Genomic DNA, 144,179 nt, shown 5'->3' with positions numbered 1-144,179 from the left:
TCAGTAGGACACGTTTGATTTGATTACATAATTATATTTTCCACTTAATCATGAAAATAGTCCTGAGAATTAGATTAAAAGGGTATTATGATCCTCTCACTTCTAAGGTTAAAAAAAAGAGACCCAGAGAGAGAGCGCTTGTATGTAAGACATAAAGGCCTTTAGAACTTGTTCAGTGATTACCCAGAGGGAGACTATTTCTGCCTGAGACACACATGGCAAATTGGTATCCAGGTCCTTCTACATCCCCTTTATCAACCATCTATCCAAACAGCAGGTGCATCATAGCAACACAGCAGGTAGGAGGTTCAGGAAGAGCATCTGAGCTTTCCTTACACGATGAGATCACGTAAATTGCCTATTGTGAGTAGATTACCTGACAAAAAATAAGCATAATTAAAATTTTTAGTTGGCACTCAGAATTCAGTAAACTACTTCAGTGCTGTGAAAGCTGTTTTCTGTATGTCCTATTACAGAGAATGGGCCACTTCATCTTTAAAAAGTGATCAATTAGCCTGGCTTGCATCACATTTTACTGACAACGCTTGCTACCAGCTGGCTGCTTTTGAATCTGGGTTTTTTTTTTTCTTATTTTGCAGAAAATGTCTGAAAGGAAAGGTAAAGAGTATAATGAGACATGCTAACCTCTTACAAAACTCTGAATACATTTCTGTAACTCCTGAAATGTTCATTAGTTTTCTTGTGCTGTAGGCTGATCACACCTGTTTACTTTTGGCCACCCAAAACGTTCCTTAGCATTTTTCTCCTAGTCTGCAAAGTCTGCTTAATGATGTCACAACCCTTTCTCAATACACAATGTCAACAAGATTCTTTGTCACTTGCTATATAGTCGAGGTGATTAAGGTGGAGGGCAAGACCAGAGCTGAGGACCTGGATTCTAGTTCTCTACTAGTATTAGTTGATGTATTTGTAAGATGGCACTTAAGGAAACCCATTCATGTGATTTTTGTTTTGTCAGCCTTGAGTGATGCAAAAACATCTATAATTTTTATAAAGTGTTTCTGAAGCACAGCTCTGCTCAGAACCCCTGCTTTGCAATAGAGTCCAATCTACACCACTTAGCCTAGACCTTCTAGAGAGCAGAACCTGAGGCAGTGATTATGATCTTGATGGTTTATTTGCCAGATACAACGACAGGATGTTGAGGTAAATAACAGGTGTAATTCGTTGCAACCCAGTGTGTCACTGTGCTGGCTGCTGCGTCACAGGGTGCCACAAAGCAACACAACGGCTAATTCAGCAGCCTTGTTCAAACAGCAGGAGAGAATCCTCCAGAAAGTTTGAAAGGGGGCATTGTACCTTGGTGTGTACATAGGAGAGAGAAAGGAAGGGACATTTATCTCCTTGTCTTCCTTTTCCTACTGGTCAAGTCTTAGTCCTTGGGGAACTACCTCTTCTACATTTCAAGTTGTCTGTCTGGCCCCTTAGTGGCTGTGCAGGAGAGCAGCTCTCCTGTCCTGTAGGGACTGCTTCAGCCAGTTCCAGAGGCGCAGTGGATCTGGCAACGGGTGGGGTGCTGACCATGCAGTATTGTCACTGGAGTAGGGAAGAGACCACCGAGGGATTATTTCAGTATGTCAGGAAGATAGTTGGATTTAAAGAGAAAGTGGAAAATTGCAGGAGGACAGGAGTGATGCAGAAGGTATCAAGGAAAGAAAAGTTAACGTTGAACATTGTTGATGGGCACTTGATATCTCTTCCCATCTTCCTGTATTCTCCCCTGTATCCCAGGAATTGGGATATCCCACTTACCAGACTCCCTTACAGCTCCAGCTCTAGTTTTACCAATAGGAGGCAGTTGCATGAAATGTGGCAGAGAGGCCTTTCTTATGTCACTGTGATGCCACCAAGCAGGTTCCTGGAGCTGTGTGTATTGGTGACAACGGTCATTTTTTGGAGCTCTAGATTGCAGCTCTGGCTGTGTGATTAAAACCAAGAGTCCAGTAGGGCCCTCTGCCTTTCTTTCTCTCAAATCTTCCAAAGATTTTGTATGTACCCTCTTTCTGCATTTAAATCCTTTGTGAGTGAGATGTCTGGAGCAGTTTCTGTTTCTTGTAATGCAACCAGACAGTTAGAAGCACTGAGAGCAAAGTAAGCTTTATGGGAGCCTGATGCACTGAGCCTCATGGTCTGCTCCTCATCTCCATCCATCATCAGCCCTGGGGATGGGAAGGGCCAGCAAGGCTGCAGGGGATAAAGGGCACAGAATACGGGGTCAAACTTTCAGGCTTGAATTCTGGTCCCACTGCTTACAGCTTATTTAACTTTAGACAAGGTACTTAACCTCTTTGAATTTTTGTTTCCTCAATGTAAAAATGGACTAGTAGTAAATAACTCTAAATAACTTAGGTCGTTGCTATACCAACTTAATGAGATAATGTGTATAACATTTCTTTTAACAGCTGTAATACATTTTAAATCTGAAAACTTTAAAGCATCAGTACTTCCAGTAATGCATGTTGTGCATTGTCACCAATATTAGAACGAACCTGTGCAAATAGTTCCAGACGCCAAGACCTGTTTGCTTACCACTGTACCCCCGGTTGCTAATACAGAGCTTGATGAATATTTATGGAATGAATGAATGAGATACTGGGCAGCTTACATGCAGACTCTGAGTTGCAGGTGGGGAAGTTAGAATAGACTAGTGTTTGGTTTCAACTCATGAGTGGCCAACACTCTGCTCTCTAGGGTGGGTGGAAAGCATTTAAGGGACTCATTGATTAACTCTGCCCCCTTTTGGTTGGTGACCTAATCAAGTGTTTCGGAGTTGTCAGTGCATTTTCTTCAATAGATATTTGAAGCACTCAATATGTAATTTTCTTACCAAATCCTATTGATGCAATTGGAGATCTGATTGTAAGAATCCGTGAAGGATATATGACTGTATACCTCTCTTTCTCGCTTGTCTGTCTCGTAAAGTGGTACCTCAGAGAGTCTCAAGTTCCCATGTATCAGAACCTCCCATGGACCTTGTTACAGAACCGCTTTTCTTGCGCACCTTTATTTCTGACTAGCTCTGTAGGTGATTTTGAGGCACAGAGAAGTGTGGGAACCACTGGTATGGTGGCTTCACACATTTTGTCTAGTGAGAAAACTTTTTGCATGACCACCTTACACTTGTGTAACAAACAATATATTACATATATATATATACACATAAGAACTTTTATTGAGATATAATAGACAATCAACGGCATATATGTGAAGTGTACAATTTGATTTTTTTTCTTATTAGTAATGTATATATGGCAATCCCAATCTCCCAGTTCACCCCACCCAACCCCCCTGCTTTCCTCCCTTGGTGTCCATATGTTTGTTCTCTACATCTGTGTCTCTATTTCTGCCTTGAAAACCGATGGGTCTGTACCATTTTTCTATATTTATTTTTCTCTTTCTGACTTACTTCACTCTGTATGACAGTCTCTAGGTCCATCCATGTCTCTACAAATGTCCCAATTTCATTCCTTTTAATGGCTGAGTAATATTCCATATATTTTTGATTTGCATTGCACAAGAGCATTAAGATGTGCAGTATGACTCCCAGTTTATATGAGGAAAATGATGAACCCCATTTTCTTTTTTTTTTAAATTAGTTAATTTATTTTATTTATTGGCTGCATTGGGTCTTCATTGCTACACACAGGCTTTCTCTAGTTGCTGCCAGCGGGGGCTACTCTTCATTGTGATGTGCGGGCTCCTCATTCGGGTTGCTTCTCTTGTTGTGGAACACGGGCTCTAGGCACGTGGCTTCAATAGTTGCAGCACACAGGCTCAATAGTTGTGGCTCGTGGGCTCTAGAGCACAGGCTCAGTAGTTGCGGACACATGGGCTTAGCTGCTCCTCGGCATGTGGAATCTTCCCAGAGCAGGGCTCTAATCCATGTCCCTTGCATTAGCAGGCGGATTTTTAACCACTGTGCCACCTAGGAAGTCCTGAACCCTGTTTTCTTACTCCAAAATATGCTGGTATTTCTGTTGTGCATCTAATTCTGTAATTTCAGTACAGCTCTTGCCATTAATCAGCTTTGTAATTTGCTTCTCTACACCTCAGCTGCCCCACTTACGAATAACTCAAGGGTGGGCTGGGGTAGAGGAGTGGGGAGGTGGGAGCCTGAGACTGGATGGAGAGTGGGCTAGTTTTTTGCCTTGATCTTGACTGTGAAAGAATAATACTTACAGGCAGGACACATATTTTTTAATTAATTAATTAATTAATTAATTTTATTGGCTTTGTTGGGTCTTTTTGCTGTGTGCGGGCTTTCTTTTTAGTTGCAGTGAGTGGGGGCTACTCTTCGTTGTGGTGCACAGGCTCCTCATTGCCGTGGCTTCTCTTGTTGCAGAGCACGGGCTCTAGGCGTGTGGGCTTCAGTAGTTACAGCACATGGGCTCAATAGTTGTGGCTCACGGGCTCTAAAGCACAGGCTCAATTGTTGTGGCACACAGGCTTAGTTGCTCCGCGGCATGTGGGATCTTCTTGGAGCAGGGATCGAACCCATGTCCCCTGCGTTGGCAGGCGGATTCTCAACCACTGTGCCACCTAGGAAGCCCAGGACACGTATTTTTGACTCATTTCTCAAATTTAAAAATCGTAATTCTTCCTTTTTCTATAATAATAACAACAGAAACTAATGGTTAACATTTATTGAGCACTTATTTCAGGGCAGGCATAGTGCTGAGAGCTTTACATCCTTCACTGACTCCTCATAACAACCTTATGAGTCAGACATCATTATTGGCACCATTTGCAGGAGTGGAAACTGATGCTTAAAGAAGCTCAGTAGTTGCCTAAAGATACAGTTTGTAAGTGGGAGAGCAGTGGGCCGACTTCAGAGGATTTTACTACCAAGGTGGCTTGCAAAGCAGGATCCGACCAAAGCACGATGCCTCCAGGAGGCACCGCTGAGTACAAGCAACTAGGTGGATCTCATTATGGGGGTATTCAGGGACCCATTTGAATTTATTAAAAAGAGAAGTGTTTCATGAATTGCTGTATTTTAACTGATATTTGTAACAAATTACTTGCATAACTGATACCAGAGTTGAGAAAATTTTACCTAAAATTTCCAAGGCCTCCTTCTATTCCAGAAGTCCCTGTTGTTTGCTAAATGATTAAAAAGAAAAAAAAAAGATTAAGTAAATAACATAATTCCTCAAACCTTAGCGTTTTTAATCTGTTCCTGACTAGTGGGCTGTCTAATCACTGGGAACTTCAGAGCTATTGTCTAAACAGTTCACATTCTGACTCCAGAAGTTTTCAAAGTTGGGTGAGCATGATAACCGTTTTGGAGCAAGGAGAAAATCCTAGAATTTCTATTTTTAGGGGATCCTTCGAAAGTTTATATTCACACATAATACATTAGTGCTGTCATATGTGTGTTAAATCAGTGACTAAGTGAACAAACATTTATTGTGGGTGGTCAAAAAAATTTGGAGACCACCAATTTCGCTATTTTTCTTTTCTTTTTTTAAATTTCATTTTTATTTTATATTGGAGTATAGTTGATTTACAATATTGTGTTAGTTTCAGGTGTACAGCAAAGTGATTCAGTTGTATATATACATATATCCATTCTTTTTCAGATTCTTTTCCTGTGTAGGTTATTACAGAATATTGAGTAGAGTTCCCTGTGCTATATAGTATGTCCTTGTTTATCTATTTTATACATAGTAGTCCTAATTTATCCCTCCCCCACCCCAAACTTTCCTCTGTGTGAAGCTGATTTTTTCTACAGGTAGAAGTAAGCTCTGTGTTCTACTTGTCTACTGCTGTGTAACACACTACCCCCTAAATTGGTAGTTTAAAATAATACCAATATTTAATTTTCTTACCAAGCCGACATTTGGGCAGGGCTCAGCAGGACCAGCTTGTGTCTCCTCCATCAGGATGGCTTGGAAGTTGGGCTGGAGGCTGTCCACTCACAGACCTGGCTCTTGATGCTGGCTGAGGTTTGGGAAGACTCAGACACTTGGAGACAAAAATTACTGGGGCTCCTCAGCCCCTCTCTCTTTCTCTTGGTGGTCTCTCCACATGATCTTTCCAGCATGGCAGCTTCAGCTTAGCTGGACTTATTATAGAGCCACTCAGGGTGACCAAGGTGCATGTTCCAAGGGAGAGAGCCAGGCGGAAGCCTGATGATGACCTTTTCTAATCCAGCCTCTGAGGTCATCTAGGGTCATTTCTACCACACCTTATTTTTTAGAAGTAAATCACTGGGAATCAGACTCCACTTTTTGATGAGAGGAGTGTCAAAGGCTTTGTGAACATATAGTAACACTTCCGTGCTTTGCTTAACTTGACTGGGGACAGTGAAAGGTCAGTGATGTGACTGAGCACCATTAATGAAATCTGGGCATTAAGCCGCAGGCTGGATGTGAATCCAAGGGGCTGAGCTAGCCTGGATGGGTCTCCAGAGTAGGTGGATTAAACCCACCTGTTGGGACTTCCTAGGTGGCGCAGTGGTTGAGAGTCCGCCTGCCAATGCAGGGGACGCAGTTCGATCCCTGTTCCGGGAAGATCCCACATGAAGCAGAGCAGCTAAGCCAGTGCACCACAACTATTGAGCCTGCCCTCTAGGGCCTGTGGGCCACAACTCTTGAGCCTGTGTGCCACAACTGCGCCTAGAGCCCGTGCTCCACAACAGAGGCCACTACCCAATGCAGCCATTAAAAAATAAATAAACTTATAAAAAACAAAACAGAAACAAAAAAACCCCCACCTGTCTCCCTTCCATGCCTGTATCTCTACCCCAGCACCCTCACAGACCTTGGGTAACTCCACCAGGCTTCTAGCCTGGTCCAGGAGTATTTGAAAAGGAATTTGGAGGTGGGAATGGGAAAAAAATATTAAAAATAGACTAGGTGACAGCCCACTGAAGGGGAAAGGATGACTAGATTCCTTCTTTCTGTTCAGGTAGGCCTGAGAGGAAGGGGTTTAGGATCCTCCACCAAAATATCATGTATGTCAAAATGTCATCACAGGTCTGTGTGTTGATAAACAATGCATGCCCCTTCCTTCAGAAGGTCAGGCCAATAACAGGTATGTGTGCCTGTAAAAGATATGCATACTTTCCATCAAAAGGTTGCATCAGTAATAGGTGTGTGTTCTAATAAAACTGTGTACTTTTGCTATAAGTATTTTCCTACTTCTAAGTTAGTTGGGGTTCCTAAAAGTATAGCCAGTGAACATTGGAAATCACCTTCTTCTTTGCTCCTCCCAACATTACAGATAAAGTAAATCTATAACAAGTATTTGAGTAAAATCTCTTTTCTGTAAATAATAAAACACTATAAAAGAATTCCCCCTTGGTAACCTATTCCACTGAGGTGATAGAGCTAAATGCTGTGATTTATGTAACTTTCATTTAAGTCATAATTTCTAAAAGTATGGCTATTTCTGAAATTATTCAAAATTCTGCTCTAAAGACTAATAACAGCTTCCTTTGACATTGGATCAAGTAGCTTAAAACTAAGAAGCCAGAGAATAATGAAGAACATTTGGAGGTTGTTCAGAGGAGAGTCTTAAAGATGATTAAAGGGATGAGAAATAAGACCCAAGAAAGTGTAATTTATTGAGATTTTTCAACTTTGACAGGCAGAGTATGAGGGATGACTCACTCTGACTTCTCTTGACCAGAACTCTCCCCTGTGCCCCACCTAATACACTAAACAGCGCTATGCCAAGTGATGCCATAATTGGGATTCTGGAGTAGTGAAAATTTCTGTAATGGTTTTGATTCTCTCTCTGTCCTCTGCCACCAAGTTTAAACTTCACTAAATGTAATTTTAGTGCTTTCTAATACTTTGAAAATGAGTAATCCATAGGACCCTTATTCTCAGACCAAGCCAGAAAATAGAGGGTTTTTTTATATTCTAAACTCTTAAGTAGGAAGGTGCCTAGCTGTTCATCTCCATCTAATTGAGCTGGGAGTGTAATTTTTGTTAGTTTCAGTAAAAGTGTATAAAAATCAAATTTTAATATAATGTATAATATAATTTATAAACAATTATAGTGGAGTTTATAGGCTGATTGTTAAAGAATTTTCTGTAGTGGTTGCTAATTGATTTTTCTATCCCTAAAATGACTTAAATATTATGGTACCTTAAGATGCTGAAGATAAGAGTGATACGTATATTTCTTTGGAGGCTAGGATCTATGAGTTTTTTTTTTTAAGTTGTTTTTTCATTGATCTTAAGGATTTTTCAATATTCTACTTTATTTATTTAAAAAAAATTTTTTATTGGAATATAATTGCTTTACACTCGTGTACCAGTTTTTGAGGTACACCAAGGTCAATCATCTGTATTTATACATATATCCCTGTATCCCCTCCCTCCCTTGACTCCCCCACACCCTCCCTGTCCCAGTACTCCAAGGCATCATCCATCATCGAGCTGAGCTCCCTTTGTTATACAGCAACTTCCCACTGGCTATCTATTGTACAGTTGGTAGTATATATATGTCTGTGCTACTCTCTCACTTCGTCTCAGCTTCCCCTTCACCCCCTGCTCCCCCAAACCTCGAGTTCTCCAGTCCATTCTCTGCATCTGCGTCCTTATTCTTGTCTTGCCACTGAGTTCATCAGTACCATTTTTAGATTCCATGTATATGAGTTAGCATACAATATTTGTCTTTCTCTTTCTGACTTACTTCACTCTGTATGACAGACTCTAGGTCTATCCACCTCATTACATATAGCTCCATCTCATTCCTTTTTATAGCTGAGTAATATTCCATTGTATATATATGCCACCTCTTCCTTATCCATTCATTTGTTGATGGGCATTTAGGTTGCTTCCATGTTCTGGCTATTGTAAATAGTGCTGCAATAAACATTATGGTACATGTTTCTTTTTGGATTATGGTTTTCTCTGGGTATATGCCCAGTAGTGGGATTACTGGATCATATGGTAGTTCTATTTTAGTTTTTTAAGGAACCTCCAAATTGTTTTCCATAGTGGCTATACCAACTTACATTCCCACCAACAGTGCAGGAGCGTTCCCTTTTCTCTACACCCTCTCCAACATTTGTTGTTTCCAGACTTTGTGATGATGGCCATTCTGATGGGTGTGAGGTGATACCTCATTGTGGCTTTGATTTGCATTTCTGTGATGATGAGTGATGTTGAGCATCTTTTCATGTGTTTGTTGGCCATCTGTATGTCTTCTTTGGAGAAATGTCTATTTAGGTCTTCCGCCCATTTGTGGATTGGGTTATTTGCTTTTTTGGTATTAAGCTGCATGAGCTGCTTGTATATTTTGGAGATTAATCTTTTGTCCGTTGTTTCGTTGGCAACTATTGTTTCCCATTCTGAGGGTTGCCTTCTTGTCTTGTTTATGGTTTCTTTCACTGTGCAAAAGCTTTTAAGTTTCATGAGGTCCCATTTGTTTATTCTTGATTTTATTTCCATGATTCTAGGAGGTGGGTCACAAAGGATCTTGCTTTGATGGATGTCATAGAGTGTTCTGCCTATGTTTTCCTCTAGGAGTTTGATAGTGTCTGGCCTTACATGTAGGTCTTTAATCCATTTTGAGTTTATTTTTGTGTATGGTGTTAGGAAGTGTTCTAATTTCATTCTTTTACATGTTGCTGTCCAATTTTCCGAACATCACTTATTGAAGAGGCTGTCTTTTTTCTATTGTATATTCTTGCCTCCTTTTTCAAAGATAAGGTGCCCATATGTGTTTAGGCTTATCTCTGAGTTCTCTAGCCTATTCCATTGATCTTCCTTTCTATTTTTGTGCCAGTACCATACTGTCTTGATCACTATGGCCTTGTAGTATAGTTTGAAGTCAGGAAGCCTGATTCCACCAACTCCATTTTTCCTTCTCAAGATTGCTTTGGCTATTTGGGATCTTTTGCGTTTCCATACAAATCGTAAGATTTCTTGCTCTAGGTCTGTGAAAAATGCCATTGGTAATCTGATCGGGATTGCACTGAATCTGTAAATTGCTTTGGGTAGTACAGTCATTTTCACGATGTTGATTCTTCCAATCCAGGAACATGGTATGTTCCTCCATCTGTTTGTGTCGTCTTTGATTTCTTTCAACAATGTCTTAAAGTTTTCTGCATACAGATCTTTTGCCTCCTTAGGCAGGTTTATTCCTAGGTATTTTATTCTTTTGGTTGCAATGGTGAATGGGAGAGTTTCCTTAATTTCTCTTTCTGCTCTTCCATTGTTAGTGTATAGGAATGCAAGAGATTTCTGTGCATTAATTTTGTATCCTGCTACTTTACTAAATTCATCAATTAGTGCTAGCAGTTTTCTGGTAGAATCTTTAGGGTTTTCCATGTATAATATCATGTCATCTGCAAAGAGTGACAATTTTACTTCTTTTCCGATGTGGATTCCTTGTATTTCATTTTCTTCTCTGATTGCTGTGGCTAAAACTTCCAAAACTTTGTTGAATAATAATGGTGAGAGTGGGCACCCTTGTCTTGTTCCTGTTCTTAGAGGGAATTCTTTCAGTTTTTCCCCATTGAGAACAATGTTGGCTTTTGGTTTTTCATATATGGCTTTTATTATGTTGAGGTAATTTCCTTCTATGCCCATTTTCTGGAGAGCTTTTATCATAAATGGATGTTGAACTTTGTCAAAAGCTTTTTCTGCATCTATTGAGATGATCATATGGTTTTTATCCTTCCATTTGTTGATATGATGTATCACATTGATGGATTTGCATATATTGAAGAATCCTTGCATCCCAGGGATAAATCCCGCTTGATCATGGTGTATGACTTTTTTAATGTGTTTTTGGATTCTGTTAGCTAGTATTTTGTTGAGGATTTTTACATCTATATTCATCAGTGATATCGGCCTGTAATTTTCTTTTTTTGTGACATCTTTGCCTGGTTTTGGTATCAGGGTGATGGTGGCCTCGTAGAATGAGTTTGGGAGTGCTCTGCCTTCTGCAATATTTTGGAAGAGTTTGAGAAGGATAGGTGTTAGCTCTTCTCTAAATGTTTGATAGAATTCGCCCGTGAATCCATCTGGCCCTGGGCTTTTGTTTGTTGGGAGATTTTTAATCACTGCCTCACTTTCCGTACTTGTGATTGGTCTGTTCATAGTTTCTATTTCTTCCTGGTTCAGTCTTGGAAGATTGTATTCTTCTAAGAATTTATCCATTTTTTCCAGGTTATCCAATTTATTGGCATGTAATTGCTTGTGGTAGTCTCTCATGATCTTTTGTATTTCTGTGGTGTCCATTGTTACTTCTCCTTTTTCATTTCTAATTCTGTTGGTTTGCATCGTCTCCCTTTTTTTCTTGATGAGTCTGGCTAATGGTTTATCAATTTTGTTAATCTTCTCAAAGAACCAGCTTTTAGTTTTATTAATTTTTGCTGTTGCTTGCTTCCTTTCTTTTTCATTTATTTCTGCTCTGGTCTTTATGATTTCTTTCCTTCTGCTCACTTTGGGGTTTCTTTGTTCTTCTTTTTCTAGTTGTTTTAGGTGTAAGGTTAGGTTGTTTATTCGATATTTTTCTTGTTTCTTGAGGTAGGACTGTATTGCTATAAACTTCCCTCTTAGAACTGCTTTTGCTGCATCCCATAGGTTTTGGGTTGTTGTGTTTTCAGTGTCATTTGTTTCTAGATATTTTTTGATTTCCTCTTTGATTTCTTTAGTGATTTCTTGGTTGTTTAATAGTGAATTGTTTAGCCTCCATGTGATTGTATTTTTTGCAGTTTTTTTCCTGTAATTGATATCTAGTCTCATGGCATTGTGGTCTCAGAAGATGCTTGATGTGATTTCAGTTTTCTTGAATTTGCTGAGGTTTGATTTGTGACCCAAGATGTGATCTATCCTGGAAAATGTTCCATGTGCACTTGAGAAGAAAGTGTATTCTGTCATTTTTGGATGGAATGTCCTATAAATATCAATTAAGTCGCGATGGTCTAATGTGTCATGTAAAGCTTGTGTGTCTTTATTTATTTTCTGTTTGGATGATCTGTCCATTGATGTAAGTGGGGTGTTCAAGTCTCCAACTATTATTGTGTTACTGTCGATGTCCCCTTTTATGGCTGTTAGCATTTGCCTTATGTATTGAGGTGCTCCTATGTTGGGGGCATAGATATTTACCATTGTGATATGTTCTTCTTGGATGGATCCCTTGATCATTATATAGTGTCCTTCCTTGTCTCTTGTGATATTCTTTACTTTAGAGTCTAATTTATCTGATATGAGTATTGCTACTCCAGCTTTCTTTTGACTTCCGTTTGCATGGAATATCTTTTTCCATCCCTTTACTTTCAGTCTATATGTATCCCTTGGTCTGAAGTGGGCTTCTTGTAGGCAGCATATAGAAGGGTCTTGTTTTTGTGTCCATTCAGCCAGGCTGTGTCTTTTGGTTGGAGCATTTAATCCATTTACATTTAAGGTGATTATTGACATGTGTGTTCCAATTACCATTTTCTTAATTGTTTTGGGTTTGTATTTGTAGGTGTTTTCCTTCTCTTGTGTTTCCTACTTAGAGAAGTTCCTTTAGCACTTGTTGTAAGGCTGGTTTGGTGGTGTTGAATTCTCTTAACTTTTGCTTGTCTGGAAAGCTTTTGATTTCTCCATAGAATCTAAATGAGATTCTTGCTGGGTAGAGTATTCTTGGCTGTAGGCTTTTCTCTTTCAGGACTTTCAGTATATCCTGCCATTCCTTTCTGGCCTGCAGAGTTTCTGCAGAAAGGTCAGCTGTTATCCTTATGGGTTTTCCCTTATATGTTATTTGTTGCTTTTCTCTTGCTGCTTTGAATATTTTTCTTTGTGTTTAATTGTCATTAGTTTGATTAATATGTGTCTTGGAGTATTTCTCCTTGGGTTTATTCTGTATGGGACGCTCTGTGCTTCTTGGACTTGGTGAATTATTTCCTTTCCCATGTTGGGGAAGTTTTCCACTATAACCTCTTCAAATATTTTCTCAGACCCTTTCTTGTTTTCTTCTTCTTCTGGGATGCCTATAATTCAAATGTTGGTGTGCTTAATGTTATCACTGAGGTCTCTGAGACTGTCTTCTATTCTTTTTATTCTTTTTTCTTTTTCCTGCTCTGTGGCAGTTTTTTCCCCCATTCTATCTTCCAACTCACTTATTCGTCCTTCTGCTTCAGTCATTCTGCTGGTTATACTATCTATAGTATTTTTAATTTCATTTATTTTGTTATCCATTGCTGTTTGTTTGTTCATTAGTTCTTCTGAGTTCTTATGAACTGTTTCTTGTACTTTATATTTGTTATCGAGATTTTGTATCATTTTTACTATCATTACTCTAAATTCTTTTCCAGGCATTTTTCCTATTTCCTCTTCATTTATTTGGTCTTGTGGGTTTTTTTCCCCACTCCTTTGCCTGCATGGTGTTTCTTTGTTTCCTCATGGTAATTCTGGGGTTGCTTGTCCTGGTGATAAAGGGGTTTATAGAAGACTGTCCAAGCCCCAGACTAATGTCCGAATGTTGCGTTAAACAAATACTAAGTCTAGGAAACACATGCATGTATGAGACACACAATTACTGAATCCATTAGGACATAAGGCTGTGGAAAGACCTGACAGAAGAACCCCAGTGTTCTATCAGATATTCAAAGAGAAACCCAACAGAAATTCAAAACCAAAACAGAACAAAACAGAAACAAAAGCAAAAACAAAGAGCCAAACAAATAACACCTTACACTTACAAACACAAATCCAGGGAGATATTGAAACCTAGGATCAAATATAAAAAAGAGCTAGAGTACCACCAGACAGAATGGAGATTCTCAGAATGAAATAAGACAATTGTACTAAGAACTAAGATAAAGACAAAAACCTAATTTTAAATACCAAGGCAGTGTGTCATCTGGAGAATAGAGCAAGGACGCTGAGCAGATCAATAGTGTTGCTTATATGTTAAGATAAACTAAAAATGGATGGAAGACAGGGGAACAGAAGAGCGTAGTGTGCCTGGAAATATGTAAATAAAAAGAAGGGAATAGAAATGTATAATGGATAGACATGAAAGGAAGGTAGGAGAGATATATAGTCTGTACTACCAAAAACTTTGCTAGAAAAAGAAGTATGTAAAAAGGCTAAAAATAAAAATAGAATAAGAAATAGAATAAAAAAATTATGTTATAAAACTTGTAGATCCCTTAGGACTAGGATCGTAATTAATAATAATAAAAAAAAAAACTGGAACTGATCCCAGAATGGACCAGTTCAATAGAATTGATACTAATATTTCTGTTTCCTTAGAGTCTCAGCTGTAAGTGTCCTTCTACTCGCCTTGGGTTTTTTGTATTATACTGTGACCAGCAGAGCTTCCTTTATTGTTCGTTTATAAGCATTGGTGTGTGGGGAGGGAGAGGGTACAATAGTGGCTCCTTCCCCTGGGAGTGAGTGAGCAGTGGTGCCCTGTCGTTTCAGTTGGGCTTGGAGGTGCCTGTTGCAGAGGGACATGGGTGGCTCATGTGTAAACAGAATGTCTCAGAGTTGGGCCTCCCCGGGCTTCTTTGTTCTCGGCAGCCTCCCTGCCAAGGGGTTTTAATTTAGCCCCGCCCGAGGGCCTGAGGGTACTTGCTATCCCTGAGCGCCTTAGGTGGCCCACAGGGCGTCTCTCCACTGCCTCCTGCAGGCGCTGAAAGAGAGAGAGAGGCTATGCCCACGGCTCACTCCCCGCCGCCTGTGAGCCTGCAGCATCCAGCTGCCATCATGGCCAGACAGCTCTCAGGGGCAGGCACTCCTCGCCGCGGACCTCTTCTCCGCGGACCTCTTCCCTCCTGTCCTCTCGGTCCGTCACCTTACTGGCAACAATGTTTCTCACCCTGAACCAGCTCTCCAGTTCCCATGCTCCCGCTCCCGGACCCTCTGTTCAGCTGTGAATCGATGTCTCGGTCCGGGAACACTGAGCTGCGGTACAGACCCTCCATGTGTTTCTCACTCCCTCCCATCTGCCACAGCTCCGCCGCTTCACCCTCTTTGAGCCGTCGTAGATGCCTCCCTACTGGTTATGTCGGGATCCTTGCGGTCCTTTCTGGTGTCCGAGGTCGTCTGCTGGTGTTCAGCTGGTTCTCTGTGGGATTTATTGCGTCTTTTAGTGTGTTCCCAATGCATCTGTGGAGAGGGATGCATTCCACATCCCTCTACTTCGCCACCATCTTTTCTGATCCTCAATATTCTACTTTAGAATGAAAACTGTGTGGTTTAAATAAAAGACAAATTTAGTACTTGTTCTGTTTGCTGAGAATTTGTCACAAACTTATATGTTTCCTAATTACTACATTAGGAAACATTCTCTTAATGTTTTTTCCTGTAATCGATTAGTCTTTATTTATTTTGATAAAGATAGCTGTTACATCAGTGCTTGACCTGTATTGTGTAATACACATTTTTGCCCTAGATAAATTTTGACTCTGTGGTAAATGCATTGCACACAGAAAAGACCTTAGACCCTACTTCTTCTTCTTGTAAATCAGTTCACTTTTGTGAATTTCTAGTTGTGTTCTTATTATAATTGACTCAGCAATGGAAGAAATTTTTAGTTGGATTTCAAAAGACATTCTATCTAGCTGTGGTAGAAAGCCATTTACTTAAGGTCTCTTGAGTATATCTTGTAGGCCCAGATTTCCTAATTCTTAGAGTGATGAAATCTGATAAATTTCATATCTTCACATGCCTATGAATGTCCTACAAGTAGATGTAAGTGTTATACTCAGCACAAATGTTGGATGTTTGTATTTGCTTCACTGGGGCACATTTAAGAAGAAATGTGCCAGTACCTAACTCAGGCACCTTAGCCGTTTATAAGCTACTATAAAAAATGTAGAGATCTCACAAACCATGAATACATATATCACATTCCTGGAATGCTTAACAAAGAGAGATTTCCCTTTGATGGCGCCCAAGGATATTTTTTTTTCTTTTAGCTCACTATTATCAATTGTTTCCTTTTCTTTCCCTCAGTTACTTTTTAAATTATTTGGATTGAATTCATTATTGATTAGTCTCCTCTTTTTTTTATAGAATGTTATGCTCACGTGGTGGTCTGCAGCCAGGCAATCACCTTGTGCACTGGGGTGTTCTCACTAAGTTTGATAAGAATTTAAACCAGGATGCCAAGTAGAACAATTGGCATGGCCAGTCAAAACAATGGGAGACTCCTTTGACAGTGCCTTTGTAGGAACCTTCTGTCCTGCATTCCTCAGCCCTGTGAGGGTCCCAAGGCATAAGGATCTCAGGAAGGAAAAAGTTATAGCACCTGGGATAGCCATAGGTCACCTTTAGGATTCCATGAAGCACATTGCTCCATTTCAGGCTCAGCTTCCTTTGGGACCACATAATGAACTCAGTGAAATTTTCCACCTGACTTTTTACTACAGACTTGTAAGATGAGAGCATGAAGCCTTTCTCTCCTAGGACAAAAGATTGACAGAGTGCATGTTGCTTGTGAGACCAATCTCAGTTGCTGGCTGAAGGCAACTTATTTGTGAAATGTTATTAAAATTTCATGGGGTAACTTTTGCACTTTCCCCAGCTAAATATTTTTTAAAATATCTGTCCTTTCTCTTTCCTGTTTCTTTTTGTTTGTTTTCCCTGAGTGTTTTGTTGTTGTTGTTGTTTTGTTTTGTTTTGATTTTGTCTTGTTTTTTAAATATACTGAATTTTTTGGTAATTGGAGTTGTTCTAGGGGGGCCCAGACCCTTTAAAAGACTGGTTAATCCTCTCAAACTGAAGCACAACAAAATCACACACACACACACAAACAAACACACATGCAACCACATAAAATAAAATATATAGAAAGAAAAGTGAACCATTCCGTTATACAGTTATTCTTTGGGCCTCAGAATTAAGCTCATAAAAGCTTAAGGCAAAGTGAAGGATGAAATCTAGATGAACTGGTACTAATGGAACAGTTACTTTCTGCCTTAAGAATTTATTTGAAACATTATGGGCATATTGAGCTGCATTTTTACACTTTGGTACTAGGAGAGCTATCATTGAATGAAATTCTACATTGCATCTTTTTGCAAAACGAAGAATTCTTTCAGAGAGCATGAGATCATCTTTAATAGATCTCTTTCCAACTTAACCTATCTTTCTTTTAATCCCTTTGAGCATCAAGTTTATAATCTATAAAATAGAAATACTAATTTATATCTGATAGCGTGGTCAGGAAAATTGAAAGAGAAATAGTGTAAGCTTGCTTTTTGAGTGAAAAAATATGTCTATATACAGGTTCAGAGGCTTATGTTTCAGACTGGCACCTGTATTATATTAGTGAGCTTTTGATATGTTACTGCCATGTTACTTAATTTTTGTAAAGGGGATGTCAGAAAAATTGGTGTCTAGTCCTGCTCTGTGGCTGAATTCCAAGGTGTGACTTTGTGAAAATCGTTAACTCCTTGGAACATCAGTTTCTCATTTGTTTATTCTTTCAGTATGCATTGAGTGCCTCCAACATGCCAGGCAGTGCTGTGGGCTCTCAGGAGACAGCAGTGAAAGGCAGAGGTGGAGCTTGTGGAACATGCATTCTAGTGGGGAGAGGCGAGCCCCATGCAAAGTGCATACATATATACTAGGGGGTGTTAGAAGGTGGTTTCAGTAGTGGTCTGCAAAAAGCAAGGAGATGAGGGATGCAGAGGATGGATTTTTCTTCTCCGGGGAAAGGCCTCACTGAGAAGCTAACTTTTGAGGGAAGATCTAAAAAAGATAAGGACAGAGCCCCTTGGGAGTGAGTTGGGGCCGGGAACACAAATGCCCTGTAGTAGGAATGCATCTTGGCAAGGAGGCCAGTGTGGCTGGAGGTAAGTCAATGCGAGAACTAAACAAAAGATGAGGCCAAAGTTTGGGGAGAGAAGGACAGACAGCATAGAGAAAAGGGAATGTTAGGGGATTTTGTATGATTTAGAATTTAACAGGGTCTTTTGGCTGGAGAATATAAATACAGGGGTTGGGCTTTATCCTTTAAAATCTCTTATAGTCCAAGTCCAAGATCCTATGATGCTAGATGGTTTCCCTCCCAATTCTCCCACTGTTATTCCAAGAGGAATAAAACTTGTTCAAGCTTTTCTTGGCCCAGCTATTTGGCAGACTCTAGAAATTAGTTCTTTATGAATGAGGGGTCAGTAGCACCAGTTGAACCTGCCCTTTCCCATGGCTTTCTAAACCTAATTTAAAAGAAGTCGTAATGTTTCAGAAGTACTAAAGAATTGATGATGTATATAAAGGTGTGTGTGTATGTATGTGTGTGTGTGTCTGTGTGTCATGTGTTCTTGACCTCAGCACAAGTGAGAAGCCCAGTGCAAACCAACTTATAAACATCTAGGAAGACTCCCCTACCCCCCTGACTTTCCAGATCCTCACCAACCCATGAAAGGCTGCCTTCTGAATGTTCATAAGAGCCTCCTACCTTACCAATAGGTGAAAAAATTTGTCTCAATGTGGTACAATCACATGGGATTCCAGGACGAGGAACAAGCTAATTAGTAAATCCCATAGAACTTGTAAGTTCTTTAAAAATATTGAAAAAAGAAATTGTAGTCTAGTACTAAAATTATTTGCCATGCTAGTTTTATCAATTTGTTTTTACATGCAAAACTCTAAAAATTCCCAAATACATTGTTATTTGGGCAGTAAATATTTTACATGTGTGATGCCTTGGAGTACATCAAGCTTTTAGAAGGATAGAGTCTGGTATGAAGTCAAGCAGATGTACGTTCAAATGATGGTTGATGATACTGACTAAAAAAATAATAAGATAATCTTGCCTTTTTTTTTTTTTTTTTAACATTGTAATTCAGTCAGAGCTTCCTTATTTGGATGTGAAATTCCTGTATTTAGCAAGTCCACTAAGTTGGGTATAGAAATAGAAACAACACCTCAAATTTCCCTTAGGTTCTCTGAGAGAGAGAGAAACAGAAAGAGACAGAAAGACAAACAGAGAGAAAAAGAAAGAAAGAGACCAATGTTCTCTGCAATGAAATTTTGTACTTACAAAAGAAAACATTAACTAAAAGTATCAACATCATAAAAAAAGATGTGGGTGGCAGTTACCAAAGGGCATTTGGATCCTCTGTAAGAGGCCTTGAAATTCCCAAGAACTAAGTTTAATAAAGGAAAGATAAGAATGTCATATTGAAGTTCATTAAATTGACTTGGCAGGATATTCGCAATTCATCTCATGCGAATGCATAAGACAGTTTCCTTGCATCGCAATGGATTGAAAAGGACATATAGGTTGGTATTAAGGTTTAAAACAAAGTAGAAGCTAATTGTGACAGAGCAAAAGGAGCTATTAAAAATGACATTGTTTATGAAACACAAGGACGTACCGTGAACCTCTGGCTAAAAACAATGACTAGTTTTCTGCTATTGGCTTGAGGAGACTAGGAATATGGGACTGCTGCATGTTATAAACATATTCATAAAATTATTTCCCAGGTTTACTTCTGAATTGCTCGCTTTGAGAAGTTGCTTGTATATGATTAATAAGGGGGAAGATACTAACCAGACTATTGAGAAGCATCATGAGTAAAAGTGTTGATCAAATAGTTGGCTTTCCTGATCCTGTATACGTTTTAAATATCCTTACACCCAGCCAATTAGTCAGTGATTTTGAAACTGTTTAGACAAGCATTCTTCTCTGATGCAAATCACTTGCACAAAAAGTTAGGAGATCCCAGAGATCTGAGCCTGACCGGTAGATGTCATGTCCACAGCTACTCTGCCACCATCTGTCACTAGCAAAGCCAGCAAGAGGTCTAGCTGACTTTGGTTTAGAGGTTGTTACTTATGTAGTGCTGTTATATGCCAGATATTATTTGACTGTATTTAATCCTCACATTGACCCTATGTGATGTGTATCAGTTAGCTTTTGGTGTGTAAGAAAACACCCTAAAACTTAGGGGCTTCAACCATATCATGTAGTATTACTCACTAGTCTGTGGGACAGCTGGGCAGTCCTGATCTAGGCTAGGCTAGTGTGTCTTCTGGTAACTGGGGGTCAGGGAGGGAGTTTTGATCATCTCAGCTGAGCTCTGTTGTATTTCTGGAGTCTCATCTGGGACCACTGGGTTGACTCACTGGTTCTGGTCCATGTGATTGCTCATCACCCAGCAGTATCCTGTTCACAAGGGGGATGCAGGGACCTGGGAGAGAGTGGAAGAGAGCAAGGTCCCTTGAGACCTGGTCTTGGAGCTGATGTAGTATCACTTCTAGTGAATTCTGTTGGCCAAAAGAGTCAGAAGGTCAGCCTGTAGTCAAGAGAAAGAGGCTGCACTTTTTGTTGGGAGGAGACGCAGAGGGTGTGGATATTGGGAGGTGTCAAGGACTGTGTCCATTTCTCCCGTCTACCACAAGTGGGCACAGCTATTTCTGTTTGACAGGTGAGAGAGCTGAGATACATGCTTTCCATGACACAAAGCTGTATGGAATATAAGCGTGCAAGTCAGCATTCAGACACCAGCAGTCTGGCTGCAGAATCCATGGTCTTAATGCATATGCTATGTATTTATTTGTGTGAGCGTGTTTCCTAGACATCACTGCTGCATGTGTCATGGGTCACGGAAACCATGCTCATTGCCTTTTTTCATGTGAAGGACCTCTGACTGCTACAGCACCATCCATTCCACCCCATCCCCTGAAACAAATGCTTGTAATAAATGACACTTCTTTCCCCTTTAGTATTTCCTCCTGGTTTTTACTCTTATCTCAAATGTAAAAGTCACGAGGTTTTTAAAAGTAGGTTTTAGCAGGGGGGACTTCCCTGACAGTCCAGTGGTTAAGACTTCATCTTCCAATGCAGGGGGTGTGGATTTGATCCCTGGTCAGGGAACTAAGATCCCAAATGTCTCAGGGCCAAAAACCAAAAAACATAAAACAGAAGCAATATTGTAACAAATTCAATAAAGACTTTAAAAAAGAGGGTTTCAGCGAAGTGTTGCATGGTAACGTGCTTTTGTTATTTAGAATACCAATAGCCAAGGGTACGAACTATTTATGTACATTTTTATTTAAGATTTTTTTTTAGCAAATTGCAAGGTATTTTTAAAAAATTCTAAAATGAACTCTTTCTTTTATTAGCACGTACATTCCATTAGGGTAGGAACCTTGACTCCTCATTGCAGTTGTTTCACTAGCAGGTAGTAAATGGTAAGGAAGCCAAAGAACGAGTGATTATTAATACATATTTTTAAGCATTGATTTTATCAGGTAGATTATACTCATACTCTTTACTTTTCTGCTTTTCAAAATAAGTTTCTGTGTTTTTGTTCAGTGTCATTTTCTTTTCCCATCATGTCTGTTACACTTTATGTATATATGTGTGTGTGTATAAAATATATATATATATATTTGTGTGTGATACCATAATACTGTATTCAGATTTTAAAGAAATCCATTGCTAATTTTGAATTGTCTTTCTCTGTAGCTTCATATTATGATTCTCTTGATCTGGACACATAGTAGCGTTTCTGGTGCTTTCATTAAAGTTTTCGAGACTAAAGAAACTTTCTACCCACATGGGCCTCTATGAAGATGGAAGTCACTGTCCACCTCTCCTACTGCTATGCTGCTCTTTTGAAATCTAATCCTTAGGCTCTACCTAGTGCTATGCATTCATTAGAACCCATGCAAATATGAGTGTTAGAAACTCCTTGAAGTTCTTTATTGGAAACTCTTCTCAGTTACCTGCTGAGTTGTTTGTGATGCTTTTCTCACTTTACCAATGGGAATTGAGACACAGAAGAGGTAGGCAGCTTGTCACATACAAAATCAAGGCCAAGGGATTAGGTAGCCAAGATAAGAACTGAAGGAACCTCATTTTATAGCCCATTGTTCAAGAGAGTAAGAAACGTAGTTTGTAAGAAAAGAATAATGGGGAGAACAAATACGGCCTCTCTTAACCATGAATTGTGTAGGCTGTGAAGGTTTTTGATTAGAACCTACTGAAAGGTTGGTATGTGGTTAGTCTGTGGAATTGATAGTGGATCCACGTGATTATTAATAGGAGAAATGTTTTATGATTCATCTCATAAGCATGTATGATTGCTTTCCAGAAGCAGAGCTCATGAGTAGAAGACAGAGAAAAATGAGCTTAAATTGATTTCTTCCCCTTAGAGATTAGAACGCAAGTCACCAGAAGGTATGAGAAGGGTCCCAAGTGAGAAAGCCACTGAACAATGAGTTCTTCCTTTGTGATAATCCCTATTTTAACTCCAGAGTCTGTCCATATCCAGCAACTGGTCTCAGAATGTTTCCTGTGGATATATTTTATTACACTGACATTTCTTGTCAATGAGGATTCTGAGGTTTCATCAAACAAGAAGTGGGATTTACACCTGAGTATCACTGGCTCAAAAGTCTATGGTCTTTCTGACATAACAAATCACTTTCCTTTGGGACCATTATTTTAATTATATTTTTAAATAATTAGTACCATGTATTCATATAGTTGGCTGTATATTTTGCCAATTTCTTTATCTGTCTCCACAGTAAGGAAAGAAACTGCTTCAGTGTGGGGGGCCATAGACTTTCAGCCTCCTTTTTCTGGATGCTTCATAGCTCAGGGCTGAGAGTGAAGGAGGTGCCCTTGATGCCCTCACTGCTGGATGCCCAGATGAGAGAGGACAAGGTGTGTGCTCAGAGAAAGTGGGAAAAGGCACATAGGATGTAAATGACTTTTGCGAAAGACTTAACTGATTTAGAATCATTTTCTTTCTTTTTACTCTCTTTCTTTTTTTATTTTTTGGCTGTATTGGATCTTAGTTGCGGCATGTGGGGTCTTTTGTTGCAGCGCTGGCTCTTCCTTGTGGTGGGCAGACTTCTCTCTAGTTGTGGCATGCAGGCTCCAGAGCTCACATGGAGCTCTCTAGTTGTGGCACTCAGGCTTAGCTGCCCCGAGGCACGTGGGATCTTAATTCCCTGACCAGGGATTGAATCAGCATCCCCTGTGTTGCAAGGCAGATTCTTTACCACTGGACCACCAGGAAAGTCCCCTAGAATCATTTTTTTTCAAATATAATTCTGAGCATCACATTAGAAAAGGCCTAATACTAATAAGAAGGAGTGACATGTGCCCAAAGAACTAGCCAACGGCTGCTAGTATAGAAAATAAATGAAATTTAACACAACGATGACACACATGCATCTGTGACATCCTGCTGTGTAGCGCCGTACTGGTGACAAGGGCTTTCATCCTGATTAGCAGGGGAGAGTACAACAGGGAGCACTCTATAAATCAGCCCTTCTCTTTGTCATTTTCAATTTGTAATTATCAAACTGCCTGACCGAGAGGCAGGATAATTAGTGTAGTCTTTCACAGACTTATAAAAAGAATTGCCTAGAGCTGTTGTTAAAAACACAGATTCCCGGCTCCACCCAGGTCCTGATGAATGAGGGCCTCCAGGGAAGTGCCCTGAAAAGAAATATTTTTAGTAAGTTTGAAGGTGCTGTGTATTAGCTGGTAGTTAGGAGGACTTACAGCATTCAACTCTGCCATCTACTGTGTTGAGATGAAGAGTTATTTTACCTCATTTGAGTATCTTTCCATCTCTGCAAAATCAGGGTGGTGATAGTACCTCCCTTTGAGTGCTGTTCTGAACACCGAATTTCATAATGTGTGCAAAATATTTATCACAGTGCTTGGCACAAGTGCTGGATGAGCTGCTTCTACTACTGCTATCATTATTGTCATTTTATCCAAAGAGTATGATGTTTGTGGTCCAGCCAAGTGGAGGAAGTCACGCATATAAAAGATAAAGGGAATGATTCTAGGGAAAAGGAGGAAGGAAAAGAAACTCTGACAGGTTGGATGAGGGCTGAGACATCCTAGGTTAGAGCTGATGGAGAAAATGGACTTGGATAGAGTTCCCAGGGCAACCAAGGGCCCCCAGTTCTGTGCATGTCCTTGTTCCAAGTATTTGCTCTGTCTTCCCTCTCTGGGAAGGAATCAGGTGCTTGGTTCATTTGCCTTGATAAGAAACATTTTTGGAGGAACTAAGACATGATATAAGTGTAATTGGTCCATAATATTATTTTATTTTGTTTTATTTTATTTCATTTGGGATGTGCTGATAAGAGGGTATTATTACCTTGCTTGACGAGGTCTATCAGAGATGTAAATTTGTAGAGTTCTCATAACACCAAATTCATTCATTTATTCATTAATTCAGTACGTATTTGTTGGGCACCTGCTATGTGCCAGGCATTGTTTTAAGCACAAAAGATGTATCAGTGACTAGTACAGGCAAACACTCCTGCTGTCACAGAGTTTATGTTGTTGTGTATGTAGTAGGGAGGGAGACACTAAATGAAACAAACAAGAAACTTATGTGATGATAAAGAGAAATAAAAGCAAGGAAGGAAGATAGGGAGTACGGGCAGGGTGTGTGCGTGGGGGGGTTTGTGTGTGCATGTGTATGTGTGTGCACGTGTGTGCCTGTGTGCATGCGTTCCTATGCAAAGTGAGGTCAGATCAGGTGGGGCCTCAGTAACGCCTTTGACTTTAAGTGCTGTGGGAAGTTTCTAAAAGGTTTTGAGCAAACAACATTTTAAAAGGATCCCTCTGGCTTCCGGACAGTACATTTCAGGAAGGCAGTGGAACTAGGAAGCAGGCTATTAAAATAAACCGAGAGATGATGGCAGCATGGGCCAGGGTGGTGGCAGCCGAGGTAGGGACGAGTGGTCAGATGTTGGATATGTTTTGAAGGTGGAGCCAATGGCACTTGCTCCTGGATTAAATGTAAGGAGTGAGGGGAAGAGAGGAGTCAAGGAGGACTCAAGTGAAATGTTGGAATTACCATTCCCTGGGTTGAGATACACTATAGGGGAGTAAGTTTTTAGGGGTAGATCAGGAGTTATGTTTTAGGCATATTAAGCCACAGATACCTATTAGCCATCCAAGTGGAGATGCTAGACGCAGTCATCTGGGTATAAAAGGTCTGGATCTCAGGGCAGGGATTTGGGTCAGAAACATGGATTTTGAGTTATAAGCCTATACAGGACATATGAGGCCAAAACTAAATGGCATTACTGATGAAAGGTCCAGGAGACTGGCTCAAAGACAAGATCTTGGGATGTGTCAACTGAGGGAGGTTGAGATGAAGAGAAACCAAATCAGAAGATGGAGAGAGTGGCCAGCGGCTGACCATGGCAGCAGACCAGGAGCAGGTGTGTCCTGGAGATCAAAGGAGACATAGTTTCAAGGGAGGGAGTGGTCAGCTGTGTCAAATGTGACCAAGACCAAGGCCAAGATGAGCTTTGGATTCACCACTAGATTCAGCAGAGTAACAGTCATCAGTGATTCCATGAGAGCAATTTAAGTGGAATAGTGGTGTGATAGCTGGATTGGGCTAGATTCAGGAGAGAAGGAGAGGAACTGAATGAGAGAGAGGGAGAGTACAGATAAATCTCAGGCAGAAGAGCTTGGCTATAAATGGGAATTTAGAAATAGGCAGGAGCTGGTGTGGGAAGTAAGAGTTGTTGCTTTAAGATGAGAAACGGGGTGTTTGTAAGTTGAGGGGAGTGATCCACGGGTCAGGAAAATTAGTGACCTGGAACAGAGAGAAAGGCTCTCAAAAGTATTGTGCTCCTTCTCTCCCACCCAGATATGCTCAAACTTTCATCTTCTTCTCCATTCTCTGTTTCTATGCCATAGGCAACAAAGCTAAGCCCCAAGGCGTTTGTGAAACCAGACCACTTATGACTCCTTAAAGCCCTCAGGGTCCTTAATACATCTAGCCACATACAGAGTTTTGTTTTTATTTTTGCTTTTGAAAAGAAAGGAAGGAAGGAAAGGAGGGGAAATAAATCATACTATATATATTTTTTGACAAATGGCTTTTTATTTAAACCTGCTTCCTCCTTTAATGTCTTTTAATTTTTATAATAACCCTTTGGAGGATTAAGATGGCGGAGTAGGAGGACGTGCGCTCACTCCCTCTTGCAAGAGCACCAGAATTACAACTAACTACTGAACAATCATTGACAGAAAGACACTGGAACTCACCAAAAAAGACACCCCACATCCAGAGACAAAGGAGAAGCCGCAATGAGATGGTAGGAGGGGCGCAATCGTGTTAAAATCAAATCCCATAAATGCTGGGTGAGTGACTCACAAATTGGAGAACAGTTATACTGCAGAAGTCCACCTGCTAAAGTGAGGGTTCTGAGCCCCACATCAGGCTTCCCAACCTGGGAGTCCAGCAACGGGAGGAGGAATTCCCAGAGAATCAGACCCTGAAAGCCAGCAGGATTTGATTGCAGGACCTCCACAGGACTTGTGGAAACAGAGACTCCACTCTTGGCGGGCACACAAAAAAATGTGCTCACCAGGACCTAAGGGGAAGGAGCAGTGACCCCATAGGAGACTGAACCAGACCTACCTGCTGGTGTTGGGGGATTGCCTGCAGAGGTGGAGGGGCAGCTGTGGCTCACCAAGGAGGCAGGGGCACTGGCGGCAGGGGTTCTGGGAAGTGCTTATTGGTGTGAGCCCTCCCAGAGTCCTCCATTAGCCCCACCAAAGAGCCTGTGGGCTCTAGCACTAGGTGGCCTCAGGCCAAACAACCAACAAGGTGTGAACACAGCCCCACCCATTAGCAGACAAGCAGATTAAAGCTTTACTGAGCTCCACCCACCCAGCCCTACCCACCATCAGTCCCTTCCATCAGGAAGCACACAGGAGGCTCCTAGATAGCTTCCTCCAGAAGAGGGCAGACAGCAGTATCAAGCAGTATCAGCAGTATTTTGTCTTGTGGAACTGAAAACCACAGCCACAGAAAGATAGAGAAAATGAAAAAGCAGAGGACTTTGTACCAGATGAAAGGACAGGATAAAACCCCAGAAAAACGACTAAATGAAGAGGAGATAGGCACCCTTCCAGAAAAAGAATTCAGAGTAATGATAGTGAAGATGATCCAAGACTTTGAAAAAAGACTGCATGCAAAGATTGAAAAGTTTACCAGAGACCTAGAAGAATTAAAGAGCAAACAAACAGAGATATGCAACACAATAACAGAAATGAAAAATACACTAGAAGGAAACAAAAGCAGATTAACTGAGGCAGAAGGGTGAAAAAGTGACCTGGAAGACAGAATGGTGATCATCACTGATGCAGAAAAGAATAAAGAAAAAAGAATGAAAAGAACTGAAGACAGCCTAAGAGACCTCTGGGACAATGTTAAACGCACCACCATTCGCATTATAGAGATCCCAGAAGGAGACGAGAGAGAGAAAGGACCTGAGAAAATATTGGAAGACACTGTAGTTGAAAACTTCCCTAACATGGGAAAGGAAATAGCTACCCAAGTCCAGGAAGCTCAGAGAGTCCGAGGCAGGATAAATCCAAGGAGAAACACGCCAAGACATATATTAGTCAAGTTGACAAAAATTAAAGACAGAGAAATGTTATTAAAAGCAACAAGGGAAAAACAACAAATAACATACAAGGGAACTCCCATCAGGTGAACAGCTGATTTCTCAGTAGAAACTCTGCAAGCCCAAAGGGAGTGGCATGATATATTTCAAGTGATGAAAGGGAAGAACCTACAACCAAGAATACTCTACCCAGCAAGGATCTCATTCAGATTCGAAGGAGAAATCAGAAGCTTTACAGACAAGCAACAGCTAAGAGAATTCAGCACCACCAAATCAGCCCTGCAACAAATGCTGGAGGAACTTCTCAAAGCGGGAAACATAAGAGAAGAAAAGGACCTACAACAACAACAACAAAACAATTAAGAAAATGGTAATAGGAACATGCATATCGACAATTACCTTGAATGTAAATGGACTAAATGCACCAACCAGAAGACGCAGACTGGCTGAATGGATACAGAAACAGGACCCATATATATGCTGTCTGCAGGAGACCCACTTCAGACCTAGGGACACATACAGACTGAAGGTAAGGGGATGGAAAAAGATATTCCATGCAAATGAAAATCGGAGAAAAGCTGGAGTAGCAATACTCATATCAGATAAAATAGACTTTAAAATAAAAAATGTTACAGGAGACAAGAAAGGACATTGCATGGGGATCGAGGGATCAATCCAAGAAGAGGAGATAACAATTATAAATATATATGCACCCAATATAGGAGCACCTCAATACATAAGGCAAATGCTGGCAACTGTGAAGGAGGAGGTGCGGGGCAGAGGTGGAGACACAGGTGTAGAGAGCAGACATGTGGACACCGGGTGGGGAGAGCGGGGAGGGTTGGTGGGGAATGAATTGGGAGATTGGGACACCAAATTGTACACTCCAAATATATGCTGTTTATTGTCTGTTAACTGTATCTCAATAAAAGTTCTTAAAAAAATAAATAATTTTTATAATAACCCTTTGAGATGGGTATTATTTCCCTTTTCTAGATGGGTAAAGTGAGTTCATAGTGATTAAGTAACATCTTCAGGATCTCAGAACTCATAAGAGGCTGATTAAGTTCAAACTCAGATTAGACCCCGAAATAGCAATTTCACAGATTTCTCTGATGTAGGAAACTCATGATAGGCCCATGGTTTTACTCAACCTTAGAAACACAGGTTTGGCTCTTACTCATTTGCTTACATGATTTCATCACCTCTGTAGCAGAGCCATCTTCAATTATGTGATTATTAAGCATCCCATTTTCCCTTTACTGAAAGCATTTGTTTCAAAGTCAAATTTATTTTGCTATAAAAGTGACCATCTCAATTAGTAAAAAAGAGGCAGTCCTATGTAGAATGCCATCTACAGTTATCTTACATTTACTGGATACATCTAGAAATAAGCCATTTTCTGAGACACAGAAGGACTCGTAATTTTACCCTTAAGAGGAGGTTAGTGGAAGGATCTCATTCTGCCCAGACATTTTGAATATGATTGGAACATACAGCTGCTGAAATTGTAACAGACAGCTGCTGACAAGGGCCTTCTGGAACCAGCAAAACCTGAGTTTACTTTTGTGTGTACTAGGATCTCCTCTTAGCCAGTTCAGCCCCAGGTCTCTTGGCTTCCCTCCTGTCAGGATATCTTGCTTTTTCTTACCAGTCTGAAAACTATTAGAAGAAGGAATTTCTCTACTACTGCTTTTGGTGCCTTGAAACTCTAATTAAGCTTCCAGAGAAATACTGATTCTGCTTTCTCAGGAAAAATTATCACAGCAGGTATTTCCACCAAATTCTTCTTGGATGAGGAAGTCTTTTAAGGTACTCCTTGTAATAAAAATTAGTTGTGCCAGAATGGTTTGGTGGAGTAGGTTGGTAGAGAGTAGCCAAATCTTGACAATCAAACAAGTGTGTCAGCTACCAATTCTTCACAAATGGTGCATGATAGAAAAGAATGACTTGGAGAAATTAGGCCACTGGTGAATGCTTTGGAACACACATGATTTTTACAACCGACATGGTGGGATATGTTATCTTGGAGAAAAGGGAAAATAAAATCTTATTTGTACTTTCTCTTACCAAAATGGAAATCAGTTTAAAAGAGTTCAGCAAAATTAAATGCAAAATTGAAAATTATCATAGCCAACCCATAGCTTGATGACTGAGAGGATAGCAGTAGAACAAGGAATATGAAAAGAATATGCAAAAGTTGAATTTATAAGGCATTTGTATAAAATCTAAATAAATTGTTTTTACTAGAGGAAAGAAAAAAAATCATTACAATTGAAAATCAGCTCCATGAGTCAATTTTTGTAAGTTTTCCTGTTTTCCCCAATCAGTATTTCCTTTCCATTCTCTCTCTGAGGTTTGGTAAAGAGGTCATCCAAGATATGCGGTTTCTTCTCCTATTTCTTTCCTTGTTTGGGGATGTTCACAACAAGGCTTATTGGGTAGTATTCACATATTCATAAGCTACTAATCTCTCCTTTGTGGTATCCTCTTACTTAAAAGAATTCAAGATATTTTTATAAAGGTTAAAAAATAACTTTTCCCTAGACTCCTGAGAGATATATAGTAAAAAATAAATAGGAGTTATTAAGAAAATAAGTAATGACTTTTTCATCCAAGTTTCCCTTGTATGTTAATAAAAAATGTATTCCACATAGTTTATGGTTACACAATCATGAGCCTGGTTACTCTGTCTTACTTATCAACAAATTCTTATTTTTCAAAGAGATTTAATTTCTCTTGATACTCATTTTAAACTATAACTTCCTCTTTCATATTTGTAAAGAAGGATAATATAAATGTCACCTATTTAGCAGCACTAATATTACTTTTTATTTTTTAATGCTTCTTTTGGATGCTTTGCTACTAGTATTGTACAAGCTAAAGACTGCCCTTGTGCAATTGTTTTTACCTGTTAAGTCACTATTTCCACATTAATAATAGGGTAAAGATATCAGGCTTCAGTTTAGATTATGACAGTACCTAATGTCTTTTCCACATTTACTTCAAGAAAGAAGACTTCCTCTCTTGTTTTCATGGGAATTTTATGAATTCCAATATGTATATTTTTCCAGCTGTAGTATTTTAATTGCAATTGGAAATTACCAGTTGAGATATCACTTTTCTTAAGAAAAATTTCCTAATGCTAAATCCTAGCAGTTAAAGCTGACTTCAGCTACTCAAGTGGCATGATTTCCTTATGCTTAACTTAGAATTTTTTAATCTTTTCTTCAGTCATCTCCATTGATACTTTTAGGTCAGTGAGACATTAAATTATATTTTTCTCCTATAAGCCACCTTTTCGTAAGTGGAATTTCCTTTTTTTGGTATGTGCGTGATATGGCCCTAAATAGATGATAAAGATAAATGGAAGCTCTCTTGGTTAATATTGCTGAAATGAAGCCATTTGACCTGATAGCTGTTTTTGATTGCAAGTGAGACTCCGTGATACAAATGTTTGTGTCAAAAAATCCATAGTGGTGATCCATTATGGCAGCAAGTCTTAATCTTTGTTTCCTTTCAGTTAAATTGTTTCCTATCATATGTTTAATAGACTAGCTCAAATAGACATGTAGGGCTAAATGGAAGGTTGTGGAGCTCACATGATACTTTAGAGTCATTACAAAAGACTTTTTCCTGAACAACATCCCTTTTGTTGTTGTTGAGGAATCTCCTGTTGCTTCCAAGAAAAGGAGAGAGTGTTTTTTTTCAGTAGGGAGCCTGGGCATGTGGGAGTCAGGATATTTGTATCCACTGATTAGTTCAGGGAGTCACTCCATCACCTGAATTCAGGCTCTTCACCTGTGAAATGTGAGGTGAGATGAAAGTGAGACAGGATGGGACCTAGGACCCTTTTCTGCAAGTTCTTGCAGCTGGACAAATGTCTCCTTGAGCAACAGAATACCAAGAAACTGTAAGGGACTAAAAATAACTGCATGCATGGGCAGTTGGGCAAATTATGAACAACAAGATACAAAAAGGCCAAAACCCCAACTGCCACTTCTGAAGTGTCAGGAGCAAAAGCAGGGTAGTGCACATGATCCCTGCACACGATACCACCAAGGGGGTGGGCAGACCACTCAAGCCAGCCCTCAGGCCCTACCCTTGGACCTGCCCCACCCTCACCCCATTTAAGGGACCAGCTCGCCCTGCCCCCTTAGAGCGAAGGAACCTGTTACTTGTTTTTGCTCCCTCGTGCTGCAGCAGGGACCACAATAAAGCCTTGCCTGAATTTCTGGTGTGGCCTCTTATCAATTGCTATTGATTAAAGGGTCCAAGAACCCATGTTGGTGTCGAAGGGAGGGATCCCTTCCTTCTAGGTAGGGTTAGAAATTACCTTCTTTTCTCTACCTTTACCTACAAGTTCTCCATTTATTTTCCACTGATTTTGTGGTTGATAAAGTCCTTTAAAGCAGCCTCTGGAAACTAGGAGAGATAGAGTATCTACGACCCCAGGGAGCCAGAATTTTGGAATCATCCTTATTCTGAGTATCTTCTTCTTTGAGGGAACATACTGAGTAGGTCTGTGGGAAGCTATCATATTGTAAGGCAGGTTGCAGGAGTTAATGATGGCTTTCTCACCTAAGAGCCTAGAAAAGAATTGCCTCCATGAACATATTGCAGTAACAATTTAATTGTACCCCCAAGGAAGTTACATTTAGCATCTATGTATTACGATGACAAGCTGACTGGACATGGAATTTTACTGTCTAAGCACTCTAATTTAAAATATTTTTTGTTTCCTCCATCATGTCTGCTTATTTCAAACTTCAAAATAAGGTTGATAAACTGTTCTATGAGCAGTTTTCAATCAGGCCATTCAGTTTAACAAAGTGAACAGTTAATAGTATCACATGTAGAATGTGCTTTCATTTAAGTGAAGAGCTACAGTGATTGTCCTGAAGGGACACAGGGAGCCAGTGGTATAGAAGGAAGAGCCACCCATGTGTCAGTTCTAGAAGGTATAGATGTCACTCTCTCTAAAGTAAAAGTTCTCCTGTTTTCTGCAGGAAACATCAGATGCACTTACTTCTTTCCTTGTGTGTCCTGGAAACAGTGAACTTTTTCTTATCCATCTTTCTTAGTACATGGGTCACTTTTAATGATGATAAAATTTTTCTTACTGGCCCATGATACTTGTAAAGTTCTATTTTTCTTAATGGTGCTATCTAAGGATGTGAGAGAGAAACATGGAAAACATTTAAATGCTGAGAAATACCATTCCCCAATTCAAAAAACTGGCCCTAGGCAAATAGTACAGTGAATGAAGATAATCTTTGTTGTCTCCTAAGTGCAACCCAAAATACATTTTAAATATAAGATGAAAACATGAAGTAATGTAAAATTAAGTGCAGTCATAAGAGAAACTTTCATGATTCAGTTATATATGATTACATAAGATTGATCATTTTGTGCTTCCGCTTACATATCTGAGATACTATAGAAATTAATGAACTGGCTTCTCTATTATGACAATTAGAAGAAAGGCACTAACTTTGTATTTAGAAGTAGTATTCTCATTATACTCTAGAAGTGGTTTCAGGAGTATTTTACCAAGAATATATTAGTGTATCTAAAGTTATGAAGATGACTTTAAGTAAGGGAAAATGTACTCCCCTACAATTTAACCTTACTCTTTGATTTTTTGTTATTTATATATCCATCTCTCCTCCTTCATATGAAGCTGAAATATTGAATATAGAAAGAATACGTTATTTAAGCTCATCTTATAGTTTTGAAAAAGACTGAAAGGCTGCTTTACCTTCCAAGGTTGATTAACGGTAGCATATGATTTTAAGTTTATCATGCACTATTAGGGAGGCTATTTTAAAATGCCATCTTGTGGAAAATCCAGTCCAAAAAGAAAATAACAGTTTTAAGTCCCAGTTCAATGGTAAGTATATGTTATGTTACTGGTTTAGTTGGAGAGTTCAAACCTTCCCCTTATGCTGTCTTTGGCTTTACATCTCTTGCTAACACATCTTCTGAAAATCTGCTTGTGTCATTTCTGCTTCAGACATTATCATTAAGGATAAAAAGTTTCAAATCTGCAATTGCAGGTGATTATGTTTATACAGTTGGGAGAATAGTGGAATAATCTAAAAAACAGCACATTTTGTGTATATGCGTTGACTCCCACTTCCGCAGTGAATGGATTTTTATGCTCCTAGGATGTCATGTTACTGTTGTGAGACTCTGGTCACCCATTGATAATGACAATTGCATTGATTGCTTCAGCATCAGCTGACCTCCTGTGACTAAATAGCTTCACATAGCAGACTTCATTCAAAAAATCAGACCTAGAATTGCTGATATTTCTTTCTCGTTCAATGCCCAAAGTCTCCATACATTTTTAGACTGAAATGTTGTCTTGAGATAGAGCTTTTCTTGAGATAGAGAAATGGAGCTTTGCTCCAGATGTTTAAGCAGTTTTTTTAGGTTTCTTGATTCTTTCCATAGACATTTATTGTTTGTTTTTTGTTTGTTTGTTTTGTTTTTTTTTGGCGCACGGGCTCAGTTGTTCCACGGCATGTGGGATCTTCCTGGAGCAGGGATTGAACCTGTGTCCTCTGCATTGGCAGGCGGATTCTTAACCACTGCACCACCTAGGAAGCCCTATTGTTGTTTTTATAAGTGCCACTTAAGCAGCTTATGACTGAACAGATAGCTTCTCCCAATCCAAATTTAAGACCCATCTTCTCCCCAGGATTTTAACTTAAGAGTGATTGATACTCCCTATTTCTCTCTCTGCAGCCCACTCCTCTGCTACCTTTAGATATTTCTCATTTCAGGAAGTTAATCATGAAATCTGTTAATTTAAATTGAACTAAGTCGTGTGATCTCCATGTTGATATGAAAAATCTGTAGATCACAGCACCAAGTCAATTAAAGGGCAGGAGAGTGACATTCCTAAAAAGTGAGGCTGTGGAATAAGGAAATGTAGATTTGATTGAGTAGCAAATTTGTCACTTTCTAGTTATGTGATTTTGATCAAGGTATTTCATTCCTTCAAGTCCATTTCTCACATCCATAAAATGTGTTGATAATGCCTCCTTTGTAGTATATTTATGATAAACAAATGGGATATTTTTAAAAGGTACTTATTCTAAGTATGTTATTATTATTATATCATTATGCTGTCAGTAAAAATATCAGTCAAAATAGATTGTTAGACTTTGTTTCTGAACATGATGGACTAGGAGAAAACAAACTTATCTTCCTGACATAAACAGTACAAGACAGAGTAAAATGTATGAAATCACTGCCATCAAACATTGAGCCACAGACAGTGTAAGACTTTGATTCCTGAGAAGAGAGAGACAAATGAAATGAATCCAGCCACACAATCACCCTGGCTTTCTGCTTCAAAGCATATTTTGGAATGTGGTATAGGGAGGGCTGTCTTCTATCTCCAGTGGATCAAGTTATTCTTAATGAGTTGAAGAGACCTATATCAGAATTCAGTGAGGCTATGTTAGCTGAAAGTTGTAAAGTGGAGTTCTGAAAAGGAGTGAGCTAAGCGAAAAAAAAAAAAAAAAAAAAAAAACCAAAACGGAAAAATCTGCATAGGGGTTCATTTGAGCCTTTGCTGAATCTTAATATGTACATGATGTATTTGGTGAAACTCTACAAGGCAGGGCCAAGAACCAGAGAGCTGTAAGCTGAACACAGAACAGGAAGTTTTTGAGCTCTAGTTAGACAGAATGGAGAATCTCTGTTGATCATATACATCATAGACAATTGAGAAAGGTCATGCCTTTGTATTGGGACTAAACTATATCTAGAATAAAGATTACTCTTGACTCACCCTAACAAAGAATAAAAACAAGTCTTAAAGGATCAAGTAATCCACAAATAACTAAATTGATTGCTAGAACAAATCTCAATACTTAAAAAAAAAACTAAATTCAGATACTCATTGTCATTACTCACAATGTCTAGCATCCAATAAAAAAAACTACTATATGTGGCAAGAATCAGAGAAGAGTAATTCATAACCAGGAAAAAAAATCATTCAATAGAAACAAAACCAAGAATCATAGAGATGATAGAATTAGCAGACAAAGCCTTCTAAATGAGTCTTGTAAATAGTTCAAAAATTTAATGCAAAACATGGATATAATAAGAAGAGAAATAGAAAAGATAAAAAAAGACAAAAATGGAATGAAAGACTTAAATGTTAAAAAATACAGTATCTGGAATGAGAAATCCATGAGAGATTCCTGGAATGTTAGATACTATAAAAGAGGAATCCATTGAAATACAAACTAATCCAAAATGAAGGACACAGAGGGAAAAGGACTGAAAAGAATATTTAGACCCCAGGAGGTGAAATCTGAAATAAAGTGTGAAGAATCTGAAGCCAGATAGACCCAAAGAAAAACATGTCAAACCACATCATAGTCAAATTGCTGAGAACTAATGATAAAGAGAAGAAATCAGAAGCTATCAGAGAAAAAAGACACAGGAGGAAAAAGGATGATCTCAGGCTTTATTTTCAGAAGATGATGGAAAAACATCTCTAGCATAAAAAAAAAAATCCAATGAAAATATCCTTTAAATATAGAGATGGAATTTTTCAGACACACTGAAGCTGGTAGATTCTACGGTCAGCCCATTTTCACTAAAAGAAATGTTACAGGAAGTTCTTCAGATCAAAGGAAAGGATACCAGATGGCAACCTGCATCTACATAAAGGAATGAAGAGTGCCAGAAATATTAAACATGTAAGTAACAGGACAGGTATTTCTTCCAGTTTAAAACATTTCTGTAGAACATAATTGACTGTTTAATAAAAATTTTTAATATTGTATTGTAACATTTTTAACATACATAGAAGTACACTGTATGGTAACAATAGCACAAAGGACAGAAGTTAAGAAAGTGGAAGTATACTATTCTACATAATATGGCTCTTACATTATATGTGAAGCAATATGATATCACTTGAAGATGGACTTACAAATTAAAGGTACATATTATAAACTACAAAGCAATCAATACAAAATAAAACCAAGAGGTGTAACTTTTAATGCAATAGGGAAGATAAAATGGAATTATTAATAAACTAAATCCAAAAGAAAGGAAAAAAAGAGGAATAAGAACCAAAGAAATATAAACAATAGCAAGATGGTGGACTTAAATTCGACCATAACAATAATTACATTAAATATAAGTGGTTTAACTAGTCTGACTAAAAGAGAGAGATTATTAGATTGGGGGAAAAAACCCACAAAAAGCAAAAAGTCCCACTTAACTACATTTGTTCTTAGCATTTAATCATTGTCTGATCATTTCAATATTTGTATGTCTGAATCTGATTCTGCTCCTTGCTTTGTCTCTCATACTGTTTGTATTTTTCTTGCCTTTGAGCATGTCTTGTAACGTTTTGTCGAAAATTGGATATGATGTATCTGTAATAGGAGTTAAGGTAAATAGACCTTTATTGTGAGATTTTATGTTATTAATCTGGCTGGGAATTGAGGTGTATTTAAAGTTTGCTTTATCTGTTGGTGCCAGAGACTTCCAATTCCTGCAGTATCCTTGTTTTTGTTTCTCCTGTTGACTTTTAGCTTCTCATGTACTCCTTCTTGAAGAGAGACTGTGTCTTGCAGCTTTTACCTGTAATCCAGTGTTATTGTACTGGAGGCCTGTTGAGGCAGTGGTGTGTGAGAGGGAATGATTCTGTAATCTTATGATTAAATTTGTTTCTTAATGAGCTTGTATTCCTGGGCTGTGACCTTTGCAAGTGTTTCTTACCTCCTCTCCCCCCACCCCACCACCACACCTGAGGGAATACAGGAAGACTAGAAAGTGCTGGAGTGGGGAAAGTTTTCTCTTCCCCCAGTTAGATAAGTCTCTGGTAAAGTCTTCTCCCTTGGAGAGTAGGCCTTTCTGATGAAGAATGCTCTGAGCATATTACACAGTGATACTTACCCATCTCTTCCAGAGCCAAGAGGTAATCTTTCTCAAGTCTTCACTATGAGAACCTGGTGGGATTCCTGGAGGTAAAACCTGCAAAAGTCTGGAGGCCTCCCCTAAAAATATAGTCCCCAAAAGTTTCTCCCTGTCATGTTAATACACATCCAGCCTCCAGCATTTCTTCATAATTATAATTTGTGTTTATACTAGTTTATGGCTGTAGTTGCTGTGCTCTTGGTAAGCAGATCTTAGCTGTGAATCTCTAAATTCACCTGTCTCTTCAGATTTGGTGGTAGCAGTTGCCATGAAGCCTCTCATGGGTCCAAGAAAAGTTATTGATTTTCAATTCAGCTTTTTCTTGTTTTAAGGATAGATGATGCCTTCCATGCACTTTACATGTTGGATCTGAAACTAAAAGTCTATATTTTCTTTACAAGGAACATACTTAAATATAAAAACAGATAGGTTCAAAGTAAAAGTATTGAAAAAGATATACCAAGCAAGCACTAATCCTCAGAAAGTTGAAGTAAGCTATATTAATATTAAAATTAAACAAATGGACCTTTGAACAAAGAATGTTAGCAGGAATAAAGGGGAACCTTTCATAATGATAAAGGAGTAAATTCAAGACATACAGTCCATCAGTATCTATGCATCAAATAGCAGAGCTTCAAAATATTCAAAGCAAAAGTCGAAAGGAAAAGTAAACAAATCCACAATTACAGTTGGAGGTTTCAGTACTTCAAAACAAAAACCCTTCTTGGTTTTTGATAAGAAAAACAAGATAGAAAATTAATAAAGGATGTATAATACTCATTTTCCTCCATATTGAAGTATAAATTCAGTATAATCCCGATTACAATCTCAGTAGGCTTTCTCTTTCTTTTGTAGAGTTTGGCAAGCTGATTTGAAAATTTATATGAGAATGTCAACAATCTAGAGTAGCCAAACACAATTGTGAAAAAAGAAGAACAAAGTTTAAGGACTTAAAATACTTGATTTCAAGACCTACTACAAAACTACATTATTATGACTATTGGCAAGAGGATAAGCATGTAAAGCAATAAAACAGACTAGAGAGTCTAGAAACAAACCTAGACAGAAAGGATTAATTGAATTTTGACAGAAGGGCCAAGGTGATAGTAGAGGGAAAAGATAGTCTATTCAACAAATGATGATGGAATTATTGGATTATACATATGAAAACACACAAAACTGATATAAATATATATATTTATCATATACATAAATCAATTCAAGAGAGAATCACAGACATAAAGGTATAACACTTCATAGAGGAAAATCCTCACAAAACTGGGACAGGTAAAAATTTCTTGCATCAGACATTTAAAAGGATGAACCATAAAAATAATCGATAAATGGACTAGATGAAAATATTCAAAAAACATATATGTGACAAATACTTGTACCCAGGATGTATAAAGAACCATTACAGCTCGGTATTAAGAAAACTAATAGCCCAATTAAAAGTGACAAAAGATTTAGACAAACACTTTAGAGAAGATGGAATGATCAGCTGGCACTGGAAAAGTCATTGAGAAAATGCAAATTAAAATCACAGTGAGATACCACCTCATACCCACTAGAATAACTACAGTTAAAAAGACCAGGACTTTCTAGGGGGCGCGGTGGTTAAGAATCCGCCTGCCAATGCAAGGGACACAAGTTCGAGCCCTGCCCCAGGAAGATACCACATGCTGCGGAGCAGCTAAGCCCGTGTGCCATAACTGCTGAGCCTGTGCTCTGAAGCCCGTAAGCCACAACTGTTGAGACTGTGTGCCACAGCTACTGAAGCCAATGTGCCTAGAGCCTGTGCTCCACAACAAGAGAAGCCACCACAATGAGGAGCCTGCACACCTCAGTGAAGAGTAGCCCCCACTCGCTGCAACTAGAGAAAGCCCATGTGCAGCAATGAAAACCCAACACAGCCAATAAATAAATAAATAAATAAATAAAAAATAAATTAAAAAAAAAAAAAAGACCAATTTTGGATCTTCCCCGGTGGTCCAGTGGTTAAGACTCTGCATTTCCAGTGCAGGGGGTGTGGATTTGATCCCTGGTAGGGGAACTAAGATCCCACATGCCACATCACAGGGTGAAAAAAAAAAATCTTAAAAAAAACAAAAAGAAAAGACCAACAACATCAAGTCTTTGGTGAGGAGGTGGAGCAAGTGGGAGTCTCATACATTACCGATGGGGATACAAAATGGAAAATACTTTGGATAAATGAATAGTGGTATATCTTATGATAGATTATTCATGAATAAAAAGGGAGAAACTACTGACGGACGCAACATCAGGGATGAATCTCAGAGGCATTATACTAAGCAAAAGAAGCCAAACACAAAACAGTACATACTTGTTTATGTGGCAATATAGAAGAAACAAATCTAATCTAGAGAGAAGCAGAGCAGTGGTGGCGTGATGCTGGGACTGGTGAGGCTGACTGTGATGAGGCACCAGGACACTTTGAGGGGGGTGGGGTGGAAATGTTCTGTATCTTGATTGCAGTCTAGTATTTGTTTTACAAATGTATACATTTATCAAAACTCACCAGACTATCTATCTGTCTATCTATCATCTCTCTCTCTGTCTCTGAGTGTTTTTACTGTATATAAGTTATAACTCAACAAAATTGATTACAAAAAAGGGGTTGTGAGCAATTGACTAACTTTAACCTACAAACTAATTTTTTTTGATTAACGGGAAGTAATGTGTGTCTGGAATCTTAAAACTTTTCATATATGCTTTCATTTAATTCCTGTAATAGGCCAGAAATGTGTATTTTATTTTTCTTACTTTATTAATAAAAAAAACTTGCTTAAGATAAGTAGATTACCCAGATTCTCATATTTGTTAAGGTTTGAAACTTAAGTCTTACGTCTTCTCTGTTCTTTCTTCTCCTGTGAGTGACAGCCCTCTACCCCATTTCTGGAGGAAAGAGCATAAGACAGTATGATCTAACATTAAAAGTCATTCCCATCCCTACTGGAGAGGAGCCTGTAACTTTTGAGGGCTTTGCTACCTCTAATTTTAGATAAGCAGACTAAGAGAGAGAGGTACAACAGAGCAGGTATATGAGGCAGTAACATAAAGGGGAAGGGACTCAAAGGAAGACCTTTGAGATGGCTCCTTAAATTAAGATGCTATGATTTAAGAAATCATTAATTAAAAATGTTCATCTTTAGGCCTGAACTTAATTAAGATCTCAAGTAACTTTTACTTGGGAAGATAAACAGAGAAGAAGAATTTCAGAAATGCATTTTTTATTGAAGAGAAAGTGACATTAATCCTCTAGTTTTATTTAGCCATGAGCTTAGTTGGTGCTTGATTTTTTTTTTTTCGTGTTTAAATAAACTTGGATAAGCAGTTGGATGGAAAGAAAAAGTATGGTATTTAGCTTATTGGTAAAGTCCAATAAATTATCATAAACCAACTCTGTTCCTGACTATCATCAGATTAGCAGTGGTGGGATTCTGGGCTTTCTGTCTGTCCATCTGTCTACCCCCATCTACCTATCTATCTTATTTAATCCCAAGAACCCAGTTGTATACATATGATTATCCTTGAGTTTACAAATGAGAAAAACAAGGCTTAGTATAAATAGATTTACTGCTTATTTGTATTTCCTAGTTTTCTGTAATGAACAACTGCTGATTATATAATAAAAAAGTTAAATGTACTTATTTAGTTTCTACTACAATATAAATTGAATTAAATTTATTTTAAAAACATTATGGAATTTTAAGGGATTAGTTTCTAATACTTGGCAAAAATTTAATGCTTCCATTTTAAACATATTTCACTTCAAAGGAGGGAATAATTTCGATCAAGTTGATTGCAAAACAACTTTCTATAAATAGAATTCTATTTTCTCCTTCAAGTTTCAATATTAAAATTAGAATATGTTTTTTTATAAAATGTTTTGGCTTATGAAAAAAAAACCAAAAATGTTCTCAAAACCATATTCTAAAACCATATTTTTATTAAATGGAAAAGCAATTAGTAGATTAAGGAGTCTTCAATATTGTGAAGAATAGTGCTGGAATTTTTTTTAATCATTTAAGTTTTTATTATTTGTCCTGCTAATAAAATAATACTTTCCAGCTTTTACCTACATAATTTATTCTTTTCCTTTATTGTAATTTTTCCTTATTATTTTTTTTTATTCTTATTTCTTTTAATATTAGTAGTATTATTCCTAATCATTTCTTCTTTTTTATTAGGTTTCTTTTTCTTAGCTCTTTATTGGGATATAATTGCTTTACACTGTTGAGTCAGTTTTTGCTGTGCAACAAAGTGAATCAGCTGTATTTATACATATATCTCTATATCCCCTCCCTCCCGCAACTCCTTCCCACCCTCCCTATCCCAGTCCTTTAAGTCATCACCCATCATTGAGTTGATCTCCCTGTGTTATGCAGCAGCTTCCCACTAGCTATCTATTTTACATTTGGTAGTGTATATATGTCAATGCTACTCTCTCACTTCATCCCGGCTGAGTAATATTCCATCGTATATATATACCATATCGTCTTTATCCATTCATCTGTTGATGGACATTTAGGTTGCTTCCATTGTAAATAGTGCTGCAATGAACATTGTGGTACATGTTTTTTTTTGGATTATGGTTTTCTCAGGGTATATGCCCAGGAGTGGGATTGCTGGGTCATGTGGTAGTTCTATTTTTAGTTTTTTAAGGAACGTCCATACTGTTTTCCATAGTGGCTGTTTAAAAGAGGTTAACTTTCTCAAAGTCACGCAGCAGGCTACTGAGGGCCAAACATTTCCATTCTGTCACATCACCTGCGTGATACTACTGAAATAAGTATTTGCAGAGTGGGGATGTGATGTACCTTGTTTTGTTTATCTGCCCACGGTAGCATAAATGTCTAAAAGTACAACAAAAGACGGTCAGGGAACAAGATGCACAGCATCTAAATAGCTGGTCTGCTTATTACTATCTGCCCCCAACACTGTCCTGGCTCCAGTAAACTGTGACGAAGCAGTCCACAGATCTACTTACAATGATCTGTTCTTATCACTCTGGACACTACCATTTCACAAAAATAAATAGCTTGACATCCGTGGAGGTAAGGAGCAATACATTTACTGATTGTTTGTATTTTCTAGTTTGCTGTAATGAACATCCACTGATTATATAATAAATAAAGCTAAATACAGTTATTTTCTACTATGAATTTAGTTCGATTTATTTAAACAAAATTAAAACTTTAAAAAGGAATGGCATCAAGAATTCAAACTGCTATGATAAATGAACCCATTGAAGGAGTCATGGGCACAGTCAGAAGCTTAAATTAGATCCTGGGCAGGTAGGATAGCTGTGGGGGGCTTACTAACTAAAACTCCTCCTGAGTGTCTCTGAAAAATTGGATCTGTTTTCTTCAAAAGTGTTTAAATCTCTTCCACGGTACGTTCGGTAACTGTTAATACCTACCTCGCCCACCTGTGTTAGTGAGATAAATATTGACTGAAACACAATAGGTAAGATGATGTACACTTTACGTTTTGAAGTCCGTGAGATGTTCTTCATTTGAGCAAGTTCCTAAAAAAATGTTGAACACATTTCCTTCACAGAAAACTATTGCTTAACACTAGCTTTAGAAGTTAGCTTCCCTGCTCTCCCCAGCTAAGCCACTTCATCTTTAGAAACATCTATTTCTGAATACTAATTTGATGAAAACCATTCTAGAAACATAGAATCACACTAAAGGCTTTCTCCAGACATCTGGCTCTGCTACCTCATGGGAGCGTTTCTCGTGCAATTACATAAGGTGATTTAGGCAGACATTTTGAGTTGGAATGCAGTTTTCACTAGGGTTTTCAACATTCCTGAAGGTTAGACAAGTTCCAGGAAATCTGTAGTTGACACATCCGATTATCTCCTTGCTATCGTTTACAGTGACCATGGCCGATGTCAATCTTTCTTGACAGGCAAGGGGGAGCCTAGTGATGATTAAACATACACGTAGAACATAAAATGTAATGCTGGACTTAGTTCTCATGAGCTTAGGAGTTATACTTAAGTTATTTGGGGTAAAGAAGAAATAATAGTTTTCTGGAAGTTTCTCTGCCTCCAAAGGAAGCCCCAGGCAGTAAAACCTGTAAGTTTGTAATTAAATTATTCATCTGATGTTTACACCAGAAGACTAAGTTTTCTTTAGTGTGGAAGAAATTAAAGAAATTAATTGAACCAGAATTGAAATAAATATAACCTCAGTTAACTTTATGTCTCTCTCTTTCTTTTCCTCCGTCCCTCCTTCCTTCCTTCCTCTTTCTTTCCTGCCTTCTTGCCTGCCTTCCTTTCTTTTTTTTTTCTTATAAAATACTTGAAGAGAGAGAACAGAATGATAGTATCAGGGACTTAAATGTAAAAATAATTATAATAATATAATTTCCATGCAACATCCTGAGGTTAGTAGATTCTCTGGCAGAGTCTGTTTACCTAGGCTGTCTTCAATGCTGTCCCAGGAAAAGCAATTTTAAAACGAAAGCTTGGGGTCCTTTGGGATCTAGAATCACACAAGATTCTTTGATCATCACAAGATATTCACACAACAGACCAGAATTTTGTTACTTGAACTTTTAAAAAAATAAGTTTTAAACTGTAATTCACATCAGATTGCATCTCATGCTGATCTTTAGAGAGAAAGAGATATCTTCTTTCAAGAAGAAAGCCCACTGGTTTAAGGAGAAAAGCTCTTTTGTAGAGCGCAAATGACATTCTCTTCTGGTACTACAGAGAAATGTGCTTTACATTTACCTGATTTTTATCTTACATTTAACATTCCTAAGTCAAGCTGTTTCAGCAGTGCTGTCAAGAACATGATGGATTTAATTGTCCTTACAGTTTGATTTGTGGGGGTACTTTATAGAGAAGAGTGACCCCAGCAGGAGCTGGAAGTGTGGCATTGGGTTGTTGGTGACAGGTGGGGGCAGGTGTTGGGTGGCTGCTAGATTAGGGATGTCCTGCAGATGAGAAGCCTGTTAGACCTCAGAAGAGCTCACTGCCAAAGCAAATCAAGTGAAAACAAAGTGGATGGATGAATGTAGCACTTTGGGGAGGGGGTCATCCACATTTAGGGGGCTGTCAAAGAAGCCAGCCTTGCTGTCTGGAAAGCAGTCAGAATGACAAACTTCTGATGACTGCAGAGTGACTGAAATGGAGTCGGTGGTTCTCAATGCTTATACCCAGCCTCAATTCACCTGCAGTCTATTCTTAATAGCTAAGGGGCCCACCATGGTGACAGTGCTTGGTGGGGGGGGGTGGGGTGGGGTGGGGGGGTGGAGCTTCAAGAATCAGAATCTTGGGAAAGTCTCATGTGGATCCAGATATGTCCTCATTTGGGGTGAGGGTTGGCTATCATTATAGCCTTGTTTGAATCCGAGGAGCCATATCCTCATTCAGCTCAGTTAGGGTACCACATATAACTTTGATTAAGCTACTTAGCTGAGGGGAGCAAGTCTGTACAACCCCTGGTTGCTAAACTACCTTTAAAGCATGTGGATTGTTCTTCACCGGAGAGAATCAGTCATGTGTGTAAGTTTGGGAGCAAGAGGAATTGCTCTGTGAAACAGAAGATGGGTTAAGTGCTCTGTGTGAGTGAAAGAGGAGAACTAGAGCTGGTATCAAGGGGAGAGCAAAACTGGAGAAAACAAGGTTAACAGAGAGTGATTTTTGCAAGTTTACTGAGTTTCCCCTACAAAACCTTTAGCACATTTTTCATTGCTCATTAGTAATTTTGGTGTAAGTGGGGAAAATGCTGGGTAAAGTGACAAGTTCTTAATATCTCTGGACCTATTTTCTCATTTGTAAAGTAAGGACATCATGATTCTGATCACCCACTGGAGATAATTAACTTTTAACTTCTCTCCAAAGAAAAATTTATCAATTCTTGGAATAATACTATAGGGATGTATCGTATTGGGGAAAAATACTACAGTGGGGAAAAACATTACAACTAAAAGGCTTGAACTGAAGGAATTAATTGGGAGAAAGGAATTCCTACTTTTTGTAAAAAATTACTTTTATGGCATAAAAATCCTCTGTCCTATTACAAGCATTATTGTTCTTTAGAATATTTTCCCTGTATGGTGTATATTTGCATTTTACACAATTATTACTGTAATATATAAATGACATTGTGTCTTCCTTTTTAATTTTACATGTGAAATGCCTATGATAGTATCTATATTCACATATATATACGTATATATCTGTGTATTTATCATCTTTGTTTCTCCAATTATCAATCTATCAATAATTTTCTATTATTTATAAATAACCTCTGAGTTTAGCTTTCTAGAACTCTAGAAATTATTTACCAGTTTCACTTCCGAGTTCTTATTTGATGACCTCTTAGCTTCGTTTGTTCTAATATAGTTTGATCTGAAGACCACAATAATAAATGTATTTGTTTGTGCATGGTTTTTATAACCATTATTTACTCTATATAAATCTGAAACGATCTTCCAAAATGTACTTCCTTAATCTTCTATTATTGAATATAAAGTTGCTTGTAAATATTCACATTTTAAATAACTCTGTAATGTACAACGTTATAACTTTCTTTTTAATTCAGATTATTTCCTTAGGAGAGACTCATAAATATGAGATCAATTGCTATAAAATTTTTAAGAATGTTTATAATACATAGTGCCAAATTAAGAAAGGCAAGAAACATATTCTTGGTTTTATTGGACTAAATAAAAGACATTGCTTACCTGCGCTCCAATTTTTCTCCAAATCCAAAAATTTCTCAGTATATATTCTGCAGCTGAAGGAAATTTCATAGCCATATATTTAGTGATAAAGAATGGTTTTCTGTACCGCCACTCAGAAATGCATAGGTTGTGAAGGTTTATTCCAAATTAAGTAGTCAAAATCTTAATTGAGCAATAAAGGTATAAGTGAAGTGTTATTTTTCTATTTAACTGCATTGCCAGACTCTGATGAGATAATACCTAACCTTGATAATGCTTGATTGACTGCCTGAGTGGAAGAATGAATAGCATCTGCAAACATAACTGATTTTCTTTACTAAGAAGAAAAAAGGTGTTGCAAAACCGACTCTCCTTGTTAATTGGAGCCCTCCCTCCACTGGCTCCAGTAAATCCTCTTTTTGGGCTAAGGTGTCAGCTTAGAGGAATCAGCTTTGCTGAAAGGGAGAAGCCAGACCAACACAGAGAGGATTGACTCGGGTGACTATAAGTTAGAGCATACATCTAAAGGGACCAAGCAGAAAAGGTTAATCGTTATACTTGCCCTTTTCCCTTTTGGCTTCTAAATAACCATGATTATTCTATTGCATAAGAGAAGGAGTTGCAATATTAAAACTATTGATTTTGAGGATTTAAATTTTTTCATTGGATGTTAGAGACTGAAAGACAATAGAAAGATCAATGAACCTAAGAGCTGGTTATTTGAAAAGATAAACATAGTTGATAAACCCTTAGCCAGATTCATCCAGAAAAAAGAGAGCTCAAATAAATAAAATCAGAAATGGAAGAGGCGATATTACAATTGACACCACAGAAATACAAAGGATGCTAAGAGATTACTACAAACAATTACACACCAACGAATTGGATGACCTAGAAAGAATGGATAAATTCCTACAAACATACAATCTTCCAAGGCTGAATCAGGAAGAAATAGAAAATCTGAACAGACAGATTACTAGTAGTGAAATTGCATCAGTAGTCAAAAAGCTCTCAACAAACAAAAGTCCAGGACCAGGTGGCTTCACAGGTGAATTCTACCAAACCTTTAAAGAAGAATTAATACCTATTCTTTTCAAACTATTCCAAAAAATTGAAGAGGAAGGATCATTCCCAAGATTACTCTACAAGGCCAGCATTACCCTGACACCAAAACCAGATAAAGACAGTACCAAAACAAAACAAAACAAAACTTACAGGCCAATATCCCTAATAAACATAGATGCAAAAACTTCAACCAAATACTACCAAACCAGTTCAACAACACATTAAAAGGATCATACACTATGATCAAGTGGTATTTGTCCCAAGGATGCAAGGATGGTTTGATATATGCATATCAGTGTTATATACCACATCAATTGGACAAAAGATAAAAATCATATGATCATCTCAATAAATGCAGAAAAAGAATTTGACAAAATCCAACTTCCATTTTTGATAAAAACTCTCAACGAAGTGGATATTGAGGGAACATACCTCAACATAACAACTATGTTGTACACCTGAAACTAATATTGTATATCAACTATACTTCAGTAAAAAAAAAATTGGTTGGAAACAAGCTCTTCTTTAGAAAAAAACCAACATCTTATTTTGCTAAATAAAACAATATAAAATGAAACAAACACCTCCCTTCTCCCATTTCTGTTCCTAAACAGATTACAGTCCTATACATAATAATTATTTTCTTTATAGCAAGAAATATCCATGTTGTAAATTTGGGCTCATTGTTTTAGAAGATATATATTATAATCATAAAAATTATTTTGAAACTAAATATTAATACTTAAAATTTATTTAAATTCTGTCATATATAAGGCACTATAAGCAATATAAAATTAGCTGCATTAATGAAAATAGATTATAATTTCAAGAGTAAATTTTAGGGTAATATTAAATAATAATGATAAAAGGAGGTAGATGATATATATCAATATGAACATATTAAATTATGTTAAAGCTATAAAGTAAATTTACTATATTAAAGTATATTTACAAAACTTTAATTGGATGTTTTAATAGTTCATCAACTTGTGATACAGAATAAACTTTCATGTGCTTTGGAATTACAGGTAGTGGTTTCTTCAAGAGATTTTTGATTAATGTTCCTAAAAAAGTAAGTTTGGTCTCTCTCCTGGAACTCGGATAAAGGTGGTATTTGATTCTTAGTCTATGGAATGCGTGGTAGGAATCCTGCCAAGCATCTTGCAAACTTAGCTCTAGGTATATATAGAGAGAGCAGTAATTGGTAGCAAGGAGGTATACTGCCTTCCAATCTGGCACTGAACTTTTATATCCTGGGCAAAAATTTTCTGGGGTGTGTGTGTGTGTGTGTGTGTGTGTGTGTGTATAGAATTATAATCCTTACTTATTCTATCTTTAGGTTGGAGATGGTTGCTTAGTTGCATAAATCCGTATATAATTAATCATTTGCAAGATTAGTGCTGCCTTGTTCCATCTTACCATGGGGATAATTCCTTGAAAATTTTTGAGATTAGTTAGGTCTGCACAGTGCTGTCCAATTCAGTAGCCACTAGCCACACATAGCTATTTATATTTAAATCTAAATGAATTAAAATTAAATAAAATTGAAAACTCTGTTGCTTGGTCTCACTAGACACATTTCAAGTTCTCAGTAGCTACATGTGGCTAGCGGCTACTATACTGGGCAGAGCAGTGCTGGTCTGGGGCTGCAGCACATTTCCATCATAGTAGTGAGCTCTGTTGGACAGTGCTGAACAAGACAAAATATTTTGTAAAATAGCCCCTTTATAATTAGAATCCTATATCTTGCTTGATTTCTCAAATAACAAAGTAAATAAGGTAGTAAACCAACAAAATAGTAAATAATAAATTTGAATGTTATCCTAAAAGCATGAAATTATATTTGTTTAATATAATTAAACATTACATTAAACAAATATAGGCATATGTGGCTTTATATTAAAATGAAGACATCTTTTATTGGAATTGGTAAAGCAATCCTGAAAGGAAACTCGATGATGTTTCCAAGTTGCATTTGTGTAGCTGCAGCTAACACTTATGCAGCTCACAGGGACAGAGCATTTCAAGTTATTTGTCCAGTGCATTTTTTCCTGTCATCTTAAAATTGTAGTTTTTTCCCTGCTTCATTTGTTCAAAAGATATTGCAGAAGTAGGAAGGAAAATACAGTTCTCTACCTGAATAATGATAATATTTAGCTTTCCTTTACCCAGTTTTTTGGGACTAGGTGTTAATGAGATCATAGTTTTTATATTACAGAGAGGTATTTTCCCAGGCAAGATACTATTCAAACTATGACCTTTTGAGACTTTACCTGTAGGATCCCTCTTAAATATCAGAAGGTACACAGAAAAAAAAAAGAACGTCCATCTAACTCAGTTAAGAATAACAGGTTTTCATTGAACTGTATGTAATGAGGTGGATAGACCTAGAGACTGTCATACAGAGTGAAGTAAGCCAGAAAGAGAAAAACAAATACCATATGCTAACCCATATATATGGAATCTGAGGAAATGGTAATGATGAACCCAGTGACAGGGTAAGAGTGGAGATACAGATGTAGAGAATGGACTTGAGGACATGTGGCTGGGGTGGGGGGCGAAGGGGAAGCTGGGACGAAGTGAGAGAGTAGCATAGACATATTTACACTACCAACTGTAAAATAGATAGCTAGTGGGAAGTTGCTGTATAACAAAAGGAGATCAACTTGATGATGGGTGATGCCTTAGAGGGCCAGGACAGGGAGGGTGGGGGGGAGTCATGGGAGGGAGGGGATATGGGGATATATGTATAAATACAGCTGATTCACTTTGGTGTACCTCAAAAGCTGGTACAAGAGTGTAAAGCAAATATATTCCAATAAAGAGCTGAAAAAAAAACAATAACAGGTTTTAATGTATCTTGAACATTAACTCATAGTGTACAAAAATTGATATAAATACGAAAGATAAAATTAAAATATTTTGGAAGAAAACATACAAGAATACCTTTGTGACACTTGGGGTAGGGAAATATTTCTAGCTGTAAAGGAAAAAAGTTGGTAAATTGTATTATGTTGAACTTAAGAACTTTGTTTGTCAAAACACTGCAAAGAGGGTGAGAAGGCACTCAGAATGGGAAAAGATACAGACACAGAATGGAAGAAGGTATTTGTAATACACATAATGGACAAACAATTTGTAACCAGAATATATAACTCCCCCCAAGTCAATAAGGGAAAGACAGAAATCCCAATAGAAAAATGAGCAAAAGCTATCAATATGACTTGCAAAAAGAGGATGCCCAATGTATATGGCTAATATATGTGAAAAGTTGTTCAGCTTTATTAATCCTCAAGGAAATGCAAATTATAACTAAATATTATCTTATGATATATCTGTCAGAATGGCCATGACAAGAAACTGAAAATGCCAACACTCAGACCCTGCCGGTTGGAGTGTAAATTTGATCAAATCTGTTGGAAAACTATTTGGCATTAAAACTGAGCATATGCATACTCTAATGCCAGCAGATCCACTCCTAGGTTTATATGCAACAGAAATACGCACACATGTGCACCAGAAGGTATGCACCAAAGGGCATATGCAGGAATGTTCATAGCAACGTTATTCACGGGCACACCAAACTAGGGAAAATCCGAGTGCTCATCAAGTGTAGAATGGATCCCCCTTGGTCTGTTTCTGCAGAGGAATACTTTACTGTAGTGCGAATGAATGAACTCCAAAATGTGCAACAACATAGGACACATCTCATAAATATAATACTGAATAAAAGAAACAAGGCACATTAGGGTACAATATTTATGAATCCACTTATGTAAAATTCAAAAATCATGTAAACTAATCAATGGTATTAGCTAAATCAGGATGGTGATTTCTCTTGAAGGAACAGTGATTAAAAGGGCAGTGGTTACATGATGTGTTCACTTTGTATATACTTACATTGAGCACTATTCTGTGTGTATGTAATTTTTCAATCAATTCAATTCAATACAATGTTGAGAAAACTAATAACAGGTCATCAGTGTATGACTTTGCTACAGAGTAGATATGCACCTGCGCCTTTGACAAAGTGCCTGTATTGCTAAGTGTATCAAGAAGATTTGAATAGAAAGCCTAGTTCTTAATATGCACTTTTCTCTTATTCAAAGAGATCTATAGAAAATACAAACATCTTCCATAAATCTGCAGAAAAAAAGCTTCCTGGGACCTCAGAAAACACTAAGGAAAACATAGTTGGTTCTATCCGGGACCCCTCAACAGGACTTTTGTTTTCTGAGCCCTACCAAAGGCTCATAGAAAGTCTTCTGGTTGTCTCAATCCCACAACAAGGCACTCTGATGCCAGTGAAATGGACAGCATGTGCAGAAGGGGAGAGACAGGCCTGACTTATGTGAGAAATGCTTTCAGTTATCACATATTGACTTCAGTGGCCTCTGAGGGCTGTCGGAATGATGGCCTGAGAAAGCCCCAATGTCTCTGCTTACTCAGGATACACCAGTGTCAGTTCAGAGAGCTCAGAGTGGTGGTACAAAATGTACTCAGATCACCATGGGCCTCTTTCCAGTGAAGCGTCAAGCTGTGTGTGCCTGGGCATTTTGTACTTATACAGGTACACACATGCATACATTGTTAATTTATTCAACAGATGATTAATGCATGTGTCTACATTGTGCAAGTCATTTATAGAGAAAGCAAAATGGAACCTAATGCCACTGCTGGAAATGAACTCTGTTTTGAATTCTCTTGGGGTAAATGTCATGCTACCAATATTCTTCTTCTCCAGTGCCAAAAATCTGCAAGTGAAAAATTGTATGCTCAATTAAGTCCAGAAAACCAGACTAGAGCTCCCAGACTGTACTCTTCACAGTTTGTATACTTTCTGCCAAGACAAGTTAAGTTCATTACCTTCTAGGACATTTCTAAGTATTAATATACACAAGTGAAAACAAACACTGTTTAATATTCTCTGAAATTAGCTGCAGGGCATTTACCATAGGAAATCTTCCTCCTGAAAGATATTAGGGAGGAAAAAAAACTTTTAAAGGAGAATTTTATTTTGAAGAAGCAAGTTGCAAAAGAGTTTAAGAAGAATCACTAAGATGCATGAAAAAGTATTTGAAATAATTCCAAATATAGGAACAGAGTACTTTTTATTACTTTACCAAAAGAAAGATTATTTTGTTGTTTGACGGACTTGACTCATTAAAATCTACTTATATAGGTGATTAATTTGTTGGGTGAGAAGCTCCCAACTTTTGGAGAGAGGAATGTGATAATTCTTTGAATGCATCTGTCCATGAGGTGGGGGTCCATGAAGAAGAAATTCATGACTTTAGCCACACTTCATCTATGAATATTGAGGAGCCCCGCATTTAATCCACATTCACTGAAAACACTTATACCTTTTACACTCTGCTTATTCATGCCACTGGATTAACTAAGTACATAAGCTGCTGCTTTCAGCTCTGGTTCTCCTGTTTTCTGCCGGTAAAGGTCACACTGACTCACACACAAAACCTTTTGTTTATATCTCAGAGGTAGCTGACCCGATTGCACCTGCTTTTGAATATCTGGCAAGAGACAGGCTTGCAAATGAATATAGCTCTTTCAAGAAGTTGCTTATTTTCAAATGAAATTAGCATTTCCGTAGGTGCCAAACCACTGGCTGAGGAGAATGGAGACCTCTGTGTGAATGAAGACAGGTACATAGTCTTCATAGGAACGGTGGCAGCATCTGCCTGTTCACTTCACCCTATGAATGTGCCCCTATGTGACTGCTGAATGAACGAATGAATGAATGAACCAAATCGTTTCCTTTGCCCTGTTTTACCCAGTTGCTAATGTTTTATGCTGTTTACAGAGACCTAGCTGATTATTATGTCAGGGAGGAAATATGATTTCAGCACTTTTTTTTCTCAACACCACCTGCCCTTCCCCAAATATCAAGCATACATGTTATATGGATTGAAATCCTTACCATCACAGTGACTGATATTCAACCATTAGAATTCTCTTCCTTTTAGGTTAACCAGTGCTTACACCTTTCAGAGGACATGCAAGGAGTCAAAAGGATAAACCTGGAGGGTATTGAGGATTAATTGGGGTGCAAGGGAAGTCACTACAGGCAATACCATGAGGTTAGGTTTCATTCTGGGATCTAGTGGAGAACCAGTGGAGGTTTGGGGCAGGGGGATACCACGGACAAGTGTGTTAGAAAGAACGTTTTGGTGGTTATGTGTAGAACTGATGAGAACCTCCAGAGACAGGATGTTTAGTTCAGAGGCCATCCTAATAGTACAGGCAAAAGGTAATCTATGCTGTTAGCTGTTAGGGTAATGGTTACCCCTAGGGGGTTGGTGACTGGGAGAGAGCGCGAGGGGTGTTCTAGGGTATTGGTGAGATTTTGCTTCTTGATTTTGGTGCTGGATATTTGCAAAAATGCATTGAGCTGTTCATTTTGTGCATCTTTCTGTATATATGTTACAGTTCAATAAAAAATATAAAAGATGTTGTCTGAATCAAGGTAGTAGAAGTAAGAGGGAGTAGTTTCTGGAGATAGGCACAAAGATTTGAACAATGACTGGAAGAGGAGAATAAAGGAAAGGAGAGAATAAAAGATGACTTTGGGATATTTAGTGTTAGAGATGTAAGATAGTTATTTCATTTAAAGAGTTAGGAACCTCCCTAGGAAGAGATTCTTTTTGGAGGGGAAGTGATGAATTAGTTCAATATCGGATATTTGAGATGTCAATGAGCTATTTGGGTGGGACTCTGCAGTAAGCAAATATGAATACTATTTGGAGCTCAGATGAGAGTTAAAAATAGGAGTTTATTAGAAGTTATACAGACAGGGAAAAAAAAGCTAGTAGTTGAAACTGTAGAAATATAGGAGACCCCTAAGAAAGTAAAGGAAAAAGACAATTGAGTACTAAACTTTAGAGAACTCTATTTCAAAATTTTTCCTATACCAGCCTAGTCTATGATATAGTTTTGGTACAAAATGCATTTACCAAATTGTCTTCGATTAAAAAATATTTTTGTAATTATATAAGAAATTTATACAATGAAATATTTTACGTGGAATGACAGAAGGTAGCAGAGTTGCTTACACACTATCTGAAAACAATTTTCCCCTCTGGTTTTATGATTGTATATTTTTTGCTTACAGAAATACGTATGTTTAAACCTTTATTTACTTTTTTTTCAAAAATACCCAAACAAATGAGGTTAGTGATCTGTGGACATGCCAGATTTGTACCTTCTTCTCGTTCATTTTATCAAATTTGCACACTTTTAAGTAAGGTAAAATATAGGTATATCCTCAGTGCATATTTTATAGAGTATAATTATTTAAAACATTTTACAGTAAAACAATTCAATTGGAAAGTATGTTTTATTTAAAAATTTAGCCTCAGAGAATACACCAAAAAAAAAAAAACAAACAGTTCTGGTGGTGGGCTTTTACTTTTGGATTTAGTCCTATTTGAAATGGTTTATCAGTTCATTAATTGAAAGAGGCCTTAGAAAAGACTAATGGAAAAGTTAGAAAAAGAAAATATATTCTTAAAATAAATTCTAAATAACCCTAAACTGTTCTAAAAGATTTCTATTATCAATATGAATTTTCTGGAAATGTTTGCTATTATGCAATATACATAAATTTTCTCTGTGAACACTGTAGATTTAGTCTTTAAGTCATGAGTTCTTTTGGACTGATGGATGTGCTGTGATGAGCCCATTTAAAATCATGTGACACTTATGCTGACAAGAGTTTGCTCTAGTTGTCACATGCTAGAGACCAGTGACAAGCACCTACCTTGGCAGAGTGTCCCGGAGACAGTAAATCTGCCACCTTCATCAAAATAACCCAAGTAGGAAGGCTGGTTTCCTGTAGCAATTAAGTCCTATTAGGGAAGGCTGGTTCATTGGATTTCGTAGGTTTGAGGTGTGGTGAGTATTTTCACAGTGCAAGGTAACTTCTGAGATTTGTAATATAAAGATATGTTTGGATTATAGGTTTATGGAGAGAAGGATTTCTTTTATACTCCTTAATGCGGCCTAATACCTAATGCCACCTCTGTATATTTCATGAAAGACATGCCCATTGCTTGTTATAAAAAGGAAAGGTGACTGCCGTTTTCAGTATTTCACTTATTTAGGGAAGATACACTTATATCTTTAATTCCCCCCAGTACATACATTTTTACCTTTGAAACTAGAGAACTAGAACATTTTATCAGATGTACCAACATATAGTAATAATCAATCTAGGATCAATATATGTGATGACTATAAAAGACAAATTGAGACTTCCCTCTTCCTTAGTAAAATGATTTTTATGTTCTTAGAAGGATAAGATGATAGTATGTGTTTCTTTCATGGTCAGTCTCTTTCAATACCTAATACTCTACTAAGGTGCTTAAATATATCAGCGATGTGAAATATCCAGGGCAGAATTCCCACATATGACAAGAATATCCTAATTTCACTCCCCATCCATTCCCGGGCTTGTCCCTATTTTTCTAAAACCCTTCAGCACAATGAACACATTCATTACTGCCCTCCTTTGTTTCTGAGGCAATTGATGGACTGTACTTCAGGCAATGATGATTCAAGATGTTAGAGGGAGCAAGGCCAGGACTGTCACTAGCCTTGCCTTTCAAAATGTTCCAATCACATACTAATCCTTTTCCAAATAGATGCCGGACAAATCCATTTTGACCCAGAACCAGAATGATGAAGCCAATTCTGGAATCATCCATTTTGGCTAAGGTCGCATCACTGGCAAATACATTTTTCAAAATTTCGTTTTGTAAGGAATTAAATCCAATTCCTTTCCACATGGGGAAAAGCCAACAACGAAAGCTGATGATTGTAAAAGTGAGACCAAAGAGCCACAGGACATATTTATTTTGGAAAGAAACTTAAAAGACTAAGAAGTTAAACCATAAAACATTTTACACTGGTTTAGATTAAACCAACAGTTTAAAAGATAAATATTTTGCATTTTTTATGCAGATGTCCAAGATAAAAATAGCTGTTGTGCTAAGAAAGCTCAAGATCACTGTGGAAAAATCTCCATAAATGGTTGCCGAGGTATATGCAAAATGGGAAGCAGTGTCATTTTAGTGGGTTTTTTAAAGTGTTTTTCAAAGAAAATTAATTTTCAAAATAATGTATGTAGCTCGAGGGGAGCTTGTAGAGTGGGGAACAAGGAAATAAATAGCCTAAATTTACTTTACTCTCTCCCTCTGATCTGCTGAGGCTCCAACCTTGACTGAGCTGAAATCTAACTTAGAAGCAGCATGGGGGCTGGAGGTGTGGTAAAGGAATGGGGGTGGGGTAGGCTGGGTGGGTATTGATGTCCTTCACTGCAGAGCAGTCTCCAAGGTAGTGAGCAGGTGGAGAAGGTTGGAGGGTGGGCCTTGAGGGGTGAATTGAAGACACCTGGGCCAGGCCACTAGCCAGTGATTAGAGGAAACCGAAAGATCCTGCTCCCCGTCCTCAGGGATCCACTTATCACCTCAAAGGCGAAGACATTTTTCTTTTTTCTCTTGTGCCTTAATTAAACTGGCTTATTTCTAGTTATTCTCTCATGGTTTCATTCATAAAGTAACCCTTTATGAACTTGAAGGTAATAATGATTTCTCCTGGCTTTCTTTTTTTTTTTTCAATTTGTGCTAAAGTTATACTTAGAGTGATTCTTATCTTAGCCCTCTTATCTTTGCACTCTGGACTCTGTACCCTCTTTAAAAAAAAAATCCTTCATCTCTTAAGAATACTGCTTGGTATTGCCACATACTTTAATTGTTCTTGTGTTTGCACACACACATCTGTGTGTGTGTGTGTGTATTATCTGAATTCTAACATGTCCGCAATATATGTATATGCCTTTGCAAGAAAGTTTTTCTTATCAAGGCCATTTTGGATTTTTTTTCTCGCTACTTTATTTTTTATTTATTTTTTTATTGAAGTATAGTTAATTTACAATGTTGTGTTAGTTTCAAGTGTACAGCAAAGGATTCAGTTATACATACATACATACATATATATACACATATATATTCTTTTTCAGAGTTTTTTCCTTTATAGGTTATTATAAAATATTGAGTATAGTTCCCTGTGCTATACAGTAGGTCCTTGTTGGCTATCTATTTTATGTATAGTAGTGTGTATATGTTAATCCCAACCTCCTGATTTATCACCCCCCTTTCACTTTGGTAATCATTTGTTTTCTATGTCTCTAGGTTTATTTCTGTTTTGGAAATAAGTTCATTTGTAACATTTTTTTGATTCCGCATGTAAGTGATCTCATATTTTCAAGGCCATTTTGAATTGCAATTCGAGTATTAACAGGCTGACTAGCTTAGTAATGCTTGTAAATTTGAAAGCATATGCCTCATTTATTCTCTGGGTTATCAAATAAAAGAATTAAAAAACGATAGCTTCAGAGATGACTGATGAGCCTTTAGGTGATATTATAGAATGTCTAACTTTCTTAGATATTATCTTTTTTTTTTTTTTTTAACTCACTGTTGCACGTATAATTTATAGAAAAGCAGTAGAAACAATATTAATTAGAAAAACTATTGACATAAATAGCATGCAAGTACCTTTTGATAAACAATGGAGCACACAAGATCCTTGACAGCAGATAAAGATAGTTCCTGGGCTTCGATGGTAATACTCTCCCGTGTAAGGCCAATTTGCAGTAGAAATGAGATTGTATGCACTGAGCCTCTGGAATTGGTGAGTGACGGTGCACTGAAGCTTCCATTAGAGAGTCGCGCAGAGAGTCCTGTTTTAGGACTTGAACACGGAGAAGAAGCTGGAAGCACAGCAGGAAAAGTTGCAGGTATTACGGACTTCTGGGCTGATGGAGGAGAATTGTTTGCAGACATCTGCCTTACTTTAATCTTTTAAAACAGTTGTCAATTCTTTTTCAATGGTTATGAAGAGGCCTTAAAATCACAGCAGTAAAAAAATGACTGTACTTTTGGATTTAGTTGAAAGCTTCTTTATTTCCTCTTTTAAGCCACTCATGCTGATGACGGCAAGTTCTACAACTGTGAGTTGAATATACAAAAGGTCCTACTTCCCTTAATATCAGTCCCATCAAAAAAGAGTCTTGTCTTTAGGACCACAACCAGAGTTCTGAAAAGGATTTAACATCACTGAATTATCCTCATCAGAAGAGAGACATTATTTACTAAACATCTTCATCTATTTTCTTTTAAGTCTATTCTTGTCTCTCTTTTTCAATTTCAGAGAATACATAATGAATAAAAGTCGTTTTTCTGTCAAAATAAAATCCTCCTGGTTTAAAAAATAAAAAGTATTTAGGATTAATCTATTCAGTACTTATCCTTCGGTTCACTGACCCAATGGGACACTTTCTCAACTGTCCACACCTTAAATCACCTTCTCAAATGTCCTCATTTTCATTTTGGAGGAGTAAATTTTTCCAGGATTAAGCACAAAGGCTTTTTTTAAAGTTGTACAGGGATATTCCACTTGATGAATGGGTCCATCGAGAAAAGTTGATGCCTTCTGAAATGTAGGTAGCAGAGGCGGGCTCGGCCGGTCGTGAGAAACTCCGCGGCCGCCAGCCACTGGGTCCCGGACCAGGCGCCAGGGAGGCTTCACGCGCCTCGCAGGATCCCGCCCGCCGCAGACGCCCCTTCCTCCCTCCCTCCGCCCCGTCCCGTCCTGAGGCCCGAGGGCGGGGGGCCCTTAGATATTATCTTGAAGCTAGACATTGACTGTATCAAGATTAGAATGGTCAAGATTATGCCATCCTAGTTGGAGATGAAAATGTCTTTAGGGCTGAGAAAAAATTATGTGTCAGAATAACACATTTCTCATTACCTATTCTTGGCTGCCTATTTCGTGACTACCATAGAATGATATGATTTTCTCTTCACAATGTTATAGTGTTAATAGAATTCTCTAGGATGGACCCAGTCCTAGACCACATACTATCAACACTTTGGTTAAAGTACAGATTCAACTCTTATCAATTCTCACGTGACTCAAAAGTTGTGTAACAGACACTTGAATGTTACTTGGATCCCTTTTACCAGCCCTTGTCTCCTAGCTTTTGTGTGCATTGCTGCTATCTGCTTGTACCTGTGATCTTCAGAGGCTTGCTTTTAGACACTGGAGCCTTCTTGTCCATAAGGAGAGCCAGAAGACTGGGGAGTTTAGTAGAATATAATCATTACATAACGCAAACCTGTATAATAAGTCGATGTGATATTTTCTGTGCAATATAGGTGAAGAGCCTGGGTCCTAGTGCTTAACAGTCTCATTATATTTAGTATTCAAGACATACAGGCTTTTGTGCATAAAGCAAAAACATATTACGCATTTTCAGCAGATTTAAATACAGTGAATTATAATGGTAGTTGTTGGCAGGGTTGGAAATCAGATGCTAAACTAGTCCACAGGGAATGGCTCAGATAATACTATGAGATTCGCATGCCAGGGGGAAGCTGGGGAATCAGAAGGTTGCCATTGAAAAGCTCGAGAACATTTGACTGCAGCTGCAGTCTTAGGATCAGAAAGGAGGGATTGCAGCAACTGCCTGAATACTGTATGGGGAATACAGCTGCCTCAGTGGCTAAAGTCTCTCAACACCCATCAGATTCGTGATTGGATGCTGGAATCTCTATAAACATTCCTGGCAGCAGGAAACAGCCAAAAGCAGTATGGAGATAAGATGACCTCCACCTCATTCGTGCATTCCAAATATCTCATGATTGCTTCTAACTGGGAGACCAAAATCCTAGCAGGAAGAAAGTCTGAGAAGTAGAGTGTTAAGCTTTCCAGTTATTGGAGTACTTAAACAACATACTTGAAGGAGGTGGGAATAACTGCTGAGTGCTAATCTGGGCCATTATGTTCTCAAGGAGCAAGATTCACTGTGCCAGTGGGGTCTGGGCACTGCCAAATTGACTGTCTTTCTCACAATACCAGTTAAAAATCATCTAGAATCAAGTGTTCAGTTTTGTGTCACGTTTTAAAATACACGTTGAAAAATAGTGTATGTTCCTGGGTAGCCATTAAAATGGTAAGAGGTCTTAAAACCACATCAAAACAAGAAAGGGTTGGAAATGGGAATGAAAATAGCAATCTACAAACATCTGAGGAAGCAGGTGTAGACTTGTTATGAGTTTTACTGTGTGGCAGGAGGAAGATCAATTAGGACAGGTTAACGAAGAAGCAGCTTTCGAGCTGGGTTTTTCATTTGAACTTTCATTTAATATTTCTTTCAAAGCTAAGCTTCTGTGATCCTTTTAGATATTTGCAGATAGATCTAGAGTTCCTTAGTACTCTTGAAAGGTCTAATAAAGTATCATTTCAACAGCCCCTTCATTTTCATTATTTTTTTACATTAATTCTACTGTCTCTGGAAAAAGGGATGTGTAACATTTTTATCTCTTTTACTACCTCTGATTCATTTTATTTTATTCAGAAACTTAGTTTTCATTATGTACTTAAATAATGACTTTATGTCATACAAAATTTCAAGAGAAGTGTGCTCTGAAATTACAAGGCATTATTCATTAATATTTTAGTGTTTTTTTTTTTTGAAAATTCTTCATTGTTAAGAAACGAATATTCCAGGCGAAGATGGAAAAAAAGAAGTGAAGGCATAGGTTGGTAGTTTGGGCAATGGAGAATCAAAATGAATTCTAACAGGAAAAAATTCAAAATATATTAATAATTTGAAAAATAATAGTCCACAACTCAAGTATTTTATGGGCAGAAGAAACCTAGACTACTGAATTGCCAAAAGAGACACAGATGAAACCAGAGAGCGAATGATTTTGCCATATGTGGTGTCAATAAATTAAGACTGATGTAACTTTGGCCTGTTAAGGAAGGATCCTCATGGACCAGGGTGGAGGTGGTTTTACATTTTCAGCAGTGCAGTAGTCAGCTTTGGGCAACTGAATTCTAGAAATAAATGATGGAGAAGTACAGAGATTCAAGGAAACTGTTAGGAAAAAATAATTAAGAGACCCGAATATGGATACACAGGAATGATAAATTGTGTGCTAAGACAATAACATTTTAAAGGATATAGACAAATATCATAAATAAAATTCCTAAAATTAAAGTTCATTTCATGTAACTAACCAATCTGGGAAACTGCAGTAGAGTATGTATAAAAGAACACTTACATATGGAAGCTCTTGGGCTGGGCAATAGCTGAAAAATAATTCCCATCCTTTAAAGGAAAAATAGGCAAATAAAGCTTTATCCCAAGTCAATAACTGCCCAAATCAGCAATACATTACAGATCTCATACCTTTCAATGTACATTATTTGCTAATGGGAGGAAACAAAAATAATATCTTGAAAATGTTATGCAAAATCAAACAAAATTTAAATTAGAATGATTAGCACATGGACAAAGGGATATTTAACTACAGCAGTTCTAGACTCACAACCCTTTGTGATTTCCACAGGGAAGGTGGGGAGGGAGAGGGATGGACTGGGAGTTTGGTATTGGTAGATGCAAACTAGTACATTTAGAATGGATAAACAACAAGGTCCTAATACATAGCACAGGGAACTATATTCGATATCCTGTGATAAACCATAATGGAAAAGAATATAAAAAAGAATGTATATATGTATATAACTGAGTCACTTTGCTGTCACAGCAGAGATTGGCACAACATTGTCAATCAACTATACTTCAATAAAAATAAAAAAAATAAATATAGCAGTTCTAGTTTTGGCTATCTATGCAATATAAATGAAAGAAAAATATTTTTTCTTAAAAATCCAGGGTACTTTTCTCAGTATACTTTAGTTCTATATCCTTAATTGACAGCACTCATCTTCCACCCCATCAATTGTGCACTGGTTTTCCTAAGTAATGTGTTTCGTACATTGAGCTGAGCCTGCTTGTCAAGGATTGTGTGATGCTGAAAGTAATTAGCTTAACTACTTCCCCTTAGTCTGTGTCTCTTCTTGATGGCAAAACATTAGAAAAACAGTTGAATGTTTTGATCAGTCAACCAATTTGTTTTCCCACACTTAGTTGCTCAAATAGACACCGATGGGCACAGGTGGAAAAAAAGGTCTCCATTAGGCCAGAGGTTATCAGCTTGTTGCTGTGACTTTGGAATATGAGATTTTCCTGTGGGGAAAGCAGATGAGATCTGTTCTCAGTGAGGCTGGCTAGTGCATTGCAAGATCAATAACCATGCAAACACATCCCTCTGCACCCATTACTTACTGTGTGCCAGGCGCTATGTTTATATATGCTATACATACCTCATCATCAATTCTCTCAGCCTTCTGAGGTAGTTGATGTTATTATATCATCTCCATTATACAGTTAATTAACTGGGGGTGTGCACTAGACAAACACAGTACTCAAACCCAGGCTCTTAACCATCAGCTAAACTCTACTGCCTCTATTACTTGGCATGAGAAAGAAAGCAAGTAGCATCATCACCTTATTATTCTGAAGAGAAAAATTTGCTTACACTTAAGTGGAAAAAGGAATTAATGTCTTCGGGCTTCCGTTGGGGATTTGGGGGAGGGACTAAGAAAGCAGGTCTAGATTGGATGCTGTCAGAAAGAGGGGTAATTGTATGATTGGGCACCCCAAGAAATCTTGCCTGTAGAAAGAGAGAACTAGAACAAAGATAAAGCTATAATTTGTAAAGAATTAGCAGGCACTCATTTGGGTGAAGAGGTGTTTGGTGTTTTGTGGGTGCCACAACAAACTTGTTTTTGTCTTTGCTTAGATAAAATGTTGAATTAGCCTTGCTTCCCATCTTATTATGGTCTCAGAGTAACCTTGTCTGAAGTTGGTATTCTATTTATGTCCGATAGGACATAATAACATGGCCTAGCTGTGAGTGCCAGGCCAAATTCTGAATGTCAGGGGTTGCTTTGTTATGCCATCTTGATTTTTTCAATAACTGCACACACCTGGGACCACTTCTCTCTCTACCTGCTGGAGAAGCAAACCAGCCCATGGTTGGGAGATAAATTCATGGAGAATTGAGCTCAGTCATTTCATTGAAGTCCTTCAGAATTTTTTTCTCATTTGGAGGGAATAACAATCATATTTTATAAAATAATAATGATATTTTATTGTTTAAATTGATCCCTGATACTTTCTTAAAGCCCTTTTGCATTGAATTTATTTTGTTTTCCTACAAATAAGTCCCTCTTTGGGATTTTGCTTTTTCTGGTCATATTTGTATTGTCCTTTAGTGAAGTTTTTTTTCAGTTACCTAATACTGCTTGTCTGATACCTTGTTTGTCTGTCTGTCTGTTTTGAATGGTGTTTGCCCGTAGGGAGAGGATGAGCCTGTAAATCTGTTCTCAAGCCAGCCTGGGTGTTGACATATTCAGAGAATTTTTTATCAGCTTCCTTTGGACAAACTTGATCTCAGGTTACCATTTCAAAACCTTATAAGGACTTCTTCCTCAATCTTGTTTTTGCGTTCCTGAGAATAGCTTTGTTTTAGTTTCATATGCCCAGAATCAGGAGGTTTTTATCGGGTCCCTGATAGGTGATGGTTGGTCACTGACCAAGCTCCAGTGAGAAAAGCTCACTCAAACACCTGTCTCATAGACACCTTATCAGCTCATGGCATCTTTTCAATATAAAACTGTCTCTTCCAGGCCATATACCTGCCTCCTTTATGTTTTCTCACTATAGTGCTAATTCTTGTGCATACTTCTCTCTCACAATTTCACCGAAGACAATTTGGAATTATAGTGCTCACCCTCGGGATATTTTGATCTGGACAAAATTGTCCATTTCAGAAGCAGCTTAAACAAAATAAACAAAATTTTGACTGTCCAATGGTCTACTTTCTTTACTTGGTATGAGGAGGCTTCTCAATACAATTTGGACTGAAAAATGCCTCCTTAGAGATTCTTTAGCAAAAGTTGATGCAAAATGTGAGAAACATAACTCCTCTGTGGAACCATTCCAGTACTTCCCTTCTATATCTCACTCTTCCCCTTACATTCTTTGCCTTATCCCTGAGACTCATGTTCAGGATTTTTAGAGTGATGACCAAAAATTTCATGTCAGAACAGCTGGATAAATAGATTGCACTTCTCTGGACATTGAGGTCCTATTTGATTTCCTCTTCACGGACACACAGGAAAGCAACATATTCTAGCTTCTTGGAAAGTTGTGTTGGAGCCATATGACTGTTTTGGCCAAAGGGATATAGGCACAGTGATATATGCCACTTTCCGGCATGGCTATAAAACCCCCTGCATAATCATTTCACACTCACTCTCACTTTCTTCGGCCACTGTGATAGCCACCTTTTTAAGATGGCAGTGTCACAAAATGGAAGAAGCTTAGATCCTGATTTATCACTTGGAAGAAATCCACCAGGAGAGTCATCAGACAGTAATGTAGGTGAGAAACATGTTGTTACTGTGTTAAGGCAGAGATTTGGGGGTTGTTTGTTTCAGCGGCCGATGTTATTCTTCCTCACTGATGCAGTGCCCGAGTAATAACTCTCTGACCCTGTTTTTTTTGGACTGAATAGATAACAAATATGAAGACAGAAAAAGATACTTGAGAAAATAGAATATACTTTATTTAAATAAATAAAACTGATATCTATAAATCTAATTAGATGCCTCTCCATACATTTTAAGTGTAAAGTTTGATACATTGATAAATTTATTAAGCAGATGAAAATTACATCAATTGGCTTTTAGTATGAATAAAGGAAATTTTTTGAAAGAAGGCTAGTATGGCTTCTGTAGATTTCTTAAGTGGCCTCATTCATTTAACAAATGTCTATTTGACACCTACTATGTGACATGAATTTCCTGACTGCTGGCGATACAGCAGTGTAAGAAAGAGATAGGAGATTATATTCTAATGGAGAAGGAAAAACAAATGAATAAACAATTACAGTATTTATATTTTAAGGAGATGGTAAGAATTGGGTGAGAATTAAACCAGAGAAGGTGCTAGGGGGGTAGAAGAGTATTGCGCTTTTAGATCGGGTGGTCAGAAAAGTATTCAGAGGAGGCAGTTTATGAGCAGAGACTAAATAGAGGTGGGGGAGCAAGCCCTAAGAGAGCATGATGCCAGATGGAGGGACCAGACAAAGGCCCCGAAATGGGAGGATGCCACACATGCTAGGGGAACAGCAGGACGTAACTCTGGCTGGAAAGGAGCAAAGCTGGGAGGAACTCTAGGAAGTGAGGTCAGGTAAGTGATGTGATTCAGATCCTGACCTGCCTTGTAGACCACTGGACAGCATTTGGTTTTGCTTTGTTGGGTCAGAAAGCCACTGGAGGGTTTTTAGTATGAGGCATCATCTGATGTTCATTTTAACAGAACCACTCTCATTGCTGGGTTGAGATTAGACTATAGTGGGCAAGAAGAAAGGGGAGATACTGGTTAGGAAGTGGTAACTGGAATCTGGGTGAGAAATGGCAGTGGCTTGGGCGAGGGTGGTAGCAGTGATGGTAGTCAGAAGATCCTGTACATGTTTATCAGTAGATCCAGCAAGATTTGCTTTCTAGACTGGATGTAATGTGTGAAAAAATGAGAGCGGAATCAAGAATGACTCTAAATGGAAGGATGGATTTGTCATTAACTTAGAAGGTTAAGACTATTGGAGAATAGGTTTTGAGCTTTGGTCTTAAGTTTGAGATGCCTGTTAGACATCCCCATATTTCAGCTTTGGTCTTAAGTTTGAGATGCCTGTTAAGACATCCCCATATTTAAGAGAGCGCCCACAATTTAACTGTGCTAATATATCTCTAACAGTTTGCTATTTGCTTACTGTGTTATTCTTTCTTTCAAAGAGATTGTGTTCTTGAAAACAGGGGTGATATTTTAGACTCATTCTCTATCTTCCACATGGTCAAGCACAATTTTGAAACCCATCGTTTCTCTGTAAGTCTGTTGATTTATTACTTAAAGAATCAGATGAATGTATAAGAAATCAGACGTGAATTGTTTCGTGTAGACTATCTTGAAAAATTCAGTTTAGTATTATTTATAAGTTAGCAGGCTCATGTGCCTTAGTATTCAGAGAACACAAGGACAAAAAAAAAAAAAGGTTTGGCAGATAGAAGAGAAAAGCTCTCTAGCAATTAAATCCTGCATGGAAAATGTTACCAGAAGTGATTCCTGTACAATGTGCACATTTACAGGAAGAATCTCATTTGTATTTAGTCTGCATTTCAGCTCATTCACAGTGAGAGCTCATGTCTTAGGAGCTATAGCCAGGAAAAAAGCCAGAGACCTAGGGACTGAGCCCAGTTAGGTGGGACCCTGGCAAGCAGGCATATAAGAGCAATCTTTCCTGCATCTTTCAAAGTTGATGATGGGATTTTTATTACCATGCCAAGAGTTCAAAACCAAATTATGATGAAATGAGATGACTTAAGTAAATGGCTATTTCTTAAAAAAAAATCTCTCATATGTGTTCTAGAAGGAAAGAGTTTTATTATTTTTTGTTACCTTTGAATAGAGTATTCAGCAAAGTAGCTTGATTCAGGAATAACACATAATCTGTGACCTTGTGAACCTAAATGTAAACACTCCCAGTGGATGCCAAATTAAACTGCTTTCAATTTGTCTCACTCTCTGATACTAATTCCCAAACACAATAGGTACTTAATAGGTGCTGGTTGACTTGAATTAGCTTGGTATAAAATGAAAAATATACGTAGGGAGGTTGAGACTTGTGACTTTCACCTTTCCATGGGTCAGGATAACTGAAAAAGAACACTCAGAGAAACTTGTAAAAAGTAACACAAAGCAAAGATTTTACTTATGAAAGATTTGAAAAAAATACATATGGTGTCGCTAAACTAAAAGTATAGCTAATGTTAGCTAGAAGACATCAGTTATATTCAAAGGGTGCATTTTGTCATTAGTCTGTTAATTCAATTTCAGATATTGGGTTTATGCTGAAACCAAAGTTGAATCCAAGACTCTGATCTGGTCTTAGATACACCAAGGGATTCCTCATGTTGGTATATATCTCCCCAAACAGAATGTGTGACTAAGCACCGATATAAAGGCATGTGTTAATTCTTTCCTTCATTAATGACGTTATGGAAAGTTCTCATGCATTTGGAAAGGATAAAATTTCCCTTCATCTCTGTACATGATTCCCTTAGTTGATTTATTTTAAGATTAGCTGGCTTTGCCAGTTTAGGATTAATTATAAAAATGATAATTAACAACAAGCTTTTTGTTGTGTCTTGACTTTTTGTTTCTTAGGAGGAAAGATGATTACTTGGTATGACTGTTTTACAGTGGAATGAAGAATTCACTTAGGGTCCTGGGTTTGAGGGTAGGGACTGGGTGGGAGCTGGGCCCATTTTCTGATACTTTGCAATCTAGAGCCACTTATATTCTAAAGCAGAACCTCTCCAGGAAGAAGTTAATGTTAACAGAGCTACCTTTCTCTGCTAGATTCAGATGAATTTTATGGTCATTGTGCTACTGAAATAAAGGTTGGGGAAAGGATAAAAGTCCTGCAAAAGCAATTACAATCAAAATGAGTCATAGTGCTAAAAGGTGAATTTGCTTGTCTACATTTACAGTACATACGTCATTCCAATGATTCTTAACTAATTGACAATATCCCCATGGTTTTTTGTTACCATCACAAATCTGTCATACTTATGTAAGAGAATATTTTTATTTTGAATTTTATGTGTGAGCTGATAAAAGCAGGCTAGAACTTTTTTTTTTTTAAAGAAACTTCACATTACAATATCATTTATTTTTTATGGAACTTAGTCTCTAAAATGTGCTTGTATAGAATCGCATCCAGTTGTATCTCACAATTTTCTCATATGCAGAACTGTGGCTATTTGCTTGGCTGAGGCCAAATATGTTCACTTTTTGTGTCTACGTTTTGGTTATTAAGCCCAACTAAACTTCCTAATGTAGAAGACTTTTTTTTCAGGAGACAAATATCTAAATAGCTAATAAATGTTATACCTTTCCATATTGGCTTAGCAATAAACAGGCAGGGAATAAACAGGATTTCCATATAAATCCTTTACTGAAGTTATTATTATTTTGAGCGAATCATATTTGAAATATAGCTATTAAACTCCAAAAGAGAAAATCACTAGTAGGAATGCAAAATAAACAACAGCACATCACTCCTGACATCTGTAATTGCTTCTAATTCTCCTAAGTCCACCCTCCCCCCCATTATTAGCCAAGCTTAGATTAAAACCTTTAAGCATTTATTTGATATTTGTTGAGATCATGTTAATAGTTCTTTGCCAAAGATCAAAGTGGCTGGCTCCCTTTCCAGTGGGACTCTGTTGGTGTCTTGACCCAGATGACTTTGGGATAGTTGAACCCAATGGGTTTACTCCTTCATTTGCATGGGGAAGAGAACCTCATGCTTTGGCTACACCACCCATCTGCTGTCTAGAATTTAAAGGCACAGGTTCCTAAATCTAAATTACTGTGGTAGGAAATCATACTGGTCCAGGTGCCCATTTCCTACAGAAACCATCTGTACTCCTGCAAAATAATACTTCTTGGAGAAAGTCTGTTGGGTGTGGAACAACTGTTTTGATAAGCTGAACGGGGAGAGTGCTACCACACCAAGGAGATGCCTGAATAAAACTAGTGGTGTTTTCCTAGGAGTCTTTACAGAGCTACGCTTCTCTGCTACTTTCTGATAAGTGTTGTCATCTTTATGCAAGAATTGTTAAAATTATTTCTTTAGCTTTTTTCTTTTTGCCCTTTATGGAGGTGAGGGGAGTATAAGAGTGTGGGGGTAGAGTTGAATTGTTTGGCAAAGTTGAGGGAAGAGCAGACAGAGCGGTTGAGTCCACTGCTATTACAGCAACGGAGTCTGGAGAAGAGCAGGATTTGAGGCTGGTTTGCCTTGAAATGTGCTATGTATAAATCTCCTCTTTCATTTCTGCTCTTACATCTTCAGCAAACTTAAAATTGCTCAATAATACTGCATGTGAGTGGGCTTCTCCAGACAGAAGTTGAGAATACAAGAGAACTGACTTCAGCGTTACACCAGAGAGGAAAATCTTTTGGCAAAATCAAATGAGGAGTAAAACAGACTGACCAGCAAACTAGAATCTATTTTTGTTTGCCATGTAATTACAATTGGAGACACAAGCCAAGATATATTGCCTCCCTAGCTCCTCTTCAGGAATGACTCCCAGCAGTGAACATGGAGTGCCATTTTAGGAAATGACAAACCTGGCAGACTCCATCTGCCTGGACATATCCAGAATATTCTGCTCCATTCTTTTAGTGCGAGCATTTTCCTGGGGCTCATGAGGCATGGTGATGGCAGGAGACATGCGGCCAGACTCCAACCTGAAGGAAGCAAATCTAGACCTGTTGTCAGAGAAAAATGCTGGAACTAGGAACATTTCAAGCTAGTTTGGGAAAAAAGAGTCTATGACATTTGTAAAGTTCTTCCTCCAGAATGGGCCTGCAGAATCAATGTGAATTCTTGACCAACACCATATATTTAAACCCAAAGAAATACATGTGAAATGCTACCTAATTTTGAAATCTTTATTGTCTAAACCAATTCCAGGCCATCAGAATAACCTGCCAGCCACTTAAGTTTCTCAGATGCTTCGTTCCCAGTCACACATAGACTCTGTGAAGTCTCACCTTCCGTTAGAATTTAACCCTGACAAGACTTGTCTAGCCCTGCCCCCTATTTGTGCAGAGGGTTCCATGATGCTGTGATTAAACACTTTAGTGACTTTTCAGTTTTTTCCCTTCAATGGAAAGATAAATGTTTAGCTTTCAGTTGAATAAATTCTAAAGCTGGATAGATACTGTTCTCCAAATATGGATAGATTTCAATTCAATGAAACTAATATTGATTAATTATCTGTATAATACAACTTTATGCTAAGTGCTAAAATAACTTAGGGAATCTAAAAATAGTGTCTATTGTTCAGCTGTTCTTATGGAATTGATTCAAATTTGTACAAACCCTCTCTTATTGAAAAGGCTTTTGTCGGAGATAACTTGAGATCTTCTCCATGAAGGTTCCCTATGGTATATTCACCACATAGACTTTTGTCTTTATCAGCCATGATGGTCTAACAGTTGTAGCAAAGGATCTTATTTTATTTTTAGCAAAAAATTTTTATTGAGCGTGTCTTTGACTTTTTTCACACTCGTGGTAATTTATATGGATGTTGCAGAATATTGTCAGTTTATCCTGGCCCTCGTGATGTATGTCAGCTCCTGAACTTTATCATTAATGTGAAGAATGAAAGTTACTTGTTACCAAATGGTACTGCAGCAGTTTCTGTCTTTACCAGAAGGTATTTTATTTTATTTTTTTACACTTTTTCTGCATTTTTCTTTCTTTTTAAAATTGAAGTATATTTGATTTACAGTGTGGTGTTAGTTTCAGGTGTACAGCAAAGCAGCAAAGTAATTCGCTTACACACACACACACACACACACACACACACACACAGAATAGTCTGTATCTGTTAATCCCAAACTCCTAATTTATCCCTCCCTCCTTTCCCCTTTGGTAACTATAAGTTTGTTTTCTATTTCTATGAGTCTATTTCTGTTTTGTAAATAAATTATGGCATTATTTCATTCTTTTTTATGGCTGAATAATATTCCATTATATATATGTACCACATCTTCTTTATCCATTCCTCTGTTGATGGACATTTAGGTTGCTTCCATGTCCTGGCTATTGTAAATAATGCTGCAGTGAACATTAGGGTGTGTGTGACACTATGTTCTCAAGGGAGCACTTCCTTTCAGAAATGATATACTCTATGTCCACAATCCTGTTGGAAGAACAGTGATTCATTGTAACTCAGCCTGTGCAGGACTGGTTTGTCAGAACTGAACCTGCATTACCAGTATTCTGTTGACCCCTATGGCAAGAACTTTCCACTTGCAAATTATGGCTGCCTTTCTATTAGAGATTTCTTTTTTAACTCCCCTTATATGAACAGCAATACAGTTCTCCCGACTAGGTAACTTTCATTGGCTGTTTAATTGTGAAGTGTTAGAATTGACCTCAATCAAGATTCCCTTTATTCAATCAAGAATACCTTTAAAAGACTTCACTGAGAATTCTCCATAGAAGTAGATTCTATATTATATTGTCCAAGAAACTTCAAAAGTGGTGCATATTCATTGCCTTCACTAGACTTTTAATTTAAGCCATTAAATTCTCTAAAATGTCCAATGGTACCAGTAAAAGAGTCCTTTTTAATACTGTCATGAATTTACCAAATGTGTGCATCCTAGGAGACATCTTATCATGAAATGTCTTGAAGACATACTGATTAGGTCCCTCTTGATTGTTTTCAACATGGAATAGCATTTTCAGGACATGAATTCTGGGGATTCATCTCACCCATACTCTGCTTTCCTCCAGGGTGTTTATTTTAAGCAGAGTCAGCTCAAGTTGCACATAGAAACCCAAGTCTGCTTATCAGGTGCACCTGTTCGCCACTTTAGGTTGAACTTGTTATTATACTTCTTGCAACTTATTATCTCCCTTTAGTTTTTTTTTTCAATAGGCTGCCATGCTGGTCACCAGAAGATGTTGAGATAGCAGAAAATAGGCAGGGGATAAGCGAAAGTTCAACAATGTTTATTAACTGAGACTAGAACTAGTCTGAAGCAATTCTCTCTTCATCCTTCAATCCCATTACTTATAATTAGAACTCAAAAGGAATATAACAATACGAATAATATATAATGTTAATATTGTACTATGTTAATTCTAGTTATCAATAGCTTCAGTTTATCTGAGAGAAATATATTTCTTGTGTAAGATATTGGCATAGAAAGGAAATATTGAAGAACTAGAATAAGCAGTTTCTTCCTCTCATATGACTGAGACTCTAAGATCTCATTTGATAATAATATATTTAATGAGAGGACACAAGCCTAATAATGTACATTGTTAGGCACCAATTTATCAGCATAACTTATGCGGACGGAAGAAATTCCGTTCAGAATAATTAAGCACTAATTGATTATATAGTTGATGCTTGGAATGCAACATCGAATAAGACAGAGACCTCGTTCAAGGAACTCACAACTGCATCGGGGAATTGCTCTCATCCCGGCTAAATAGTCTCGGAAGATGAGGCAGCCTTAGCCATCCATTGCTTCAACTCCCTGGAGTAAAATCTGGCATTGCAACTCTTAAAAAAAATTCCTGCGATCATATTTTCTTTTTGGAGTTGGTTAGAAAAACATATAAATCACACACCTGAAGTATGTACACAGAATTCTTGAAGCAGTAAAAACAGGGATTTTCCTTAGTTTGCATCTAATAAAATAGAAAAGCAACCCACTTGACAGAAAGTGGGCTTCCTGAAGGCTCTGGCAGAGCCAGGCTCTGCCGTACACAGTGCTGTACATTCAGAGAACAGCGTTGTGTTGACACGTTGCAATAAATGGGGCTCCACTGTTGCCGCTGTTGCCACCACCAACTAAAGGAAGCCTTTCAAAGATACATTTTCCAAGGCTAAGATTTTAATGACTTTTCTTAGTTCTTGTGGTTCACTCTAGCAAAGTACAGATAGCTCTTGGCAGCACATCTGGGAGGATCACCCGTGGACATCTGAGTGCCATTGTGGGGCTTCCAGGGAAGAGTGCAAAGTGTTTTTTACAGTCTCAACACTGCCACATTTGGTTGGAAGGTGGAGACAGCTAAGTATTTTTAGTGATGAAGATAATCCTTGATCTTCCTGCACTTTTGCTTTGTCCCAGTTCACACTCTTTAAGGAGTGTGGTACTCGAGAACCCTCTATTGATAATAAGAAGTATTTTTGCCTCAAGTCAGTGTGAAGAGAGAGAGAGCCAAGGAGCACATCTTAGCCATTTTAGTTTTAATGTACTTTATAAAGTCTCTCAACCCCCACTCCCCACACACAATTTTTCTTTCAGGGGTTTAGCTGCGCTTCTGCTTTATTGATAGAGCACAACTTGCTAGGAAAATGGAAAGAACATTAGAGAAAGACATGAAGGGTTTAGTCCTCAAATAAACAATCAGAAAATGTGTGAATCACTTTGACAGTAATGGAACAGAAATTATGAATGTATGCATGTTTCTAGCATTGCATTCCTGCCTGACTCACCGCCTGGTTCTCCTTAACCTCTGAGGGTATGTGGTGGTGGAGGCGGGGAGGTATTTTATGCTCTCATGTTGTACAATCAGGAAGAAATGGGGAGGAAAGAATGGGATTGAAGTAGAAGGGCTAAGGAATCTTTAAGGAGAAACATTGGAAAGCACCTTTGGTGTGAGGAAAGTGGATCGAAGGGAGAAGGACTTCATGAAGCATTACTGTGGTCTATAGAGTCCCTGTTTGATAATTAGAAGATTGCACATGAAAATTAAGAGTAATTATGAAAGAGTTTTTTTGTCTTCTGGACTGGGTTTTCTCAACTTTGGTGCCATGCCAAGAAGCTGCATCAAGTGAATAACCGCTTGCCGAGTCATCTATTCAAAGATTGCTTTGTTTAGTATCCTTTCTGTGTATTTCGCCTCATAAAGTTTTTCTTTAATTTTTGTGGTGTGTCTTCAATGGATCTCTTAGAAACAGAGCCTGGCCAGGAGTTCAGGTCAGAAAAAACTCTCTAGGAGGGAGTGAAGCAAAGTAAGGAAGGAGAACGAGGCAAGGGCAGGTGTGATTTCTGGTCATGTCCAGTCTTGGTCTGATGCATGCGGGAAGCGTTGGACTCTTCACTGTGCTGAAGAGTGGGTCCTTGTACCATAATCACTCAGTCATGGGTGTTCTAAAGAAAAAATTATCCATGACGCTTGTTAAAGATGATGAGGCAGAATTTGTTCACGTAAGATTACTACAGTGGGGTTTGTAGTAGGGGAAAGAGATAGCAGTCAATTCTGACTCCAACAAGGACAAGTGAAAATTTATAACCAAGGAGCAGGGTCAGTGGGTGAAAAATTACAGTGGGCGAATAAGGTGAGGATTTTTTTGTTTTGTTTTGTTTTGTTTTTTTGCTAGACTGACGCAACAAAATTCTTGCTGAAGGCAGGCTAGGGTGATAAGATAATATCAAGGGTAGGGGTTCAGGTAGGAGGTGGCAGATGCCAAGATTGGAGAATTTTTGCCAAATGGACTAAGCCCGATTCTTGCTCTAAATGGATTTGACTACAAGGGCAGACTGGGAGGCCCAAGGCCCAGCTAGTGGAGCAGAGGATTCAGAGGAGCCTGATGAAAAGCTCAGTTAAGGGAGAGAGCCTTTGTCAGGTGGCGCATATCCCTCCTGGGTGAAGTGGCTTCCACCAGCGCAGGGCAGTTTTCTGGAAGAGGGCAACATCTATGAGCTGTTAGCCACCAATGCTCAGGGCAGCTGGGGCATGAGTAGATGTACCAGATTGGTAAAGGTGATCTGGTGCTATGAAGCAGTAGGATTTGGATTTGTAAGGGCTGGCACAGAGTTTGATCTGCACAAAGCAGATGAAGTTGGCATCTGTGTTGGGCAATTTGAAGAAGTATAGTATTTTCTCTTCATGTCAGTCAGACAGCATAATATCTGGACTCCTTAACAGGGACCTTTAAGGCTCATGCCAAGGTCTCCAGCCTCATGTAAGGATACTGTACTCCTCACATTCTATCTTTATCATATACCAAACTTCTTTGAGTCCCTAAATCCACCATCCCTTTTATCATCCACACCCTGTTCTCTCCTTCCTCATCAGTACCTTCATTTGACTGTTTCCTACCATTCTTCTTGCCATAACTTAGACATCACTCCCTCCTGGAGGCTTTTCTTGGTACCCTAAATTAGACATTCCCTTCCAGCCTCCTAAGGCACTTTGTACTGTCCTTCATAGTACTTTCCAGAATGCATTTTAGTTGCTGGTTGGCTTTTTATCCATGCATCATATAGACTACAAAGTCTATGAGGGCAGACATTAGCAACTGATAAGTACATGCATTATGAATTTATATATGAATATACAGAATAAATAAAAGAATATCTAAAGTTTTCATTTTGATGAGAATGAAGGTATTATCTTTCTGTTAAAATGTACAATAATACAAAATACAGATTAACCCACACATCTAAAAGAAGACCTTCTAAGTCAAATGTAAGTTTGGGAGGATCAAGAAAGAGCTAGGTAGTGAATCCCAATGATTAGTCTGCAGATTTAGGTAAACAATTTATCTCCCACACAACAGTAAATCTGTTTTTTGAATGTACATGGCTACTGTCATGCCTAATAACATGCACATCTGTGTGAAAGCATGTCTGCAGTCAGGGGAGGGTTTATCTTTGTGCATCATCCAAAAAGAAATGAAAAGTCCGAGTATCATGGGGAGGGATATGATAGAGGTCTACATAGTTTTTATCTTTAAAGAGAAGCAATTCAGGGAAAAGGCTGGGAACCGCTTGCCTAGAGTGAAACCACTCCATCAGGATGGATCTGGATATAAGTACTGGTACTGTGTGATGAGGAAGGGCATGAACTTTAGAGTCAGAAAGGCCTTTGGTTTAGTGCCAGCTCTGATGCCGGGGTGACCTTGGGTGGCACCATCACCATCCTCGTTCTACAGTTTCATCATTTGTAACGGCTGTTGTGGAAAGTCAGTGAGATTACGCCTGTGATAGGCCGAGCACTGTGCTTAGAGCAGTCAAAGCTCATGACCTTTGCTGGTTCCCCATAACACACCATGGTGGGCGAGCATGGGGTGGGGGGTAATTGCTTAACCTGATAGATGTGAGACTCCTGGCTAGTTGCATGAGATGAGGCATTCTCAGGTAGAATGATGAGGGAGAATGAGGGACCACAGAATCCACCCATCGTTCCATTGTGCTTAGTTCAGACCTGCATATAGAGTGTAAGAGTGTAATGACAATTGCTACCTCTATTGAGCATTTTCTGTGTGTCAGGCACTTTAAGTTAAACACTCTAGTTTTTACATTGTGTGAAAATTGTATACTGTCATCTCAATTTTACATACATGAAAACCAGGCTCAGAGACATCAAAGGATTTGCCCAAGCTACTACAGCTATGAAATGACGGGGCCAGGATTGGACCTAGATTTATATAGGTGAAGGCAAATGTTAAGTTTAATTTTAGGAAAAAAAAAAAAATATTGGAAGGAGAAATGAAACCCAGGATCTCGGCACTGCCTTTTCTTTCCCCCCTGCCCTGTTAGCAAGCCATTAGCCAGCTTTCAAAACAAGTGCTTCTTCTCTGTGACATAAAGATGGATAGAGGCTAATTAGAATGTAACTAAAAGGTAATTTTGTTATGATTTCCCTCGACCTTGGTCTCCAAGGTGACTCCACACCATATCTCATTCCAGCTTCTCTCAGTGCTGGGGAACGGGATATAATCTTTGGGTTCCTTTTGATTCGTTCTTCTTCTCTGAAATTTACTCCACAGTGTCCTCCCATCTACTATATATACATCAACCTTACAACCACAGGCATCTATAAATTGGAAGCATTGATTTAGAGGTCTTTTTTCTGACTGTTAGTTTTATGTATTTTGCAAACGAGAAAGAGAAAGATGTTCTCTGTGCAAGGATAAGGACACTACTGTATAAAGACTCCATATTTGGGATATGAAAACAGTAATCTTTAATGCTTAATAATCTTATATCTATTCCATTTTCCCCTTGATTTATGTTGCTGTTTGACAGCTCTTTGTGGTGTGGAATATCAGGAAATGGGGGTATTTGGCATTAATCATTTTCAGTAGGAACTTTTATTAGTCTTTTCTCTTTCACCATATTGTGAATTTTCTGACCTAACTCAATTGTAAAGTTTTCTAACATCATTGTCTTATAATCAGGACACATCTTACTACTTTTTAATAGACCAACATAGCATCAGAAGATTCCAGTGCTAGACAGGGATTCTAACAATTATAAAATCTAGTTTCTCAAAGTGTGTTCAAGCGTTCAAGGCTCTCACTATCTCCACCTTCTCTGTAAAACAATGACAAAATGTTTGCATGCTTAAGTGAGCTGTGGAAACAGTGATTAAAGATGAATTACAAAGGTTTATTCTAAGTATCCGCTTGGCTAATCTACACTGCCTCTCTAACAGGGAACACAGGGTACAGGATTGCTCAAGTTCACCGCGTTAACCATCCCCTTATCCCACTCCACCCCCACCCTTCTTTCATGGAGCATCTTGTGGGGCCAGTATGCCTCAGAATACACTGATCTGTTCAAATATTTGCTGCCGATTAGGAAACTAAGCCCCAGAGAAGTTAATTATCACCCACTGTGAGACCATGGGTGCCTCCATGTATTCTTTACCTTTGTTGTTGAAATCTGTTCCCTTGTCATTTAGGCCTGGGCATAGCAGTCAGACTAGAGAAGGCTTACCCTGCAGGCTACAAAAACTTTGGTAAAATCAAGTAATAGCTTGTGATATCAAGGTAGAATCGTTTCTGAAAAAAGAAACGTATTGGAGAAGCTAAATCAACACAGAAGTTTTAAAATTCTAATTTAAAATGAATGATGGTTTTTGATAATGGGATTGGACCCAGCTTCTTAGTTCAGAAAATCATTTTTTAATCACTGGGAAAACTATGCTGGACACTTTTGGTGTCCAGCATAAAATCTGATTTTTGAAATAATCAAAATAGTTGAATGCGTTTAAATGTGCTAAGTGATCTAGTTGAGATTACTTTTATGAAAAAAAAAAGTGATTCATGTTTCCAGATTTTATTAATGTAACACTAATTCTTATAAGTTTTGTTTTTATTTATGGAAGAAGTATTCAGTCTGGAGAGTCTAATGATTTTTAATATCTAGTTTATTTTGAAATAGAATGGATTATACCATTGACAGCATGTGACAAGTTTTGGTAAAGTACTTATTTTGGTGTAGTATAACAAGGCAACATAAGAAAGAAGGATAAAGCTAAATTGAGAAACTACTTAACAGTTGTCTTTTTCCACCATGGACTCAGGAGGAACAGCTGGCAGTCTGGGGTGCTCTTAGCATCTGATCATAATATCCTTAGGGGTGTATGGTACAGCAGTGAGGGAATTTCACTTTTAGCTTTGGTGATAATTATGAAAGGTCTGTAAGCAATTTTTTCTTTTATTTCTGCAGTTCCTTCTTCCCCACTTCACCCCCATTCTTCTTCCCCTTCTTCACAGCATTCTTTAAGTGTAGCTTGCTGAATTATAAATGTAGTTATCTTTCCTCTCTTTTCTTTATTTAGCCTTCTAGTTAAATCGTTGGTCATAATGATATTTTATATTTGTACAGAATATTGTGATATATATATAGTACTTTCACAAGCATTTTTATTTAATTCTTACAAAAATGCATCAGGTAGGCAGAGCAGATGTTGCTAATTGTCTTTACAGATGATGAAAATGAGGATTAGGGAGATCAAATGATTTGTCCAGTTCACAGCTAAAGAGCAACAGACTGGAATCAAAGCCAGGTGTGCTTTTTATTTTAATGAAGTTTAGAATATGTTTTTCTTCACTACAAAATGAATTCATATGTTTTATAAGATATTAGATAAAGTAAAGAAGAAGAACATGAGGATAAATTACCTCTATCTCCAACACCCAAAGATAATTGTTATTAAATTTTGGTATTCTTCTGTTCACTTTTTAAAATATGTGGATTTTTAAAAAATAATTACAGTCAAATTACATATATGCCTACATCCAAGTTTTTTCTGGTTGACCTTTTTATATATGTATTTTTAAAGGTTATAAAATATTTTTACTTGACCCTTTTCAAAATACAAAAATTAAATATATCAATGAGATCTTAACGTACATATCACATATTATATGCTGGGGTTGCTTTTAGTATAGTATTTCTTCTTTTTAGAGTTGCTGTCTCTCTGACCCTTTCTTTTCTCCTCTTTCCACATTGCAAAGACACCAATAGAGGATTTGTTGTGTAGTAACAACATTTAGTAAAGACATAAATGTTCTAAAATAGAGGCATGTAAGAGAAAATTATGATACCTTCAACACGTTGAACAAGTTTTATAGCTTTTAAAGGTGTTTATGATGAGGGTGCTATACTATTAGGAAACACTTATTAAGCATGCAAAAAATTCATAAAAATAAATCGGGAAGGAAATACTCCAGAATATTGATGGCATTTTTCTCTAGGTGACATTTTAAAATTCAATTCAAAATTTTTATTATTTTAAGTAACCCAAGTGATTAATGATAAAGAGACAAATTGTGAGGTAGAGATGGGATCCTCACCTGCGTATTTGCCCTTCATCTTTTCCGTGACTGTCCTACTCGGTGAGGTTTCTTGTCTTTTGAACAACCCTCTCCTCTTCTATGGTAATAATTCTAATGTGAATTATGAACCAATTTACTCTTTCTCTTATAGAATCCTCAAAGTTTGCCTTTTTCCTTTAGTGAGCTGTTTATCAATAGATTAAGAAGACTACATTTTGGGACATTAGCCTTCTAAACCTTCTTTTGATTGAATGGACTCTGATAGAATATAAAAGAAAAAAACATTTACTTTCTTCATATTCTAGATTTGTGTCTTTATCATATAATAGACACGTTGATAATATTTAGCTAGGTGCTTATTTGTGTCATTTGGGTAATTAGGAATACAGCTGTGGGGCACTGAACTAAGAAAAAATGCAGACAGAATACCACTCAAATGTTAAAACTTTCCTTAAAACCTTTGTGTTTGGCAGTACATTGTGAGACACTTTAGGAAGGCTTTTAGGAGTGCGAGAAATGTAAAGTAGCATAAGGGATCCTTTGCTCAAACCAGAACATATCTCTTAACAGTACAAAAATGAATGCTTGGTCCAGTTTATTTTTCAATTTCTCTATTTCTCTATAATGCACAGAGTATATTGAAAGCATTTTATATCTCCTGTTTTGTGAGATGTGCATCTTCTGTGACAACAATTTGTCACCAAGGCAACCAAGCCTTTGCTTAATGTCCAGCACTTTAGTAAAATAAAATGCATGTCATTTTAAGTACAGTTTTTTTTTTTAAGTAGAGATGGTTTGAGATTTTATCTCTAATGAAAATGAAACTGTTTATTATTCTGTTTCCCACCAAATCACATCTTTCTAAGTGTTGAGGGATCCTTCTCAGAAATATGATTGTTTCAGGTCCGAGGCGCCATTCTTCATCCCGCTGCCTTCTAAGCTTGACACATTAACAATTATTATCAGATTTTGCTTTTGGTCTCCATCCATCTATGCGATTTGAACTTCCTTAATCCTATTTGAAACACAAGTGAGTATAAATAAATAAAATATTCAAATTGAATAGGAAAGTGAAGCTATCCAAAAAATTCAGCCTGTAAAGACAATCAGCCAGACAGATCCAGGCTGAGTGATACTTTTAATTTTTCCCAGTGGTTTCAGTGTCCCTATGGATTATCAAAATTAATATTGATGATTTCTGCTTCAGCTTTGAAGACCATGTTAGATATGTGCAATTTCCCAAAGTTCAGCTCTTCCAGGGTTCTACCGCCTGCTTTTTCATCTGTAAAGTATTTGATCTGTTGCCTCTGTTTGTCCATGGAGGGCATATGTGGTGGAGAATAACTTTTCCGAGACTCATTCAAAGCCTTCAGTATGAGTCTACTTTCATTTCGGATCGAGTTAATTTGTTCTGTTTTCGACCACCAACAATATAGTGTATTTGCTGGTTGGTTCATTCATTCAAAAGAATCTTTATGTCTAGGAAAGTGAGGAAGACAGAAAGGGGAACAGAGATCAACTCCCTTCTTTGAATCTAAAGCAGAGAATCAAACACACAGCCTTCTTTGTTAGTTTCTTGAAAGGAAGTGAGGAACTATCAGCCAGCGACCGTGACTGTAATAACTTTGTAAGATTCTCAAACTTGTTTACTTTCTCCTGTTCATTGTTTGTTAGCTCCTGTTATCCCAAACCGAGCGTCATTTAACAGCTTAAAGACATAAGATCTGTGAGCTGGTCTCCAGAAGCTGTGAGACTGGGGGAGATTAGGGAAGAAGTGGTAAAAGGGGAGAAATCATCCAACTCCTCAGCAGTTTGAAGGAGATGGAGACAGTTGTCCAAGGACTGGGTGATTGAATGGCCGCATTGAAGGAGAGCTCACTGGATCCCTGAAGTCTGTACCATGGATGAAAGAAGGATGATGATGGAGATGAACCTGAGCTTGAGTCAGGCCAGCACTAACAATGGAAATGCCTGAATGATCTTGGTGTACAACCTCCTTTAGTCCGCTTCCCCAGGCTGATCTTGGCTTTCTTAAATGCTTCCATTCCTAGATAAGATCGCCAAGACTTTTCTACTTGCTCTTTTGACTTCATGGGATGTTGCGATGAAGAGGTGGAAGGTCATAGTCCTTTGTATGTAATGAGGCAGGATGCAGAGTGCTGAGAAGCAGGGGTGACCTCTGTGAGCTTAATTTTTTTTAATCAGTGAAAAGTAAATAATAGTATCTGTCTAGTAGTGTATGTCACAATTAGATTTGATAATCACTGGTTCTACTTAGGTTGTTATTTATCTTTTTTATTTACACTTCTCATTTTCTTAATTGGTTTGTAAAATTCTTAAATATCAAGATCACGTCTTAAATCTGTTGTATCTCTGGTACCTCATACTAAGCACTCTGGACTCTGGGGCTCAGTAAATGGCTTTTTATGAATGCTGTATGCCCTAGGCTGGGATATAGCGATAGCTAAAACTTATGGAGCACTTACGGTATGCTAGATCATGTCTGTATTAACCAAGTAATTGCACAAAGACACTGAGGGCAGCTGATCGTCACCATTTTATAGATAAGGGAACTGAGGCCCAGAGGTAAAGTAACTTGACCAAGTGGTCCAGATGGTAGTGTGACTCCAGAAACTACTCCCTTAATCACTGTGCTCTACTGAGAACCACCTGGCATCCCTCATTAATTCCCTAAGTCAGGGAAAGAAGAGGAAACATTTGTGCCCATACAGAATGGGCAAGTGGCCACTACTGCTTCTGAGACTGGAGGGATTTTTGTATGTGCTTCATGCCCAAGAGCCGAGCCTGTTCTTCTTTTTCCAGGAAAGTCCGAGAAATAATCTGACAGTGCAGATTTGGAAACAAGAAGTGTGGGCCTGTTGCTGCTGCTCTAGCAGTTAACTCATTCTTTTTTCTTCACTGAGCAGTTTCCAAAGTGAAACTATCTTGCTCTGCACACCTAAACAATAAGAATAGTAAGAACAATCACAGCAGTGACACACTTATACTAAAAATGTAGATCTATTCATATGCCATCACTGTTCGACTCATGAGTTTTCACATAGAGGAAGCTGACTGTCACCATGTTCATAAATATATTAGAGATTTGTATTATTTATTTTAAAAGGTGTCTTTTTCCTCAGAAGCCCTTTGGGCTGTGCTGGACAGAAAGAGGTGGTGAAATGGGAGGACCGTGAACTGTAGGGATGGACAGATCTGTGTTCACGCCTAGCTGCACTGTGGATTAGCTGCATGAGTTGGGTCAAGTTACTTACCTTCACTAAGCCTCCAGGGATGCTAACGTATGACTTGCAGGTCTCTTATGTTTTGAATTTCAAACAAGTTATGTGGACAGTGAGAATTTTTCAGCTGCCCCATCGTGATATTTTCTTGCCTTACCAGTATGGCTGCTCATGGTTACTCAGACTCATGAAATCATTACACAATTACATATTTCCTTTTGGTTTCACAAACCTGAGCGTAAGTTTCTTTCAGGGTTCTGAGAAAATTTAAATGGCAACAATAGTTTTTTGTCTTGGGCACTAAATACAGCATCTTGCCTCCAGGTGCTCTAAGAAATCTGTGCATGTGCTATTCCATGAATCATCACAATTTTCTTACATGTTGCAGAATAGAAAAATATGATTATGTTTATTCAAAGGCTTAATAAGAAGTTCTTGGATTCTAATGAGATCTGTGAATTGAAACATACGTAAATGTTAGCTAATCAATTAAGTTACAGCAGTATTTTCTTTTCCCAGTATTGATGTATTCCATACAGGTGGTGTGATCAAGCATCCCAGTTTCCTGGGATATAGGACTATCAGTGCTAAAATTAGGAAAGTCCTTGACAAACCAAGACAGATTGGTCACTTTACATATAAGGGTGAGAGGGGTCTGTGTTAATATCAGTTACACGAATTTATCTTCTGATAAATTCATTAAAATTTCAAATAACTATTTTTACTTAGTTGCTCTTAAATAATGTGACTGAATTTTATTTTCAACTTTTAAATTTCTAGGTTTTATATTGTTTTGAAGCTTGTATCAGCGTAGGTATAAGAAGTTATTAGTCTTTTATCAAAATTAGAGAGAAAATTGAGGGTTTCAGAAGATAATTTTAAGATTTTATAATTGGTTTCCATTCCAAATCTTTCTGCATCCTGAAAATGGCCATCTCAATGCCTGGGTCCATTATAATATAATATAATATAATATATAATAATATAATAATAATATTATTATTGTGTAATTTACAGGTAGAGTCTACTTTTTGCCAGGTTTTGAGCCATACCTATATTCTAGAACAATTGCAGGAAAACTCATTTTAGAAAAAGGGGGAAAAAAGAGCCCAAGGGAATTATCCTCCAGAAAATTTCATTACGTATCAAAAATAACAGAAAACAGAAAATCTCAAAAAGAACAAACTAATTATTTTTTTCAGTATAGAATAGATAACCCATTTCTCATTTTCTAATAAAAATGCGCAAAGACTCAAAGATTCAGAGTTTGAAACTGAAATTAATTTTTGTTCTTTTCAAGTGGGTCTTTGATGCCTATAATGTGTCTCTCCTGTTCTGTACAAATTTAGTTTCAACTTAACATCTTCTAACCTTCATTATAATCCCACCTCTCTTTTCTGCTTACCAAAAATGGTCTCAGAAACAACACAAAATTAGTTACACTGCTATGTAACTAATTATCCATCCTCCAGAAATTCCATTTTAACGTGAGTGAGAGTCCTAGACTAAAAAATAGACCTCTAAAGGTATAATACCAGATGCAAGGAATTCCAGGTAGTAGGAGGACAGCGGTGAACCTTGCTGTTACCTCTGAAATCATACCATGGAAGGAATCATTTTCCTGAGGAAAAATCTAAGAGGTGCCGCCTGGTCATGACTAGAGGCCCACATCTGAGTCCAGGTGTAACTTTGAATTACTTATTAACTACTTCAGCAGCAATTCTCAATGTGTATGAAATACATTGCCACCTTTGAATGCCTGGAGACCAGACTAATTTTTATGTTCTTTTTATTCTCCCAGGTTGACTAAAAATGCAGAAAGCTATAGCTGAAGCAAGGATCCATCATTGATACAAGAGCGCCATGGTACCCAGGGTTGTGCTGGTGAGTAGCTTTAGTTCTTGCATGTCTGCATGCGCCCCTTGCTGCTCTGTGGCAGCCTGTGAATCTTCCCTGTTGATGACATCACAGCTGGGGTTTGTTAGGCAGTGTAGGTTCTTCAGCCTCCAAGGGCATGATTAGTGATCAGTTCAAGCCAATCTTGGCAGTTCTATTCCACTTTGCTTCTGATTGGTTTAAGGGTAAATATGACCCAGTTCTGCTTGATGGGTTGTAAAGAGGTGCTTCTGGGGCAGATTTTCTTCTATGTTAAAGAAAAGCAGAGTCTTAAGAAAAGATTCTCTCCTTTTCTTGAATGCTGCTGGGGAGCGTGTGATGCTTCAGCTTCAGTAGATGTCTTGACATCATGGTGATATACCCAAGGACAAAACTACAATGCTTTGATGATGGTGGAACAGACAGCAACTCAATTTGCTGCAGCAACTGTTGAGTTGCTGTACCAAATTTAGAACTGCATGTCTTCTGTCTTCTTAATTTTTAAGGTAATTAAAAATTTAGCCAAATGTTCTGCAACTTGCAGCCAAAAGCATCCCCGGGGGCTGCCATCACATAATAATAAAATATTTTAATTTGAACTATACGTATTTAAAAATATTATGCAAAAATGCAAATAGAGCCTCTTTAGTAAAGTGTGTTATATTTATTTTTCTCTAATTTACGTTTAAGGAAAATAATGCCACTTACATAAAAACATAAATCCCTTGCTTTTGTCTTCCATCAAATTGCTACCCTTAACTCTTTCCTATAAATAAGATCTAGAACTACCACTGACAAGAGAATCCAGATGACTTGGTGTTTCATACATTTCAGATATACCAAAGGCTGGATTGGGTCGTCTGGAATATACATAGCCCCATGGATTCATGTCTCATTACCATTAACATCTCCAGCCACTCACTTCCTTCCACATAAACACAGCACTTAACAGCTGGCCTTTCCTTTTTCCCTGTCCATTTTCCCTGCAAGCTTTAGTTTTGTCTTTTGTATTCTTCCTTGTTTTTCTTATTGCCAGATGTCTTTGATACTCAGGATTTGAGCTTAATTTGATTTTCACCTTGCACTTTCACCTGATTTCACTTTTTCATCTTATACTTCTGCTTCCGATTTGTAGCCATTCCTGATCTGGTCACAAACCATCTATCTCTCTTATTTACAACCTCAGTCAGTTAGGGATTCAAATGGACCAGGCCCTAATAACTGGAGTTCCAGTGTCATTTAGTATCATGAATGATCGCTGGAGTGCCTATACTTTTAAAGTCTTTGTTTAGTTGTCCATAAATACCTGACAAGAGTGACAAGAGGCATTGGTAGAAAGCGCAAGTGTAGCAGAATAAAATTGCACTACAGATTTTCTCATGTAGACTTCCATGTGTTACATAACCTGTGAAAGAAAAGATTCATAGACTTAAATAATGTAGCACTTTGAATTGAGATAAGAATGCATCTATCTGAATATAGCCTAAATTTCTGAAATCTCAACCATCTATGACTACAAAATAAGGTTCAATCATGTATTATGTTCAAATTAGTGAACCCCGGTTGGCCTAATTGCTCAAAATCAGCTTTCTCTTAAGTGTGTTTTCTGCCTATTTTTTGAGATGCCCCATGAAAGAACATTGTGGAACTTTCACATTTACGCACTTGTAAAGAAATGCAGTTAAGTGGTATGAGTGCTATTCTGATGCTTCAGGGAGAATTATCTGAAAGTTAAATCTTATTTGGAAAGTGAGACGTGGGGTAGAAATGGCTGCAAAAAAGAGTATGAGCCTGGAATGCTTCTCTGCCCCTTACTTGTATTACAGATTCTGTGTTTATCTTTGCTCAGCACCAATAATTCTTTACTGCATGAATCATTACAGTTACCTGTAAGGTTTAAGGAACCAACATGGAAACATCATGGAAAACCACAGAAGGAAAAAAGAGTTCCTAAAGAACAAGTGGTGAAACAGCATTAGATAGAATCATGTCATTTGAGAAATGTTAAATTAAACAAGACACTAAAAAGCAAGCCCCTCCAAAGAAGACATGCAGATGGCTAACAAACACATGAAAAGATGCTCAACATCACTGATCATTAGAGAAATGCAAGTCAAAGCCACAACGAGGTACCACCTCACACCGGTCAGAATGGCCATCATCAAAAAATCTAGAAACAATAAATGCTGGAGAGGGTGTGGAGAAAAGGGAACTCTCCCGCACCGTTGGTGGGAATGTAAATTGGTACAGCCACTATGGAAAACAGTATGGAGGTTCCTTAAAAAACTAAAAATAGAACTACCATATGACCCAGCAATCCCATTCCTGGGCATATACCCTGAGAAAACCATAATCCAAAAAGAAACATGTACCACAATGTTCATCGCAGCACTATTTACAATAGCCAGGATGTGGAAGCAACCGAAATGCCCATCAACAGATGAATGGATAAAGAAGATGTGGCACATATATACAATGGAATATTACTCAGCCATAAGAAGGAATGAAACTGAGTTATTTGTAGCGAGGTGGATGGACCTAGAGTCTGTCATACAAAGCGAAGTAAGCCAGAAAGAGAAAAACAAATACCGTATGTTAACTCATATATATGGAATCTAAAAAAATGGTGCTTATGAACCCAGTGACAGGGCAAGAATAAAGATGCAGATGTAGAGAACAGATCTGAGGACACAGTGGGGGGCAAAGGGGAAGCTGGGATGAAATGAGAGAGTAGCATTGACATATATACACTACCAAATGTAAAATAGATAGCTAGTGGGAAGCTGCTGCATAACACAGGGAGATCAACTCCATGAAGGGTGATGACTTAGAGGGCTGGGATAGGGAGGATGGGAAGGAGTTGCTGGAGGGAGGGGATATGGGGATATATGTATAAATATCGCTGATTCACTCTGGCATACAGCAGAAATCAGCACAACAGTGTAAAGCAATTATATTCCAATAAAGAGCTTAAAAAAATAAAAAGCAAGCCCAAGAGGATTTTATAGCACTATGATAATAAAAGATAATAGTATATTTCAACAAATCAGTTATATATATTTTTAAAAACCCTACACTTTTCACTATGTGAAAAGTATCAATAAATCCTTTTAGGGAAATATTTATTTTGGTAAGGAAGCATGGGATACTGTAGCATATGCCAAATCTCTTGAAGTGGACCACTAGCAAATGACAATATAATGAGAAAAAAGATTAGTCTCTGAATTTCAAGAAATAAAGCTTTTGTTCCCTCTATTTATTCCATGTTAGCAAGGGAGTGCCTCAGGAGGATTTTTTGAGGTCTTTATTTGTCCCCCTATTGAATGAATGAAGAGAAAAATTGGTCTCCAGTTACCAGACAGGGATGCCTTAACAATCTAGGTGAGACTAATTTAGTTAGACATCACTGCTATTGCCAGACTTCCGCCTCAGGACTGTATTGAGTTTGCATTCTTGGGCAAAGTGTCTGTTGACTAATGAAACAGACATTGATGTAAACATGTAGAGGTCAGGAAGCATCATATTTAGCAACAGAGAAAGCTGTTTACAAGTTTTCTCTGAATCTATTTTGATTTAAGAATCTATGAAGTACAATGAAATATTATTTAAAAAGAAATGAGCTATCAAGTCATGAAATGCTCCTTAAGTGCATATTGCTAAGTGAAAGAAACCAATCTGAAAAGGCTGCATACTATGTGATTCCAACTCTATGACGTTCTGGAAAAGGCGAAACTATGAAAACAGTCAAAAGATCAGTGGTTGCCAGTGGTTTTGGAGGTAGGAGGGACTTACATGGAATTTTCAGGGAGGTAAAAATATTCTGCTTGACACTCTCATGGTGGATACAAGTCACATTTTTCAAAACCCGTAGAATATACAATATCAGAGCAAATCCCAGTGTAAACTATGGACTTTAGTTAATAAAAATGTATCAGTATTAATATTGGCTCATCAATTTTAACAAATGTAGGGACTTCCCTGGCAGTTCAGTGTTTAGGACTCTGCCCTTCCACTGCAAGGGGCACGGGTTCAATCCGTGTTTGGGGAACTAAAAATCTCCCATGCCATATGGCACGGCCGAAAAAAAAAAAAATTGTAACAAATGTACTACACTAATGCAAGATGTTAATGAGATAAGAGGGGGGAACTTTTGGGGTTAGGGGATATATGAGAACTCTTTGGGCTTCCTGGTCACTTTTCTGTAAATCTAAGACTACTCTAAAAGAACAGTCTATTAACTAAAAATATTAAAATAATATTTCTTATAGAATAAAAAGCTATGAAGAAGCTGAACTCTTCAAATGCATGGGTCAGGACAAGCTGCATTCTTATTAGTAGTAAACTTTTGGTCTCTATAGGATATGCCTAAACCTTATCACTAATAATGTACTTATTAGGAATATCTTGGCAGGAGATGAACAAAAAGAGGCTCAAAGAGAATTATGGGAATGCATTAAGAAGTGAACACATGTTAAAGAGAGAAAGCATACAGAAGTAAATCCTTCCAAAGTTTTATATTAGAGAAGTTTTAAGGAATGTTTTTCTTCTTCACATTTGACTGGCCAAATATATCTTGTTTAATTATAAAGACAAAGTTTAGAAGGGACCATGAGGAAAAGGCATAGTTAAGCTATAGTAGTAGGATTAGAGTAGAACAATTTCATTTTAAAAAATTACCTCTTTCAGAATTGGGTTTTTATACCATTTATTTTTTTCTGATTTTAGAAGTTATTTATGCTCATAGTAGAAAATTTGGAAAATGTGGAGAAGAACATTATAGAAAACATATATCTCCTACGATCATTTCACTCAGATATAATCAGTATCAACATTTTGGTATATGTTCTTTCAAACTTTTTCACATGTTCACTCATTCTTCATTTATTTATTTATATTTCCTCACTGTTTAAAAAAACTTCTGACTATATCCCTGAATGAGTTTCCTAGGGCTAGTAACAACTTATTGCAAACTTGGTGGCTTCAAACAGCAGAAGTTTCTTCCCTCACAGTCTGGAGGGAAGAAGTCTGGAATCTAGGTGCTGGCAGACCTGCACTGCCTGGGGAGCTCTAGAAGAGAATCCTTCCTTGCCTCTCCCAGTTCTGGTGGCTCCTGGCCTTCCTTATCTTGTGGCTGCATCAGTCCAATCTCTGCCTGTGTTTTCATGTGGCTTCCTCCTCTTCTCCCGTGTGTCTCTCCTCTGCGTGTCTCTTATAAGGACACTGGTCGTTGAATTAGGGCCACTGGATAATCCAGGATGATCTCATCTTGAGATCTTAAGCTTAATTACATCTGCAAAAATCCTTTTTCCATATAAAGTCATATTCACAGGTTCTGGAGAATTAGGGTGTGAGCATATATTTTGGGGGGCTGCTACTCAACCCACTGTGCCAACTATTATTGAAAATCACTGGGTGAATGAGTTTGATTTTCTTTGTACATTAAGATTGTTGCTATCACATATCTCATTGACTCTAAATTGCCCACCATTTTACCTTTTTACATCTCTGCAATTCACATGCATTTTACAGATGATGGCATATCGTGTTAGCTTGTTTTTGTTTTTCTGTTCTTTTTTTTTTTTTTAGTGGTACTTAAAATTGTGCTGTACCTTTCATTCAGATGAGATGAAATGCACTGTGTTGCTTTATTTTCTTTTTTTATTGGAATATAATTGCTTTACACTCTTGTACCAGTTTTTGAGGTACACCAAGGTCAGTCATCTGTATTTATACATATATCCCTGTATCCGCTCCCTCCCTCGACTCTCCCCCACCCTCCCTGTCCCAGTCATCCAAAGCATCATCCATCCTCGAGTTGACTGTGTTGCTTTAAAAAAAAAACTTTATTTACATAAGATTGACATTTTAAAAAGCTGTACATATTTAATGTATACAACTTGATGAGTTTGGGGATAAGAATATGCCTGTGAAACTATCACCACCATCAGGCCATAAACATATCTGTCACCTTCCAAAGTTTCCTTCTGTCTCCTTTATTATTATTATTTTTTTGTGTGTATGTATTTGTAGTAAGAACACAACATGAGATCTACCTTCTTGGCAGATTTTAATTTTACAGTATCATATTTTCAATTGTAGGCACCGTGTATAATGAATTTCCAGAACTTATTTATCTTTCATAAATGTTGCTTTGTACCATTTGACCATCACCTCCCCATTTTCCCCTCCACCTAGCGCCTGGCAACCACCATTCCATTCTCTACTTGTATGAGTTCAACTATTTTAGATTACATATGTAAATGAGGTCATCCTATATTGGTCTTTCCTTGTCCAGTTTTTTTCACACAGCAAAATATCCTTTAGGTTCATCCATGTTGTCGCAAATGGCAGGATTTCCTTCTTTGAGGTTGAATTACATTATGTGTTACATTATATGTACCTACCACATTTTCTTTATCTATTCATCTGTCGATGGACATTTAAGTTGTTTTTATATTTTGGCAGTTGTGAATAATGCTGCAGTGAACGTGGGAATGCAGGTTTCTCTTTGAGATCCTGATTTCAATTTATTTGGATAACTATCCAGAAGTGGGATTCCTGGATTATATGGTAGTACTATTTTTAACTTCTGGAGGAATCTCCGTATGTTTTCCATAATGGGTGTACCAATTTACATTCCCACCAACAGTGCACCAGGGTTCCCTTTTCTCTGCATCCTTGCCAACACTTGTGATCTTTTGCTTTGTTAATAATAGTCATCCTAACAGGTGTGAGGTGATATCTCATTGTGATTTTGATTTGTATTTCCCTAATAATTAAAGTTGAGCACCTTTTCTTATACCTGTTGGCAATTTGTGTGTTTTCTTTGGAAAAATGTCTATTCAGGTTCTTTGCCCATTTAAAAAGATGTGTTTTCCGTAGTTTTATTGAGAAATAATTGACATACATTACTGTTTAAGATTTGCCCACTTTAAAATTAGATTTTTTTTTACTATTGAGTTATATGAGTTTTTAATATGTTTTGCACATTACCTTTTTATCAAGTAAATGGTTTGCAAATATTTTCTCCCATCCAGCAGGTTGCCTTGTCATTTTGTTGATTGTTTCCTTTGCTGTGCAGAGCTTTTTGATTTGATGTTGTCCCACTTGTTTATTTTTGCTTTTGTTGCCTGTGCTTTGGTGTCACAGATGTCCAAAAAATCATTGCCAAGACAAATGTAAAGGGGCTTTTCCCCAATGTTTTCTTCCAGAAGTTTTATGGTTTCAGGTCTTACATTTAAGTCTTTAATATATTTGAGTTGATTTTTGTGTATAGTGTGAGATAAGGGTTCAATTTCATTCTTTTGCATGTGAATATCTGGTTTTCCGAGGATCATTTATTAAAGAGACTATCCTTTCTCCTTTGTGTGTCCTTGGTACCCTTGTTAAAGATTTAGGTGACTGTATGTGGGTGTTTTTATATCAGGGCTCTATTCTGTTCCATTGGTCTGTATGTCTGTTTTCATGCCAGTATCATACTGTTTTAATCATTATAGCTTTGTAATATAATTTGAAATCAGGACGTGAGATGCCTCCAGTTTTTTGCTTCTTGCTCTTCTTCTTTGGTTACTCTGAGCTTTTTGTGGTTCCATATGAATTTTATGATTACTTTTTCTATTTCTGTAAAAAATGCCAATGGAATTTTGATAGGGATTGTATTGTCTCTAGAGTGCTTTGGGTAGTATGGACTAAATATCTTTAAGAAAAGTTCTATCAATTTACATTATTAATAATAATTTGAAAAAAGGTTTTGAATATTGAGTGTTTTTTTAATTGCCCAGTAAAAATTATATGCCAAGATTTTAATCTACACTTATTTGCTTAATTTAACTACTTGCTAACCTCTTGTTTTTGTCACTTTATTTTTCTATTAAAAAGTTAGTATTTTTCTTTTAAATTTATTATTAATAAGTATGACTTGCTGAATATCTAAAAAGTGCTTGTCAGGAAACAACCTCTGCAAAGCAAACATTATTTTCCTTATTTTCTTCATGAGGTAACTGCTTTGTAGGAATGATTGATGTATTTTCTAAAAATATTGTTTATTAGTCTTTGAGAAATATTTTCTGGATTATTTCTAGTTTAAGAACAGGCTTTTCTATTTGTTTATATTTCTTAACATTCAAAAGTATTTTTGTTTTTTTATTTGTTTAATGTGGTCACTGTTATTGAATTTTTCTCTATAAACATTATTCTTTGGAAGGCCTTTCTTACCCCCAAGATCCATTAAATATTTACATCTATTTTTGTCATGCCTTCTTATAATTTACTTCTAATATTCATTTTTTTTTGGTTGGTCCAGCATTTTGTTGTCATTCTTGTTGTATCATGCTGGGTTAGGATCTAACTGGAGTTTTCCCAAATCCCTGATTTGCCCAACACTATTCAAAAATTACTTGTCATTTGTTAATTGGCTTGTGATGTTTACTTCATAATATATTAAGTTTTATACATGCCAGGGCTTCCTTCATAGATATTGCAGCTATTCTGTTTATCTCTGTGATATGTATTTAGTGATAGCACACTATTAATCACTGTAGCTTTAAAATGTATTTAGCATTTTGTAGAGCAAGTATCTTCAAAACACTTTCTCCCTCTTTGCTTATTCCCACAATATTTCCTCTTCCCATCTAAGTTATTTTAAAATTGATTTGATAATGACTTGAGCATAATAAGAAAAACATATACTTAATACTTTTCTTAGCCACATTTATTGTCTATTTCATTCAAAATATTGTTTATTTAATGTCTGTTACGTGTGAATCACTATTTTGGTTGCTAGGGATTCAAACTTGAACAAGACAGTCATGTTCCTGCCCTGTCAAATTACATTCAAAATTGGGAAGAAGAAGAATAAATCTATTAATAAATACATATAGACTATAATTTCAGGTAGTGATAAGTGCTGTGAAGAAAAATAAAGCACAGTAAAGGGCTAGACAGTGACTAAGTTTACTTTATGAAGGATGGCTGGGAGGGTTCTTTCTGAGGAGCTGGTATCTGAGCCCGTGGAGCCAGTGAGGGGCGTCGAGGAATCTGGAGGAAGGACTTGCCGGGCAGAGAGAGTGGCAGACGCAAGGACCCCAAGGAAGGACATGCTCAAGGGTGTTATGCCCAAGGTATGGCGTTGCTGCTTGAGTGGCTGCAATGGAGGGGACCAGGACAGAGTGGTCAGTGTGAGAGGCCTCGACAGATGAATAGGTCGAAGTCTTCTCTGATTTCCTGTGTGTTACAAAAAGGAGTTCGGGTTTTATTCCAAGCCATTGGAGGGTCTAGAACAGGGAATTAACGTGATATAATTTGTGTCTTCCAGGTAGAGAGGAGAAAGCAGCTAGGGGTCTTTAACTCAAATCCATAAGAGATGCTGGCAGCCTGGGCCACATTTGCAGCAATAGAGTGGTGAGCAGTAATCAAACTCCACCTAGAGCTGGCAGGAATCGCAGCTGGATTGGATGTGTGTGGAAGGAGATAGCGAAGTGATAAGAGAGTCCCCTGGATGTCAGGCTGAGGGCCTGCGTGATGGCACCTTTACTGAGAAGTGGAAGAGCTTAGGCAGAGTTTCAACAGGCCATCCAAGTAGAGATGTCAAGTACCTACCCTATGGGGCAGGGACTCAGCACATATCAGAACCAAAGATATGAGTTGGGATGTCATCAGCTTATAGATGGAACTTAAAACCAAGGGCTTGATGAGGCCACCCAGAGAATGAGCGTAGATAGAGCCTGGGCTCTGGTGAAAGGAAGGAAGAAAAAGTAAGCAGGAGAGAAGACTCAGGACCAACAGCAAAGGGGGAGAGAGCCAGGTGGGAGTGATATGTGGGGAGGCAGGTGCCACAGTGTTGCAAGGAGGGAGTGATCAATTGTATAAATGTGGTTGGGAGGTCCCAGGAACGGAGCTCTGGGTTTAACCAGGTTGCTTTCACTGGAACTGAGCTAGGGGAAGAAAATGCAGCTTGGGAGTGGGTTCAGGAGAGAATAGTAGGAAATAGCAGAAAGAGAGAGAACATGGACAACTCCTTAAAGAACTTTGGCTATGAGGAGGAGCAGAGGAGTGAGGTGCAGATGGGTGTAGGATCCCTGGAGGGCGAGCTTTTTAATATGCGGCATTTTATAGCTGATGTAGGGGATTAGAGTGCTGATGACAGGGATCCAGGAGAGAGGGAGACGCTCCTAGTCTGCAGGAGTCTAATCCTTTACAAACAAGAGTGATTGCAATCTCTGGTGCATGCAGAAGGTTAGGCTTTGGGCAGGAGAAGGGGTGTTTATCAACTTTTATTTAAGTGAAGTCATCTCAATTCTAAGCGGCTCTGATATGTAGCTCATTCAGGAGAGCGCACTGTCTCCTATTGCTCATCCAAGTATTTATGATGATCTGCAGGTAATCTGTGAATAAAAGAGCCATGCATTAATTGGCAAACCCGCAAACTTTCTATGACAGATTCATTTAAATCACCTTATTTGTAAAAGTAAAAAAAAAAAAAAAATCCTTCCAATCAGCCTCTTAAATGTGACTTGTTCTGTCCAACGGAACCCGCTAGGCATCTGCTGACTCTTCAGTCTACATCTTCCCATTACGATTGATTATCCTCTACTTGAATGTGCTGCTGAAATCTAGGGGGTACCTATGGGGAAACAAACAACAGATTTTTGCATTGGTGGAAAGCCTCAGGCTCAAAGATCCTAACCTGTGCAGGCATTTGCTCTGCATCCCTGGAAACCAGGTGCCAGGGGAGCGCTGCCCTTCAGCACAAGCAGCGCTGCCTCGAAAGCAGGGAGTTTCCAGACTTTTATTTTCCTTTTTATTTAATGAACATATTCTTAAAAAATGACTGTTACCAGGGATTTTGTACTTATAATAGCACTTCCAGCTTGTGGTAAACCTTGACCTACAGGAATTAAATTAGGGAGGCACAGAATACAGTTATAATAAAATAGTGTTTTCCTTACAAAAATAGATTGTCATGGGATGCAACACCAGGTAACCGTGTTGGAATCAGATCATGTGGGTCCTCTAGAATGATAATGAGAATTTTTCTCAGAAATTTCATCAGCTTAAATTAGTTTTCTTTGTCTCTTTCAAGCTCCCCGACACATTTCTCATTATTAAGAGAAAGGTGAGTGAAAGTGATGCTTGATTCACTTTTTTAAATTAATTAATTAATTAATTTTATTGGCTGCATTGGGTCTTTTTGCTGTGCGTGGGCTTTCTTTTAGTTGCGGTGAGTGGGGGCTACTCTTTGTTGTGGTGCATGGGCTCCTCATTGCCGTGGCTTCTCTTGTTGTGGAGCATGGGCTCTAGGCACGTGGGCTTCATTAGTTGCAGCACATGGGCTCAGTAGTTGTGGCTCATGGGCTCTAAAGTGCAGGCTCAATAGTTGTGGTGCACAGGCTTAGCTGCTCCGCGGCATGTGGGATCTTCCTGGAGCAGGGCTTGAACCCATGTCCCCTGCATTGGCAGGTGGATTGTTAACCACTGCGCCACCTAGGAAGCCCCTTGATTCACTTTTTAAAAAATTTTTTATTGAACTATAGTTGATTTACAATGTGTTAGTTTTGGATGTACAGCAAAGTAATTCAGTTATGCAAACATACATAATATGTATATATTATATATGTATAATATATATATTCTTTCTAAGATTCTTTTCCATTAGAGGTTATTACAAGATGTCAAGTATTGCCCCCTGTGCTATACAGTGAGTCCTTGTTAGTTATCTATCTTATATATGGTTGTATGTATATATTAATCCCATACTCCTAATTTATCCCTCCCTCCTTTTTCCCTTTGGTAACCATAAGTTTGTTTTCTGTGTCTGTGAGTCTATTCTGTTTTGTAGATAAGTTCATTTGTATCATTTTTTTAGATTCCACATATAAGTGATATCACATGATATTTGTCTTTCTTTGAGTTTGTTCAGTTAGTATGATAATCTCTAAGTCCAACCATATTGCTGCAAATGGCATTATTTTGTTCCTTTTTATGGCTGAGTAATATTCCATTGTATACATGTACCACATCTTCTTTATCCATTCCTCTGTCAATTAACACTTAGGTTGCTTCCATGTCCTGGCTATTGTAAATAGTGATGCAATGAACATTGGGGTGAATGTATCTTTTTGAATTAGAGTTTTCTCCATTTATATATCCAGGAGTGGGATCACTGGGTCATATGATAGCTCTGTTTTTAGTTTTTTAAGGAACCTTGATACTGTTCCACATAGTGGCTGCACCAACTTACTTTCCCACCAACAGTGTAGAAGGGTTCCCTTTTCTCACTTAAAAAAAAATATATTGGAGTATAGTTGATTTACAATGCTGTGTTAGTTTCAAGTGCGCAGCAAAGTGAATCAGTTATATATATACATATATCCACTCTATTTTTAGATTCTTTTCCCATGTAGGCCATTACGGAGTATTGAGTAGAGTTCCCTGTATTTTATTCTCCGTGGTCCTCTTCTTGAAGCTGATGGCTGTGTCATCACTCAGGGTCAGGCTCAGCCTCCGGTCGTTATCATGGGGAGTGATGGCAAGTGTTAGAGGGGACATTTAGCAAATTCCAACCTCTCAACCACTTCTCTGTAAGAGTGGCCAGAATTGCTTTCTGATATAAAGGCTGCAACCATCTCAGCAGGCACCTGGTGAGAAATGCATTCACTTTGCCGCCCACTCACAAGGTCTCTTGAATGATGCCCAGAGGAACCGAAGAGCCTTTGGGGGTTTCTCTGCTCTCAATGCAATAAGACAGCCATTGAGAAGCTGAAATCTGTGCCTCAGAAAGACTCAAAATATCAGCAGGATGTCATAGAAATGCACATTACTTACAGGAAAATAAAAGCATCTTAAGATGTTAGAACGTCAAAATGACTTCTAGCATTTGTTTGTAGCCATCTTCCCCTTAGGATAACTGAGAGGTCCTGGGCATAGGTAGGGTTACATTTTATCTTGGATACACCAATCTTCCTTCTTCTTATTATCCCTAATCAGAAATGGTGCTACTGCCTGTAGCAGTGGATCATGCCTGACCTATTGCCGAAAGGTAGGTCAGACAACTATTAGCCATTAAATGCAGTATTAAAGCTGGATGCTAATACCAAGTGACACTTAGAAGTATTCAAACATAGTCTGAATAGAATAATCTGGCTAAAAGGGGTTGTCTTATTGACATGGTGGTAGGTAAGGAGAACTAACCTTTACTGAGAAACTACAGGCATTGTCCCTGAACTTTGTGTATATTCTTTCATTTCATTCTCTCAATAATTTCTTCACACATAAGACTCCTCTGTCCTATGCCAGGCATTGGTGAAAGTCCTCAGATATACCAGTGAGCAAGGTAGACATACTGCCTGCGTATTCAGAGTTCACAACACAGTGAAGTAGACAATGATGATAGAATTAATACTATCCATTGATTGGTTCTCAGTTTACAGTCACTGCAGCGAGCATTTAATTCACCACCACTGCACGAATGAGAGAAGCAGGGCTTATGGAGTGAAGGGACTTGTATTAAGATTTGAAACTAGTCTTGCTGTCCCCTCTGGGGACAGCTTGAATCCCAGTTCTGCTAGTTAACAACTATGCAATCCTGAGAAAGTGACTTCATCTTTCTGAGTTTCCTGAGATGATGAATGGGGACAATAAGATACCTTCCAGCCTTTTCCATCTTCTACCTTCCCCATTTCACTCTTACATGTGTTAGATGCTTCCCATCTTTTAAGTCTCAGTTTAGTCATTGCTTCTCAAGAAAGCCTTCCCTGACTGCCTGTCTCAGCCCCCAAGAATTTTTTGAGTGCATTTGTTCCATGGTGCCTTGTGGCTTTCCCTTGTGGCATTCCCTTGTCGTAGTACTAACTCCCTGCAACGTGCCTGCCTGTTTACCTCCCTTAAGGCAAAAAGATGAAGCTTGTAGCCAGAGGGGTCAGCTGTGTTTCATCAAGCTCTGCTGCAGACAGGTAATAAGTTGAACACACCCTCTACTGTCTTCCGAAAGCGGGCCACGTCTATCTTGATTCTGCCATGTTTGTGAGGTTAAAAGAGTGTCTGTCTTATTCTGGTATTACGTAAAATGGCCTTTGAGTGAAAGCTTAGTGAAGAAGTTAGCCTGAAGCCAGAGCCGTGGCTAGAGAGGAAAGCAAGGCCGGGTTGCCAGAGGCTGGGCAGGCAGGACTTTGCTGGGCAGTGCAAAGAGCCCTCCATCCCTGCCCAGCGCTTCACACCTCCTGGCACCTTCATTCAACACCTCAGTCCGCAGACTGATATATTTTTGATGAGGGGAAAGTTAGGGAAATCCTGGAGAGTCAAAACAGACAGAAGACACAGTTCTTCTATCCTCAATCAATGAGACTCTTTGGGCCAGAGCTTTGCCTTCCTGAAACCAGTGTCCAATCTGGTGCAAATCAATATTTGCTGATGCATAATTTCAGGGAGCAGCCTTGTGTTTTCTATAGCAAAGTTGTCTTTTAATAAGATGACCGAGCACGACTTTATAAGGCAAACAAGTGAAATAAAACCTTCCAGATGACTACTGGAAATGTTTCTTCTTCTTCTTCGTCTTCTTCTTTTTTTTTTTTTAAACTCCAATACAGACCTTTCAGTGAAATGGCCTGACAGTTTTATGTGTTCCTTCCTGTTTAGCATGGCAGTGAGGGATGGAATTTGGGCTCGTTCTGTCTGAATTCAGGCCCACCATGACCTGTTGAAGTCACTTTCTCAAAATAAAGACAGACTTAAATAATAAACTTTAAAAATCATCCTAAACTAGGACTGCTTAGCTTTTCTCTCTTCACCTGTAATTTTTTTAAATTTAGAGATTATAAAAATATAAAACCAATGAATTATAATTGCTGTGCTGTCCAGAACATGGATTATTCTAGAGGTATGTATGTATGTGTATAACCTATTGAAACTGGGACTATATATGGCAGGGTGGTGGGGAGAGAAGCATAGCGCCTCCACGGGGAATTAGTGTCACTAAAATTTTTTCAGCTAATCTGATAGAAACTTACCGAAAGGATATCTTCCCATCCATTTTTTTTAATAAGCTGTTTTTTAGAGCAGTTTTAGGTTCACAGAAAAGTTGACAGAAAGTACACAGAATTCTCATGTATTTCCTACCCCACACATGCACAGGCTTCCCCACTGTCCCCTTCCCCAACCAGAGTGATGCATTTGTTACAGTCAGTGAACCTACATTGACATACCATAGTCACTGAAAGTCCATAATTTACATTAGGGTTCATTCTTGGTGTTGTATATTCTATGGGTTTTGACAAGTGTGTAATGACACGTATCTGCCTTTGTAGCATCATACAGAATATTTCACTGCCCTAAAAGTCCCCTGTCCTTGTCTATTCATTCCTCCTTCCCCTCTAACCCCTGGTAACTGCTGATCTTTTTTACTGTCTCCATAGTTTTGTCTTTTCCAGAATGCCTTATAGTTGGAATCATGTAGTATGCAGTCTTTTCAGATTAGCTTCTTTCACTTAGTCATATGCATTGCATATGCTTCCCCTTATTTTCTTGGTTTGATGGCTTATTTCTTTTTAGCTCTGAATTCTGTTGTCTGGATGTACCTGTTCACCCATTCACCTACTGAAGGGCATCTTATTTGCTTCCAACTTTTGGCAATTCTGAATAAAGCTGCTATAAAACATCTGTGTGAAGGTTTTTCTGTGGACATACATTTTCAACTCGTTTGGATAAATACCAGGAAACATGGTTGCTGGGTCATATAATAAGTATGTTTACTATTGTTACAACAATTGCCAAACTGTCTTCCAAAGCCGCTGTACCATTTTGCACCCCCACCAGCAACAAATGGGCGTTCCTGTTGCTCCACATTCATGTCAGCATTTGATGCTGTTAGTGTTTTGGATTTTCACCATTTTAATAGGTAGGCAGTGGTATCTCCCTGTTTTTTTGTTTGTTTGTTTGTTTTTCCATCCAATTTTGAGAGCTACCTCTTCACTGTGGGAGAAAAGCAGGGGATCCAGGCCTGCAGGAGTAACTGAGACTAGAGAGTGGGGAGCTGGCTGTGGTGTTAGAGGTGGAGCAGTGGGCAATCTCAGTCTAGAAGGTACCCCTGGGCTTGCTGCGGTTTTTCCTAACACACAGTCTAGAGCCCAGGGAACTAAAGAGAGGGTCAATTCCAAGTTATGGGAAAACTGGAAGAAACGATGAATACTTTATAAATACACTCATTTCCTCAGCTTAGGAAAGCTATGTGTGACTTTATTGAGTTTGTGAAACCTGATGTGCATATTAGCTTAGAATTGGCATTTACAGAGCACGCATCAGCTCTCCACAGTTTTATAGCTGCATCACCAGTGGTCCTTTGCTCACCAGCATCTCAAAGTATGTCTTCCCTAACCGTAGGGGTTGATTTTATCAATAGGCATCTCAGCTGAACCCTTGCTATACCATTCTAGTCACCAGGTATAATCAGATTAAGAAACTAAGGTCAGGATCAGTCTATAAAATCAAACAATGTGTCCCTCTCTGTCTGTGCTAATTATCCTGAGGTGCAGAGTCCCTAGGCTGTCCTTTCACTGTGAGTGTGATAATGGTCTTGAGCAAAGTAAATATTACAGTGGAAAGAAAAAGGAATGAGGAAGGAAAGCTCTCATTTAGTCCCTGTCAACACTCCCACTTTCCTCTGGGCCATTGGCCCCTTTTAGAAAGGCCACCCTCCAAGCAGCTAACAGTCCATTCTTTTGTCCAGTCAAGTACTGAACAGGCTCAGCTTTGACAGAAAGCTCATTTGTCCTTATACTGTATATATTTTGAAATTTTACAATCTCTATTGCCTCCATGCCCATCTATATGTTTATACAGACAGTCCTTACTTTGCAGGGTACCTTGTTACAGAGACTTATGCATATTAAAAGTTTGCTCTTGTTTCCATGTGTCTGAGATTTGATCTGATTTAAAAGCTTCCTACTTCACTGGGAAAATTGTCACCATTAGAGAAATAAACTTTCTTACCTTCTCATGTCTAAACCAACCCATACTTGCATCCATCTACCACTGAGGAAGTGTCCCTTCCTCCCATGGGTCACAGCATCACCTGGACCCTCCATCCCACCCTAGGGGAAGAAAGAGTTACTATTTCAAAATATCCTCCATTTAACACCTTCAGTGATTCACCATGTTTTATCCCCTGTGCCTGTCACTTAGCAGGACTTCACTCTCTTGGTTTTGGAACACTCGCTCTCCTGCTTTCCTTCTTGCCTCAATCCATCCTTGTTTTGTTATCTTGGCTGGCTCTGACTCCAACTGCCTCATTTGGAGGAACTCAAGATTTGTCTCAGGCGCATCTTTTCAATTTCTAACCTTTGTCCCTGGGTGATCTCATCAGTTCCCAGGGATGTGAGCTCTCTTGTGCTGATGACTCCCACATTTCCACTGAAGTGCACATCTCTCCCCTGGGCTCCTTACTTTCATGTTTCAGTGTCTCCTGACATCTCCCCTTGGGTGTGTCTTCGATTCTGCAACGTAGTAGATCCCAAATGGAATTCTGAATTTTCCCCCTTCCATGTCCATCTTCTCAAACCCCTGTTCTTCTCCTTTCATGTAAAAAGCACTGAGCTATATAGCAAGTTACTCAAGCCAAAACCTAGGAGTCCTTCCTTTTTGATAAACTACATATCACATATATTAGTAAGCTTTGTGGATGCTACTTTGAAAATATATCTGAGACTCTCTTCTTTACTTCATGTCCACAGCCACCCTCTTAATCTAGGCCACCACTGTCTCTTGCCTCCGTGAACACATCAGCCTCCAACTGATTTCTCCACTTTCATTCTCGTCCGTCACCTTCTTCCCCCATGGGTGCTCCCACCACTTTTCACACAGCAGCAAAAGGGAAATTCTCAATGATAATCTGATTACACTCTCCCCTTGCTTTTAAAATCCTGCAATGGCTCTCCTTATATTTAACATAAAATTCAATCTTTCTCCCATGACCTAGAATATCCTCCATCAGCCTTACTTCTTTCCACTCTTTACTTGTTCAAATATCACTGGTATTATGTGGAAGGGAGGAATGGAAGAGGGAAGATTTCTATTTTATGATAAAGAATTGAGGCCTAACACAACACTGAGTAAATTGCAGAAATGAGATTCACACTCAACTCTGCTTTATTCTCTAGAGCTATCCTCTTGGCACTACCCCATTTGGTGTAATGTAAAGCAAACACCAAAAAAACCTCTGTGCTATATAAAATGAAGAGTGTATTTAAGGAATTCATATGATTTGACAAAGGAAAAATAGTTTCAAGTTCAGAGAGGCCTATCATTTACTCACTGTGGAACTGTTAGCATACTCTGGGCCTCAATTTCTTCATCTATAAAATGGACGTGATAAATCGACTTCATAGCACGGGTGTAATGATTAAACGATAATGTGTTGGCATGCTTACTTAGCATATTGTGGTATGAAAAATCTGCTCGTTTCCCCCGTCTCCGACCCCTCCTGTTTTCAGAACACTTTGTGTGTGTTTCAGGGGTGGGCTGGCTATCATAAAATCTGCGACTCTCCTTGCCCAGTGATAGTAGAGACAGTAGCTCCATTACAGCCATGACCACCAGCCCCTTTCCGTGAGTACCTGCTCTGTGCCAGATGCTATAATGGGTGCTTTACATATGTCATTTCCTGTAGCCTCCCAACACCTGAATCTGGGTTTCCTGGAAACTTTGGGAAGGTGTTTCTTCAACAAAAATTTTCCATAGTCAAGCATATTTCATAAATGTAGAAAATTACATATTCCTCCTGGAAAGTTATAATATGTAACTTGAACTAGAAAATTAAAGATCTCCAGCAGGCTTGTATAAACAACGTTTCATTAACTTACATATCACAGTGGAAATCATCCCTCCATGACTAGCATTTGTGTTTGTCTGTTTGATGTTTGTGCTTAGCAACTGCTTACATTCTGCAGCCCTAATGTTCTTTGGGTCGCATACTTTGACTCTGTGCACTAGAGTTCTGTTCATGCTGCTTATGATCAAATGAAAGTTTGGTAAAATTGTGCTTCCAGACAACATTATCTTTTCTGCTCTCACCATTGGGTGTTATTCACTGTTATCTTCTCTATTCATCTATGACTGTGATGGGTTGGTTTTTCTTCTGCTATGAAATCTATTTCCGCCTTCTCTCATCACAGAGCAGTCTGCTGCTCATTATAAAAGTCAGCATTTCTACTGAGTGTGGGAAAAAAAAGCAAATCTGATAAAGAGAGCAAGAAGGGGGAGGGAGGGAGGAAGGGAGGGAGAAAGCTGGAGAAAAGAGAGAAAGTGAAAAAGAGAGAGGGAGAAAGAGGGAGAAAAAAAAGAGGGAGAGAGGGAATCAGCTGTATAGAATTTTGGGGGAGCACGTTGGGAGACAATGACTTTTAGTCTAAATTATGTTAAACAGATTTATTTTTGTTAGAGTTTTAAGCTATAGCATCAAGTGTGAAAATAACATTGATTTATGGAGTAGTAATATTTTCTTTAAAACTTTTTTTTCCTTATGATATTATTTAAAAACTTTTTCAAAATTTCTTCAGTTTTATGTAGGATCTAATCATGTCTCGAGGCAGGAATTGCTAGGGTTAAAATATCACATAAAAGGGAACAATAAAATAGTATAATTTTTAAGGAGCTCTTTAGGACAGGTATCTTGTCCTATTTTTATTTGAATAAAGCAAAATCATGACAGTATCTGGTGCAGAGTAGATATTCAATACACATTCAATAAATAAATGAACTTCTGTGCCATAAAAATAGGGTCATAAGTCCTAAAACCACAACTGACATAAATCCGCTACCGAAATATCCTTAATAAGTTCTCTAATACCCCAGTTTCTCATCTATTTTAGAACTGGGCTTGGGTTCTTTTAGATTCGGTTGTTACTATTCAGAGTGTCCAAAGGTAGTCATTTAAATAATTATGCTTATCTTTTTCAAAAAGGGTCAGAATTTTGTTCAGACAATTTTCAGAAGGATGGTTGTCATTAAGTAGATTTAAATTACTATTACATTTGCACAGATCTATTGCCGTAGTCCATTCAGTCTACTATTAAAAAAAAAATACCATACCTAAACTGGGTCTCTTAAACAACAGACATTGATTTCTCACAGTTCTGGAGGCTGGGAAGTTGGCTTCCTGCATTATAGACCACTGTGTTCCCATTATAACCTCATGTGGTGGAAAGAGAAATAAACCCACTAATCCCACAAGACTCTACTCTCAAGATCTAATCACCCCCAGAGCCCCACCTCCTAATACCATCTCACTGGGGGTTAGGATTCAACATATGAATTTGCCGGGTATACAGACTTTCAGTCCATAGCAAGACTCTTGGTTTTGTTATCAAAGGCAAAACCCTCTCTTCATGTTTTCTTAGGATTCTTTGTTCTTACTTCTTAGGATTTCTTTATCTCCTCTCATAATTATGTAAGTGCTAAGATTTCTTTCGTCAGTACTTCCCAGGAACTATTAGAGAGAGTGACTGAAGTAAGAAATTACTAGACAATATGTTCAATGAAGATCATTTACTTGCTTAGGAAAAAGAATGAATTAAGTTATTTTTATAACATGCATAGTACTGGGTTCTGGGGGACTGTGGTCAGCCTGGGCTGAGGTATTATTCAGCCACACATGAGTAGTGACTTTGTTTTCTCCCCAAGTTGGGGTTATTCTTTTTCGGTATTGAACTTAGTTCAAGAATGAGGTAGGGGGACTGGTAGTAAAGAAAATAATATAACTGCAAATGCAGAAGTTCTTCCAAGATGAATGTGTAAATACAAATATAAAAAGGCGAGGTATGGCACTTTCTTGCTTGAAAATCTAAGTAACAATTACATGCCCCCTTCAGGAGCAATAGGGGCAAAAGAATGTGTGTTCAGATATGCTACATCTGTCTTGGTGGCAAGGCCAGCTGACTTCTTTTTTTTTTGATATTGTAGATGGATTGCCCTTTATTTTTTTTAAGCTCTTGATTGGGTTATAATTGCTTTACACTGTTGTGCCAGCTTCTGCTGTACAACAAAGTGAATCAGCTATATTTCTACATATATCCCAATATCCCCTCCCTCCAGCAACTCCTTCCCACCCTCCCTATCCCAGCCCTCTAACTCATCAGCCTTCATGGAGTTGATCTCCCTGTGTTATGCAGCAGCTTCCCACTAGCTATCTGTTTTACATTTGGTCGTGTATATATTTCAATGTTACTCTCTCACTTCGTCCCAGTTTCCCCTTCGCCCCCCACCGCATGTTCTCAAGTCCGTTCTCTACGTCTGCATCTTTATTCTTGCCCTGGGTTCATCAGTACCATTTTTTTAGATTCCATATATATGAGTTAGCACATGGTATTTGTTTTTCTCTTTCTGGCTTACTTCGCTCTGTGTGACAGACCTCTGATAAGACTTGACATCTTCAGCTGAATGCATTGGACACTTCATCTAATGTAGTCTGTGGCAGCAGTGTGTGTACATATGTATGGTCTCTTCTCACCATTTGTGACCCATAAAACACAGCAAAATAAAATTCAAAAACTGCATCTAAGAAAGGCATTTGGCAGGGTAGTTTGCTACTGCATCCATAGGAGACATTAACAAAATGCTCACCAGTCATTATGAGAGATCTATATCATGCTAATAATTTTTGACTGAGCTGAAGAGTCACAGAGTGCCTGGGCTGGTTGAGTCATCCGCTTTCAAGCACAGGCTTGCTCACCCCAGTCTGGGAGTGGAAACCTGACCAGCTGTGGCCACAGCTCCATTCACTGTTGAGGGTTTATATGTTAAAAGTCTTCTTTATGTCAGTCACCATCTCTATCTCTATCTCTGCAACTTCTATCACCCTCTGCCCTTTGGGGACACAAAGAACAAATTTAATTTCTGCTCTCTCTGACAGCCGGCCGTTCAATTATTCATTGACTCATTCAACAGACCTTTATTGAGTCGCAGCCACATGCAGGCACTGAGAACGCAAAGGTCAAAAATACCAAACCATGTTTCCAAGAATGCCCCCAGTCTATGACATCTGTTACAGCCTTTTGCAGTTTCTACTCTACAGGGTAATCACCCCTTGTTCCTTTGGTCATTCCTCATGTGTCCCCATGCTAGACTTCCTTGCTACTCCTCTCTTTTGAATGAGTTGGAATTTATCAAAGTTCTTCAAAGTTTGTGGGGGGGCGGGTACTCAGCTACAAACAACTCTATAGGAATTGCTTGACCAGATCAGAGGGGCAGACTCTGACATCTGTCCCTCTGGGAGCTCTGATGAGATGATGCAATCAAGGGCATTTGTCAGTCACATCACACATGGCAGTAATGATTTTTCTTTTCAATTTATTGAATTAAATCCAAAATTATCATCCTGCCTTCAAGGCCCTGCCCAACCTAGTTGTATTATTTTATCCATCACTACTCCTCAGTGTGAACTTATGGTATGTTTTCTTTCCCCTCTATCTTTGCCAGTTTGTTCCTCTTCCTAGAATACCCCAGTGGTGGTCTGTTTCAAAGCTAAATGTTTTAAAAGGGTCATCATTGATGCTTTTGTTGTTGTTGTTGTTCCTGAAACATTCTCTATCACTCCTTGCCGTGCAGTAGGTCTAGAAGTGTGCCTGCCAAATTAGTTGAAGGCCCGCTCTGGACCAGACGTGACTAGGTATTGAATAGTATATGTGTTATCAGAACATAACTCAGAGTTCACACTCATAACCAATTAATCCTCACAGTAACTGTGTGAAAAAAGAGCTAACTGATAACATTTACTAATACAGTTAATAAAACCGGGGTCCCCATTGCTTTCTTATTCTGTAGCTGATGCTTCTGCTGCCTGAGTTTTATAGGAATTATTATTCTGTATCATGTATCTTGCTAGAAAGAACTTTCCTATTTTCACACCTGATTCTAGAGTTCCTCTTAGAGAGGCCACTGTCTCTATTTAGGAAAACATGCTAACATTGCTTTAGGGGAAGATATGAAAGCACTCTCTAGAAGATAGTGAAATAAAGAAAAACTACTTAAAGGGGTTAAGGAGAATTGGGGCCTGAAGAGTAAGCAGAAGAGAGAAGAGAGGGAAGGGGAGCAGAGAATAATGGGCAAGTGGTGAAATGGAGAAAATGTGAACAGAGAAAAGTGGCTAAAGGACTTCTGAGCACAGGAATCACTTCAATCCACCATCAAGTTCTTTGCTGTTGGATTTTGTGGTCTCATACTCATTGCCACAAACCTTCAGTGAAGTCTTCCACCTTCAGAAATGCCTCAGTGAGAGTGATGTTTCAGGTGAAATCAATTACAGGGGACTCTACTGACAATCTAGATGGTGCAGGGCAGAAGGATGGCGCTGAGATAGAAAGTTCTGCAAGAAAATACCAGAATCAGAAATTAGCCTCAGGATACAAACCCCATGGAGTTAGTCCCATTTTATAGGAACTCTCAGAAGACGGAGTAACCTCCGCCAACATGTGGGTTGCATTTACATTTCTGCCTGCCAACTAGATGTGAGGCAACTTGAGTGCACAGGCTGTGGTTTCGATTTTGCTGTCCCTCGTGCCTCGCACTCAGATTTCCTCATTGCCTGCTTTATTTTCAGTTTCAAGTTCCACACTCAGCAGCTTTTGAGCTGTTATTCAAATGTTTATCATTTCCAGGGAAATTTCTCATTTGCTACATGTCTGAAGTTTAAGGTCACTTTTTTGAGTATATTGTTTACACAAATACAGTATGTATTTCATTAGTAACTGTGAAAAACACCCAAATATGCCATTTCCTATCACTTCTGATTTTCTTGTTATTTTATGTCACTTAGATTAACATCAGTATTATTTCTTCTTCTTCAACCACAGAATTCAGACACATATTTTATATGGAGGCTAACCTGAAATTTCTTCCCATTTGGACCTTCTTAGAAGTGATATTAATTTAGAAAAAACAGTAGCAATAAAAACCTGCTTCGCAAGTTGAGTGCTGAGTTAGGAATATATATTGTAGGGTCGCAATACATAATGCTCTGTAATCTATTTCATTGTCAACATGAATTTATTAAGATTAACTTTGGGAATTAGTTTACTATCTACTTTTCATAGCCATTAGAATTTCTGTAGTACTCCTGTGGACAATGTTAAAGTGGAATTAATTTCTTTTTTTATTATGGTCAGAGATTTTGACTTTAATGTTTGAATAGAAAAAATAAAATATAGTGAAAGCACTGAATTGGTAAAATTTAAGGTAAGCTCAATTTTTTTTTCAGCTTTTTATTGTAGTATGGTAAGCCAAATTTATGAACACTTTTCACCAAGAAAGGATAATAGAATTTGTAATTCATGAATTTAAATTTGTTTTCCTTAGAGAAATAATCTGCATTTGTATCTGCCTCCCTATCATATGTATATCCTACTTAGCAGAATACTGGCTAGTGATCAGGTGGTTAGAACAGTGGGCTGGGAGTCATGAACACTTAGGTCTGGCTGTGACCCTGCCACTAACCAGCTGAGCACATTTGAACACCTTTCTAGATCTTAGTTTTCTTACTTGCAAAATAAGAAGGGGTTTTGCAGTCTTTCTCAGCACTAGTAACGGTTATAATTCTCAATGATCATTCCTCATGGGAATTAAAGTTATTTTCCAAATTTAAAAAAAACTCATCATGGCAAAGATTCCACTTAAAGGAAATATTTCTGAGTATGCTGATAAAATACTGAAGGACTAAGCCAAGAAGTTTTGCTGATTACAAAAGTAGACTTCACTAGTTCCAGCAGTGTATTATTTTCAGTGGGTCAAATATATGACATATGCTGGACTTTTAATGCTTGACTAATGGGCACAGCATCTTCTGTGAAGGGCATTTATTTATTTATTCATTTGGCTTTTTTTAATTTTACACTGAAAAACAAGGTTGCAACTCCAAGGAGGACCACAGAGAGAACAGAGCAAAGCTCCTGGTGCAGTGGAGGCATCCTTCCTTATCTTTAGCTTTGGTCCTCAAACACTCCTTCCTCTGTTTTGGAATTTTCTTTTTGGCACCTCATCCCTTTTTATTCCCAAGTGCCTTATTCTTCTCTTTAGGGTTTAAAGAAAATTATCCAATTTCATCTTGTCTGGCCAACTTACCAGCAGAGTTTTCCTAGAATAATTGCCTGGGCAGTCACTTCATTGTAGTGTGGTTCCTTCAGAAAAATCCCTTTATAAGCTTCCACTGGGAATGAGCCCATTTCTCAAAGACAAAGAACTAAAATAGCCACTGACTGGATCTCCCAGAAGATTTGCGTTTTCCAAAAGAACAAACAGATAAATTCTGAAGTTTAAGAAAGGAGGTGAAAGGATAATGGGTTAGGAATGGGGACACTTTATCTTGAAATACATAATCTGGGATTTAAATAAAAATGTAGCATGTGAAAAGCTTAAAATGATATTTCAAAATGATGCATTTTTGCTTTCATATTGATTGCTTCTTTTCTTTTCAAAATTTAGTGAAGTGATATATTTATGTAGGATACAAACCTTGCTCTTGATATTTAGAGTGAGAATAAGTCCTTAGAGGACTACTAGACAAGGATGCATTTTTATAATTTAGAGTTTAAGCATGGAAAGAATTAATGATAATAAAGCTGTCATTATTATATGTTCATTATGTGACAGCCAACTTCCAAGACAGCATGAAAAGTTAATTTTTATACCCCTAGCTCCATTTTGTCCAGTGGCCCACTGCATTGATTCTGTGCATCCAAGAGGGGAAAAGCAATGTCAAAGATCTGATCATTAATGACAAGCAACATGGCTAATTTGAGGCACAAAAGTATTTTTATACAATATTAAATATTAGCATAAATTACGTGATCAGTTGCCTCAGACTTTCACTCGTCTTTGTTTGTGTGCATTTAGTCATTTATGTAACAATGTGTTTTCTTTTCTTCTCATACCTATGAGATCTTTCCTCTTCAGGAAAAATTTTGGATATTCAGACAGTTCAGATTTAGTACTTGAACATCTGTGTCATAGCCAGGTTGATTCTCAGGGCTCTTAGGGAAGCGTGTGAATTTTGTCATGGAAGGGAACATAATTTTTGGTCTGCCAAGGGGTTGAGGCTATTTTGAGTCAGTTCTTGGTTTGGTTTGTTTCTTCTAATCCTGATAGTTGGAACATATTAGCAGCATCAACTGGAAGTAGTATGGGACCAAATCAAGAGTTAATTTTCAGGTCCAGGTGGAGATTATGTGCCCATCTTATTCAAATCAATTTAATTCAATGATATCTTTTGTCATGCATTAGGTTGGCTTTGTAGGATATGAAAAAGAAAAGATGTGTAAAACAAAATAATTGTGTATTAGTCCTGACTCCTTTGATTGCCAATGCCAGAAACATAACTTGAACTTGTTTATGCCAAAGAAAAGTTTATTAGAAGGGTACTTGGTTCTTTAGCAATTAAAAGAAACAATTAAAGGAAGAGAAATAATGAACTATGAGATAGACAGAGACACAACTGGATCATCTGAGAGTCAAGAGCAAGTAGAAACAGGAACTTTACATCGCCAGGACATCTGTTACCACTTCCCATCTCTGCATCACTCTGCACCTTCCAGAGACCAGCCTAATTTATATGAAGCAGAAAGACTAGCCTATCTACATGAAACAGAACACAGATGTCAATAGCTTCAAAGCGTCCCAGTTTACTGTTCCTACTACTAGTGTGGACTGATTTCTTTCTAAGTTCTAAGTTAAAAAAAACCTATACAAGAACTCTCAATGGCCAGGTGTGAATTATGTCTCTAAGGTGGCAGCTGATGCTGAATCTGCAACCGACCTTAGGACGCTTGCCTTTTAGCAGCTTGTGTTTTACGAGTATTAGCCATATTAGGGTAGCTAACAAGGAGTTAGTCCTGTGGGAAAGGTGGGCAATGGAGATGAGAGGCATGCTCAGTGAGAGGTTAGAGGAGCAGGAAAAAATGCCTATTAAAAAAGAGAGATGGCAAAGGAATATAATAATCTAAGCCTCAGTACTGGTAAAAAAAAGTCTCCCTTCACAAATGGTAATCAGTGGTCTACCCTGATACATTCAGTGATTAAATGCATATTTCCTTCATGGTTTAGGAAACTCAGTCTAAGAAACTAACCTAAAACTATCGTCTGAGTTTCTAGTGTCCTGGATATCTTGATAGAAGCAAAAGCAAATCTTCGCTTGAGGGATACACAAGCCAGGTCTTGCAAGATTCCCACAGATAGAGCACAGTGAAACATGAACTCATGATCCAAAATTACAAATCATCTGAAGAAACTGCCAAACAACAAAGAGAAGATCTTAAAAGCAGTAAGAAAAAAAATCAATTAATTTTAAAGGAAAGATTATTAGCATCACATCAAATTTCTCAACAGCACCAATAAAGATAGAAAACATTAAAATAGTATTGTAAAAGTGCTGAGAGGAAATAAATGTCAAACCTGATTTGTATATCAGATTCAACCACAACTCAAGAGGAAGGAAGAAAGTTATCCAAAAGGAAGGTATGAGACTCAAGCAGAAATGATAGACAAATGGGTAAATCGAATTAAATGTGTAAATCTAAATTAATAAACTAATAATTGCATGTGTTTACATATATATGCTTACACATACATATAAAACAATTAAAATGTCTTATATGGGTAATAAAATAAATATTATATAATTAAAATGCTGGGGAGGGGTAACATAAATTGGGAGGGTGATAACAAAATTTAAACATTCTAAAGCCCATGTATTGTTTAAGAAGAGGGTAGAAATATAAATAAACATCACAATTTGTTTTAATTTATCTCAAATATCAAGATTAAGTACCAAAGGAATAGAAATAGAATATTTAATAGAATAATAGAAATGGAGTGTATTTTTCCTACTTATTAGAGGAAACTTGAGAGGAAGGAAGTAAAGAAGAAAGAAAGAAGCATAAATGAAATATGCAAGTGTAAAATACAATCATAATTCTAAAAAGCAGTATAATCCAAGAATATTAACAATCTCAAAAATGTAAATAAATTAAATTTACCAATTAAATTTAGATATTTTTCAGATTATACAAAAATATATTTCTGCTATTTATTATTTACAAATGTCAGAAATAAAACATGGGATATAGAAATACTGGCTATAAAGAATAGAAAAATATGTAGCAGTCAGATATTTACCAAAGAAGCTCATATGGATCCTTTAATATTAAACAAAATAATCAGGCAAGCAAAAGCAATATTAGAGCTAAAAAATTTTATAAGTGTTTTATTTTATCAGGAAGATATAACAACCAAACTTGCATGCACCTAATAATATTAATCTCAAAATGAAAATGAACAGAACTGGAATTAACAAGAGATATTGACAAATTCACTGTCATGGTGGAAGATTTTAACAATATCTCTCTAAGTAACTGGTAGATCAGGAAGACCAAAAATTGGAAAGAGTACAGAAGATTTGAATAATAAGCTTTCTTTAAAGAGCATTTATGGAACTCTATACCCATCAGTTAGGACATAATTTCTTCTTATGTATACATACAACAGTTATGAAAATTTACCATATATTAGGTTATAAAGTAAGTCTCTGTCAAAGAACAAATATGAATGTCCTAGTATTATACAGCCTTGAAATCATAGTCTTGTATATTTGAAACAAAAAATTCAATTCTAAATGATTAATGGATTAAAGAAAACTTTATAATAAAAGCTAGAGAATACTAAGAAGTAAATGATAAATAAATTGTTACATATCAAAACTTGTGGAATGCAGTTGAATTCTTGGTCAGATGCTTACATGACAAAATTGAAACCATGTACCTCTGATTGGGACTTGAACCCATGTGGTGGGACTTGAACACAGCTGGAACCAGATTGGGACTTGAACCCATGCTCTTTTAACTGAGATCACCTACCTGGTCTCAGGACTTAACAAAGCTCAGGTTCTTGATGTCTCATTGCAGAAAGAATTCAGTGAGAGACAAAGTGATAGGTAAGAAGTGGATTTATTTGGAGAGAAACACACTCCACAGACAGAGTGTGGGCCATCTCAGAGGGCGGGTATGGGGGTATGGGGTTGTCAGTTTTTATAGGGGTGGGCAATTTCATAGGCTGATGAGTGGGAGGAGTATTCCAGCTGTTATGGGGAAGGGGTGGGGATTTCTAGAAATTGGGCCACTGCCCACTTTTTGGTCTTTGATGGTTGGCTTGGGAACTGTCACAGCATCTGTGGGTGTGTCATTTAGCTTTCTGATGTGTTATAATGAGCGTATACTGAGGCTCAAGGTCTAGTGGAAATCAACTCATCCACCATCTTGGACCTATTTGGGTCTAATCAGCCTATGTCATGTCCTTGGGCTATGTCATTCTTTTAAAGGTTGTGCCCTGCCTCACTCCCCTTCAAAATGATAAAATCTAAATCTTGAAAAGCTAAGGGTATATCTCAATAATTTGAAAAAATAAAATTAAAATGAACCTAAATCATTTTGTAGTCTTTTATGAGATAGTCAAGTGTGGCTACAAAAGGAGAAAGAGAAAATGGGTTTTATTTTACTCACAGGTCATAGGAAGGAGGCGCTACATATGCAGGACCACATGGGAAAGACACCAAGATGATCAGGAGGTAAAAGCCAGGAGAAGATTTAGGCCACTGCCTGTATTGAGGTTTCTGTGGGAAAGACTGGCAAGGCAGGGTGAACTATTGGATTAGCTATTATTTTGAGTAATTTTGGAAGGGCTTTGGGCTATAGGAGTGGTCCTTAATTGAGTGGTTTCTGGCCCTGTATGATAAAGGCAGAGGAATACTGCCTCTGGGGCATAAGAGCCAGATGCAGGAGGTATGGCTCTGTGTTGGTTAGTTTGCCTATCAAGGGCATGCTCTTTGGTGGGTCCTTTGCTATCTTTAAGAACTGGCTAGCCCATCATAAACACAGAAAAGTTAAAAATGTTTAAAATACATGAAGTAGAAAGAAGGAAATAATAAGAATCAGGCATTTATGAAATAGAATGAAAAAATACACTACAAAGGATCAACAAAGCAAACATCAGTTTATTGAAAAGACTAATTATACCAATTAAACAGGACTTTGGCAACACTGATCAGGGTAAACACAATTAACATTTGGAATAAAAATAGGGGATAACTAAATATACTGGAGACGTTATGTAATATGCAACAAAAACTTTAATGTTGGAAAATTTGAAAGCTTAGATAAAAAAATGGTGCTTAACATCACTAATCATTAGGGAATGCAAGCCAAAGCCACAATGAGGTGTCACCTCACACAGGTCTGGAATGGCCCTCATCAAAACATTTAGAAACAATAAATGCTGGCGAGGCTTAGGAGAAAAGGGAATCGTCCCGCACTGTTGGTGGGAATGTAAGTTGGTACAGCCACTATGGAAAGCAGTATGGATGTTCCTTAAAAATCTAAAAATGGAACTACCATGTGACTCAGCAATCCCACTACTGGGCATGTACCCTGAGAAAACCATAATCCAAAATGAAACATGTACCATAATGTTCATTGAAGCACTATTTACAATAGCCAGGACATGGAAGCAACCGAAATGCCCATTAACAGATGAATGGATAAAGAAGATGTGGCACATATATACAATGGAATATTACTCAGCCATAAGAAGGAATGAAACTGAGTTATTTGTAACGAGGTGAATGGACCTAGAGTCTGTCATACAGAGCGAAGTAAGCCAGAAAGAGAAAAAAAAATACCGTATGCTAACTCATATTTATGGAATCTAAAAAAAAAAAGAAAAAAAGGTACTGCTGAACCCAGTGACAGGGCAAGAATAAAGATGCAGATGTAGAGAACGGACTTGAGGACACGGGGCGGGGTTGAGAGGGGAAGCTGGGATGAAGTAAGAGAGAAGCATTGACATATAATATCCACTACCAAATGTAAAATAGTTAGCTATTGGGAAACTGCTGCATAACACAGGGAGATCAACTCACGGATGGGTGATGCCTTAGAGGGCTGGGATGGGGAGAGTGGGAAGGAGTTGTGGGAGGGAGGGGATATGGGAATATATGTATGGATGCAGCTGATTCACTTTGTTGTACAGCAAAAACTGGCACAACAGTGTAAGGCAATTATATTCCAATAAAGAGCTAAAAAAATAGATCATTTTCTAAAATGTGTCAAAATAGATTCAAGAATAAATAGAAAATTGAAATAAACCTATAATCATCTCAAAAAGATGGAACCAACACTTGACAGTATTATGGGATATCACGTGGCATTGTCTTGGTTGTGTGAAAGTAGATATATTTTTGCTGAGAACTGGATCCAATGTGCAAGTGGGGTCATATGTGGTTTATTCTACTTTGGTTGGGGTGAGAGCACAGGCGAAATTAGTGGGATTTTACCTTGCACAAGTGGGGAAAATAGAATTTGAATCTATATTAAAGTATTAAATTTAGCTCACAGTCTTGAGAGAAGATTTCTTAGTGCTACTTGTCTGTTGTTTTTCTTGGTAACTCTTGTCTAGGCAGTGTAGGTGATAAATACCATAGGCTATCCATGTATTTTTTATAGGCTTTGCTACCTCAAAGGAACCATGGATTGCGAAAAGACAGAAACTAATTCTCCTGATGCCATATTTAATTTTTCCTGGCTAGGTTGCAGTTGACTTTCACCTTTTCTCCAAAGTGTTGCATCTATATGGAAGGGGGAGTAGAACAGAGAGTCTATATTCATGTTTATAGATGATTTGAATTCCTCTTCTCTGATGAGTTTATTCATATTTTCTGCCTATTTACTTCTGGGCTTATTGTTTCTTAATAATTTCTAGGATCTTTGACATTAGATATATTAACCTTTTGCATATATTTTTCCAGTCTGTCATTTGTAAACATTTGCCATAACATAAATATGTATTAATTCTGTCAATGTTTCACCCTTTATAGGTTTGGGTTTTAAAATTTTTTTTAATTTTCCCTTCACAGTAACACAAACACTGCTCTAAAAATCCTCTATGGTCAAGAGTACATTTTTGACCATGAAAAAAATTTAGTCTTCCTCCAGTATAGTATACACATCGGAAGTTTCTGCTTTTCATGATTGAAGTTTCTGTTTGTCACAATGGGAGTTGAATTATTTTTACCCCAAATTAATCGCTCACAATTTTCAGATTTGGTCCACTGTCAGGATTCAAAGGGGGTGATAATCAGTTCCTAGAATTTTTTTTTCCTTCTTTTTTAAAAATTTCATTGGGTATTACTGCTTCTTATCCACTGAGCTTATGGTACTAGTTTTCTCCTTGGCAATTTAGAAATGCTCCTGGGCAGAAAGCTGTAGGTTTGTTTGCCTTCTTGAGTTGAAATAACAAGTGAAAGCTACAAAGTTTGGACTCATTTATCCCTACAAGGCATGCCTGCATTTGTGGAGCCCATCTCATTTCCTCCAAGTGGATTGCCTTAAACTGTAATGAATATTCAGCTGGAAAGTGACCACTGGCAAGGGAACCTCAGCCTCAAGCAACACACTCTGCTTAGCCTAAGAAAGTTAACTGAAGGCACATAGACTGTGACCCAGCATCACAGCTTTGCATTTATCAGCTGCCAGAAAGGTGGTCCATTCTGATTGATAGGATTCTCTGAAAAGAAATTGACTCTTGAAATTTCTTTTCTTTTTCTTTTTTTTGTCTTTCCATGGAATTTCTTTTGATTCTTAAATACAAGTTGGGTTTAGCTTCATGAAATGTAGCAGAAGAGCTAATTAAAATGTTTCTGCCAATTTTCCATAATTCCACAGCATAGTTTTTCAAATAATGTGTTTAGTTCATATTTTGAAACTGTAACCACTTTAGAGATCTTAATTTTATTTTTTGGTTTAAAGTTTGTTTATACTCATTCCTTTCAATATTTCCGGAGAGTATGATATCTAACCAAAGGCAAAGAACATGATGCTTAGCATTTTTTCCTAAGTTGGAATGGAAAGTGGGGAACTGTGTCGAGTGGTGTTTTAACAGTATATGTCATATTCCTCATATTTTAGTTCAAGCGAACAACAGTTTTGCTAATCTGTCTGAACACTTTGTTTGACGTGAACCATAGTATGCTCTGTGATGGATGGGAGAGGTCCAGCTGGATGTCATGTCTCATTTAGATTTTGATCTTTTTGCAGCATGCTACGAGGCTGAGTGTATACTGTAGGAGAGAGAATTCTCAAAGTTATAGGATGATGTGCAGTAATGCTTGGAGAGCCTTCCAGTTTCAAGTTATTAGAATATCATTTTATAGTCTATCTTCCTCTCTTGGCAGGTTAATGGGTTGATTTTCATGGCAGAGTTTGCTAGTTGTCCCAGTATCCATTCTTTCCTTCTTTGTTAGAAGTGAGAATCCCGATTTTTAGTGAGACCTATTTCCTTTATGATAAAAGACTCCTTCTCACAGCTTTCCTTGAATCTGGGAATGGCCAGGTGACCTATTTAGTCTGTGAGAAATAAGCATAACGGTTGCCTGTGAATTCCTAGAAATCTTGTCAAATATAGGATTGCTTTTTTCATGCCCTGTTCCTTTATCCACTACCTGGAAAAAAGAGGATATGGTTGGAGCTTTAGCATATTGCTTGAACCATAAGAATGAAGTCCATACTTTCAGTTGTTGGAGCTGAGTGCTGAAAGATGTTTCTGTCTCTTATTGCATGAGAGATGAATAAACCTGTATTTTGTTTAAGTCAGTTTTTTTAATATGCAGCCAAACATTCCTAACTATGTGGTAGGGTTTTATACTGGTAATGGAATGCTGCAATAATAAAAGCTAAAATGTGGTAACGGCATAGCAGAGGCAGTTGGGTAATACTTGATGCAAATTCTGTGGTCTAGACAGACAGTGACCATTGTAATATAATAGTAAAACATAGACAGGCATACCACCTATGCACTGAAGCCAGACATAAAGGGAAAAGTATAACAAATTCAGAATGTGAGAACATATTGTCTGCTACATGATTCTTTTAGAGAAATCTTAAGATAGAGAGAGACATTGAAACTGAATTTAGATACTTATCAAGCAGAAATAGAAATGCAGAAGATTTTCTCTTTTGCTAAATGAGAACTTCTCTACCTTTGGCCCAAAACTGTCTTGATTGGAAGTCTTATAATTTGCACCCTTACATGGGTAAAAAGTCAGTTACTCCTGTGTCCAACCTTAAGCAGTAGCGACAAAACTGAAGTTTTAGCTGGTGGTAAGACTGTGGCACCTTAAGGGTCCTTGACTAGGCAGTGGAGTCAAGCCTTTGGAAAATGGTCAAATTAAAGCTGTAGTGTGTATTCGCTCAGCAAATAGTACATGAGCACCTGTAATATTATTAACTGCTATTGAAACAGAATGAAAAAACAAAAAAACACAGGAAGTGGGGAGTGAAGGGGTGCCATTTTCAATAGGTTGGGTGGGGTAGTCCTCATTGGGAAGGTGGAATTTACCTCAAGACTCAAAAGGGTTGAGAGAGTGAGCCCTATGGTTCTCCGGGCAGAGTATTTCAGGCAGGGGGAGTGGCTAGTGTAAAAGTGGCTGATTTGTGCCTGGTGGGCCTGTAGAATGGTAGAGGCCAGTATGATTGGAGCAAGCACATAAAGTCAGAGAGTAAAGGGGGTAGGGGCTGACCCTGTACAGCCTTGTAGACCACTGTGATGATGTTGGTTTTTGCTCAGGTTGGTAGCCTTTAAAAATTTTGAGCAGAGGGCCAAATTGATCTTATTTATATTTCCAAAGTGTTTCTTATTGCAGTTTTGGGAGTAGTCAGTAGAGGAACAAGGCAAGAAGAAGAGGGATGAGTAGGGGACTACTGTAGTATCCAGAAGAGAGAGGATGGTGATCTGCCCCAGAGTGTACCTGTAAAAGGGCTGAGAAGTGGTTGGAAGTTGCATATATTTTGAAGGTAGAGCCAACATGATTTTTTAGAATTCATCTTCCCACCCAAACTTACTTTTTCCAGAAGATTTGAGACAGTGGCTCTTTATGTGACACTTTAAATCCATAGACTTCAAGTAAAGCAGACTGCCCTCTGTAACATGGGTGGGCCTCATCCAATCAGTTGATAATTTGAATGGAATAAAAGACTGACCTCCCCTGAGCAAGATGGAATTCTGCAGCTGATGATCTTTGGACTTTACTGCAGCTTTGGCTCATCTCTGGGTCTCCAGCCTACTGGTCTGCTCAGCAGATTTTGGACTTGCCAGCCTCCACAACCAGCCTCCACAGCCTCCTTAAAATAAATCCATATATATCATCCTATTGATTCTGTTTCTCTGGAGAACCCTGACTAATACAGGAGGATAGATTGTTAGCATTGTGAGGAATTTTAAAAAGTTTTCTTTCAAATGTTAATCTCATCCAAAACAACCTTATAGAAATACTTAGAGTAATGTTTGATCACATATCTGGTCATCACAGCCCAGCCAAGTTGACACATGAAATTAATCATCACACCTCCCAAGTTAATGTAGGTATTTATAACACTTCATGTCACTTTTCCTGATGATTTCAGGTGTAGATTCAGGCTTCTTCTCAAGATAGTAGTTTAAGCAACCAAACTAAAGTTGACATAAGGATTAGAATATATTTTCTATCTCTGATTAGTAAACTAAAAAACAAATCCTCAATTTGACAAGACCCTAAACTTCTATTTCCCTGCAACATCATCCTCCTTTCTGTTTCCCAGGTTTTGCCCCCACCGTCTCTCTCTCTCTCTCTCTCTCTCTCTCACTCTTGCTCCCACTCCCTCTCTCTCTGTGTTTCTGTCTGTCTCTGTCTCTCTCTCACACACACGCACACACACACACACAAACACACCAGTCTACACTAACCACACCTAGTAACTCATTTTTTAAACTAACCACAAACTTTTACATTTTCACATTTGTGAATGCCACATCCTTCAGGATGATTTTCCTCTTATTCACAAACACTGTCAAGTCTCAACACACCACATGATCATCTCAATACATTCAGAAAAGATATTTGACAAAATTCAACATCCATTTATGATAAAGAACTCTCAACGAAGGGTGTTTATAGGAAATATACAAGGGTGAGTCAAAAATTATCCATACTCCAGTTATATTAACTTCTGTTGGCTGCACAGCCAGAGTGTGGATGATTTTTGACTCACCTTCGTACCTCAACATAATAAATCCTATATATGAGAAGCCAACAGCTAACATTATACTCAACAGTGAAACACTAAAGCTTTTCCTCTAAGGTCAGGAACAAGACAAGGATGCCTACTGTTAACTGCTTTTATTCAACACAGTGTTGGAAGCCCTAGCCAGATCAATTAGGCAAGAAAAAGAAATAAAAGGCATCCAAGTTGGAATGGAAGAAATACAAATATCTCTATTTGCAGATGACATATTATATATAGAAAACCCTAAAGATTCTACCAAATAACTGTTAGAAATAATAAATGTAGTAAGGTTACAGGAAACAATCAATACACAAAAATAAGTTGCATTTCTATACTCTAATAAGGAACTATCAGAAAGAGAAATTAATCAAACTGTCTCATTTACAGTTGCATCCAAAAAAATACCCAGGAATATATTTCAGCAAGGAGGTAAAAGACCTCTACACTGAAAACTTATATGACACTGATAAAATAAAGACACAAATAAATGGAAATATAGTCTGTGTGCATGAATTGGAAGAATTAATACTCTTAAAATGTCCATACTATGTAAAGGAATGTACAGATTCAATGCAATCCCTATCAAAATTCCAATGACATTTTTCACAGAACTAGAGCAAACAATCTTAAAATTTGTATTGGAACCACAAAAGATGCCTAAAAGCCAAACTAAGCTTGAGAAAGAAGAACAAAGTTGTAGGCATCATACCTCCCAGTTTCAAACTATATTACAAAATTATAGCAATCAAAATAGTATGGTATTGGCATAAAAACAGACAGATCAATGGAACAGAAGAGAGAGCCCCAAAATAAACCCATGAGTGTATGGTCAATTAATTTACAACAAAGAAGCCAAGAATATATAATGGATAAAAGATAGTTTCTTCAATAAATAGTATTGGGAAAACTGGATAGCGACACGCAAAAGAATGAAACTGCACTATAATCTTTTACCATAAACAAAAATCAATTCAAAATGGATGAATACTTGAACCTGAGACCTGAAACTATAAAAACACAGGGGTTTAGCTTCTTGACATTGCTCTTGGCAATAATTTTTGCATTTGACGTCAAAAGCAAAAGCAACAAAAGAAAAAAATAAGCAAGTGGGGCTACATCAAACTAAAAAGCTCCTCATAGCAAAGGAAACAGTCAACAAAATGAAAACGCAACTCATGTAATAGAGAAAATATTTGTAAACCATATATCTGATAAGGGTTAATATTCAAAGTATGTAAAGAACTCATGCAACTCAATAGAAAAAACCACTCTGATATAAAAATGGGCAGAGGATCTGAATAGACATTTTTCCAAAAAAGACATACAGATAGCCAACAGGTATGAAAAGGTGCTCAACATCACTAACTAATCATCTGCGAACTGCAATTCAGAACCATAATGGGATCTCACCTCACACCTGTCAGAATGGCTATTATCAAAAAGACAACAAGTGTTGGCAAGGATGGGGAGAAAAGGGAACCTTCATGCATTGTTAGTGGGAATGTAAATTGATGCAGTCATTATGGAAAACAGTATGGATGTTCCTCAAAAAATTAAGCATAGAACTACCAGATAATCCAGTAATTCAGCTCCTAGGTATTTATCTGAAGAAAATGAAAACACTGATTGGACAAGATATATGCACCTCTATGTACATTGCAGCTTTATTTACAATAACCAACATACTGAAGCAACCTAAGTGCCCATCAATAGAAGAATGGATAAAGAAGCTGTGAGATAACACACACGTGCACACACACGTACAAACACACAATGGATTATTACTCAGCCATAACAAAGAATGAAATCTTGCCATTTGTGACAACATGGATGAATATAGAGGGTATTACACTAAGTGAAATAAGTCAGACAGAGAAAGACAAATAGTGTATAGTTTCACTTATATGTGGAATCCAAAAAAACAAAACAAGTGAACAAAACATAACAAAACAAAAATAGGTTATAGATACAGAGAAGAAACAGGTGGTTGCCAGAGGAGAGAAGGGTAGGGGGAGAAGATAAACAGGTGAGGGGGGTTTAGAGGTAGAAACTTCCAATTGCAAAATAAATGAGTCAGGGTATGAAATGTGTAGTGTAGGAAACATAGTCAATAACTATAATATATTTGTATGGTGACATACTATAACTAGACTTATCATGGTGGTCACTGAAATATATAGAAATATCAAATCACTATGTTGTATAACAGGAACTAACATAGTGTTAAAGGTCAATTATACTTCAAAAACAAGCAAACATACAAACCCATAGAACAAGCGATCAGATTTGTGGTTACCAGATATGATGAGGGGTGGGGAGTGGGAGAGGGGGAAGTGAATGAAGGCAGTCAAAAGTTACAAACTTCCAGTTACAAGATAAATAAATACTAGGGATGTAATGTGCAATATGAGAAATATAATTCCCACTGCTGTAAGTTATATATGAAAGTTGTTAAGAAAGTAAATCCTGAGTTCTCATCACAGGGAAATTTTTTCTATTTTCTTAATTTTGTATCTATATGAGTTGATGGATGTTAACTAAACTTATTTTGACAATATTTTCATGATGTATGTAAGTCAAATCATCATGCTGTACACCTTAAACCTATACAGTGTTGTATGGCAATTACATAATAAAACTGGAAGAAAAAATAATAAATTTTGTGAAACTCCAAAAAAACCCCAGAACTACAATATCATCCAGAAATTCCACTTATGGGTATTTATCTGAAGGAAACAAAATCACTATCTTGAGAAGATATCTGTATCCTCATGTTCATTGCAGCATAATTTACAATAGTTAAGACATTGAAACAACCTAAGTGTCCATCAGCAGATGACTGGATAAAAAAAGATATATATATATATATAACAGAATATTATTCAGCCATAAAAAAGGAAACCCTGTCATTTATTATAGCATGGATGAACGTTGAAGACATTATGTTAAGTGAAATATGTTAGACAGAGAAAGTTAAATACTATATGATATCTCATATGTGGAGTCTAAAAACAAAACAAAACAAAACAAAAACAGAACACTAAACTCATTGATACATAGAACAGATTGGTGGTTTCCAGAAGTGGGGAGTAGAGGTTGGGTGAAATGGGTGAAGGTGATCAAAAAGTATAAACTTCCAGTTATAAGATGAATGAGTTCTGGGAATATAGTGTATAGCACGTTGTTGTTGTTAAAAACCTTTTTAAATTCCAAAATTATTGTGACTTAAAAATGTTAAAAGCTTTTTTTGGCTTCCTAGTGGACTAGGAAGAATTACCTGGAAGTATGTCTGGAATTGTTATGGCAGTTCCATAATGTTGTCAACATCCAATTTCCTTCATGTTCTCTACTCTGCCATTTGTAAGATGTGGCCCTTATCCTTACAGTCCAAGATGGCAACCGGGGCTCCGGCCATGCCAACTGCATTCAAGGTTACCAGCAAAAGGAAGAGCAAATTAAGGATGCACACCCTAACTTTTAAAGGAATTTCCCAGACTCACAAAACACTTTTGCCTACATATTGCTGTCCAGGATTTAGTTGCATAACTGCAAAGTAAGTTAGAGAATGTAACTCAGCTTTGAAGCAACATGTCCAGCTAAAATTGAGGTTCTGTTATTAGTAAAAAGGATATGAATGGATATTGAATGGCAACTGGAAGCCTTTAAATTCAAAAAGAGGGCTGAAGATGGATCCCTGTGTCAACTTTTAATGAGTGGATGGGTAGAGCAAAAAATAAGTCGGTGAAGTGGACTGAAAAACAACCAGATGGGTAGGAGAACAATGAAGCCAAGTTTCAAAAAGAGGTGGATAGTACTGTTAAAAGTACTGAGATGAAGCGAGAGAGTAGCACAGACATATATATACTACCAACTGTAAAATAGATAGTCAGTGGGAAGCTGTTGTATAACAAACGGAGTCCAACTCGAGGATGGAAGATGCCTTAGAGGACTGGGGTGGGGGGGGGGGGGCTCGAGGTGGGGGGAGTGAAGGAAGGGAGGGAATACGGGGATATGTGTATAAAAACAGTTGATTGAACTTGGTGTACCCCCCCAAAAATAATAAATAAATAAATAAAATTAAAAAAAAAAAAGTCAGGGAGTTGTCCTGAAAGCATGACAATTTAATTTGACCTCTAGGAGGCCATTGGTGACATTCAAGTGTTTATTTCCATTAGCAGATGCCTGTCAGTGGAAAACCCACCAAATACTCCAGGGACTGGGAGGGAACCAAGGCAGAACTGATCAGTTATGCTATACTTACATGGAGAATTTTCATGGTCTGGATTCAGTTTCTCTCTCTGCAATCTTCCAGGTTTGCAACTGAAGCAAGATAGAGGGGTCGACTCCAGAAATAAACCTGTATAGTTCTGGTCAATTGATTTTTGACGAGAGTGCCAAGACAATTCAATAGGGAAAGAACATTCATTTCAACAAATGGTGCAGGAACAGCTGGACATCCACATACAAAAGAATAGTTGGATACCAACCTCACGCCATATAAAAAACCTAACTCAAAATGGATCAGAGACCTAAGTGTAAGTGTTAAAACTGTATTACTTTTACAGGAAAACATAGGAATACAATCTTCTTGATCCAAGATTAGGCTGTGATTTCTTAGATAGGAAACGAAAGCATAAGCAATAAAACAAAAAAAATTTTTGATAAATTGGAGATCATCGAATTTAAATAAATATATTTCAAAAGACACCATCAAGAAAGTGAAAAGAACACCTACAGAATGGGAGGAAACATTTTCCAATCATACATCTGGTAAGGGATTTGTATCTGGATTATATATAAAGAACTTACAACTTAACAGTAAATAGAGAAATAGCCAAATTGAAAAATGGGTAAAGGAGTTGAATAGACATTTCTGAAAAGAAGACATACAAATGGCAAATTAGCACATGAAGAGATACTCAAAATCATTGTCATTAGGGAAATGCAAATCAAAACTATGATAAGAGACAAAGTCACATCCAGTAGGATGGCTATAAAAACCAGAATAACAGGTGTTGGCAAAGCTGTGGAAAATCGGACTTCTCATATATTGCTGGTGGGAGTGTAAATGATGCTTTGGAAAACAGTTTGGAAATGCGTCAAAAATTAATCATGAAGTTATCATATGACTAAGCAATCCCAATCCTAGGTATATACACAAGAGAAATAAAAACTTATGTCCATAGAAAAACTTGTACATGAATGTTTATAGCAGCATTATTCATAATAATCAGTTAGGGGAAACAATCCAAATATCCACCAGATGATCAGATAAACAAAATGTGATATATCCATTCAATAGAATATTCTTCAGCGATAAAAAGGAAGTACTTATACATGCAACAACATAAATGAACCATGAAAACATTTGCTAAGCAAAAGAAGCCAATCACAAAAGGCGACATATATGATTCCATTTATAAGAAAGTCCAGAAGAGGCACATTCATAGAGACAGACAGTAGATCAAAGATTGCTGGGGGCTATGGGGAGGGTAGAATGGGGAATAACTGCTAGCAAGTGTGGGGTTTCTCTTTGAGTGATGAACCTTTATGGAGTCATGGTTGCATGATTCTGTTAATATATTAAAAACCCTGAATTGTAAACATTAGAAGGTGAATTTAATGGTAGGTGAAATACATCAGTAGAGCTGTTAAAAAGAACAACAGAGAATTCCCTGGCAGTCCAGTGGTTAGGACTCTGTGCTTTCACTGCTGAGGGGGCCTGGGTTCAATCCCTGGTCAGGGAACTAAGATCCCACAAGCCACGCCACATGGACAAATTAAAAACAAGAAAAAAAAAAAAAAAAAAAGGACAACAACAAAAAAATATAGAAGGGTAGAGGGGGTAGAGAGTCCAGACTGGGCTTATGTAGTTGCCAGTGATTGAAACAGATGTAACTGGCTATGAATAAAAGTGGCTCCAGTAGTGCCAGGAAGCATCAATCCCTGTGCCTGCTGTTTAGGAGCATCTGTGCTTAGACCTGTTTTACATCCTGTCAGTGATCACAGACTTTCACCCATCATCAGCATGCTCGTCACTTACACTTCCATCCCCGGCTCCCTCATCCCATGACCACATCCGACCACCTCTATTCAGCTAGACTCTAATGAGGTGCCATGCTATCTCTTCTTATCCATACAGGTTCCTTCTTCAGCTCTGCTTTCAGTCTAACATTTCCTTCCTAGTGGGGGTGGGGATGGAGCTGAGGCAGGAACCTTGTTATGTGAGTGGCCAGGCTGAATGTGCTGTGCCTCTAATGGTCTCCACTCATCCTAGAGTTCTTCAATCCACTTCATAAATGAAGAGGGACTTGAACAAATCACTGAGCCCACTGACTAATGGAATTGGTCATTTATATTTCATTTACAATTCCCCGGGCTTAAATGATGTGAAAATGGTTCTAGCAAGGAATTAAAATAGAGGATCAATGAGCAAAACTGTCATTATACTTATTATAATAACAGCATGAACTTGTTGAACACTTACTATGTTACTAAGACATGTGCTAATTGCTTTGTGTGTGACATTTAATCCACACCACATCCTAGTGGAGAAGATTACATTATTATTCTTGTTTTAAAGATGAAGAAAACTGAGTCTAGGAGAGGTTGGGTAATTCACTCAAGGTTGCAGACTGAGAAATGGAAAGTCCAGACGTCTGATGGAGTCTGCATTTCTAACTGTTGTCTTCACTGTCTCTTACAGTCTCTTGAGCACATGCCTCACACACATTTAGAATCTACACATTTATGTTTACCAGTCTTAGTAATAATTAGTATTATTGCAGCAACAATTCATCTTCTTATTAAGAGGTAACCCAAGATTTGGAACTTTAGTTCAAACAGATTTGTAGTTGTTTTTTAAAAATTTTCCCCCTCAACTTGATGTGGCAGAGACCACTATACACCGAAACTTAATTTCTTTTCCTTTGGACACACAGGTGATTCTATTCCCTAACCTCCCTTGCATTAGCTGTGGCCATATGACTGAGTTTTAGTAAACAGAGTCTGGATTTCAGAGCTGGCCTATCAAAAGCTCCCATGTGCCCCTCTTTTCTCTTTTCCCTTCCCAGTGGACTGGGATGACAGCTGTCCGGGTGATCTTCATAGCTGCATTTGAAGGTGAGAGCCAAGGGTTCTGAAGGATGGTGTAGAGGAGTTGCCTCACCTATCTGAGTGAACAGGACTGTAGCTTAAGCAAGAAATACAAGTCTATCTTGTTAAGTGACTGAGATGTTAGGGTCTGTTTTTTATCGCAGCATCACATCCACCCATACGTTGTTGTTGTTGTTCTGAATTGTGTGTTATCTAATCATTAAGGAATGAGTGAATGAATGAATAAAGGGGGGGGTGATCTGCAGGAGGTTAAGTAGGCATTTTTTGAGTCCTTAGTATTTGCTAGAATTTTATATGATATTTCAAATTCTTTCAACTCCTTGAAGTGAATAATTGACACAAGGACACATACAAAAATTTATACTTTCCACTGCTCCATGGTGTCTCAAATGATAACTTATTCGTCTTCTCCAAATATGATTAAGTAGAAAAGGAAATATGTGGTAGTCAGGTTACTTCGGACTTGCCTCCACACAGGACTGGGGGTGGGGGCGGGGTGGGTTGGTGAATGTCTTATGGTTCTAATATTCCTAAACAAAGAGTTCAAAGACTTTGAGGCCATTTTCAGGTTATTGCCTCAGGTTTATACCATTTATGTCTTTCTCTTTTAATAGAAATAGTTTTTCTCTTCCTTCAGGTATTGAGCATCTTTTAAAATAATTTTATAGTTAATTCACTCTACTCCAATATAAAAGTTAAAAAAAGTATATGTTAAATCCTTGGGCAATGATCAAATTTACTTTTCTTTCTCTCTCTCCTTTTTTAATCCAAAGAAGTATTAATCTACAATAATATTGATATTGTAGATACACTATGATAATTTATAGTTTATTATAGACATAAACTATAATAGTAATTAAGTAATAGAAGTAATGTTTTTATACATAAAAGAAAATAGTCATCTAAATAAAAGTTTTTCCAATTATTTTCTAAGTCCTATTCAGTACAATACAAACTATAAAGGTGAAAAGTGTAACACATTATATTATGTTTAACTTATACATATTAACATGGATTTAAAAAAACAAAAATTCATATTACTTATCTTTTTAAGAATTAGGAAAATGTATTTCTGTGCGTAAGGTAGCTGTGTGTTATAGGATTGTGTGACAGTGTTGTGTGACAGTAATTAATGTGAGTTAGGATTCCTTTCTGAGCAGCTGGAAGAGGAGGAGCCATCCTTTCCAGAGACACAGTAGAAAATGAGTCTGTTCTTAATCTAAACTGAAATGTTGGGACTATGGTGACAAAATCCGAACTCTGTCCAATTTGAACATCATTTGGAATTGATTTAAGCTTGTCACATGTGAACAGATTTCTTGTTTTAATTTCATGCTGACAGCTACAGATGCTTTAAGCACCATTTGTGCTATAAAATGAAGACCCTCCCTTTCTTTATCCTCCAAATGAATGTAGATATTTATCAGGAGTTTGGACCCGAGGAACAGTATTCTTCAAGGCATCATCTGAACCCACTTAGCAAAACATGTGAAATCTCTTACAACATGTAAAAGTTTCCTTTATGTATAAAGCACCGGAGTTTTAAACAGCACCTGCATTCATGGTCAGAACTGTTATTCTCTTATTTTTGCCTTGCTCTCTGTGTACTTAAAGTTCTCATCCATAAATCATTTTTATAAAATGAATAAACAACTTCTTTCACTGATGAAGTACAAACTGGCTGCACTGGTTACATTATAGCTAAGAGTAACATGTTGATAGAGTCCTACAGAAAGGAAATGAATGATGGTTTGTGCCCGAGAGGAAGGGGACTCATTAAAGCAAAAGTCAAATTGGATTGAAATGATGACAGAGCAAAACTCCGTTTCAGTGAGGATTAAGCCTTTTGACACATTTTATTAATAATTATTTAATAAGGCTACTCATGCATTTTTGTCAGGAATTTTAGACGGTGGCTAACTGTTGATGAACATGAAGCAAACTGCTTAAGTATTTGATAGAAGTCATCAAAGCCAGAGGAAACGACCTGATGAGAAGAGAATTAGAGATGCTCATTTTTACCTGATGTTTCATGTGAGAAATACGTTTTATAGTAATGAGCACACCACGTCTCTTTTAGTGCTTAGTAATATAATACTAAGCACTGTTGTATATAATGAAGGAAGTAGAGATTAGATCAACAGAATAAAATAAAATGCAGAGTTCACGTATGCACTAAAATAGCCAAATAATTCAAAATCTCCCAATAAATTTCTGTGTAGAGAAACTTATTTTTATCTGTATAGATGTCATAAGTGACACAAAACTTAAATAAATGATCAGAGTGCAGCTGTCTTGAAGAACTTAATCATTTTAGTAAGGCAAATAATTGTATTTAGACAAATTGGATGCTTGATGTCATGTAGGCCAAACATCTGGTTTGCTAACTGAAAAACCACTGAGGTGCACATATTCAACTATGCTGTTCTGACTCATGTGGCAGAACCCTAAGCAGAATGTCTTATATTGTTTTCTTATTTTAAGTTATACTGTGCCTTCAGTTTGCACTCAGTTTAATGTAATTTTCAAACAAGATTGACTGTTACATATAATCCAGTAATTTAAAATAAGGTCTCTTAAATAATGAAGTGATTCCAGAACTTTAAAAAAGAATATGCAATCTCTTTTAACACACCATAAAAGAACTATATTCTGACCTCTGGAGCTATATATTGTTGAAATCTGTAAAGAACAAAAATAGCAATCTTCTAGATTTGAAGATTTTACCTATACAACATAATTCACAGACTTAACATTTAAGACATTAATATAGTCACTGACCACAGAGCCTCCTTGTTTATGAATTTTTTTCCTACTTGTGCACAATTTATGATCTAATAAAATTAAACTTATTGAAATCCCACGATCAATGTCAAAACCATTTACAAAACTTCCTTTTGTACATAAACGCTTCCTGTTGTACCTCCTAATTCCACCCTAGAGATCCCTAACCTCATGGTATGATTGTTGACTTTCCACTCTTTCCATCTCTCTGTGCTTTCCAAGCCGACCCAGCTGTGGTTAGCAGACTTTTCTCATAAAGCCTTTCCCTTCGAGATAAGACCCGCCTTCACATAATCCTAGCACAGGCCTTCATTTCCTTTTGTGCTTGAATACTTTTAAATGCAGCCTTTCCAATCTTCAAAGTGCCATAAACATTTTCCTAGCACATTAAAGACTATTATTTCTCTTTTATTTTTGCTTGTATGATAGATAAATCCATTACTATGCCACTGAAGTCAAAATCATTTTGCAGCATTGGGAAGTCTAGATGCCGCGAAATATCAACCTGGATTCCTTCCAAAAGCAAATTGTAGTGGGGAATTAGGGTAATCAAACCTCACATTGTCACCCATCAACACTCTCACTAATAATTGAGTTTCCAATTAGGAAAACAATAGGCAATGAAAAGTCGGTCATGTTTTCAAACACAGCAGAGAAAAAGATGAAAGCTTAACTCAGATCTTGAGAAAGGGATGTGGGGTGGGGGGAGGTGGGGACATACGATGACCTATTAGGTCTTCTTGCTCTGGTCCTAGCCTTCTTTTGAACGTTTTCTCATCCACATTACCTGAATGCAGAGTTTTCCCAAGACCAATGCTTTTATAATCCCCCCTCTCTTTCTGCCCTCTTCCTCCCCTGTCCCAGGAAAAGTTGGGTATTTCTTGTTTGTTTCTGGGGAAAATTTTACCTAATTGTGGTTAACAGTTTCAGCTTCTGAGGACAAGCACTTGCTGAGATTGACTACTCCCTGTCAGCCCATCCTTCTGAAGCAACTCAGAATCCGCACAATAACTCTTCAGGATGAGAGTCTTTTCAGATTTTTGAAACTCATTTACACGTTTCCTCCCAGCTCATCGACTCTAAAACCAAACCTCCAGTCCTATAAGGCAATCTTTATATAAACAATTTTCCCAGGAGATTCAGATAAGCCTCTTCTGGTTGTATGACTTGGCCAATATTCCTTTAAATGATAGTGCCTAGAACTAGACACAAAATTCCAATTCTAACCTAATTTTATCTAGGTACACATTATTATTAGGGCAATAGGAATACATTAGCTTTTTTTTTTATTTTTTAGTGTACATCTTAGAATTGTTAAATTTGGGGTCAAGTAAAATGTTCAGATTTTTTAAATGAAAATTAGCAATATATTACAAGAAAAATGTTTGCAAGGTTTTTGCTTTGTTTTGTTTTCTTTTCTCATTTCTTTTTCTCCCAGATGTATAAAGGAAGGTGGAGGAACACGGTGCTAATTAAGAGCTTTAATGCTAAACGCCTAGAAGCTTAGCCAGAGCAAGTGTCAGTTGAAAGAAACCCTGCTTGTTATCAGAAGTAGATTGAAAAATGTAACATTCAGACAGTCATGAGATTAAACCAGAAATAAATATATATTTGCATGAACATTCATAAAATATTTCTGAAAGGATGCACAATAGCTGGTACACAAATTGCCTCAAAGATATGAGTATGGTTTGCTGGAGGACAGGGTGAGAGAGGAATTTTCACTCTCTACTTGTTTGTATCTTATACATTGAACCATGTGACTATATCACCTATTCAAAAAATAATTTTTTTTAAAGAAAAGAATGGATTTTTCCATATATTTTTGTGTGGTCAGAATTTATTTTCTGGAAAGATACACAAAAGTGATTAACAAGGGTTATTTTGGGAGTAGGGTATTTTGAATTACCTAACTCCATTGTTTGAATTGTCTAGTAATAGGTATATAGTCAAACATCAGCTGGGATTTTCTACCACTTTTTTTTCTTTTTTCTTTTTCTTTATTATTTATTTATTTGTTGGCTGCGGTGAGTCTTCATTGCTGTGTGTGGGCTTTCTCTAGTTGTGGTGAGCAGGGGCTACTCTTCATTGTGGTGCGTGGACTTCTCTTTGTGATGGCCTCTCTTGTTGTGGAGCACGGGCTCTAGGCGCTTGGGCTTCAGTAGCTGTGGTTCTCAGACCCAATAGTTGTGTCTCACAGGCTGTAGAGCGCAGGCTTAGTAGTTGTGGCACACGGGCTTAGTTGCTCCATGGCATGTGGGATATTCCTGGACCAGGGATCGAACCCGTGTCCCCTGTATTGGCAGGCAGATTCTTAACCACTGCACCACCAGGGAGGCTCCCCCACATGTTTTTTTCTTCATTAAAGTTTTTCCTCTATTTAAAAAATAGTTTCTCAGATAGCTGCTATGAGGGCAGGAAGATAGAGTGATGAATCAAAACTCAGGATGTCAATAAAATGAACTTGAAACAGCAGTGATCTGAGGTTCTTCATGAACACTATTTCAAGAAACAATCAGCTTTCTACATGCATGGTTTTTTTCACTCCACATTCTTTTCTGATGATTTAACTTGGTATTTTCCTTGTGATCTATTTTCTACTTTATTACTGATGACCTGTGTTCCATGTTGCTCTGACTCTACATTATTTTAACCAAAGTTAGGTCATGGAGATAACCAGAGACTGCATTGTCCAAAGGCAGTGACCACATCATTTGTGTCTTCCAAATCTCCTAATAGTCCTTGGCACACAGATCATTAATTAATACTTGTTGATTTGAAAATGTGTAAAGGTAAGTGGCCACTTGGATGCTTCCAAAAGACATTCTTAAATGTCTTTTGATTTTGAGAAGTGTTGGTCTTGAGAAGTGGTGTGACATTAATTGACCTGAAATATTCTCCAAATTTCACCAGTAACTGAGTTTCAATAAGGGTCTCAAACAAAAATTTTACTATTAGGGGAAAATAAATCTTTGATAAGAACAACCCTTTCCTTTCTCTATCTGCTTTGAAGAAAAGTGCATTGTACAGGTGGCATCAGCTTTCTGGGAATGGAAGTGGAGGAAGAAGGCTTAGTGATCAGCCAGCAGAGCATTACCAAGTCCAAGTCGGTCATCAGAAGACATGAAATGTATCACTTATTATGGATGGACATTTAGGCTCTTACTTAGGCAAATGAAATACTCATCTTGTTTTTTCTCTAATCAGCAGTTCTGTTATGAAAACAAATTCATTTTTTGGATTGCCTAGAAAGATACTAGAAGGATGCGTATAATCATATTGTTTCATAATGTATTTTTACTTTTAGCTGATTTGCCCTATTTAGTAAGATATAAAACAATAAATTCATTTTTAAAAACCGTTAAACATGAAACAGATGTTCAAATGTGCTCTAACCAAGCGTCTTCATTGAAAGATGCACCATAAATCAGACTTCAGCATCTCAACAAATACCCCGAGTTTGTCTTTATTCTCTGAGATACTATGAAAACTCTGTAGAGGTAGCATTCTTCCTCATAGTGTTAAACAGTAAGTTCAGCTGATACACTAAATGATAGCAGCTAACACCACTAAAATTATAAAGAAACTGCTTGTAAATAATAGTAGTAACTAATGCTCTTAATTTGTCTGCAAATTTTATATGAACATGGATGGACCTAGAGATTGTCATACTGAGTGAAGTTAAATCAGACACAGAAAGACATGTACCACATGATATAGCATATATGTGGAATCTAAAAAAAAAAGAGTACAAATGCACTTATTTACAAAACAGAAGTAGAGTCACAAATGTAGAAAACAAATTTATGGTTACCAGGGGATGGGGGAGGGGGGTGGAAGTTGGGAGATTGGGATTGACATATACACACTACTATATGTAAAATAGGTAACTAATAAGAAACTACTATATAGCACAGGGAAGTCTACTCAATACTGTATAATAACCTTTATGGGAAAAGAATCTAAAAAAAAAAAGAGTGGATATACGTATATGTATAACTGATTCACTTTGCTGTGTACCCGAAACTAACATAGCATTGTAAATCAACTATACTTCAATAAAAATTTTTTAAAAATTTACATGGGAGAGAATTTATAGGTTGGGTTATGAAGTCTTGCTCAGAGTTCACTCATTAAGTATGATGGGAAATAAATTACTCAATAAATATTTATTTAAATTCAATGTGACAGGGACTGAACTAATAATAGATAAGACCCATTTTCTCTTCTTTTAACTTGTAAAATCAGTGTCTTCATTTTTCTTCATAACTCCTTAGCCATTGTGACATTATGTCCTGGCTCAAGATCTCTTGAGATTAGCTACAGTTATAGCCTTGATCATCACTTCTCTGGATTTTCTTTTCCAGAGATTTGGTAAGATTTAATATAAACTCAGGTATGGTAAGGTTTCCCCTTAAATAGTAGTAGCTTTCACAAATAGAACTGCAGCAATTAATTTGAGGCAACATCTTTAGATGTTTTAGAACTTTTTAGAAAATTTCAGATACAGAAGGCAGTCTAATGTTCCTGTATTATCTGTTGTCTGTTGTTAATTATTATTCACAAGGAAAATTATCCAATATCTTAAAAGGGGATTTATTTTCTTTATATTGTTGAGAGATTCCATAGATGTAGAATACGGAGTTGCAGGTGTTTATTTTGCAAAATTCTCATTACAGAGGGAACACATAAGGCCCAGATGAAGTATGATTCTATTTCATGCCTCTGTTGAGTTTATGACATTGGAACTATGTTGGCAGATCATGAGTTTTTTGGTAACATCAGTGAAAGCAGACTGACATGGTTTTGGTTTATGCCCCAAAGCTCATAAGCAAATTTTTTGCCAGTGAGCTACACATGAAGCGCGTGAGCAGGTGAAAGTATGATCACATGGTCATGTCTTCCCTTGCCCATAATTTATTCCTTCCATTGAACATGTGTTTTATGTTTGAAGATTTTTAAAATGCATTTATTATTTTTACATATTACTAAGTAGAACTAATCATCTAAATTACAAAAACATTATGAAATGATATGGCTACACAAATAAATCTTTCTAGTACCTCTCTAGACAACCCAAAACATTAGTTTATTTTCATAATAGAACTGCTGGCTAGAGAAAAAAAAAATTTGTCTTAAGAGAAGAGTACTTCACTGAAATGTTCATCTGTGATAAATGAGGCACTTCATGTCTTCTGATGACTGGCTTAGACTCAGTAAGTCGGGCTCTTCCAGCTAGCTGGTCATTATGAATTATCCACACTACTTTCTTCCCCACCTCTATTCCCAGAAAGTTTTGCCACTTGGGTGATGCATTCTTCTTCAAAACAGATAGGTGGAGGACAGGGAAGATTTTATATGGAAGATTATTTGAAAGATTTTTATTTTTTTCTGATGGAAAAACAAATCTTCATTGAATCTCTAAATTAGTCCTGAAATTTGGTGAGCTTGCCGTACCACTTCTCAAGCTCAACACTCTTCTTTTTGAGGATGCCTTTTGGAACCATCCAAATGGCCACTTCCCCTTTTATGTTTTCAAATCAGTAAGTATTTTTAATCATCTTTTGTTTGCCAAGTACTTTAGGGAGTTTCAAAGACAATGAAAGATACTGTCACTACCTGTGATGGACACACCTTCAATGAGTCATGTCCTTGTATAAACTCCTCCCCTTGATCACAACTAGAACTGGTGACTTGCTTCTAGCCAACAGGATATGGCAGAGGTGATGGGACGTGATTCCGTTGACTAGATGATGTGTATGGCAGATGTGAAGGGGTTTTTCAGATAGAGGTATAGTAGATTTTGTGTTAGTCACAAGGGAGATTATCCTGGGTGGGCCTGAGATAATCAGATGAAAGCCCTTAAAAGGTGGACTCTGCCATTTTGTGAGACTCTTCATCCATAGCTTTGAAGAAGTAAGTTCCTGTCCCAGTAGGGCCTGTGAGAGGCCATATGGCAAGGAACTGTGAGTTGCCCCAAAGAGCCAAGGGTGGCCTATGATTGACAGCAAAAAACCAGTAACCTCAGTCCTACAACTGCTAGGAGCTGAATTCTGCCAACAACCACAACCACAACCACATGAGCTTGGAGGAGGACCCTCACGTTCCAGAAAGGAACACAGTCTGGCCAACACCTTTATTGTAGTTTATAAGACTCTGAACAGAAAACACAGTTATGCTGTGCCTGGACTTCTGACCCCAATCAGTCAGACAATGTTTTAAGTTTGTGGTAATTTGTTATAGAGCAATAAAAAATTAATGTACTATCTTTAGAGCATTCTCTGACGTATTCTTGTGGCCCCAAATTGGATTTAAAATAATGTAAAGAAGAATAGAACAAATTAGAGAATAACACAGGTCATCTAATCAATTAGAAAATAGATCACAAAAAAATACCAAGTTAAATCATCTGTTGTGTGTTTATCAAACTCTGCAAAGAAAAAAAAATTGGGGTGAAAATATCATCACATGAGTGCATGTTGAAAGCTGATAGTTTTGTTTTTTTTTTATAGTTTTCCAAAGAACCTAAAATGACTGTTGATTCAACCTCATATCATCAACATTAAGAGTTTCAATATGTCAAGCTGTCTTTTTGCTCTTACTTCTACTATCCTTGAAAATATGAATTCTTTTCAACTTGAGCCAGAAGATACTGGAGATTTTAGTTTAATTCCTCAGTGCTCATGGAATAGGCTTTTTGGAAAACTGAAATATAATTCTTAAAAGAGTTTTACTTACTTATTGAACAATAGTGCTTTAGACATGAGATATTTTGACTACACTGAATACAGACCATTTCATGAGAATCATCAGTTTGCAGTGAGGAAAAACTTAGAAAAATGAAAATTGCCTTTGGTAGCATTTATTTTATCCTTTTTGAATGAAGAGTATGGTTATATCTAGGTGACCATAAAATTTATCATCTAACAGGGATGCATTAAATTGAAAGGAGGAATAATTGAAAATGGGGCAGGGATAACAGGAGGGTAGCAAGGCTCTTCCTGGTGAATCAGGCTTTTTTGTCACTTCTGTTATAAAGCATGTTCCCAGTAACAGAAACAATGGTATGTTCATTTGGCTTTCTTTGGACTTTTGTAATTTACAATTTTGACTAATACCAAAAAACAAACAAAACAAACAAACAAAAAACCCAAGACAAAACCACTTTAACCTAAAAGACTATTGTAGATTATTCTGAATCAACTTATATATATATATTTTAATTAATTTGTTTATTATTTGGTGCATTGGGTCTTCATTCACTGCTTACAGGCTTTCTCTAGTTGCAGTGAGTGAGGGGCTACTCTTTGTTGTGGGGGGTGGGCTTCTCATTGCGGTGGCTTTTCTTGTGGAGCACAGGCTCTAGGGTACACAGGCTTCAGTAGTTGCAGTGCTTGGGCTCAGTAGTTGTGGTGCATGGGCCTAGTTGCTTCTCAGCATGTGGGATCTTCTCGGACCAGGGATCGAATCTGCATTGGGAGGCGGATTCTTAACCACTGCACCACCAGGGAAGCCCTATTCAGAATCAATTTGAATCTCAACAGAGAAAACCAGTGTTCCATGCTCTAATTTCAGGTGGCTTATTAGACAATAATTGATAACATTGTATTGTATAATTGAAATTTGCTAAAAGAGTAGAATTTAAATATTCTCTCTCACACAAATAAAAGGAAATATATGAGGTGATGAATGTGTTCATTAAATTAATGAAGGACTCTTCACAGTATATACATTTATCAAATCATTACATCATGTACCTTAAATATCTTACAGTTTTATTTGTCAGTTACACCTCAAAAAAATCTCCCAAACTATTGGCACCATCTCTTACATGTTCTGACATTATTTCCCTTGTTCCTTTGCCTATGACTATAAGCATGTTCTGTTTAGCTCATTCTATATGCATCAACTTCTCTTCCTTTTTGTTTTTCATTTCCTTCTACTTGAGAGGTAGTGCAATGCAGGGATTAAAAGCACACATGCTGGATTCTAACTGTCTTGGTTCAAATCTTGGTTATACTATTGGTGACCACTGACAACTTAATTCATCTTGTTGTGTTTTAATTTTTTCACTTGTTGTTGGAAATAAAAACGGAGATTTGAGAAGTTATTCATAATGAGGTGGATGGACCTAGAGTCTGTCATACAGAGTGAAGTAAGCTAGAAAGAGAAAAACAAATACTGTGTGCTAACACATATATATGGAATCTAGAAAAATGGTAACTGATGAACCTAGTGTCAGGGTAGGAATTGAGATGCAGACGTAAAGAATGGACTTGAGGGCACCGCGGCGGCGGGGGGCGGGGGGAAGCTGGGACTTAGTGAGAGAGTAGCATTGACATATACACACTATCAAATGTAAAATAGATGGCTGGTGGGAGGCTGCTGCAGAGCACAGGGAGATCAGCTTGATGCTTTGTGAAGACCTAGAGGGATGGGATAGGGAGGGTGGGAGGGAGGCTCAGGAGGGGGTGGGTATGGGGATATATGTGTACAAGTGGCTGATTCACTTTGTTGTACAGCAGAAACTGACTGTAAAACAATTATACTCCAATAAAGATAAAAAAAATAACAATAAAAAAGTATTTAACTCATGGATTGTTGTGAGAGAGTGTTGAGCACATAAGTCAGCATTTAATAAATATTAACTATTGTTATTATTTCCTTTTTAATAAAGATTCCAATGAATAACTAATTCACTCAGGTTTCACAGCATAAACATTTTTCTATAACTAGGAAAACACAAATTTTTCTATAACTAGGAAAATAAAATTAATGCTTTCTAAAAATCAGCTTGCTAGCTTAAAAGGAAACCTGCTTGGTTCTCAAGGAAATGATTTTAAAACAAAAGGACTATGGCAATGGAAAAATGTCTGCATGTTAAAGCCAAAACATACTTCCGTGACTTTGGTCTTTAGAGACTAAGATTCCAGCAGGATTAAATGACTGAAGTTCTAAGCATGCTTGATAGTTCTGAATCAAGTTCAAGTATTCACATTTACAATCAGTGTCCTAGAATTAGATATGGTTTAATCTGACAATCAAGTTCAGTGGATAAATCACTCATTAGAATTAAAGTGCTGTTAAGAGCATAGCATATGATCTTTGGAAGGTGGACACATTTCCATGAAAGAGACTTCAAGTGATTGTATAGTAGAAATTTAATAAGCCTGGATAGGGAATGTTCACTATGATTCATTTTGCTAATTTTGTACATTAGCTCAAATTTGCTATTAAGCTAAGCAAAGATCCAAGTTACACAATTACCAAAATATCCAGTTTTTTGTTTCCAGATTAAAAAAAAAGAAAGCAAGGAAAAATGAAGGTGATTCTTGAGATGTGAGTTAAATTATCTCTCAAGATTTTGGAAAGGTGAGTCATCTCTTGGATATATTGCTTTTGTCACATTAGTTGGCCTGGAAAAAAACAACAATGACATAAAACAGAAGCATGGTAATCCTCAAAGAAGAAAATTAAGTGAATAGATTCTTCCTTTTCCTTCCCTTCCCTTCCCTTCCCTTCCCTTCTTTTCCTTTCCTTCTCTTTCCATTTTTCCCTTTCTCCCTTCCTCCCTTTCTCCCTTCCTTCCTTCCTCCCTTCCGTCCTTTCTCCTTCATTTCTTCCTTTCTTCCTTCCTTCCCTCCTTCCTTTCTTTCCTTCCCATCCTCCCTCCCTCCATTCCTACCCCCTTTCCTGCATTTGTTGATGAACTTCAATAAATCCAAATATAATGTTACTGCATGATATAAAAGAAAATAGGTTGAGAAGGAAATGTTGGAACCAAGCTGCATATCTACATGACTGAGTGATCTAGAGAACTGGACAATTCGTGACGTGTTCCATATTTTTCAAGGAAGAGAGGGAATACGGGGATATGTGTATAAAAACAGATGATTGAACTTGGTGTACCCCCAAAAAATAATAAATAAATTTAATTAAAAAAAAAAAAAAAAAAAAAGAATCTACACAATACAACTCAAACAGGAAATAACTCAAATAGGAAGTTGAGACCCTGATCCTCCTTCTGTAGATGGTGAGGATCATCCTTCACTCTTCTTCACATGAGTAGCATAACCATAGACTTCATACATATTTAGAGTTAATTCTCAAATTTTTATATTTATTTCTGAAGTTATGCCTGAGATCTAAACTTAACTCTTCTTTTGGGTATTTCAAATTTTACATGTTAATTCAGTTTGTTCTTTCCCATCTGGTCACACCTAATCTGCCTTCTGTTTTCTTAACGATGGTCAACAGTTTCACTAGCCACTCAATAGCACAGACACAGTTTTTCAACTTCTTGAACAAAGATAGGATTCATTAGCAAAGTAACAGTTATGAAAAATTCTAGAGTAAAGAAACTGATTTAACTTCATTTAATCCATGGTTTTCTGATCACAGAATCTTTTTTTCATGGAACACCTATTAGCATTCGACCAGAGTGAAAACTGAAAATTTTACAAGAAACTGTAAGATCCTGTACCTGTACAGTCTGACTCCTGTTGTATCTCTGACCTCATCTCCTACAGCTCTCTACCCTCACTCATACCTCTCTAGCTGCATCAGCCTCTTTGCTGTGGACTAATTCTAATTCACTTCAGGGCTGTAGGTTTAGCCAGCTTCTGGAGGACCTTGGGGCAATAATCCCAAGGAAAGACAGTTTTAAGGTCACTTCAAAAACGTGAGGCAAACGAAACTGCCAGAGCGATATCTAACCTTAGTAAATTCTCTGTAACCCCTTTGGGAATTTATTTGCCCACAAACCCCAACTCACTGACTTTACAAACCATAATCATTTATTTCATAAAGCAGGTGTCAAAGAACCTCTCGTTGTTATTTTGTAGCTGCCATTATTTTTTAGATGAAGTCAATCTAAATATTTGTAGTAATGAAATGCAAAGTTTTAAAACTTTTCTATGATGAAGTCTTTTAACCTTTTCAGGTTAGGATTTCTAATGAAGTCAATTACTGTACCATAGACAGTGGAGATAGCAAAGTGGTTAAAAGCCTGACATTTGAATACAGATTTCTCCACCCACATTTAGGTTCTATCACTTACTCATTGAATGATTTTTGGTCAAGTTACCTCTTTGAGCTACAGTTATCTCATATGTAAGCTTGGGATGATTGATCTTTCCTTTCCTGCTAGGTAGTTTCTAGCAGTAAAGACAGACTAGGTCAGTATTCTTTTTTTTTTTTTTCTGTGTTGGGTCTTTGTCTCTGAGTGTGGGCTTTCTCTAGTTGCGGTGAGCGGGGCTACTCTTCGTTGCAGGGCATTGGCTTCTCATTGCAGTGGCTTCTCTTGTTATGGAGCATGGGCTCTAGGTACGCGGGCTTCAGTAGTTGCAGCACACAGGCTCAATAGTTGTGGCAGACAGGCTTAGTTGCTCCTTGGCATGTGGGATCTTCCCGGACCAGGTTAAGAATCTGCATTGGCAGGCAGATTCTTAACCACTGCGCCACCATGGAAGTCCCTAGGTCAATATTCTTAAACTTTACCATGGTTGAGAATCACCTAGAGGTTAAAATATGATCTGGCCCCCATCCCAAGGTTTCTGATTCAGTAGGTCTAGGATGAGACCCAAGAATCTGCATTTCTAATCAGTTTCCAAGATGATGATGCTGGTCTAGGACCACACGTTGAGAACCACTGGGCTAGACTATTCTGTGGTAGCAAACAATCCCAAATCTCAGTAGCTAATAACAACAGAAGTTTGTTCTGGTGTATGCTGCATGAACAATGCAGTCTTCAGGGCGGGGGGTGATGGTGAAGGTGCTGCGGCTCTGCTCTTCACTGCCACTCAAAGACCCAGGCTCCTGGAGTCTACATTGCCACCCACGTTTTCGCGATCATCACACAGGGGAAAGGAAACATGGTGAATCTTGAACGGGCTCTTAAAATTTCTGACTGGAACTGATCACTCCACGTCAGCTATTGTTAGTCAGGTTTTGCCAGAATTTCTCTTTCTGTTCATATCGCTGACTAGGGATGTATAACTTTTCAAGAGGGGTTTGACACTGAACTCTGAGACACGTGGGGAGAGGAGAAGTCAGAAGGGCAGGGAGGGAAGACTGTTCTCATCTTTGTGCTGACTTAGTGAAATCATACACTCTTCTCTTTCTTTCTTTCTTTCTTTTTTTTTCCCCTGCTTCACCCGAACTGCCTTTTGTTACTTCGGGCTCTTGTCTATATACAAATCTTGCTTCTGGGAGCCTTTCCAGCCTCAACTTCTGGATCCCATTTCTTCAATCTTGCCTGTTCTGTGGTTGACATAATAGCTCAGAATTATTGATCAGGACTTTATTTTAAGTGTTTTACATGTAGCCTTCTCTTTAATCACTGTATCTCTTATCATTCGCATTTTATAAATAAGGAAACTGAGATCCAGAGGCCCCTCAGCTTTAACCTGGTAGTTGTCTTCTATCTGTTCTCTTGAACTTGATGCTTTGGACCTTCTCTTGCTTAGGGTCCCCCCTTTACCTGGTTTGGGGACTTCATGTTCTATAGGCTTCAGCTCACATTAGGCACTTCTCTGCTGAACTTAGCTCCTGGAAAGGAGTCACAGGCTCAGATGATAAAAAAGTCTGCTCCTGTGTTCTTCTCAGAGATGTTGGAGAGTTACAAAACATTGCAAATGCTTTCATGTGAATACTTTAAACTCTTCAAAACCTATAGCAACCAAGGAATTGCGTTCTTCTTCTTTGGGCTTCATGTAGCCCTTATTTCTGTAGTGACGTCTTTGTGCGCAATGAGTTATAGCAACAGCATGGGTCAGGTTTCTCTGAATATCCACCCCTTATTTTAAATCCCATTTTAGAAAAGCCGGAAAGTACAGTGGGAAGAATATGGGTTTTGGAGTCAGATAAACCTGGTATCAAGTCCCTGCCCCACTCTTTAACTAGCTGTAGTATTTTGAGCAGGACACTTGGTAACTTTAGGCCTAATTCTTATTTGTAAAATGGGAAACAAGAGTAATTACCTCAAAGAAACACATTTTTAGGTAAAGCACCATTTTTCTGTACTGCAAGGGTCTGCCGGAAAATCAAACAAGAGGTGGCTGGACCAATAAGAGCTTGTGCAACTGTAATTAATTAAAACAAGATATGTGGATCATTATAATTTTTTCAGCTTCTTTGTGCTGCCAAAAGATGAGTTTCGTCTCCAGAGACCAGGATTAGTAGCATGAAGAATTTGAAGCAATCCTTCTTTTCTAGCATGACTATTGTTTTTCATCTCTGTTCAAATAGCCAAATTGATTTATTTCATAGTTCTAGATTTGCTTGCATATTAGCTGATTATATGTTTTTCAGTTTATAATTATATGTAATGGATTGTGTGTGCTTTAGCATTCTGTTAGGCTTTACTATGGATACAAGAGAATTAAAAGGCATGGTTTCTGATGCTAGGGAAGTTACATGCTAATTGGGATAAAGTCAATACTCCAGAAACAGCTCTAGAAAAATTCTAGATTATGTATTATATAGTATCAGATTGTGGGTATAGGTGTACACCTATAGTGTATGACTAGGACTTTCCTTACCTTAGATTTTTGAGAGAAATTTATCATGTGAATGCTCTACAAGGAGCATTGTATTAGCTGGTAGATGGTATCTTGGAGTATATTTTTACAAGATACAGAAGGGGTGGATTTCTGTTATGTCACCCCTCAGACACATCCCAGGTGGGTCTTATCAGAAAACTGGATTAAGATAGGGAGGAGTGTGTTGTTATCTGTTCCAGCAGCTAAGCCCGCCAATGTTAAACAAAGTTTTTAAAAATACATTCCTTTTTC

The sequence above is a fragment of the Hippopotamus amphibius genome, chromosome 6 (genome assembly GCF_030028045.1).
Source record: "Hippopotamus amphibius kiboko isolate mHipAmp2 chromosome 6, mHipAmp2.hap2, whole genome shotgun sequence".
Taxonomy (NCBI): Eukaryota; Metazoa; Chordata; class Mammalia; order Artiodactyla; family Hippopotamidae; genus Hippopotamus; species Hippopotamus amphibius.
The sequence above is the reverse complement of the archived record's forward strand: the minus strand, read 5'-3'. Positions refer to the sequence as shown.